This window comes from Phasianus colchicus, chromosome 10 (genome assembly GCF_987193195.1).
Source record: "Phasianus colchicus chromosome 10, bPhaCol1.hap1.1, whole genome shotgun sequence".
In the NCBI taxonomy this organism is placed as follows: Eukaryota; Metazoa; Chordata; class Aves; order Galliformes; family Phasianidae; genus Phasianus; species Phasianus colchicus.
This window is the reverse complement of record NC_143445.1, coordinates 11,741,179-11,885,357: the sequence shown is the minus strand read 5'-3', so window position 1 is coordinate 11,885,357 and position 144,179 is coordinate 11,741,179. Positions and strand designations below refer to the sequence as shown.

The 144,179-nt window shown below is 37.2% G+C and overlaps 1 long non-coding RNA gene across 3 annotated transcripts; it reads right to left on the bottom strand.

The window, feature by feature from the left end:
- Positions 1–52,968: 52,968 nt before the first annotated feature.
- Positions 52,969–136,778, bottom strand: LOC149916606 (uncharacterized). 3 transcript variants are annotated; one of them, XR_016469454.1, is made up of 5 exons: positions 136,733–136,778; positions 111,958–112,123; positions 106,705–106,845; positions 82,155–82,322; positions 79,122–81,112 (listed from the first exon to the last, which is right to left on the bottom strand). It is a non-coding gene; the product is annotated as an uncharacterized LOC149916606 (long non-coding RNA). The 3 variants fall into 3 exon arrangements; XR_016469455.1 differs by lacking the exons at positions 79,122–81,112; positions 106,705–106,845 and adding an exon at positions 52,969–53,181; XR_016469453.1 differs by lacking the exon at positions 106,705–106,845.
- Between the last annotated feature and the right edge of the window lie 7,401 nt (positions 136,779–144,179).

The window sequence follows — 144,179 nt, the reverse complement described above, 5'->3', positions numbered from 1 at the left end:
GCTGTATTAAACATATGTAAATTCAATATGACACCAATGTGGCTTAGGAGAGAGCAAATGCAATCTTCTAAAAAAATTGCCATTATCTGGAGGAAACGGTGTTTGTATGAACCTACATTCTTTCATCAACTGTCAGTAAGTGGCACATTTAAAAATATCCATAAAACCTGTAGGGAAAGAACTTGTCTCCAGTACAGTAAATAGAGACATTCATTTTTTCGACTTCATTCCATGTTATTTGCAGTCATCTCATGAAGATAAACAGAAATAATTTCATTTTTAACAGTGACTGTCAGTTCAGATGTCAGTAGTTTCAAAATAACAGTTATATCTCTCTCCATATTTAATATCGTACATGTACATAGGTTGATCCAAAAGTAAATCCTCCTATTTATATCTATGGAAACAACAACAGGTACAAAGAGCACAAATAACCCTATTTCATACAGCAATTTCTCAGCTACAAAGCAGCATTTTTTTTTTTTTCTTTCAGCATGGTCACCACCATTAGCCAATTCATGTGGATGGGCTGATCAAGACACTCTTCATTTCATGGTGTGACAGCTGTGCAGGGCCATTTGGAACATGAGTTGTTTTCACGCTATTGTTGCTACCACTGAAACTCACCACCCTCCACCTCATGGCACTCACACCACTCTTTGGTCTCCATAAGCACTCAGCAAGTATTGATGAATGGCAATGGGTGCCATTTTCTCCACACTGAGAAATTCAAATCTACACCTTTGCTTCATATGTACTTCCATGTCAGACATCACCCTGTCAGACTGCCCCTCTGCTGCCATCTGTCGCACAGCAACAAAAGGTAACAGATTGTTAATGGTGGTAGAGTTTGAATTTTCCCATACCACAAACATTCACCTCTGACACTGTGGGCAAGCATAATAAAACAGGAGGCATTACTTTTGAAGTAGCTCTCATATCTACCATGGGTATGGTTGTTTGTTTTAAGTGTGTACTTGTGAACAACATCCAGCTCATTTCAAAGAGCTAAAAAAAGACCCAACTGTGTGAACAGTACCCCCAGCATGTTGTCAAGGAGGCAGGCAATGACAGCTCATTAACATACATCCAATGTTTTTCTAGTGGTGATAATCCATCAACACAAATGTTTTATTAGTAACTTCTACCAAGCTCCTATGCGTTGATAAAGTTCAAAAAAATGCACTACGCTGTGCTGTAGAAGCAGCAATTTTAAAACAAACTGACAAGGGTTATGGTGCTAAAAGCTTCACTGACTTTCACAATAAGAGGTTTTTTGACGTAAAATATGTTGCCACAGAAACCAGCATTCATAAAGTCTGAAAGCATTTTCTGTAGAATTCATGTGACCTTGAGTTTAATCAACAATTATGCATTAATTTAAAAGCAGAGAAATAATAAAAAAAAATACTCTGCCACCTGCTGAGAGTTAAGAATTGCACAGCTGCAGAAAAGGACTGCTCTTCTTCAATAGTGACCTCCACTGCTGTAAATGCTATTGGACTTACTGGTGTCTTATTAACTTTGCTGGAACTGCTCTTAATTGTCAGCAAAGATCCCGCAGTAAGACTTCAGAAGGCAAAGCTTTAAGATCAAGAGAATTTGCAGATTTTATCCTCCTTGCATTTGTGAAGGAAAAAACTCTGAATATAGCTATGACACTTCAGAAATGATTGTTAATATGCTTTGGAGAGTAGGATGGGGAGATCACTCCAGGGAGTTCTCTCTCGAAAGCTTCATATTCTCTCCTATGTTCTGTAATTTCCACCCTAAGGAAGCTGGCAGAGATTGGTCCTACCTATGAAATTTCCATAAGTGCCGAACTAAGTGCTATTAAATCCATGGAAGAGAAATTTGATGTTAAATTGGACACTTATGCTCTATAAATGGGAAAAATTGGAGGATAAAACGGAAATGCTCAAAGAAACTCATTCACATATGAATGCTCAATATGATATTAAAAATAAAATCTAAGGACTAACGTAAGAAATCTTTCTGCTCTGTTAAAAATAATGGTATTTCACATCATAAATTAGAGGCTATGGAAACCAGTGTCAAAGCAGGTATTTTAGTAGTGTTTAGAATGTTTTCTATTTTTAAATGAAACAGTGACATTGAAGTTGGTTTCTGAGTATTCCACTTCTACAGCACTGCAAGAAGTTCATCTGATTGCAAAGTCATTCAGAAATGAGAGCTGCCTTGTGGAGCAGTGCCTCTTCCAGTTGAGCATACTTTAATCCCATTGCTACTTCCTAAGTAAAAAAAACCTTCCAATAATCTTAACTCAAAAGGGAATATAATTTCTATTTTATAATTGATTAAAAACACATAATACAAGTGATTCCATTGAAAGCTAAACCATTTTGAAGCTTTCTTAAATATGTTCCTTTCAAGGAAAAGATAGATTTCATGTTCACATTTTTCTGATATAAAAGCACTTCTTTTCACATAAACAATTTAAATGTAAATGTGATGATTTTTCAATAGAAAATGTATTGACAGATATGTTTTCTAATCTTGCAAAACCAGAAATAGCCTGAAAAACATCTTTACAACACCCAAGTGGGATAGAAGAGTGAGAGTTGTAATGATCAAATACTGAATTCAAGTCCTTAATGAAGACATAACTCTTCCTACAGTCAAACTCAGGAGCTTCATCCTTCCATTGATGTGGTCAGTCTTTCTAGACTGCACAATTATCTTACAAGTGAGGTAAATTATGTTCTTTTTCTGATAAAAAGGATAGATGATAGAAGTGAACATAAACTATAGAAATCAGATGTCACCCACAGGACACAGGACATTCTTCTAAATTCTCTCCTGAGATTTATGTCTACAAGATTTTGTTGTCATTCAGTGTAATTTAAAAAGTATGCTCCTGTCGTAGTGGAAATAAACATTACAGAACTTCCAAGAAACTGTCACTCTGTGAAAGAACCAGAATTCCCTAGCTGGTATTACTTAGGTGATATCTTTCACTTGCAGTTTGTGAAAAATAGGCAAAAGGAACAGTAAAAGATTGGTTAGGTAACACGGTATCTTTTATACCTCCTACATTTATGAGTTGGATTTCCCCTCCTCTCCATGATCAGACACTCAACAAAACTTCACAGAATACTTAGAGAGGAGATTTCTCAGAAACTGCATGAGATATTATTTCAATCATTTATTGAAATGTCAGTTGTCTTATTTTAGTATTTAGACGGTGTTAATGATCCATTCCAACACCAACAATTATTCTGTCTATTGATAATGTTAAAAGTGTTGTTATAGCTTTTTAAAGCACTGCCACTCCCATTTCACTAATATCCTGTAGTTCTTACAAGAAAGCCTAAATACTTTTCTCATTGCAAGAAAGCAGCAAGGCTAGATTGTTAGCTATGAACTCATCATGAAGATGATGAGTTCCCCTATCACCCATGCACTAGTTTGAGTTTAACAAACATGCCTGTTTTAATGTGTTTGGCTAGCTTAAATTTATTTTGAGGGATTAGTACTATGTTCTACTAATATGAAAAAATCTCACTGAAATTATCAAAATATCTAATTTTGAAATATTATACCAAAATATATGTAGAAGGTAGATTTTTAAAGAAAGAAAATCTAGTCAATAAACTATTCCCTCCTGACACACACACAAAATTTAAACAAAAATGAAAGCTATTTGTTTACAAGTAGAAAAATAAATTTATGTTGAAGCAAAGAGACATATTTGAATTTAGCCTTTTGCAACAAGAAAAGCTTCAAAAATTATGACTCATGGTTTGGATAAAATGTTTTGATACTTAAAAGGGTAATCAATGTCTATAGAATTTCTTTAAATACTGAGTAGCTTTAATGGAGTTTGGGAAAAGGCAAACCTTGAAATGATTTTCTTTTTCACATACTCCCATCCTTAATCCTCACAAAAGTAGCCAGTCTGTCCATCAAGATCAACTGAAATATCAGCCTAAACAGCACCTCACAGAAGTAGCAGAGAAGGTAAAAGAAGTGCTATTTGTATCCTTGTATTCCCAAATTATTCTTTAAAAATCGTGTATAATCACTTAACTTTCATTTTAAGCTTCCAGTCAGCAATGCTTATTAAAGAAAAAGATGAAGTATAAAATCTAACTCAGATCTTTTGCAAATGAGGAGGGAAAAAAATCTTGTTTACCTCAGAGAAGCAGAGTACTTAGACCACACAAAAAGACATTTAATGTATATTTTTATGGGGAAAAAAAAAAGCAGGCACTTGTTTGATTCTCTGAAAAAAAAAATCCATTGTCTATCTAAAGCAGAAGAACTCATACATTTGAAATTCTAAAATATAGGTGAAATAGTCTGAACTTTCCACTCATAACCATGGTGGTAGTATATGGTTCTCTATCTTTCTTATTTCTTCAGAGATTCTTTCCTTAAGCTATAGCCAGGGTTACTTGTACTAGATCATTAAGTCAGTTTCTAGCAGAAAAACAAACTTCTGCGTTCACTCAATCACTTAGCAAATAGCTTTATTTTCATATACACAAATTGCACAGTGGAATAACAACTAAATACTGCCATTCAAAATATGTTTGAATAAAAACTATCAGAGAATATTTAAAGAACATTCTATCAGTACATGTAATCAGTATAAACAGTATATAATTACATCATTATTTTCCAAGGATGCACAAGTGAACATAATCAAGATAGCATTTAGCAGCAGAGTCATTATAATTGTCTATGTCTAAACTACGTGCCTTAAGGCTCTTAAACTAAAGTTTAATATGATACCTTAGCTTACAACCTTATACCATTGACAATTGTGATGTCTTAGCTACCAGACAATAACCTGTTTAAGCAATAACAGAGCTGCATGTGTTCCTTTTCTTAAATTAGAATCTAAAATAATCACCTGATCCTAATCAGGGAATGAGCCTGGAAGCTTCTAGAAATCCTGCTATGGACTTCTCTGCATTCTTAAGTGTATAAATACATTTCAAAATCTGATTATAAGAGGCTGTCTGAAGCTTAGTATCCTCATGTGAACTTACTGCGGTAAGTTTCTCAAACAGACAGACTAGTAATAAAAGTAGAATGATCCTAAAAAAACAAGAATTCTGCTTTTCACTTGCAAAGTCAAACTTATAAGAATCCTAAAAAGTCAACAGACATTACTTTCAAAATCTTTCTATCACCTTTAGACAATATCTGCATAGAAAAACATGACACTTCCTATATGCGACTTCAACAGTTACAGAAAGACAGCTCCCAAATCCTCTGTAGGCACAGACTGACAACTTTACCTGCATACTAGTGGAATACATCACAGATTAGGATAACTGTATTAAAAACAGATCTTGATTTGCTATGGAGATACTTTGAGGCAAGCAAATAACACACTCATTTTGGAAATGAGTGGAAATCGTAGTACAGAAAATTTCACAGTTAGGTAAGAAATCTCATGTTTAAGTAGTAAAGCTCACACTTAGAAAATGGTTTTGAAAGCAGTCATGACAAGGATCAGTCAACACAGCTAATCACAATAAAGGCCAGCACAACTTTTCTTCCTCCAAAGGACTCAGACAACACAGACATTTGATGCCAAAGATCTTTTCTGTTACATCTCAGTGAATCCAGCTCACAGCTGGAATTTCCTTTTCCTGCCAGTAAGCTTTCCTTGTTTATCTTCCCCACAACTTAATCTTTCTTGCTTCAGTCATCTTAATAACATTGGGTGGCTCTAAGGTTCTTCTTTTTATTGGAACTGCTTTCCCACTAACTAAGAATGAAAGAATTAAGGTCATTTGATCAGAAAATTATCAATTTTTGCTATTCCTTACAGGCAAAATGGTGTTATTCTATTTGACTGCTAGGAGTCAGATTCTAAAAACTAAGAACAAATAAAAATTGGAGTGCCAGGTACCTTGGTTTGCTAACAAATACATCCAACTGCCCCAAAAGAGGGAGAGGAAATACCAAGTACCATTAACTATTCCGTGACTATTCGGGGTAAGGGCATCTGAGTTACTTCAGGCCCTCAGATCATTTTTTAGCTGTTTTAAACTGTTTTCAAAATATTTGTTTTAAATTTCAATTATAAAATGGATATTTATTTTATAGATATATTTTTCTTATTCTGCTCAAAAACTGATGACTCTCCCTTGTCATTGTGAAGTTGTGCTCTAGCAGGAATGTTTCTATGAAAAATTTTCAAGGTTTCAAACAGACTGTCAGAAAATTCTAAGGGACAATAACATCTATTTGAAAAACCTCTACTGCACAATTCAGTTGATTGTGATTGGTACAACTATATAAAAAAATACGTAAAGAATAGCAGTAATGATTCTAGGGTATTAGAAAGCTTTACAGTAAGAGGCTTAAACAGTTCAACCTGTTTGGTTTATCAGAAACGTCTGAATGGTGCCCAGAACAAAACACATAGTCACATAGGCAGAAAACCTACAGTGTAAAGTCTGTACAAGGCATGAAGAGAAAGGAGAGTGATGAAAAAAAGGGAAGCTAAAATAAGCACAGAGAGAATTAGCCACTGCAAGAGTTTATCAGTAGCAGTGGTGGATTACCATCTGTCAAAACCCAAACGCCTGTTGGAATTGCATGATTCTGGCAACAAAACCAGTGTATACAATTCTGGCAATACAAAGAGATATTATAGATGAAATTACATGCTACATGTGAATTGACAATCTGAAAGAGCCCTTGTGGCCTAAAAATGTATACTGTACTCTTCTATCAAAACTGCAGAAATATTGAAACTGTACTGAGAAAAAATGAACAAATTTAAAGGATTCATGATGAAAAGCATTCCAGAGGAATGTTTTCCCAGCTCAATCCTCCACAACTCTATTATTTCTTGATAGAAAGCAAGGGAGGAACCCAGCAGTAACTTAAGGTGCTTGTCAAAAGATATTCAAGCTTTGAAAAATGGGCAAATAGTAAGAGTAATAAAATAAAAACACATGTTTTGTCCACATTTGAGGACTTGTAATACCGCTGTGTGAATGAAGAAAGCAAGGCGTAAGTTTTTCATCTCTTACTTTCTGTTCACAGAGCAACTGAGAAGTAAAACATGCAAACATCATAACCTCAGTCTACAATGTAAAACCTTCTGGCAGAAGATCAAAGACGACAGAACATAAAAGCTCCAGATAAGGCTTGAAACTATAAAGCTTGAACCAAAGGCGTGAGAATTGACAAGTCTGTTTGTAGAAGAAATATCTTTAATAACAAGCATTGCTTCCATGGAAACAAGGCCTCCAGTCTGATTTGGATCCAGGAATGACAAAGGAGAACAGATATTTCAAGGTATTGCAATTGTCTTTAGAATCTAAAATACCACAATCTTCATAAGTACCCATTTTTATTTTATTTTTTTTAAGAGAAGAAGAAAAAATATTATAGTGTACTTTTCATTGTAGTCTCTGAACCATGTCTTGTAGGGAAATCAGGCATTTCACTAGTAATGTACGAAATAAAGAAAACAAGAGTTTGCTAAATTAGCTATTAAGAAAGTAAAACTTTCTGAAAGTTATAGGAGTGTAGAACCACACATAGGCCATTGCATTCAAAAGAGAACTTGCAGAAAATGCTCAAAAGCAAAGGCCATGTAAAGAAACCATATCTCCCTCCCCCGACATCTGTCACCTAACAGCTGTCCTCCTAATAGCTCATACAAATAACTCTCTGCTCAGCAAGAGCACTTGACCTGATCTGATGGATTTGTAGGATCATGTCTGGGTAAACTATTCCAGCATCCAAGCTCCAGCTGGTATACATATCATCTTCAATGTTTCAGGATGACATCATTTTTTCTTCAAGTAGTTCTATTTTTCTTTCAATATTAAAAAATATTAAGCATCACAGTTGTTCTAAGTCCTTCTCACTCCAAAACAGCTTATAAATTCTGTTTCTTTATTCTTGTCCATCTTTTTTCCTAATGTGGGTAATTTAGTTTAACCGCTGTGATAATTTCATTTATTTTGGTGATAAGATCAGTACCTGCTCAATGCTGATGAATCTTAAAATCAGTAACACTATGCTAATAAGGAGCTAAAATACCATTTGACTAAAATTTTTTCCTCACACTTTTAGTACACGTACTCCAACCAATAATTTAAGCTACCCTTATCCTGCCATTTTCCCTTACCTATAAGGCAGTGCGAGTTAATCATCCCTAAAACAAATACCTTTTACTTCAAGTTATGGAAATAAATCTTTAAAACTTCACGCTGATGTGAATTTAAATTAGGCAGTATTTATAGCTGAAGCCCTAGTAATTTTCCTTATCCACTCAGTCAGTTTGTTTCTGGGCAGGAATTCCCAGCTCACTGGCTTCCATTAATCCAGGTTCCCACTCTGCAAACACAACAGCTCTGGTTCTGACACTTGTGTGTGCCTCTAGGAGGAAAATGCAATATCCAGACATTATGTTGTGATCTTTCTGCATTATTAATCCAGAGTACTAGCATTTAAAGGACATCTTTTTTTTCATGCTCAAACAGTAGTAATAAAAGAAAACTAAATTAGGAAGACAAACGCAGCAGATAAGCAGATTATAACTTTCATGTAAGATATACAGCCCAATCTTCTTTTATGCCCAAACTCCAGATGAATGAGTTCACTGTTGGAGGGGTTTAGGAAGAAGGAAGCTACTAAATCTTGTACTTTGAACTCCTCTTCCATCCCCCTCACAGCACCGTTGCTCCCCTTTGTACCTTTGCGCTCACTTGAACAGAGGAGGAAATGGAGAAGGAAAACAATAATTCCCTGGAATATAGCGATTAACTTTGAACTGAGGGCTCTAAGTGGAATCCATTGATGCATTCTATTGAAACTACAGCACAAAGGCAGCTTTGTGGGAGATGTAGTAAGTTTCATGCAAAGATAATAAGAAACTGTTACTTCATTTTGTAAAATTGGTCTTGAGGAGTCAAAACCAGGCCACTGGGTCTGTTGCCCCATCATCAAAGTGGTGGTGCAGCTCAGAGTTCACAGGTCACCTGCTCTGAACATATCCTTCCAAACCTCCAGAACTACAACTCTCAGTCTACTCATAACAAAACTCAATAGCAGTGCCTGTCACGTTTCAGATAATTATTTACACTTTCACATAAATCTTGAGCAAATAATGCATTAGATGTATCAGTAACACCTCCTACTATGCTACCACAAGCCTGGAAAGATATTTCAGAGCATAAGTGAAAGACAAGTTTTACATTAGCAGATTTTCAGATATTATTAGAAGAATACTCTAAAACCTTGAAAAATGTGCTACTTGCATCTCGAAAGAAAAAGTGCTACAACAATGCATTTTCTATTGCCCTACTCCACGAATGAACAAAATGCCTTTTTCTGGCAGTCTGCATACATAGATGAGCCGTCCTGGGCAACAGGTACCATAACTGCTTCCACTACACAATCTCAGCAATTTAATTGAATAAGCCTTTATTGACTAGGTTTACTCAATGACTTTGAACATGATAAAAGCTTAAGAAATAGATAACAACTAATTTAACTACAGACTGTCTAGAGAGAAATGCTAGCTCTATAGATCAGCCTGCTGCCCAGTCAGGATCATATGGGTGTAATAAATAATCTGTACAAGTAGTTTGCATCCCATGCTGAGCAACACATGCTGCTAGTACACATTTAGAACTCACTCAGCCTAGTGGTCAGAGGGATGGATCTGTTGGGTTCAAAACTTTCCAAACCAAAATAGCACCAGTACGTGCTGGAGCAAACTAGCCATTTTAATAGAAATGGTGGTCAGGTCAGTATGTGGCTGAGAAGGAAGGATCTAAAGCAGCGTGTGACAGTAAAGGCTTTAATGAAAAATACTGGTTATAGACTCGCTTTTCAAACCTCAGGAAAAATAAATGAATGGATGAAACAATCAGTTTAGTGGCTTTGCATTGGTACCAGATTGTATTTAAATTGCTGACAATTAGTCAACAGCTCATTTCATGCATAATGCTAACGCATAAAAAGCAACTGCGTGGATACTTCCTCTGCTTGGTACTGTGCAGTTACTGGATTCTCTCTCAGCAACATGTGGGTCCTGTTACCAGAAACCAGCAAAGTTTCACAGCAATACTGTTTTGGCTTCTAACTAAACTTCCTTAAAGTAGTTAAAAACCTAATATCAACCACTCAACAAAGTCACAATTGATAGCTAGCCTGAGCAAGGTATGTTTCTATATAAAAAAAAAAAAAAAAAAAAAAAAGTGAATCATCTTCTTGAGATCACAAATGTACCATGTAGACCAAAAAATCCTATTGAAAACTCTCTTTGAATAAGGCTTGCAAAAAAGCTGAAGAAAACAGTGATGAAATTTCTGAGCAGATTTAACTGGCCTTTATCAAACACTGTGTTTATAAATAGTCATGTAATTTAAAAACAAAGCATGTTACTCCCTAGAAATTGAGTGCACATTTTCCTGTGCACCATTCCTAAACCCTCCGAGAGCGTAAGAGAAGGCTCATGCATAAGTCATAGAAGAAAAGCAGAAGAGGAGGAAGACCGTTCTGAACAGCTTCCTCCATGTCCTTTTTCATGGTTTTTGGAGATCTGGATATACTTATCTTTCCAATTCTATACAGATTCTTATTCTTGTTTCAATTAATATTAAAAGCACAGAGACAATTCAGCTGACATATATTCCCAGATTCAAAAGCAATACTGAGAATGTTTTGATCAAATTATTGTTCTGAAAAAATCGCCTACAAAAGCCAGAATCATAGCTGGCCAGATTAATAATTCTCTTTCAGCATGAAAGAGTGGCATGAAAAAAACCTATGTTGTTTTTTTTTAAATAGACTAGTTTATAAATTAAAATAATACGTCTCCAGAGTTATTTAAATTGGATTTTTTTCTCCATAGCAAAACCATGCTGAAGAACAAGCCTCCTAAGAACCACACATTCCCCAAAAAGTCCCAATACTCTTCAAATTTTCCATCTGCTACGTTGAATAGACTTTTGCTTAGTGTTCATTTTAATTTTTTCATGATGCCTGTCATTCTGACACTTGAAATAACACAAAGGATAGCCTGCAGAGCTAACTCCAGTAAATTCCTATTGTGATGGAACAGATTCTCTATTATTTTTTTTGTGTGTGTTATTGCTGTTCTTAATTATTTCATCAGTGTAAGAACGAAAGGCTGTGATTTAGCAGAACGGATGCCATTAATTTTTACTCTATGTAAGGAAAAAAAAAATAAAAAAAATCAGTAAACTATGTTTGGTGTTGTTGTCCCACCACAATCTTAAGGGACATAAGCACCTATGGTATTCTAACATTAAAAAATATCCACAAGTGTATCCATATATCCATGCTGGCATTTTGAAAAAACAAACTCCATTCCTATGTCATCAGATGACTCAGCTTTCAGATAGGTATTTGTTGTTCCAATCTGCAAACATAAAGCTCCTTTAGATTAAAAATTACTTTGGGAAGAGCTGCCACAACCGCACGGCATATCAGAACCTATTGCATACTCCTGTACTTTGAAAGCTATCCCATATCTTCTAGTAGAAGCTGTGAATGTCAAGTGGTGCAGGTGGAGATACTAGAAGATTATAAAGCTGTTAGGTGTGCCAATATTTCTTATTGATTGGCTTGTTGTAGACTTCCTATTATCTAAGTTTGTAAGAGATGAGTGGAAATCTGTCAGTCTTCTGCAGCTCTGGCCAACACTTTGATGACCTATTGTCCCTGCTAATGTTATTTTAAGGGCATTTGAAAAATTTGCTGGCTGTTTTGAGCTGTGAATCAGTGAGTGAATGCAAAGACTCTGTCACTGTTTGTTAAATACAATGCCATCAAATTAAAATTTAAGCTTCTACTCATTCTCTAAAGAAGTCACATGAGACACCTCAACTTACCCCGTATTTGGTACATATTCACTACCAACCACCACAATTCTCATCGCTGCATGCCTAAATCATGCCCTCTGAAAAGTTAGTATGAGGGGATAATGAAGGAGGAAATACTGGCTGTCACTCAGTTCACAGAAAATTGCTAGTTTCCCTCATTTATTTAAAATTGATAGACTAAATACAGCTATGATGTTGAAGTGACAGACCTGGGGCAGGTGGGTCTGCCACATCCACAGAGCAGGAGAAGCTGCTACTGAGCTGAGCTGATACACACACTACTACTGTGGAGCTCTCTAAAAAAAAAAATTTATCAGGGGTGACCCCTTTACATTTTCTTAGCTTTTCCTGCTAAATTTTAGTGAGTTGTCCAATTTTTCACTCTTTGCAAGACTCAGATCCCAACTGGGAGATTTCTGTAAAAGCCTGTAAAGACCATACCGATTTATTTGCCTGAGAAATCAGGAGTTGTCAGCTACACCTATCATGGCCAACCAGCATTTAAAATCAGTCACTACATACCATTTCCATTCCTACCTGATCAGAAAAGTATTATTTTGAGGCTAATTCTATTGCTAAATTCATGAATAGAGGCCATTTTAGTGTTAAGTTTTAAGTGTCCAAAAAAAATGAACTCCTAATAAAAATGCATGCTATGTGAACGGTTTCATCACTCCTGCTTGCAAAGCAGCAAATAGCCACCATACCTGTTCCTCAGCAAACAGCTGAGAATATGAGCTATACTAGCTGTTTCACTCAGACGCAACCTGCCTTCCCTAATCTACTCTGGAATGCAGCTAAAACTGAACAGTTACTCATTTAAGTGTTATCAATTTTGCCATCTAGAAGTTCAGCATTACTGCCTAGCATATTTTAAAATATATTGCTAAAAATAAGGATCCTTTCTTAGTTATAATGTATTTTGGCTTTCCTAAATAACAGTGTTTTAATTCATTTAATTTCTTGTTAAAATAACACCTGTAGGATTTTCCTAGGAGAACGCAGACAATAATTAAGTCAAAATCTTTCAACACTTCACATAAACCAGCATCTGTCAGATCTCATCAGAAAAAAATAGGCCTGGGCAAAGCTAGACAAATAAAAACAGTAAATCAGACAATAAATTCTTAGTGGATGCCATCTGGAGTATCAACCCTTATTCTTGTATCCACGTGCCTGGTGCTCAAACCATTTCATGAATGATTACAATCAAAAGCTTTTGGAAAAGCAAACAACTGACAACCAAAACAACAGCATTGGACTGCTGCCTCCAATGACTTCGATCAAAACTGACAATGGACAAAAAAGAAAAAGAAGAAGAAAAATGGTCTGTTGTTTTACATAAAGCAGCTGTGGAAGTGCTAAACAGAGAAATATTTTCTCCTTTACTTTGAAATTCCATCAGCACTCATTTACTCCTATTCAAAATACCTGACTATTGATACACATTTAAACATAAATATGTATTATCTGTGCAATTAATCATAGAATCACAAAAGTTGGAAAAGACCTCTGTAGCAATTGGACAGATCAATATGATAGGTGTGTTGATGGGAGAAGTGGCACAATAGAAAGGTGCTACAAAGAAAGGAAAGAAGATTGCTCACCTGTGCCAGAAGATTCAAGGTTCACAGGGGAAAACTTCACCAAGAACGGATCTCCAGAAAGAGAACCTGCCCCAGTGGCAGTCAGCCCTTAAATGAGGTCTAAGAGAGGCACAGCCAGGGTCCACCCCATCTGGTCACACACCTGAATAGCCTTCACCTGTGCTCCCAGGGCTGACCAGGTTCTTTCCCCAGCTGCTAAATCAGTGGTTCAGGCCATGACTCAGCAGTTTCCATACAGACCTCTGAGACCATCCAGTCCAACCATCCACCTATCACCAATGTTTCCCACTAAACCATGTCTCTTATTACAACATCTAAACATTTCTTGAACACCTCTGTGGATGATGACTCCACCACCACCCTGGGCAGCCCATTCCAGCACCTGACCACTCTCTCAGAGAAGTAGTATTTCCTAACATCCAGCCTGAATCTCCCCTGGTGCAACTTGAGGCCATTCCCTCTAGTCCTATTGATAGTTACACAGGAGAAGAGGCTGACTCCCACCTCACCACAACATTCCTTCAGGGAATTATAAAGACCAATGAGGTCTCCCCTGAGCATCCTCTTCCTCAGGCTATACAATTCCAGCTCCCTGAGCTGCTCCTCATAAGGCTCCAGATCCTTCACCAGCTTTGTTGCCCATCTCTGGCCACACTCTGGAGCCTCAACATCTTTCTTGTAGTGAGGGGCCCAAAACTGACCACAGTACTCGAGGTGTGGCCTCACCAGAGCTGATTACAGAGAGATGATTACTTCCCTGCTCCTGCTGGCTATACTATTTCTGATACATGCCAGGATGCCATTGGCTTTCTTGACCACTTGGGCACACTGCTGGCTCATGTTGAGCCAAGCATTGACCGATACCCCCAGGTCTGCTTCTTCTACATGGTCTCCCAGTCACATGAAAGTACAATCCAGGCTGCCATGAAAAATTTCTTGTTTTAATATAGCATCAGTTATGCTTTTCTATGTGGTGTGAAGGTTTCCTTGTGCTGCCAGTCATTTACTCAGATAAAAATTTGGAAAGTGACTTGATAGCTATAAAATCATCTATGCTGAAGAGCTACTTACAGTGATGTACTAGAAACAGATTTTTTTAATGTAGGCTCTAACTGCATAATAAAAGCATTAGAACCATTCATCACATTTTCCTATTTTTATTTGCACTGTTGTAAACAGAGCATTAAACTCATGATAAAATCTAAGAATAGCGTTTCATATGCAGTAAAAGAAAGGCATCCTATCTAAGAGAACAAGTCACAAAACTGTACAAGATAGTTTTCAACACAGCTTAAAAGTTGTCCAGAAGTTACACATCTATGCTTTGTGTGATATAGACCATGTCCATGATGAGGCAAGTTGCACGTTCAGCAAAATAGGCACCTCCCAAAGCAGAGCTAGGGTCACCAGCATCCACCCAAACTCATCTCTTCTGTCATTGACATTAAACCTTTCACTCCTTACGATCATGTTCTTCCAAGCTAGGATTTAAAAATGCACGTGTGGATCCACATGATGACATGAGCTATTTCAATTTTCCTTTCCAAACATATAGATGAATAAAATTTCTGAATACACCTTAGGGCTAAGAGTAACATGATGCCAATGACAGCATTAAAAACAAGAACGGCGTAACTCCCCACTTCAGCATTCATCACAATGTTTTATTCACACCATTCATTCCACATCATATGCTGACAGCTTCAAAAAAGTGTACTTCAGGGGTAGGCAAATACTTTCCTCAGAGAAATCACTTTTTCTTTTAAGTCTCAGTTTTACTTTTTTTTTTTTGCAAAGAAAAATAGGGGAGATAAATATTATCTGTTTTTCTCCCTGGGTAGTTTATGAGAATTTTACCAATATTTGTAGTTTTGAACTCATCAGGATCCTTTGAATAAAAGCAACTTTATTCTAGTATGACAGGTGGTTTATATATGTAATGCATGAGATATGTTGCCATTATAATCTCGAACAAAGAAGAACAGTTTCTAATCTTGTTTACATGGCTGTATACTAGAAGTAACACTTTGCTGAAGGCGGTGAACTTACTCTGACCTACACTGATGCAACAGAATTGCACTTAACTCTACTCCTTGCTCATTTCATCTGTCTTTCCAGCAGTTCTCCATTATCTCTGCACCCATCTTCCTAATAAATTTGACAAAAAAAATGCCACTAAAGACTTATGCAAGTGATGTGAATATCCAAATATCACTGACATCGAATTCTTCCTATTTTTTATTTTTAATCAAACTCCCTTTTCTTATGGAGTGCTGTCCTATCTAAATCTTGTGTCTGGTGTGAAAGAAGACCAGCAAGTTGATCAGATAAAGGGAATATAATGGGCAGAGATACAAATATTCATTTAATATAAAGATATGCTTGGCTAAGATATGTTCACATAGGAAATTCCACTCCTGTCAAAATAGCTCCTCTGAAGTTAGTAATAATCCTACATATATGTGAATCACATCTAGAGAATGTAGGTAAGAACAGACATGAGAAGAGGTACAAATAATGAAGGAAAAGTCAAACAGTGGTTTGCCATGAAGCAAATACATGTCTGCATCCACTTCCCATGCAGAAGAGCCCCATTAAGCAGCCATGCACCCCTCTGCACAGGCACCATGTGTATCTTCAGCCAATGTAAGCCAAAGCAATTGCTCTAGAGACTGCCATCCCATGTATGTCCCATAAGAACTCTAAAGGTGATCTGTCACCATTATTAGGTTTGAATGACAGGAAGTCAACAGGCTGGAGATTACAGCAGTCAGCACTGAAGCTGCAAAATCCTTTATTTAGTCTTCAACAGGATCATTTTTGCCCTTCATTTTTCTTTTAGTGATCTTGAATGCATCACACCATTGGTCCATTGATTACGGCTATAAATTTTTGTTTTTACCATCCAAACTGACAGAAGTATTTTCTCTTTTAAATCCAAAATATCTCTGCATCTTAGGAGAATTGATTTACAGCTATCTGCATAGGGACAAAAACTAATGATAAAAATTACTCAAATAGAAACAGCAATGGATTTCTATAATAAAAAGTGATCTATAACTACAACACATCAATAAGATCAGAAAAACAGAAGGTTATTTTAATGAATTTACATCAGCAATTCCAGTGTTTTCCACTATATCATCTTTCTTTTAAGCCATACTCATCATTTATACACATGAAGGGGCTATTGATCTCTCTATGAAAAGTGTGCTTAAATAGGATTTTTACTAAAAAACATGGAAGCTTTGTCAGATCCAAGCTGCCAAAATAGATAAAACTACTGCATTGCATTCCATGCATATATACACTTCATGTGTTTTAGTACCAGTTGTTGCTATCTGAAGTGTAAACATTCTTATCAGAGTGAAGAAGCAAGCTGCAATGGCTTTCAGGCACAGAAAGAAAATAGTTTTCCTAAAATATGCACCGTGTTCTTTCACATTAGTTTGGGATGCAGTGGTTATAATCCACAAAGATGGTAATGTGCAATTCAATTAACACCCCAGAAAGCTTAGATAGATCATCTCAAGAAGGAATCATCAGATTTTTCTTATGAGTTAGAAACAAGTGAAGAGAAAAACAACAACAAAACCTTAACTGAACCATTCACTGGTTCAGTTGCTTTAGATGAAAAATTGAGACGTTCCATGTTCAAACACTGGAATCTAGAAAATTTCATCTGTAATTCTGTATCTCTTCCCTTCCAAGCCTTGCTGGGGCAACAAACATTAAGCAGTTTATAGAAGTTTCCTGTGCTGCTTTAATCATCTAGAACTTTCAAACCTGTTTAATTTGTAATGAAGCCCCAAACCTACTAAGTTCTGGAAAAATATAAATAGATAGGAAACATGGATTATACCCTAAATAGAAAAAAAAAAAAAAAAAAAGAACACTAAAGCACATGGTCAGTAGGCCAAAATCCCAAAATCAACCCCTAGCTATGACTACTTACTTCAGAATTACACAGCAACCACTTAAGTGCATAACTATTCAACTTTTACTAATTATTTCAAAATTCTTGTAGCTTCTCTGGTGCTACAGTTCAGCTCCATTTGGCCACCTCTTGTTCAAATAAAGGACTTCACATATGAAAGCAGCTTTCATTCTCTTCAACTTGCTAGCTGTGCAGGACCTAGTGGGGTGTTAACTAAGCAGACACTGAGAAAAGTTTCCAATAAATACCAAGACCCAGAAATTCCTGGGTGAAATTTTATGCAGCACCCAACACGACACTCAGAAGCATGAACTCAAGGCACAAGGCGAGTACAACTGGGACTAAGCACCAGTCCTAAGCACCATTTAGGAACAAACTCCAGGAATATGGCTCACTCCTCTGGACATTGAGATTTATACAGGAAACCAGAGACTGTTCCTACTGATTAGTTATGGAGACATGTATGAGTCCAAGGGAAACAGCAATGAGTGTTTTATTAAGATTGTGTAAACGGAAGGAGTGTTCAACATCTCAGGAAGCATCAGTTTTCACCTTATTTCAATGCACTGCCAATGTAAGGGAATCTCACACTTCTAAAATTAAATTAGCTCATTATTAAAAGAAATAAAACTCCCTCCCACCCTATTGATAACAATACTGACTAGCCCTGCCCACAGTCTTTATCCATTCCAGAGTTAGTGTATATTTTAAACTACCCTCTGGTATATCACTAATGCATTTGGATTATGAGGGTTTAATTCACAATTTGTGAAGGCAGACCTTAAGGCTTCATCATTACTGGCCCAGGTGCAGGGGTTCTCATCTGCAAGTCTTAGTTGCTGGTGAGGAGAGACGAGAACAAAATGCAGCTGAACGTTTGCCACATACTCTTGCTTTTGCTTAGAATAAAGGAGGTAGAGGAAACTCAAAGATGATGTACGTCACTACTGAACTTGCAGACCTGAAAGAGTGCTGGAATCTTCAAACCATTAGCTACCACATTATCACCTTTGTTAACATTTGATTTAAAATACTATTTCATACTGTGCACATCAAGTCCACCATTACACTGGGCTATAGAGAAGAGCAGAACATATTCTGACCAGGACTAGCAGCAACTCTGAGGACTCATATAGACACCTTTCCAATACCTCAGCCTCTAGTCCCAATGGGAAATTGGATCTCATTATTATAATATTATTATGCATAGAAAAATTTCCACTATGCAATTTAAAGGATTTGAAACATTTATTATGTAGCTCCTGGAACTGAGTCAATGAAAATGAGCATAATTCTGATCTTTTCAGGCAAAAAGAATATTAGGGTGTTTGGACTTCTTTTTCTACACCCTTGAAAATCAAATTGAAGGAAATAAAACCAAAAAGTATTATTATATGTCACAAATCATTCAAAATACAGCTGTTCTCTAAAAAGCCGCACAAAATGCAATTCTGCAAATCATACTGCTGGGAGTGTGAAATATAGTAAAATGCAAAAATTCTTCTCTCTTTTGTTCTACCTAAGAGAGCTGGGGGGAGGGCTGCATGCAGACACTTATTTCATGGCAGATCTATAACTATAAACCTGAATATAATTGCTCTATTAATTATTATTTGCCATAAAGTGAAAGAGATCTTAAATTGATTTTCTTTCTTAAAAAAAAATTGCATATTAATGTTTAATTATCTTACCATTGACTGTTGTTTTCTCAAGTCAAATTTTCATTAGAAAAAAAATGCATGTGCAAAAGCCTTCTTGAAGCACAGTCAAACCCCTTGCATAGTTCTGTGCTAATTACCGATGCTTCTTTCATTATCAGCCTGGACTTTAATGACAAAAGAAGACAAGTGTGGAGTCTATTTGGCTTGAGCTAATTACTAACCGTTCCCCATTCAATTTATGCTCAGAGGAGTACAATAATCATGACACAGTGCATTAGCTCTGTCCCTGGCAGTATCTGCCATTCTGACTGCTAATTGACAGGGCAGATTCTGGTCAGGAATAACAATCTTAGGCATGTCTGGTCAAGAGCAAGGCTCCGTAGTCTTATTTTCTGTGCTTTGACAGAAAGAAAACCACTTTTACTTTTAGTGGAAATCTTTCTCCCTGTTGCAAACTCAAGGGCCTTTACTCTCAGCAGCTTACAGATTTTATGATAAACATTTCAATTGCATATAGCAGCAAATAACAAATCAGAAATGAGAACCAATGAACATGATAAAAATAGATCAAATCACCTGCAAATTATTTTTTCTTAAGTGTATATTTTGTAAAAATAAAGCTGCACCACTAACTGAGCTGTTTACATTGCACCCAGAGCAGAGTCTTGAGCTAGTCACAGTAGTGCTGTGCACATCCACTACTATTATTCAGAATGGTCTGAATTTGAAAAGGTTTTAGTGCACTTAACATTGCTTCAGGGTATTTGTGATCTTGAAATTTAAGGGACTTATGATAAATCCTGCAAAAATAATTTCTTAAGATGTAACGAATAATGACATTTTAAAGCCATTAGTCTATCCCATACTTCCATCTCAAAACTGTGATACCATGCTCCAAATTAAAAGTACCTGTACTATGACAGTCTAACACATCATCAAAAAAAGTCACAGAATCACAGAATGGCCAGGGTTGGAAGGGACCTCAAGGATCATGAATCTCCAACCCCCCTGCCACATGCAGGGCCACCAACCTCCACATTTAGTGCTAGACCAGGCTGCCCAGGGCCCATCTAATCTGACCTTGAACACTTCCAGGGATGGGGCATCCACAACCTCTCTGGGCAGCCTGTTCCAGCACCTCACCACTCTCTCCGTAAAGAATTTCCCCCTGACATCCAATCTAAATCTTCTCTCCCTCAAATTAAAACCATTTCCCCTTGATCTACAGTTATCTACCCTTTCAAAGAGATGATTCCCCTCCCCTCTGTAAGCTCCCTTTAGATATTGAAATGCTGCAATGAGGTCACCCTGCAGCCTTCTTTTCTCCAGGCTGAACAAGCTCAACTCCCTCAGCCTGTCTTCATAGGGGAGGTGCTCCAGTCTCCTGATCATCTTCGTGGCCCTCCTCTGGACCCTCTTCAACAGCTCCCCGTCTTTTTTGTACTGGGGGCTCCAGACCTGGACGCAGTACTCCAGATGGGGCCTCACAAGAGGGGAACAACCAAGAACAATCACCTCCCTGTCCCTGCTGGAAACCCCTCTTTTGATGGAGCCCAGGATACCATTTGCCTTCCGAGCCATAAGGGCACACTGCTGGCTCATGTTAAGTTTTTCATCCATCAAGACCCCCAGGTCCTTCTCCACAGGGCTGCTCTCAAGGACTGCTCCTTCCAGTCTGTACGGATGCCTGGGATTCCTCTGGCCCAAGGTGCAAAACTCTGCACTTTGCCGTGTTCACTTTGCCTCAGGTTCACCCAGGCCCACCTTTCTAGCCTCTCGAGGTCCCTCTGAATGGCATCCCTTCCTTCAACGTGTCGACCACACCACTCAGCTTGGTGTCGTCAGCAAACTTGCTGAGGGTGCACTCGATTCCGTCATCGATGTCATTGATGAAGATATTAAAGAGCACCAGTCCCAAGACAGACCCCTGAGGGACGCCGCTCGTTACCAGCCTCCACCTGGACATAGAGCCATTGATGACCACCCTCTGTCTGCGGCCTTTCAACCAGTTTCTTATCCATCCAGTGGTCCACCCATCAAATCCACATCCCTCCAATTTGGAGATAAGGATGTGGTGGGGGACATGTCAAAGGCCTTGCTCAAGTCCAGGTAAATGACATCGGTCGCCTTTCCCTTGTCCACCGATGCTGTCACTCCATCATAGAAGGCCACCAGATTGGTCAAGCATGACCTTCCTCTGGTGAAGCCGTGCTGGCTGTCACGGATCACACGCCCATTCCTCATGTGATCAAGCATGTCATCCAGGATGATCTGTTCCATGATGTTCCCAGGCACAGAGGTGACTCACCAGCCTATAGTTCCTGGGGTCCTCCTTGCTCTCTTTCTTGTAAATGGGAGAAAAATGTCTTGTAAATGTCTTCAAAAAGTAAACTGCAGCCACCCAAAATCAGCTCATAAAATTCTTCCAGCCATGTGTGTCACACAGCAAAAAACACATGATGGAACAACCAGGGTATCATGGCAGTCTAAGACTTTTCAGTTGCATGTGATCATTCCAGCTTTCACTGGTTGTCTCTCTGGTATTTCAGCCATAATCAAACATCTGCTGATTCAGGAGAATTTGTGCTTGGAAGGGAACAGGATTTGTAGAAGATAAAAATTAAGCACATACATAATTCTCACTGTCTTTATCTAGGTTCTTAAATGTTTTGAAGATTGGAAGAGATACTTCTGTAAGTATGTTGTATATGTATGGCTAAGGCATATGTATATGGAAGAATTTAACATTAGAGGCACAGGATTAGCATTAAAATACATTGCTGGTAACAATACTTTTTACTGTATCAGCAAAGATAAAACAAAGTTAAACCAGTACTTAGAAGGCAATAGTCCATGTGTGAAATTTCTCACCCTTGATCAGTTCACACCAGAGGAAGGGGAGAAGAAACTCCAGTTTTAGCCAAGAGTTCAAAGTGAGAGTATTCAGCAACACCACCAAAGTACTACAAGATCCCTTACACCAAAATGCTGAGCCTGCCATTTATGTCCACGAGGTTCACCTCTGAGCTTTCTTTATTTTGTAAGCTTTCATGTTCTAATTAGTAGCAGAAGTACAATAGCCACTGACAGCTGTAAGAAGATGAACACTGCTCCTACTTTGCCACTTCAGTACCATTTCCCACTCATCAGACAGACACTGCCTGGAGGTGAGCTCCTGTTTGACCACATAACAGCTAAGCATGCCTGAGATCCTCGTTGAAAATATTTAAACACAGTGGCTGCTTTTAGCATCATCATCTCTGAAATACTGCTAACCAACACCGGGAGAGGAATAGGCAAGTTTGTGCAAACTCAAAGGGAAAAAGAAGGTCCATGAAATGTGGAAAAAGGGTCTGACCACTCGGGAAGAATATAGAAATGTTGTCAGGGCCTGCAGGGATGTGACGAGGAAGGCTAAAGCCCACCTGGAATTGAATCTAGCAAAGGTGGTAAAGGATAATAAAAAAGGCTTTTTTAAGTATGTTAACAGTAAAAGGAAGACTAGGGAGAATGTAGGTCCCCTACTAAGTGAGGGGGGTGTTCTGGTAACGGGGGATGCTGAGAAGGCGGAGATACTGAACGCCTTCTTTGCTTCTGTCTTCAGTGAAAAAGCTCCCCCTTGGGAATCCCAGGCCCTGGTGGTTAGTGAGAAGGTCTGGGGAATGGAAGACTTCCCTTTAGTCAGGGAAGAGGCGGTCTGAGAGCGCCTAGGCAACACCAATGTTCATAAATCCATGGGACCCGATGGGGTGCATCCACGGGTGCTGAGGGAGCTGGCAGAGGTGATTGCTGAACCGCTCTCTATCATCTTTGAGAGGTCTTGGAGAATGGGGGAGGTGCCTGAAGACTGGAGGATAGCCAATGTCACTCCGGTCTTCAAAAAGGGCAAGAAAGAAGATCCAGGTAATTACAGGCCAGTCAGCCTCACCTCTGTCCCTGGAAAGGTGATGGAACAGATTGTGCTGGATGCCATCTCCAGACAACTGGAAGAAAAGGAGGTTATCAGGAGTAGTCAGCACGGGTTCACCAGGGGGAGGTCGTGCTTGACCAACCTGGTAGCCTTCTATGATGTTGTCACTGGCTGGGTGGATGGGGGGAGAGCAGTGGATGTAGTCTACCTTGATTTCAGCAAGGCATTTGACACTGTCTCCCACGACATCCTTATAACGAAGCTGAGGAAGTGCGGGATAGATGAGTGGACAGTGAGGTGGGTTGAGAACTGGCTGACTGGCAGAGCACAGAGGGTTGTCATTGGTGGTGCAGAGTCTGGTTGGAGACCTGTAACCAGCGGTGTTCCCCAGGGGTCGGTGTTGGGTCCGGTCCTGTTCAACATCTTCATCAATGACCTTGATGAGGGGATAGTGGCCACCCTCAGCAAGTTTGCTGATGATACGAAGTTGGGAGGATTGGCTGACACGCCCGAAGGCTGTGCTGCCATTCAGCGAGACCTGGACAGGCTGGAGAGCTGGGCAGTAAGAAACCAGATGAGGTTTAACAAAAGCAAGTGTAGAGTCTTGCACCTAGGGAGGAATAATTGCATGCACCGGTACAGGTTGGGGGATGACCTGCTGGAGAGGAGCTCTGCGGAGAGGGACCTGGGTGTCCTGGTGGACGACAGGTTGGCCATGAGCCAGCAGTGTGCCCTTGTGGCCAAAAAGGCCAATGGCATTCTGGGGTGCATTAAAAAGAGCGTGGCCAGCAGGTCGAGGGAGGTGATCCTCCCCCTCTACTCTGCCCTGGTAAGGCCTCATCTGGAGTACTGTGTCCAGTTCTGGGCTTCTCAGTATAAAAAAGACAGGGATCTCTTGGAAAGAGTCCAGCGGAGAGCCACAAAGATGGTGAAGGGCCTGGAGCATCTCCCCTATGAGGAAAGGCTAAGTGAGCTGGGTCTGCTTAGCCTTGAGAAGAGAAGACTGAGAGGGGACCTGATCCAGGTCTATAAATATCTAAGGTGTGGGGGGCAGAGTGGCGAGGCCAGACTCTTTTCAGCAGTGTGCGGAGACAGGACAAGGGGAAATGGCCAGAAGCTGGAACATAGGAAGTTCCGCACCAATGTGCGCAAGAACTTCTTTACGGTGAGGGTGACGGAGCACTGGAACAGGCTGCCCAGGGAGGTGGTGGAGTCTCCTTCTCTGGAGATATTCAAGACCCGCCTGGACGCCTACCTGTGCAACCTGGTGTAGGGATCCTGCTTTGGCAGGGGGGTTGGACTCGATGATCTCTGGAGGTCCCTTCCAACCCCTACGATTCTGTGATTCTGTGAAAACTGTCCACACTTCCACAGCTCCATCCAATCACTGTCACGGTCAATTCTGTGAAATTATTTAATGCACTGATTGGTCTAGATTAACACTGATTTGAGGTGAATGACAAAAATACTTTGATAACAAAGTGAGTGCTGCTACTAAGCTATTAGATCTTTAAAAAAAAAAAAAGTACCATATCTGCCTTATTACCTAAACACTAACACACACACACATTTGACAGTGCCTCTTCCACTCACTGGTAACAAGGACATCTGCTCCCCCTCAGGTGTGGGGAAAAAATCTCTCAAGTCAGTATTTTGCCACATGCTAGCATCACAAAGCTATATCATGCAAGATTAGCCACATTTCCACAAATCAGCACATAAACTTTCCCAAAGCAGCAGGGAGAATAGTGAGATCACCAGCTTCTGCAGTGTGACCCCCAGCAAGGTACCTGATGGACCAGCAATTTATCCTTCCTGAGCACTCCCCACAGCCTGCTGTGCATTGAATATTACTCTTAAAGACACTTCAAAAATACTGAGAAACAATTAAAAATGCATTTGTATAGAATAGCATCTGCTGTCATTTGCAGGCCTCGGGAGAACTTTCACAGATCAGCATTTTATTTCCCAGTATCATTTTGCAGTTTAGAGCTTTCTTCAGTTTAGGAATAATGTGTTTCTGCCGGACTAAAAAGAACTATCACAAAAAGCAAGGGTGTGCTTCGTAAAATTGTTAGCTGGCTGGCCTGTGTAAAAGTGAAGTTAAGAGGGCCACCACTTTCCCAGGCAAAATGATTGCTGTCCTATGTTCTACAAGTTTAACAATAAATGTTACAAAAGTGTTTAACTACAGCTCTCTAATGACTGTAGTCTCCAGTTATACAACATGGCCATGTATTTGGCATTACAGAAACTGAGGTGTCAGGAGAGCACTCACATAATTCACTGTCATCTCCTTTTCTCTTATTTATGATAAAGCAATGGGAAATTTCTTCGCACATATAGCTTTGCATTTATGCTGACCAAAAGCTGGACTGCTTTTCAGGTGGCATATCATTCTTTTGCTGAAAGAAGTGCGTAAAATGACAAGCTCGCTAATTTGTAACTTCAAAGCAGAAACAGCTGATTGCTGTAGCTGTTTGCAGGTGTCATTTCCATAAGCTGCAGCAGCACACATCCCTGTAGATTTATTTTTTAAATGTGGTATCCCCTTGCTTGATGCAGCTGAACTCTGCAAGGCAGACCCATTGTATGGCTCTAGGTATAGCACAGCAGGGAGGTACATCATAACAAATGAATCATCAGAGCTCTTCCCAGCGCTGAGACCTCCATTTTACTAATTTACATTTCAAAAGGAGCTACAGTTTGAAGTAGTAAAGAAATCATTTGCTTTGCTAGATAAGTGCTTTTCCAAGTAGTAAAAGCAATGCCAATTCTGAAAAGTGTTCTGATTATAATTTCTGTGTTAGGACAGGCATAAAAGACTTTTAGAGCCTCTCTGGTAAAAGCTGCCCAGTATTTTTTCAATCTTTGACCATTTAAATCTCTCATGGAACAGCAGGTCCATGTGCTCAACTGCCTTGAATCCTTAGCAGAAACAAGGTATACTGCAAATATGTGCTTGTAGGTTGCAATACAGTTAATAGGCTGGAATAAAAACACCTCTGAGAGGCATTGTCAGAAGCAGCGTGGCAAGAAAGGTTTAGGTAAATCCCGTCTCTTAAGAACCCTATCTGAAAGTTTTGGGGAGCAATGCTGTCAGAGTTCTGCGATGTTGTCTGTCAGCGAGCTTCAGGGCAAAAGGAAGTGTTGGCTGTTCCAGTCTATCGCTATCGAGTCACGTGTACAATATGTTTCTTATCTCTCACTGTATTTCTGCAAGACACGATGGTTAAAATTCTCAAGGGCCTATCGCTGGTGCTAAAGAAAAACGGAGAAGGGAAGCCAAGCTTTCTTCCTCCCTTTTTCACACATTCCCCCTTTCTTGGACAGTGTACACTCATACTTGGAATGAGAGTGAAATGATATTTCTATGACAATCTTTCTTGAAATTTCTAGAATTTTTCTTCATATTCGAGCAGAACTACATGAGGATAATCACGGGTCTCAGCATGATAAGATTTTCCTTTTGCACTCATCAGGATAACCGAAAAACTGGTAAAGCTGACCTTCAAACATGCCCCGTGTGGTATGATCACCAATGTGACACCTTTATCACTGGAAAAACGCACAATAATAAATTGGCAATCTAGCACCAAAGCTCCACTCAGGGGAAGCAAAGATGCCAAGGATTACTATTACAGAGCACAGGATAGCACTTCCTACCAAGTATCCGGCTTTCAGCCTGTTCCCTTGTTCTTATGAGAAAGCCTGTGATGAGAATAGGTAATTGCAAAATGAATTCATTACCATTATGCCAAGAGGGATACAAAATGAGGGTGGTAAAATTTATACTGTTGCTAGTAAATGTTAAAGCTCCAGACTTGCTTTGTTCTTCAAACATTGTACCTGCCAAAAATAAAATTTCTCATAACTATTCGGGTAATTATTGGACCTTTTGGAGGGGAGAGACATGAGAACAAGTATTTTAAAAAGAAGAAAACAACCAACAAAACACAACATCAAAAAAACCCCAAATAATAAACAAATGAACAAAAAAAGACCCACCAGACTGGCTGAGCAGTCTCCCTCTGGCTAGTTTGCTAACTAATTAGGAGAAAGAAAAATGCACATATCATATAAATTCAAATTCTGACATTCAGACTTAAAGGAAAGCAATTCAAAGTAGACTGTCTCTATCTGGAGGTTATTTTATATCTTCAGTCAAATTCATGCATGTGTATTTTTCCTCTTTTCACTGTTTACCTGGGACAAGTAACACTCTGTAATCACTTCACAAATACATATTTGCATATAATGAAGCAATTACGTACATCATTTAGTAACTCTAATTGTAGTTACAGAATAATTCAAAATTAATTGCCTTGTAATTTGCAGGGTTTTGCTCTTCAGAGCCCTGAAAGCCCTAGATAATCTGTGGCTATACATTAGTAGAATGGAAAGCAATATTAAAATTTAAAACATTGAAAAAAATCCAGCAAAGTAAATCTTTCATGAAAGCAACTCATATGGCTAGTAAATTTTATAAGGCATTCCAATATATAACGTTTAACCTACCTACTGAAATCTATCGAGAGAGCTTATTTCAATAGCTGAAAATTCCTTTAAGGTGTACCCAAGAACTTCCCTGAGAGACATGTCTCTGTAACACCACTGTTGCACTCACTTGGCAAACACAGCACAGAATTCCAAAATAAAGCAGCCCAAGTTCTGCATCCAAACACCCATTCAGGGGTGGAAAAGCCCTCCACATACAAAGTATCTCTTAAGTGGCCTGACATGAAGTCTGAGACAGACAGCAAGATGAAATTCAACATTTGATCACAACTCATTTGGAACTGGTCTGAGGCACAAGCCAATGTCTTGAGAAAAGAGTTTATACATGCTTCTTAAAGGAATACCAAAATAATCAATGTCCTGTTCTGATCTTTCCTATCAAGGCACAGCCCTTGTCTAAAGCAGTGAGCTTTAATACAATGAGGTCACAAGTTTATACCTCTGAATGTTCCTAGCTATTGCTGTTTCCTGGGAAACAATGACAAGCCCTCTCAGCACTCAGCAATTGCACCCAAGCTTAATGTGGTGTACAAAACCAAGTGCTGAATTTGCCCTTAGTAAATGGCTTATCCACTTCAGTATTTCACTTCGCTTTCAAATGCATTTAAAGATTTATTGACTGTTTCCTTTGCATATGTTTCATATGACAACATTTCTCTGTACATTTTTATAGCTATATTCCAACTAATAATCAGTATAGCATTATTCTGGCATTCTTGCATTTGACTGAGAGAGCACCAAGGTGGCAAAATAAAAGTATTAGTCAGGAGACAGTGTTCCTGCAAAGGCTGCTTTGTTTGTTCACAAGAAAACCAGAGCCTAAACAAATATTCTCAGGGAACTCAAAATTACATTAAAAAAAAGAAAAAAAAAAAGAAAAAAAAAAAGAAAAAAAAAAGAAAAAAAAAAAGAAAAAAAAAGAAAAAAAAAGAAAAAAAACCCACTTGATTTTCTGATCAATGATCAGAAATAAAATCTGTTGTTATGTACATAAACAAGAAAATGTATCTCATGGTACAGGAACTAGAAATCTTACTGCAGAATTGAAGCTTAGCTTTTGTTCTGACCAGCAGTAAAACATGGAATTTGATGAAAAAACTGAGGTGGTGGCATTAGCTTGACTTTGAATAATAAGCTATTGGCCCACCCTGGAGATAAGGTCTTGTGCTTAATGAAGCTGGAAACTAATGCATAATGGCAAACCCAGCCTTTGCTCTTTTGTTCTACCTTAGTCAGAGGAAAACACTGCAGAACTGCTTTATGTACACACAATATTATTAAATCACAACCCATGGTAGATTAGAGCTTGAAGTAATTGTATATTTTGCTCTGAATTTGCAATTTCAGAAGCTTTAAATAAGTCTCAGCAATCAACAGTCAGCACGTTCCAGGGTTAACGCTGGCGGAACAGCTTTCAAGTTATGTATGTCCATTAGTAATACGTTCATAGTTTTATGAGTCTGAACCCCTCACAGCATTCATGCACTGCCTGGTGATCCATTCTCCGTATCATGTGGCAACACTGCATTGAGGCTCAAGGGAAAAAATGGGCCTGGAACAACGTGCATATCAGAAAAAGCAAAATGTTTTTGAACTCAGTAAAATATAAGTCCCATTTATTTCACTCAAGCATTTATTTGGATCTCCGAAGTCTCTTTCTCTTAAATAATAATAATAAGAATAATAATTTAAAGTTGGCCTTTGTTGTCCATTACATAGTTCACCAATATTTCATCGATGTGAAACTTAACTTCAGGCGATTAGAATTGGCTTGGTTTAAATTCAAAGTATAAAAACAATATACTGACTTGTTTGCATTCTGTAAAGATGACATTTTTTTTGGAAACATAGCAGGGAAATTAAAATTTCTTTAGCTACTCTATTTCAGTATCTTCAAAGCAGATAGCAATATTAGAATTAGAACTAACATATATTTTCAACAGAAAAGCTTTGCAGAAAACACAAACAAAGTTGAAATAACAGATAGAAAAATCTCATCAACAACCTAGTTTCTCAAAAGGAAATACACATGGTTTTACAGAACAGTGCCTCAGAATGTGACATCCATGGCATCAGGGTAGATTTGCCAGGGAAAAAGAATCTGCCAAGAATCAGGGGCAGCACTCCCAGCCCAGCTCCTACCTTCCTTGGCAGCATCCCTATTCTATGGAACTTTGCAAAGGCAGCAAGAACATGACTAGGATATACATTTAAACAAAATACTTTGGCACTATCAAAGCCATCATAATCAGAAGAAAATTAAATAATTGTTGAAAGTCATATTTGCAGAAACTCCAGAGCTAGGAGAGGCTGAAACAAATCTACAGTTCAGCAATCTGAGAACAGTGGTTGAAGAGGCCTAGCAGCAACCAGGAACGCACAGATCAGTGAGACACTTTTCCTCTAGAGAGCCATCAGACAACAGGCAAGGCATTCCCACAGCTGCCAATGGAAAAGCTAACATGAGACTGTTTCAGCCATCCCAGACTACAGGCCAGCTCATTTATCTGCCTTAGCTACATATATCATTCTAAGTTGCTTCATTACAAGTAAACAAGAAAATATTCTATATTCCTCTTTATTCAAATTAAACCCAAGAAAATGTAGGAAAAGAAACACATTTTACTTCCTCTTCAGCAGTGCCTTTTTTATAACACATTGTATAAGAATGAGTTCATCCTCCAAAAAGATGCACAGATCAAAGCACGGTCCCTTCTTTAAGCATGCATCACCATCTCTAGGGAAACATTAGCTTTAATGAATAATGTCAAATCAGCCAGAAGCTGCAGCTGAAATAAGAGCTGAAATGCTAGCATTTCTCTGTTTTGTGTTGCTTGACAATGGAGGCAAGTATTTTAGTTAGAGCACAAGAACTGGGACTTGGGTGGTGGGAGAGCAGTTCAAAAGTTTTCCTCACCATAGGTCTTGCTGGAAATATAAATCCAAGCTTACTGCAATTAGTTAAGACAAGTATAATACAACTTACCCTAGGCAGGACAGGGGCAGGGAAAGAGGATGTTTAATTCTTCCTCAATCAACTCTTCTTTAGCGTTGTAACAAATCAAAACTGTTCTCACAGAAGAAGAAAGCTTCTAGTTTAAATAATGTTAATTTGAGCTTCAAGAATTGAGGACCTAGGAAACTGCAGTCTCAAATCTCAGTCATAGTACCTCTGATCTTTTCAAAGGCCCTGAGGATATTTATTCTATTCTGCTCTAGGATTCCTCAGATAGTTTGGCAGAGACAGCAAAGCAACCTGGTTTGCTCTCCAAAGCTGAATAATACAGCACTAATAAGTATTTCCCAAGTGTGATATAGAGATGCCAGTGTTTCTCTGAGCAAGCTTTTATCTTTGTAGGCCACAATCCTTTTTTCCTGTATAGACAGGTAGAATCAGAGTTTCAAAAGAATTCACATTAGCATAACACAGAGAGGGACAGTAAAATTTCTGTGATTTCAGGAGGAAAAGGCCAGTAGCTACTTCTAAACATGCTCTCCATAGCCTATATTCTGTATAGTAACACCAGGGATGGAGGAATTCATTGGCAAAATCTCTCCAGATATGAAACTTCTCTAACCATCTATCACGACCCACCACAGAGGAGCAAAGACTTGTGAGGAGAATAGGTGAAAAGCAGTCAGGTCTAAAAAATATACTTACCCTAGTGTCACTGTTAAGGTGTCATCTTGACAGATACCTTACAGATACATAAGAAACTAGGACTTTGTGTTACATTTCAGACATATTTTACAGTCAAACCAACACCATACAATGCAAAGTACCTTTGTATTCAGAACACAGTATATCTGGGAGGTACGTGGCATTCGCTTTCAATCTAGTCAAGTCAGAATGCATTGCAGTTTTGCTGAATAATTAAATCTAAGTAAGTGTTCATTAATAAAGACTGAACAATTGTTTTCTGAGGCAAACCACAACACATTACACTGGGGAAATGGAAATTTTATGCTAATCAGTGAGGACAGAGTGCTTCATTTCTCTCTTCTAAGACTGTTAGGCAGCTGTTAATATTAATGATATTTTAGATGTAGAATTACTTTAGATATCAGGCAAAAAACTGCTTTAGATTAACGGATCAAAATGTTGCTCAGAAACTATCTCACCTCCTAGCATTATGTGGTAAACTAATGTAAATATGGTACAGCTGGGAAACAATCAAAAATAATAAAATGAATATTTTCTATTTGTAATTGAATAATAATCACTACAAAACTCCCAAATCATATCAGCTATAGTTGCTTCATGAACACACTTTTAAAGAGTTCAATGATCCAACCAAAGTGCTAAATAAGAATGCCCAACTCTGGGACTGTGTTCCTACGTCACAAACATTTCATACTTTCTCTAGTGAACTCAGAAAAATAAATAGAATCTCCCCACATCTAAACTATCACAGGGAAACTATTTCCTATCATATCATCCATTCCATTAATTTCACTTTTGCCTGTTCAAAAACTGCCTGCAAGAAAACACAATTTTCTCAAAGGTACCACTTCAATTAATTCACTGTATAATTTCAGTAAATAACTTTTAGGAGTCAGACTGTGACAAGTGTTCAGTATTCATATCTTGAAAAGTGTTGATTAGTTCTGACTGATTTGAGGATGACAGATTTTTTGCCAAAGGTGTATGAACAAGACTCAGCCTTTCCTGTAGCCCACTATAGTTATTTCTGCTGTGCTAACTTGGCACTAGAAAATTACCTAAACTATGTCTCCTACTTAGTTGCCAATAGTTCTAATCTAAATTTAGAATGAGCACAGAATCCCTCCTATCTCAGCAAGGTTGCAAGAGTCCAACTTCTCTGGATGTTACAGAGACATCTGCATGTGGCTATCTTACACTTTAATGCCCATTCTTTCTGGAAGGATGTAAATTCAGCAGAATAAAAAGTCCAGCAACATTTACTGAAATTATAGTAGATTTTTTCTCCCATCACTGATATTTCTCACTAGGAATAGCCAACAAGCCAGGTGCTGAGAGCTGCTAAGAGCTGAACAAGCTTTCTATGTTGCTTCTACTGTCAGCTACCAGAAACTAGACTACTGAAAAAAGTAAACCCAATCAACAGATTGTGTAGAAGCCTCATGAGAATGCCTGTCCAGAAAAAATAAATAATAATTAAAAAATCATGAAGTAAGTATTTCAAAGGAAAGGCCTGCAGCTATTGAGCAAAAAGGGCCAAATCCTACAACGTTTAACTACTTGCACACAACACCAGTCACAGGCCTAAGAAATTAAGCATTTCTCACACTGTACCAAGCAGCTGATCTATTTTTCCACTTTCAAGGTCATAATCTCATCTTCAGTTATCTTGGGGAGATGAAAATTAAGGGATTCCACAAAACAAGCATGGAGAAGAAAAGCAAATCCCATCAATCTCCTTCCTGAAGAGCCTGTGCAGCAGCACCACCTGCACCACTGAGTCACCTGCTCTGAGAGTTTGTTTTAAGGATCTATTAGCTGTCTTGCCTTTGGTATATCACACACCACTGTGGCTTTTCAACAGCTGACCTTTCATTTTTCAATCATTCTTACTCTTTCAGATTTAGCTTTCAGCTTTAGTGTCTTTCCTTTCTGCTGTTCTGTATTACTTACTTCTCCTGACAATCCATTTTTCTGCATATCTTCCACCTGGAAGCCTCAATGCCAACTATCTTCAACTTCTACCAGTCTTCCCCTTACTCCACTGAACTTCTAACTCCCCTACTTTCTCCTAACCTTAAATGGGCCTCCACCACAGCATGGCTTCACCCATCTGTTCTCACACATGCCTTCCTCCTCTTCCATAAAGCTTCCTTGGATTCAGACAGGTTAATTGTATTACAGGATGTTTAAACACTGCCTTCTACATCACATCTCCACATAAAAGATTTTGCAGATTTTCAGATCAGAAACCTATATCCTACATGCTTTCCTTTAGGTTTCATCATTAAGATTTTCCAAAAAGTGAATTATTATTCCATATTTCTGCCCACAGATTGCTTTTAGACAAAACACAGTATCAAAGATCAGAAACAGATGCAAATACTTAAACTTACCTGACAAAAATCCTTGCCTTGCCCTGAGCTTAGTGAGCAGCTTGACCCTGACAGCACGAGAATGAGAAATCTGCCAGTATGAAGGATTCTGTCAGTGAGCACCTCGATGTAGCTCATGAAACTTCTGGGGTGGCTGCTCACAGGCAATTGAGAAGAAGGTAGAAGCCAGCAAATCCGGAAGGCAGTTCCTGCACGGCCTGGCTGGGTGCGAATTGCCCAGCTGATTTGTACAGGGAAAGCCTGGTGTGATGACTGCTCTTGAAGCCTGCGGAAGGTGGAGTGGGCTCTGTCTCACAGAACATGGGTCTCCCATTAGCTTTCCTTGCATGTGGATGTATTTTCCATGTGCAGATAAAATGTCTGTAGAGATATTTTCCTTTTGGGTTGATATAAAATAAAATGTCACAGTGAGGCAAGAAATACCATTTTTATACAAACTTTGCACTACAAAGACATCATCTGTATGAGTCAATGCTGGAAAATTCAACTATCTGAAGTAAAAGGCATCTGTAGATTTTTTTATTTTTATATTTTTCCAAGACACTGATAGACTTCGAGAATTATCAGCATAAATAAGATACTTCAAAAAAAATATCTCAGATTTACAGGACTTTATGTCCCATTTGTGACTCATTTAGAATAACATTTTACTTCACTGAATTCAGTGAGGTCGCTTGTAGACAGAAGCTATCATCAGTGTTGGCAGCAGTATGCCATCACATAACACTCAGTCCGAGACAATGTGCTGTGCAAGTTCTCCAGGACATGGATTGTCTTTGCAGCTGCATAGGACCAAGCAGAATCATCACAAATATCCAAATGTTTTTGGAAGCCCAAATTTAAGATTTTTTTTTAACTCCATTTTTAAAGAGTTTCTGGTTAATGCTTTCTGAATATTAGATGCTCTATGAAATCCCTGATGGGACACTTACTTAGATTAGCCTGAGAGAGAGGAATAAAACCAAGCTGCATACATATGTGCATTTCTACTTCTATTTTCCTTTTTTTCCTTTAAATCCTGACTAATCTACAAAACTGTGGAGTTTGAGTAACTAAATCAACACAGCTTTTTAAAGTCATAGGCTGAGAAGTCAGAGATGAAATTGGCAATACATTTTATCTCTTTTCTACCTCTCTTGTTAGGTCAGTAGAAAAATGGTCAGTCTTAGATTATTTCTAAGAATCTTTTAGACTTACCCTCAGAACTTGTGATTTTCTTTAAAGGTGTCAGCTTTGAGACTTAGTAAGGATAAATAACATTAGGAAAAATATTCAATTGAGTGTTAGGAAAAGATTTCTGCCATAGAGTGTAGGGCATATTATAAGCAGGTAGCCAGGAAAATCACAGTTAAAGTGCTCTCACTATTGTGAAAAAGCTTCTACATGATCACTTGGGAGACACTGATGGAAGCATTTCATCACAACCCTGAACAATTCAGAAAAAAAACACAAGTCTTTTAAAGAGACAGTTGCATTTAGTATCATTTATTTCCTGGAGTCTAAATGAAGAGTATGATCAAGAATTTAAAACTATGGCAAAAGAGATTATTTATTTTGTAACAATAGCAATGTGAAATACATTGGGTTTGTCACAGAATATTTTATTAAAACTCTTTAATAACTAGTTTCACAGTAAACTAAAAAAGCACTAATATAATAGCTCAAACTCAATTGATCCATCCTATATTTCAGTTATTCAAAATCTTGTCAAGTCACAATAAGATCAAAATAGATTCACCTTTTCATTCTCTTTTCAGTAGAGATTTATAATATTCTGATGAAATTTCCCCCTAGTTCACAAACTACTTTAATAAAAGTGCAGGTTTTCCATCTCTTAAAGCCTAAAGATGTAGTTCTAAGAGTCTGAAAGAAATACACAGAAACCTAACATTAACACTACACTTAGTTATTCAAACGTACTAGCTGGCATGAGAACTGTTAAGACCTGAAGCTTAATGCCTATTTAATGAATTATTTTAAGTTGCAGCATCAGTGTTGTCATTTTAGAAGCATTTCTGCTATGTACAATTCTGAGAAGAGTGGCTCCTCTGAGCTTATAATACATAACATTGGCTTTTCTCTTCCAGGCACCAGAATCTGAGTTGACAAGAGCACCTCATGCCCTTCCAATACCATTCTGTTAGTCATTTGTAATAAAAACATTATCTTCTCTTTTGTTACTGCCAGTAGAAAAGATTCTAAATGACAAATTCTGGGAAGATATTTGAGAAAAAAAAAAAAGAAAATCAGTATGAAATAAATCATATAGAGAATCATTCAGAGGTTCCAGGTGTGCCCAGTAACCAGAAAGTAAGAGAAAATCCATGCGTTTGACCAAGCTGACACAAAATGATTCTAAGATTCTAAAAGAGAAACCATGAGAAACCCAACATCCAGAGCAGTGGCTCACGGAATCCCATTGAATAAATATTTAGATCCATAAGGAACACTTTGTGAGTATTAGCAGTGATAAAACACCGCACAGCGCAGAGCAAAATTCTGCTCATTTTGCCAGATAAATGAGGCTTTCCAGCGTTGCCATATCGTAATCCATGTTCAAGCACAAAGTGTGACAGGATTTCCCAAGATAAAGGATTTTTTTCCATCTCCAGTGCAAAAGGCCTTAAAATGCCTAATTTTTCTAAGGAATCAGTCTGTGCAGGAACAAGCTGTGTTATTCAGGCTGGCACTACGGAGAAGTGCATAAAGTTTTGCTCCTTCTATTCCTGGCAGGGCTTGGCTGACTTTTTCCCATGCTCCTGCCTATCCCAAAACCAAGGACCAAACAGCACATGAGGAAGATGGCAGCAGAAACATATATCAAAGGCAAATGCTACTGCAAAATTCAAATGTCCTATTTCTGCAATAGCTGCTAACTCCCAAAAAGGCAGCAACAAAAGATTCTTTGAGCAGAAAAGTACAACTGCCTAGATAAATTAGACCAGGGTTAAACTGTATTTTGCTTATGGCCAGTTTGCCAGGTACATGTACAGATCTGTAAAACACAGAGCCTTGCAAAGACAACCGTTAATAATAGTTACTTCTAATTCATAACAAATACAGACTTCCTTAAGTTGAATGCTACTGGATGCTTCGTTGTTTGAATTGTGCCTAATTTCAGGTACAGATATCAGTCACTCTGAACAGTACCAATTAAAAGATTCACTAAATTATTCTGATGAATAGGGGAGAAGTGATAAGCATTTTAAATTCATACTTATGGAAAATGTAGAGAAGAAATAAGTCATAAAATGATATGGATCGCTGTGAAACACAATTAATAACACTTGTACTTTCATATATAAGAGGCAAATTTATGTTGTAACCTATTTTTCTTCCTCCTCTAAGAAACTGTGTTAGAAGTTGAAAATGTAGTGAAGTAGTAAACCTATCACAGAAAATGCTTGAGATACCCTCTTCGCAGGATTTCTCTGAATTACTGTGTGCAGTGATGTCAAAACAGTGAATTATAAAACTCTAAGATCAATTTATTTCATAGTTGTATTTCTATTTCATATATGCATTTCCATTTCCACTCTAAAAGAGAAATGCATTACATGAAACAGAGAAACAGGAATATGTGAAGATACACAAAAATTAAAATTAAAATCTCCAGCACTTAGAAGAGACCCTGTGGATTGCAAAATTGTATTCCTGAATACTTCAGGACAGTAATCCTGCAAGGCCTATTTTGAGAAGACTAAGACAACTCACAAACTTTAGCCTGCAATAAAACTGAGAAAAAGAAACCCTTTCATTGCAGCTGTATCATGGTTTATTTTTTATTTATAGATACTCTTAATGCTTTACTTTGGAATCTACAGCATCTCTGAGGCTTGGAATACTACCAAAAATAAGAAAGAAAGAAAGAAAAAGCATTATAGCTATAGTGGAGGTTAGTTGCTCCCTGACAGCCCCATAATTTTAGGGTTAAGGCTTTGGCAATATCTCTAAGTAAATATGTATTCATTTATTTGCTTGGACCTGAGACATCAGTCTCTCTGGAAATGGGAACTAAAGATATTTCTTTACTCAGGAAGAAAACTGGCTTTCCTATTTTATTTTTGCTGTTGAGAGAGTTAAAACAAGAAAAATTATTTCCTATACGCCACAGAGCAGCTTTCAGCAGCCACAGTAATTAAAGGTATTCAGATTATTTGTTTCTTTAATGCAGAGTTAATAGACCATATCCTGCCATCAGTCACACCCATATAACAATCTTTAACTTCACTGACTTCCAAAGGATTTTCAATGACGTAATTGGAAGCACAATTTATTCACTGTGGTACTTAAGTTCCATAACCTGGTGTGTCATTCTTCCCCACTATCAAGTCTCTGGATATCAGTTAGTTAAACTCAATAATTAAGAAGTAAAATTACCTGCGTTATTCTGTGTAAGACAGCTATAGAAAGTGGTTTATGCACTGATTCCTTGCACTCCAGCAAAAGTATAAAACTACTAAAAAAAAATCTCAAAAGAAACAAAATAGTACTTTTTAATAAGGGCTTTGTGTTCTATGTAGAATTGTAGATAGATGACTAACATATCACAAGCTTTATCTTTTGCATATCCCATCCCAACAATATCCCATCACTTAGGATAGACCTCTGAAATGACAAAAATAATATGTATTGAAAGTTTTGTAATGATATGAAAAATAAATTGCCTTTTGGGCTCCTACTAAATAAAGGAATGAGAGCTGCAGTCCCATCGTGTGACCTGGGATTGCGTGAAACTTATTCTTATATCATCATGCACGTCCTGCAATGGAGGTGCAGTAAGATTAGTAACATAAAAAGTTACTGAAACTAATTTAACACAAATGCTTAAGGGCTAAACACATGCGTAAAAGCCAGATGTGTTCCCCAAAAATGCATTAGACATTTGTCTAGGACTGCGGATAGACTTAGTGCTCCTATCCAACTGTTAGATGCCTATAAATCCTATATAAAAAGTATAAATCCTAAATAAATGTCTTGCATGGAACAAGTAATAAGCTATGACGACACCTTAGTTTTCATTGGTGAATCAGAGAACCAGGTCTTCCTTGTTTGAACACCTTCTGTAGAGTCACTCCAAATCTTCAGAGAGAGATAGGAAGAAAAAGCAATGAAGTGCTTCTTTTGACTTTAGGATGAACACATCAGCTAGAAAGAAGTAAATGTCTGTGTATATCAAGGGGATGAGGTTTCAAATCTGACTGAAGAGGACAGGCTCCCAGTGATACTTCTGTCTTCATACGTAAGCACTCCGCTCAATCACTATCTCCTGTAACAATGACTAACCCCATATAAAAATACTACCATATTGAACTATTACCATATACAACTGGAGAAACTAAGTTCAACATAACCCTTAGGTTTCAGTTAGCAGCACTGATACATGTTTGAATGTTTGAAACCATCTGTGAATCTGACATATAAGTTCCTTGCCTTTCCATTTTTTTCCCTAGTATGTGCTTCAAGTTAGTCTTCTATTTCATAAGTCACCCTCAAGTACGACAAAAAAGCTGAATCTTACATTAACTGGATGTGGATATCGATAGATAATTTCCCATCTGAAAATCTACACTTTGGAAGGACAAATTTGACATATACAGGAGTGAAAGAGAGCAATACGATTTGACCATGATTCACTTAGTTATATGGATGCATAGTTACAGTGGACTGAACTTGGACCTTGAACCATTGCATGATGTTCTCAGAAAGTCACTGAGCATAGCTCACTTGAATCTGAAGGGATCTCTCTCCCATTATACTGAATTTATGATAATGGCCTAACTTGTCTATAAATGACAGAAATCTTGATTAACCCAAGCCCTTAATGACTTTTGCATCCTACTTTATCGTATTAATATTGTAACAGAAAAATCTGATTTTGTCTTTTCTTCAACTTTAAAAGGAATAAATACTGAAGATTCCTTCTCAGAATCAGAGAAGAAATATCTCTGGCTCAAGTTTAGTTTCTTATTCTGTAATCCCTGATCATGTAAAACTCACATAATCTTCTAACATTTAAACCATGGGAAAAATTCAGCTTTTAATAAGATACCCCTATAGGCTAGCAGTGAGCTTAAGCCAGAGAATTTGGGTGCTTTGTCTTTATAAGGATTTCACAGTGAGTTCCTTAATTAATTTCTAATGAGTTGCGCTGTAGTTCTGCTGAGTACACATCATTTTTTTCCCCTTGTGATTGTGAATATTCTTGGTTCATAGCACAACTGTCATGTCCCTTTGATGTATAATAGATATCTAAAGACGTAAAGGCAAGCCTGGAGCTCTCTAGTTTAAATGTATTTAGGTATGCAACCAAATTTGTTGTCCTAATATTCATTATGACATTTGCACCAGATATGTAATCTGAAGTCTATGTTCAATGGAAAACTATCCTACAGACTTTTCAACTGCAGTGCAAACTTCATCAAAGCACTGCCCTAAGGAACCAATCATTTCTAGAGTTGTAATCAAGAGGGTTATAAAGATGATGTTCACAATGGAAATTACGTCAAAATTAAAACACATTCTGCTCTCAAGAAGATCCCAAATAAACAAATCTTAAGTCTTTGTCTCTTTTCAAAGAAAGTCACAAATACTTCTTAGGAAATTACATACTTCCTAACTTTGCCATTCTTAGACTCTGCTTTGACACAGCAGTGACTCTCTTAAGAGTTTTTGTAGTATTCATTTACCTTCTGAATCTTTAAACACTGTGTTGGCTGCAATTTGACACTATACTCTATAGGGGACAGTACAGTCTTGTCTTTTTCCTTCCTTCCAAAAATTTGCCTTTTCTAGTGCAAAATAAAAGAAGTATAAACAGCTTCCAGTCAAATATTTTTACTCACTAGAGATCAAGTATCAACCCCAGCACTGCTGTACATAGTGAATGGAAGGTACTGCAGCCAGAACTTTACTCAATGTGAGTGGATAACAAAATTTGACAAATTGCGATTATTTGCAAGACCAGCAATCCAAAAATACTGATTCTATCCATGGATATCATATTAAAATAAAAACAATAATTTAAAAAACAAGAAAAGAAAAAAAAAAAACACAACCAAAACCACACCACCGCTGTTGAGAATATTGTGGCTTTGTGAGTTGCAGTAGTTTTGTAGCTTTGGCACTTGTAAAGCCATAACAAGAAGAAAGTGTTTCAGTGTTTTTTGTTAAATGACACTGACACAGAAGACTGAAAATAACCCCAGCCATTCCTGTTAGTTGCAAGCCATTTTATATGCCAGAAAAATATAATTATTTTCACATTTCACTTATAAAATGGATGAGATGTGAAATCAGTGTCATAGATTATAAACACCACAGTGGCTTCTAAGTCTTACACTATGTAAACAAAAACTTCTCTGCTCACTGCTACACAAAGTATACAAAACCATTAAAAATTACTGTGAAAGCTGGGCTTAAAATAGGCACAACTTGGGAAAGAGCAGGGTCATTGCAAAGGAAATGAGTTGGTGACAGCAGCTCTTTTGGCTTGCTGCAGCTGAGGGAAGTTATCCATTGACTTCCATGGGAAATCCATCTTGTGCAGAAGAGCATCGCTTTCAATGTTCCTATCGCTATGCATTTGCTGGAGGTGCCAAGGCTGGGGGCAGTGCTATACAAATGAAATAACATTTGAGTTAGGTTCTGCTTTAGCAGAAAAGAAGAGAAAAGCAGGATGCACACAGAGCTCTGAGCTCTGCGTGGTGCCCTTCACATCGGCTGTGTCACGCTGATTCCCACAGGGCACAGGAGGGCACTGATGGGATCTGGCACCCAGAGCACAGGGGAGGGCCCTCACCACAATGCCAGCCACTACTCCACACGCTGAGCTCCAGAAAGGAGAAAGAAGTCTCCTCGAAGTGTGTTAGTCACGCTGTACTCCCGCATGACTATAACACAGATTGACTCGAGAGAACAAAAGAACAATTGCAACAACAGGAGACTGCTCTGTTAACTGTGAATTTGCCTCCCAAGCCTCTCTACTACAAAGAGCATCTGCTATGAACAAGAACTAACCTGCTACTAACCAAATTCCAGTATTACTCGATGCATGATTAATACTTTCCCTCAAGCATGGTATTAGCTCCTTAAATGGAGCAGAAATAATAACTGAAAATACTCAAGTATGCTCTGCAACAGGTGGATATTGTTTCAGCTTTCATTAAAAGCAGGAAAGAAGTACCACTGAATTACACTTTCATCTGAGTTTGACTCCTTAACTATTGCTACTGAATAGGTAAATTAAATAGGGCACTCCTCAGATTATCATCAAAATCAGCCTACGTGCCTCTGGGTGTTACGTGCTCGCCTCTGCAGGCATCTGATGTTCAGGGCTGCATGCACAGAAGAGAGTTATTTTACCACCGCTCTTGCAGGGTTTTTATAACTAAGCTGTCCTATTGCAGCATGCTGCTGGGGCAGGAAGGGTGCAGCAGCCCAGGGCTGCCCTCTAAAGAAGGCTCTGCAGCAGCCAGCCAGAGGTTCAAAACCTCTGAGATGAAATTCTTTCATTTTTCCTTGAAAAAGTGTTGTGGGCCAGCATGTGATAACATACATTTCCATAGCTCCATGCAATTTCAGTTTCTCCTCATACAGATATCCCATAGGTTCATTAAACTTACTAGCTTCATATTTACATATTCCCAGACAGAATCAGTAAGAGTATGGAAATTGCTTCCTTTTAAAAAATAAATAAATAAAACCACAGCCATTGTTTTTCCCCTGCAAATCAGACACTGTAACAATGCACTACTGTAGCTACAGATAGAAGCAATAATTTAGGAACTATAGAACCCAAACAGGACAGAGAGACATTCTTTAACAAGCAGAAAGAATTAAAACAAGATAGCAGAAAGATAAAGCAAAAATTTCTGCTGAAGAAATGGGTATTTCCCAGCTCTTCAAAGTTTCTGCAGTTCCCAAATTCTGCCTTTCATAAAAACTGCTCTTCAGGGTGACGGAAAATCTCATATTTTATCCCTATTGTATGCAGAATCCCCCTTATTCATAAATGGGAAACAGGTCAACACACTGTGAGTGCAACACGGGGAGCAGTTGTTATATGCATGCATATACGTACCCATAAGATAGTACATATGTATGTGAGTAGAGAGAATTTTTGAAGGGCTTTTTGCTTAATTGTAGAGCAGCAAAATACAGAAGCAAGTGCTTTTCTGCACTGCAATAGATTCCATTGTACTGTGCAGAAACGTATTAGGTGAAGTAATTAATGGATACCATTCTTGGTTTGTGGGACAGAGATCAAGAGATTGGTGTCAGATTTTTTGTCTGCTCAGTAGAATGGTTTTCTACATTATATAAATGCAAAGGGAAAGAGGTGGTTTTCTTTCAGACTCACTGGATTAGCTTCAGGTTTTCTGTGATTACAAAAAATTGCTTTCTTTGATGGGCTTGCTGCCTGAATTTGCTGGCTTGTGCCACCTTAGAATTTAGTTTTAAAGTACCATTTTTTTCCTAAGAATGAACTCTCTATGCAGCTTAAGACAGGGAATCAGTTTCATAACCTTGAAATCCTCCAAACTCTTCCAAGAAGATTTTTGTGTTCTTCTTTCCCTGTACTTGTAACTTTTTAAACATGCAATTTACTTGCAAGCAGGAATGTACTTGCAGAATGCTGAACTTGCTGAACCTGAATTTTACAATACATAATTATGATAGGTGGATAGATTATGTAAGCAGAGCCAGGTATATTTCAATACAGCAGTTTTTCAGTGTTCTAATGAAAGAGCTTTTGAAGTCCTCAAAACTGGTGTCTGATGGCATCTCTCTTCGGCAGCAGCAGTGTTCACTAAGCATTGCGGTTCACGGTAAATATTTTGTTTCCTTTTCATCTTAAATTTTCTGTGGTCAGTACCCACAGAGGACTAAGACTAAGAGCTCTAGAGAGAAAACTTCTCTCTTTCTTCTAAGTATGGATGTTTGCAACACTGTACTTTGTCTGTCAACAGGGACCCCAGGAATCCCCGGTGTGAGCAGAAAGGCAAGCCAGGCCTTACAAACTTCTGAAATGTAACCTTTCCTCTGATGCTGGCAGAGAGTCTGAGAGTAAGAAGTCAGTCTGCCCCATCCACACCATGCCCTCTTCTGTAATGAGCAGCTGATAAGCAACAAGAAGAGCAAGCTGCGGGATTTCCAAATAGATCAAGAATCTTCTTGGTACTAAGGGGACCTTGGCAATGTTAGCACTGACTAAAATATAAATTGTCTTATGAGAGAGATTTACAAGTTGTACAAATTGTACAATTCCATACATCTGTGAGTTGAAAACCAGGCCGTTTAAATTACATTTTTCAGTACAATACCAAGTCATTTGTAAGAAACTGAGGCTTCTGCTGTTCCATCAACATCAGTAGGACTGGAGTATGTAGCTCCTGAAAAAGCCAGGAAACTTTGCTCTGGTGTCTGCATGACTGTTTGCCGCAACATGCGGGCCCTATTAAGTCCACACATACAATTTAGAGATAAGATACTCTGTATCTTATTAAGCAGTCCTTTGAGCCATCCAATTTTACATTACTTCACTGTCATTTGCTCAGACTCCTGAAACTGAGCTGTGCAGCAAAATCCAAACATATAAAGCAGCTATTACTGACAAACATAATGCCACAATCTTTGTTTAGTCATAAACTGATTATAGGACTGAATGATTTGTTTCACTGCAATATAATAAACCAGTGTAAATCCACATGTATTTCAATAAGACATGGCCAGGTAGCCACATGCCACTGTTGTTTACCTGATCTCAGTTTTTCATTCATCCAGACTCTCCTGCTTTCCCAGAGAATGGTGAGATGGCTAAAACTGTTGCTAGTCAGACAGCAGAGTGCAGTTGATCAGAGAGTTTGAATACTTTGTTTAAAGAATCTCTGGTTTTATATCGTCATCTGACTGCAGCTAGCACGTGAATCAGATGGAATTTTCTAAGCTACAGTTTATCTAAAATAAATAGACAAACATAGCCAAAACATCTTTCATATGTACCAAGAATGTATTTAGATAAAGTATTCTGAATCTATTCAGATAAAATAGATCCAAGTTATGAACTTTTTGGTAGGGAAAAGCCAGCTGCCAAGGACAAGATTCTTTTTTTTGCTAGCAACATGTGCTTACAAAAGCAAGTACAACCATACAATCTACCATATATGCTATCAAAACTTTTGAGCATATTAACTTGTTTAGTTCACATCAAATAGAAAATCAAGTAGTATGCCTGTTGTGGCTGATAGAAGTACTAATAGGTGAGTAATTAAACACATAACATTAGAAAGTCAATTCTAGATACTCATGGAAAGGACATACTGCATAAAAACCACAGAGAAATTTCAGATCAAAATTACTGATCAGACATGCCATAGCATATGTAACTAGTCTCAGATACACATGGCTCCTGGAAGACAGCTCATTGCATAGTAAACCCATCTGGATCTAGAGGTATCCTGTGCAGCATGTGTAATTCACATTTCATAGAGATGAAAAGATTGTTCCATCATATTAACTGCTGGTTAGTTTTCACTTTCCTAATATTTGTTGAGTCAATGAAGTTAAACTTTGATTTAAACATATGTATATTTTCATTTTTGAAAGCAACTCATGCTAGCAGCTTGAATATATCTCAGCAGGTCTTAACTGTAAAATCAAGTGGCAGTGCTTAAATACCTTCACTTTAACTGTTTCACTATTGATCATTTTAGCAGACACAATAAACCAGTGATTATTAAAACTACGCTGTCATTTGATGGAAATGGAGATCTTATGGTAAAAGCTAATTCCATTCAGCTTTCCTGTAGCAAGATACAATGAGGTACGGCTTTTAAATTTAATTTTATAACCATTCCTCTGTAACAGAAAAGAGAAAGGAAATATATCCTTTCCCATGTAACAACATTTGCCTTTGCCACCTACGTGTCAAAAATAAAATTGATGCCAATATCCTTGTGCACCAAAAGCCTCCCCTAATGAGCTGAAAAAGCCTGCCTCTTCTCTCCTTTTCTACTGTAACAGTTTGTATTTCATATTTTCAATTTACAGATCTATAGGACGCAAAAAATCAGGGCATTTCATCAATTTTGCAGGGAAATCTGCTGCATTATCCAACTTAAGGAACAAATGCATGCTATTGATAACGGGCATTGGTAGTTTGAGAAGACAATTTACAGCATTGTGCCATGCTAACTGTAACATATGCAGAACCCAAATGATACAAGATAAATGGATCATCTCCTTCCTTTAGAGGGAATTTGAGATAGGTAGTGCCTTTCCTTCTCCCACACCACAGTCATGCATGCTGCGTTCACACATCAAGAAATACCTCTCTGTGTTATGCAAGAGGGGGGACTGAAAGCTTGATTTTTAGCACATAAGAAAAAGAACAACTGTTAAATGAAACAGCTTCCAGTGACCTAATTCAAGAAAGCTCTGTCAGGTGATAATCTTTCTCACCCTTTGTATGTCATTCCTGCACATAAGTGTTCAAAATAGTTTAGAAACGTTCAGAAATGTGAGAAGAAGATGTCCTCCTGTGCATCTCTGACAAAGATTAGAACTCCCAATATAGTTGCTAGTTGCAAAAGTGCTTTTAAGCTGCTATTTCACTGGGTTTATGTCTGAGTGCCACTAATCAAATTAACCGTGATGGCTGCAGTAAGCTGTTTATAGAGATGAAAGACCTACCAAAAGAAGTTTCTATTGCAGCTTATGAAGCTGAATACTGTTAAGCACATAAACACCCGGTGCACAGAAAATCATGGCTTCTTTTTCTTCCTGCAGTTCCTCACTAGAGGATCAAGAGTAACCAAGTGTTTATTTTTTCTTTCTTCAGGCTTACACAAGTCTAAAATCCTTTTTCTCATCTTACAACTAATTTTTCCCCTTAGAAAAATGCATTACTTACATTTTGCTCTCTCTTTAAAATAAACAAATAGGAAGCTAAATTAAGTAGTAAAAAATAATGATTTAATGAAATGGTCTGCAAGATATTCCATGTGGTATAGTTAAAAAAAAAAAAAAAAAAAAAAAAGGCAGTCAGGAGACTGGTTCAGAACAGTAAACAGCAAACTCAGTGCTTTTAGACCATCAGATCCTTGTGACTTTGAAAATGAATAGTCTGGTGTGGGCATCTGTGGAAAGGATCACTGTGCCACAGGGCAACAGTCATGGCAATAAGCAATGTTCAGGTTCAAGTAGTGTTTGGATGACACTCAGAAACATGGTTTCGGTTTTGGGTGGTCTTGTGTGTAGCCAGGAGTTGGACTTGAGGAACTTTATGTGTCCTTTCCAACTTGAAATATCCTATAATGCTGTGACAGAGATGAGTTCAGCTCTTTACCAGATCCCAAAGCAAGGATGTGGGAGGCTGGCGAGCTCTATGCACATATGCAGACCTTCGCACAGGCATTGCAGGGGACTTACAACTTAGGTCTTTTAGGAATAAGGAACTTGATCCCAGCTCAAATATCTCATTTACTTTACTTTCTCATAAAAATAAACACTTTCAGTGTTATCAGAGGAAAGTAATGCAAACAGAAATTGCTGAAGCAAGGATGACTATTTCACTGCAGCATATAAATGCCTGGGCAGTTTTATTAAAAGTTATGAAATTTCCCTCTTCCCCTCATGTTCTCATTAATGTCAGCAAGTCATAAAATGGGATTTTATTTTTTTACTTGTTTAATTTGATACCAGTATATCTGCTTTTAACATGTACAGGCCTAGTCAGGTAGAAAGAGAGCAAATGGCGGTGCTGATTGGTGTTGCACATTGCAGCCCTTGCTAAACGAGTACAAGATTACAGTGCCACAAGCAAGTGCCCATTCTGGCACAGCTGCACAGGCAGGCGTGGTGCTAGCAGGTCCTAGAGGTCCTTCTAAATTAGTTTTGAGATGCTTCCTGACAGGAAGATTTAATTAGTAGTGTTAATAATGTCATAGGTCTCTGCTTTTGAAAGTATTCCAATTCTCCTTTATTTAAATACAATAATGCATAGTATAATATTCCCCAGGACTTGCAGACAAAGTCATGCTTACAAGTTTTTGGTTTTTTTCCCTCTCATTAGTAACCATTTATGTATCCACTGGATGAGAGAAAATAGAGTAGCTTTGTTTTGAGAAACATCTTCTATTTCTCTTTTTTTTAAACTAACTTGAGTACTTATACTCTCAACTAGAAAGATGTGGAAAATGGGTGATAAGATTTAGTGCCATTACTTCTAATGATAATATCTTACCATTCACTCAGTCAGCTGACTAGCAGGTTTTACTTTTATAATCCAACAATGAAGAAAAAATTTCATCTTCTTACTACCCTGACATGCTGATACAGTCTTTCTTCCCCACTCTAGTTTTAGATTTTATGACTGACAGTACTAGATTAATTCACATTTTAAATTGATTCTCAGTAGACTCTACAAATGTGCAGATTTTTTTTTTTTAGCTCAGCACAAATTTCAATCAACTGATACTTTCCAGAAACTTCCCTTTGATCATTTTGTTGCATAAAATAATTCTGCTTCTATCATTCATCTCAGTGCCATACCTTCCCTGTATTTAAAGGCAGTATGCATATATTACATATTTGCTGCTTTATGGCTCTTGGAAGAAGTAATCTGCGATTAAAATACTACAAACAGTTGCATTAGGAGATTAGGGTAACCAATAGAAAGTTCCAACTTGTATGTGGCAAATAGAGATATACCAATAAGCCATTATTTAGCCAGCTCAACAGCTATTTTAGAATTCAAATGAGGATAAAAATGGATAACATGGACATATTTTCACTTTATACATTATGCACCAGATTAGCCCTCAGTGGTCAAATTATAAGCATTGCAGAAGCGTGAACACAAAGTGGGACAAAATGGTATTAGAGCTTGAAAAAGAGAAACATGAAACAAAAAATTCCTCATACAACCTCCTGGAAACTGACACTATTAATTTGGCCAGATAATTTTTAGCGGCACCATTATTTTTATTCAGCATAAATATTCTCTGCTGTTAGATTGAGAAACCTCTCTCAGATAACAGCTGGCTTTTAATAAAGCATGTCTTAGTTTTCACACTCACATCACTTTATAATTTGCTTTGTAACATGGTGTGCTGGCTGATGGCATTGAATGTATCACCCTGATGATACATCAAGACGGAGTTTTGAAATGAAGACCACATTAGTGAATATTACTTTTCAAAAACAGTGTTCGCATTCACATGCGCAACAGTCATCAAATTTTAAGTACAGGCAAAAATAATTTGTGCATGTAAAATGAGATGTTTTGCAACAGTAGCCATATCTGTACAGAAAACCACAGACCCTACTGCTGTAGCGTTCTTCCAGCTGCTGCTCTGCCACTGAGTACCAACACACTCTGAGGAAATGAATGCTGTGTGCGGCCGAAGGGAGTTCAGTTCTGCAGGCAGAGGTGGGATGCAGACGGGCACAGGCCCCTTTTCTGTCCCGAGCAATGAGGGCCTTATGCTCAGCACAGCTGGGAGAACTGCAGCTCATAGCAGGGGCTGACATCACCCATTGTGAAAAAACTCTTACCTTTGCCAACCAATAATCAAGTCTTACTAGGATTTTGACAATATCTGATTACTTGCCAGGAAGGATGCAAGCCTATAGCACTAAGGAAACCTTGTTTCCACCTATCTTTCTAAGCCTTTAAAAGACCCAGGACTTTCAAAGCGCAGGGACTACACCCCCAGGGCCATGTACATCAGCAGGCAGATGGGGCAGGCCAGAAATGGCCCCAGTGCCCTGAGCTGACTTTTCTGCTGTGCAGGGCAAGCAGCACTTCTCACAGCCTGGTCCATGACTCTGGTTTGCAAGATCAGGCAAAGGGGGTGCTGCAGGCCCCACAGTTACGGGGCAGGGAGCAAAGCTGCTTCCCTTGCTGCCTTTGCAAATGCAGGCATTTCACTCAAATGAGGCAGGGTGCCTCTCACTACTCATGGCGCTTGCTATGGGTGCTGTCTGAGTATCACCAGCAATCCTGCAGCTGTTAACAGCTATCACCTCTTAGAGCCATGTTTTGTGCCTTCATGCCTTAGGTCTTGAGAAGCACTGCTCACTGGGGACAATGGAGCTGGGATTTTGTGCATGTCTGATTACAGTATGCATTATGGTTTCTTCCCTGAGCAACTGCCCGCACACCTTAGAATAATAGGGATTAGCCAAGGCCCTTCTGAAGCCAGGTGGCCTCTGTCTCTGCGAGACAAGGGGCCTTAACTCCTTAACATGCAGCTGACAAACTGTATAACATTACATATACAAATCTTCCTCTAGTTCATTTAGTACTGGTGATGTTTATTTTTATCTACAGATGTAAGTCATTTTGCTATTTATGTGCTTTTTGAAAGACTTCAGTACCCCTTGAAAAGCTCTTTATCAAAAGTCATGAATATTTGTCTTGCTTGGTGGACAGTCATCTGCTGCCAGGCACCAGTTCCATTTGGTTGGGAAAATATTTATATGTTATAGTTAATAGGCCAGTTTTACTACACCAGTAACACAGGATAGAAACAATACATTAACAGTCCAGCTGAGCAAACAGCACAGAATGCTTGGATTTTTAGCATCCTCAGGAAGAGACTTTGCTATTTTGCTAATGACGCTCCGGTGAGCATTCATTTTCAGGTAGTAACAACCCTTGAAAATAAGTCTTTCAGTCTAATTATACCGTTGTACAGCAGAAAGCTTTCCAGTTAAGTTTATGGGCTAGATCCTTAGTCATTGCAAGCAGCTGTAACTCCACAGGTTTTGGGAGGACTAATCCAATTTATACAGCGGACCTGCTCTGTGAAGCCTGGGTGGAAGGTTACATAATAATTAAGGAAGAAAGAATAAAAAAGCCAAACAAACTACTTGACTCAGGAAATGACTTTGCATTTACTGAAAAGAGGATGAACAGAATCAAGGTCCAAGAGATTAGTTATAACTAGGAGATTAGTTTTGTGTAATAAAGCGCACTTAGTAAAACACAGAGAACTCTTCAATGCATTTTGGAATAATGTGCTTTTAAATCTGCCAGTTGCAATCCTGCAAAGCTCACCCATGATTTAACTTTATGTACTATAAATAATCCCACTGAAATCAATAAGTCTATTCACAGTGCAGAGCTTAAGTGCTGAAAAAGTTAGGGATCTAGCCAGATGAACGTTCCCTGGCTTCCATGTCTCCTTCAAACTTGACCTATAAATAAACAGGGAAATGTTTGGCATTTTGCTGAGTAGAAATAGCCCCATTTTCACTCTTTTTGGTTCTGCTTCAAAGAAAATCTATTATTTTTCAAATGAACGTGATTTTTCACAAGAAAACACATACAACTCTGATTCTCTACAGGTTTATACTTTTAATTCTTCTTTAAAATGGGAAAAATATACTCACTCAAAACTATCAAAAAATGAGGAAGAATAACTTGTTTTCATCAACTCTACTATAATTCTTGTCTATAAAATTATTTGAAGCCTGTATTCTAGATGAACAATACAGTATCAAAATTGGTTTAAGGTACAAACTCATTTGGTGTCATAAACCAAATGAAAAAACTCAGGATGCAAAATTGCTGCCCTAATCCAGCAACAAAAATATTTTTCTCAATATTAACAGAGGACTAAGAAAGGACTGGGGCTTTCAGACAAAGTATGTTCTAGAAGGAACCCCAGCCAGAGCGTGAAGCCAACAACTATTAGATCAAGAACCTGAGATTTACATTTAATCAACCTCAAATAAAGACAAGAAATCAATTTTACACACTGTTTGCAGAACGTTTAGCGTGGAATAATCTTGTATGATGCAGAACTGCTAAAAAGTGCACTCAGAAAAATCAGCTGTTACTACGGGTGGTGCAATGGTCAAAGAAAATATGCCACAGGAGGCATATTTTAGAATAAGAAATTTCTTTATTTTGTTTCCCAAAACTTCAAACATAACCTTTGATAAGCTGAACGTTTGATCTTTTAGCTACCAGCACAATTTCCTAGTTACTTTTATAAACCAGAGCTTTCAAACTCCTACCTACTCCTAGTGATCTCTGCATATTGGCTTATTAAATATTCCTTCAGCTTATCTCAAGTCTCAGTGCAGCAAGGTATTTCAGTTGCTATGGCCCTAAGCATAAAACATGAAAGAAGAGGATATCTGGGAGTCTCATTCTACATTTGTCATTTAAATATAACGCCTGGGAGCCTGAGGCACGTCCCCAGTTATTTTGAGTTGTTTTGGAGCTTTCTTTTACACTTGGAGCATTCCATCTTCACAGGGCACTCCTTCAAAGTATTTAGTGAGATGTGCAGAAACACCAAGGTTGTATCAGATCTGCAACTGTCTTTAAAGGAAGGAATAAGATGCCTGTATGCATGGATAAGGGTCTGAAATGCTAAAGGGGTCCTGCTGAAAATCTCACATCATCCTAGTTTCCTATTCATCATTCTAATGCTGTTTTTCTAATCTCACTACTCATACAAAGAGTGTGTACTTTCCACAGCCCAAATAATTTGCAGCTCCTCCAACACAGCACCCTTACGCTAATTAATCTGGCTGTTGTCAGAAACCAAGCAAGAGCTGATTAGCTCAGCACATGACACCAAGTATAACCACACAGTACAGATCATTATATTCAGATGGTTTGCTTTTGTCATTTCTAAAATAAAGGGTATGACATCTTTGTGACCACCTTTAAATTAACATATCTACATCATTGTAGGTGTGCAAACAATGTAAAATCTTCAGCTAGCAAAAACACCCAGAATATTTCAGAAGAGCTCTTCTCATCAGCTCAGCTCCAGAGCTACACTGACAGCAGCTCACCTATAATTTTTATTTGGAGACTGAGTTAATGCAGAAAATGAAATAATTCACCATTTAAATGCACCACCAGGTGGATCAGCAATGCAAAGCAACAAAGCACATGGGCTGTTTCAGATTTGGGTGCTGACATTTCTCCAGGATGACAGAATCTCCTGTAATAAAACCAGTAGAGATGCTGCAGGAAAGGCATGACCCCAGCACATGCCATTCTACAGGTTTGTATATTACCAGGCAAGTCTGAAGCTGGGGGATCTGCTCTCACTGATGTCTGAGTCTGAGCAACACTACAGTGATGAGAAATTGCCCTTTCCCTTTTGCCATTAGTCATGTGCTAATTGTATTGTGCTTGAGGCAATACCAATTCTTCAATATTTCAGTCAGAATAAACAAGATGCATTAAGCTCTATGTTAAAAACTGATCCACCAGCTTTGGAGGGACTACTTCAGAACTTCTGGCTATACAGTGACCTACCTGAAGACTAATGTTGCTACGCTTGAACCTGGTTTGCTACTGTTTTGAGCTGACTCAGATATGCCTACTTTAGATCTCTAGATTTTCTGAGATGTTTTGGGTTTCTTTTGCTGGCTATAAACATCTTGCCACTTAAAGATATTTAGATGCACCTAAAATGACACAGATGTGTTTATTTAAAGTTGCTCACAATATATATACTTGAAATCAGTTTGCTCACGTTTGCTTGTGCGGATTTTAACTGCATTACAGTGAAGCAGCTGTAGAGCACTGTGGTCCATCTTCTAAGCATGCAAGAGCTCAGTCCAAGCAAACTGTTATTCTAAGAGCTTGTACCTAGAAAAGTAAAGTAAGGATTTTCTACCCTTAGAGGTTCTCTGACATTAGCAAATATGCTAGACTGTCTAAATCTCCTATTCTTCAGCAAAAAATAGAGTACCTATCAATTAATCTAAAAAATAAAACAGCATTACACGTCCAGTTTATGGAATATTCCAACTTTCTCTGTAATTTTTAAACAAACACTTGTCACAGAGACAAATATAGGACCAATGAAATCAACAGAAATTATACATATGATCAATGAAAATAATTTCTACTGAAATTTAAGAAATATGCATCAGACATTTTCAATTACTTTCTTATTGTAAAGGCAACTTATCTGATAGGGATAGAGGTATAGCAGAGAAATCAGAAACTTTCTCCTGCTGAGAGATTTGTAGAGGATGGTGGAAAAGGGTGAAAATCAAATGCTGCTCAGCTGTTCACAATGCTCCCCACTATCATCTCCCAAAAAATGGGTAGAAACACAAAGGCTGGCACACAAAGTGACTAAGGTTAAAATCTCCCAAGAAGTAAAAAAAAATGCAGTTAAGGATACTGAAGCTGAAGAATTTATGTAGGGAGCGAGAAAACTTGGTCTAAAGAGATCGTTTCCATTTCCAGATTCTAACTGCTCAAAGATAACCAGTGGTTATGTTCCATGCATTATCTGTGCTGTTTAAAGCATATTATGTTTTTAACTATTACTTTTTCAAGCAATTTTGTTGACATTAACACACAGTGGAAGTAATTTTGAAATGTCTTTCTGTAAAACCTATTTTGCTTCACTTAAATTAAGAAAAAAAAAAAAAAAGCCTGCCCTTAGAAGTCAGAAATATTTTGGATGAAAGCAGGATAAGAAATAATAAATACTGTCCTTTGTAAACTCATTGTGACTTGCATGTTCTTGGTGTACTTCATTAAAGTTTCATAAAAAACAATGACTCATCCGCAGAAGATGAATCTTTGCTGTGGGGTGAATCTTTCAGAGCTTTTCAGCTGAATTTCTCAAAGAAACTAACCTAAATTTTACTGATTGAAGCCAGTAATAACAGTGACGTAGATACAAAGCAGATGACAGATATTGAAGAGTGCTGTGGAACATGATTGAAAAATTATATAGAATATAATTCAGGAGATATTTATAGCATGTCAAATAAACTAGAAGCACTCAGGAAGTTTCAGATTCTTCCCCACTGAGAATTCCTACTAGCCACATGCCTGAGCAATTAAAAGCAATAAGTATTTCATTAATGTGACAAGGAAGAGGAAAAATACCACGAAAAGAAAAGGTTGTAATGAACACCTAAAAGCTAAAATTGGCCATGGTGGATGGGAGCTTTATTCCAAGCCTGAAACAGTTTAGGGCTCTTAGAGGTGCTTTAGAGGGACTATAGATGCTCCCTTTCCAGTAAAAAAAAAAAAAGTTATTTCAATAAATCCTGTATGTATTTGATCTCAGAAATCTGTAGGCTCAAAGAGCTGCAGCAATCGAACAATAACCACAAAGTAAGTACATCAGAGAGAGTGATTTCTCCTCCTTACACCAGACTCAACCAAGAACATGATCATACAACAGGAAATACTCATGATTATTGATAGTGCTATTTTCCTCCATACGGATTATAGCAATATGGAAAAGACTGTACAGATAGCAAGTAAAATGAAAATCACAGCTTGCAGCTACAAATCACTACTACAGTTGTGTACACACATTCTGCTTTGAGAAATTAGATGAAGGCATTATAAGATGCCAGATCTTCAGACAATGATCTGATTTCTCTAAATAATTTGTACAGTACTTTATGAAATTTGTTTTTCGAGCATAAGGATATTTCTGTATCTAACCATTAGAAACTATAGCATCTCTGTTTGCAAAACTACCTGCCCATCAGGAGATATTCTTTTATTTATAATATGATACAAGTTGATAGAATCTAAGCAAAACTAGAGATTATGATGTCTCCAAAAAGGATGAAAATAGCTGTCAATTTAAGCAGAAAGTTACCTGCAATCAGCATGTAGCTTCCTAAAATTATCAAATTGGCAAAACTAAACACATATTTTGCGATAAGCCTCATCTTTTACAGGTGGTTCTAAGCAGAATCAGTCAGTAAAGACATATCCTCCTAGGTAGTCTTTTCAGATGATGACTGGGAGTTTAGTCTGGTCTGGTGGAGGGTGCTCCTCAATCCTTCTTGCAATATCCTCATACTTACAGAGAACTTCGCTCTTCATAGATTTTATCCATTCAATTTTGTTATTAGACTAAAGAGATACAAGCCTGCATCTCCTGATCCATCTTTTATTGTTTCAATCAGAAAGTCAGTCTCACTTCTGCAAGATTTGATCCTGCCAGCATAGGATGGTCAGAGAAAACATTATTGTACTGAATCCATACCATCTATTATCTGTAAGTCAAAATTTCACATGGAAAGAACTTCATTTCTGCAACATCTTTTTTGCTATCTGGAAGTCCTACAGGGATTGTTAAAATGAGAATTAGCAGTGCAGATATGTAGTGTTTTTACCAAGAGGAAAGAGCACTTCCTTATTTTAGATTATAAGTCCTTTTTTGGATATCAAAGGCTTATATCAACTCTCAAAACTCCAGACACTTTGCATTCATGCTGGTACTTTCACTGCATTCTAGGTTCTGTTTCTACCTCAGAGAAGTTTTCTATGTTGCAATATTAACCTGAATTCCTTCTCTGATTCCTTGTTTCTTATGTTTTTGGTGGACATTAAGGTGCATTTGTCTACAAACAGACAAAGTTGATATTCAAATAATTCAATAACCTTAATATGACCTAATTATCTTCTAAATTTTCAGTCTTTGCTCCATCAGCAAGCCTTATCCACAAAGATTTTAGCATTTATAGTGTTGATAAAAATGTCAAATGCTATTACTGGAAGAAATTCTGAGGATATTTGTTAATAAAAGCCTTGCTCACTAATAGGCCTTCACTGACAATTGCATCGTGAAAGTGGTCAATAAGTCATACTAGCATAGATCCTGTTAATTCTACATAATGCAACTGACCCACATGGTTTGTGTTTGCAGGTCACATGATGTAAAATTATGTCAAAATAATTTAATATTCAATATAGCTTTTTTAAAAAATATATAACATACAACAGATATAACAGATAACAGATTTTTTAAATCAAAAACAGCTTCTCATGAAGCCATTTGATTGACGTATCTTATGTTTTTAATCTCAAATTGTTTGCTGATAGTCTCTCTTTAACAGTTACAATGCCTCTGTTTGACATGTGGCTACCAGCTTAAAACTCCCTGCTCTTCAAAATCCATCAAGAGTTTTCCCAGTTTTCTCAGATATGTGAAAGAAATAACATTAGAGTTCACATAACATGTTTAAAGTCTCTTACAAAATACTTGTATTTCTGAATGTACATTTGTAAAAAAAAAAAAACCAAAAAAAAAACCTGGCTTCAGTAAGCGTTAACATCCTTTAAAAAAGAAAATAAGAACACTTTTCTGTTCTAAATGGTCTAACTAGTGAATATTCTGTTCTCTCAGTATCTGCCTCCAGCACATGTTCTTGCTTTGTTCCAAATATAAAACAGACACTGCTGTTGACATTTCTTGCTTCTTTTCCATCACAATCTATGGTTTAGCCATCTGTATCAAAGAATCCAACACAACTTTCTTTTCATCTCAATTATATTTTTAAGTGCTTTTTAAAGTTGTTTTAGCATTCAGCCAGTGACACCCTTCCACTTGTGTTCTTTACCAGTATAGCTTCTTTCTAATAATGCATGTTTTAGTAAGGATGGATTTTTGACCAGTATAATGTGTTATTTAGTCAAAACTGCTTCATTTGATTTTGGTTAACATTTCTCACTTAAAATGTGTGTTCCAAACTGAAAGTATCGGTGGTTTTGAGTCAGAGTGCTATAATACCCAAACTATATTCTGTTGTACAAAGAAAGGTCGGCAGATCATAAAAACAGAATGTCTGTGGCCAGCATTATAATGATTATTTCTTGTCTTTCTCATGGAAGTAAACTCCAAATTACTCCCTACTCACTGAAGTACTCGTGGGCTCAGAACAAATTTGTACTAAGTTACTTAAAAACAACAACAACAACAAAAAAAAACCCAGCAACCAAAGAAACTGTTAGCCCATCCAGGTATCACTGCAGTTATAGCAACAGGTTTACTTCCTGCCTACTATAGATTGTCGCTCTACAGGTCATACTGTTTCATACCCAGACTTTCTGGGGAAGAACTTTGTGATGCTGACACAGTAAGTTTGCACGTGTATTACTCTTACATACACACTGAAGATCAGCATTAATCAAGATGCTGTATTTCTAAAATTGGGCTAATATCATCTTAGCCAGTGGTTTATGTAATTTCAGGCGATGATGATTATAGATGCAAAACTAAAACGGAGTTAGATACCAATGACTAACCCCCAAAAAGTTTTGAAGAATAGGACAACAGCAGTGCTACTTTTCTAATTTAAATTCCAAAAGACATTTTGTAACACTTTCAAGCATCACCACAACTGTGAAGTGGGATACTCAGCACAGAAGGCAACTCCTAGATTTGGTATTCTATTTCCTTCGGTCCTTTTCTTGCCCATCCTGTGTTTATCTTTATTCCTTCTGTCAGTCCCAGTTGCTTCATGTTCTCTGAAGAACATAAATCATCTTTCATTTCAGTTGATGATTGAAATAACCGATTACTTTTGTGTTTTTTAAAAATAAGTAGAAGGGAGAAAGGATGATGAATGTGGATACACATTGCAGGACAAGGGGAAATGGTTTTAAGATGAGGGAGGGAAGATTTAGGTTGGATTGTCAGGGGGAAGTTCTTTAGAGAGAGTGGTGAGGTGCTGGAACATGTCCCTTCCAACCCTGGCCATTCTGTGATTCTGTGATATGATACACACCTGGCATTACACGAAAGAAAGACTCCTCCAACTGGTAGAGCTCACGAGCAGCACACTGGCTAGTTCGATCACATTTCTTTTTTCAGTAAACCAAGCTTCAATTTGGAAGTTATCTTTAGGAGGTTTTTCAAGCTGGCAGCCTGGGGAAAGTCTCCACCTCAGCAGCAAGCTAACTATTCCCACAGCCAAAGATTTCAAAACTTGAAATAACAACAAAAAAAATCATTAAAATGAGGCATTGACTGTACATAATTTCTATTCTCAGTGTGCATTGGATAAGATGGTTTAAAAACTTTGAAGTGAAAGGATATTGATCATCACAATGGTTGATGTAGCAGGACTGCTTGGGAGAGGTGGATCACCTCCTATAGACAACTTCTATCCACAGGATAGAAATCAAGTCATCTGAAAGAAATACTGTCCCTTTAATTTTTATCAGTATACTAACCACTAACCCTCAGAAGGAATTAATAAAATGGTACAAATCATGACTACATAGTGAAGAATATAATCAGAATAATCAGACTGACATAAAAAAGAAAACTGCTTTTAACATCCATAGAAAAACAATGTAATGAGTTCTGCTTAAAGGATTCAGTTAACGTGAAGTCCCTTGAGTAACTCCTAATCAGATGATAAGCATAATTCAAAAGTAAGATTTGCATGATGCCCTGAAGTGTCATTGCTGATGCTTGACTGTATTAATTAATACACTGCAGGCATCAGCTAGATAATTGTGAAAAATTCCTTAAATTGCAAGCCAATGCAAGATACTGTGAAAATAAGTTATTTTTGTTTACTCCAGTAAATTTTCAGTTTACTTCATTTATATAATAATAGCATGATTTGCATTTCTAGTGATTTTGTGGCATTTAGACTATCTGCTTCTACAGTTTTAGCTGTCATAACCGTTCAAAGAGGATTCTCTCAAAGATAACACAGAAAATTCAAACCATTCTGAGAAATGTTCAAAGAGAGTGAGATATCTTTCATTAGATTTGGTAGCGTACAGCTACACTTTGTTCTTTAACCACACTGATAAATACTTTCACTGTATATGTAATACTGTACATTGTGTACAGGCTGGAAAAAAAGAGATTGAAAATGGATGAGTTAGAGGTTTAAACCACATTGCAGAAGATGTGGCATTTACTGAAGTTTTCTCTTTTCCTAACTAAAAATCATTCAATAAAATGTATCATAATTATTTTTCTTAGAGAATGAAAATCTTTATGCTGATACAAGAGTGGAACAACATACCCATTACAGTAGAAAGTGGAAGGCATCCTAAGGATGGTATACAACATTATACAACATTTCAGAAAAGAAGGATAATCAAAGTTCAGTGTACAGCAACTAAGATTTTCAAGAGGCTCCTTTCCATGTTACAACGTTGAAGACAGAAAAGTTCAGAGGCTTTCAAAGACAGAGAAGGTACCAGCACTTAATTTCCCTTGTATGCAGAGATTACAGCCCTCAGACTGATTCATTCTGATGAGAATTATGCACCTAGATGACTACTTGTTTGATTTAATGAGACTATTTATAGATACAATTTTTTTTTATTTATTTTACTGAGTAGCACGTAAGAGTTCAGTACTGGGTTCTCACTCTACTTGCATATGGGATGTATTTCCTGAGCCGCAGGACTGAAATCTCCCACTCCACCAGGGGTATGGGAGCAAGACACAAACAACAGCATTGTAATCATTAGACAGACAATAGACATACATAATTACCGTAAGCCAGACTTCACCTTTATAGTAATATTGGATTTTGGTCTTAATCTGCATACGTCACTCTAAAAATACATATGTACATCTGGAAGCGTTTGTAACCTTAAGAAAGTGTCCTCTAATGTATAATCAAATAAATTTGCTCACTGTTATACCTTTGATTTTTTTGTTGTTGTTGTTGCCTGAATAAAGTATGCCTCATCTATATTAAAAAAAATACATGCAACAATCTTGCTGATACATCTTTTAATTATTACAAAAGTGTTTAAATATCCTTATCATCTGGCCTGCATACATTTAAGCTAATGAAAAAATTTAGTTGACTTGTGACTAATGCTATAGATGTGCCACAAAATTTCATTTTTTTCTACTTCTACTCCTCTTTGATGTAGGACCATAGTAGAATTACACAATATTCTAGCCAAGAAAGGATAATTTACTGAGATTAAAATTCATATGATGAGTATAATTCAGTTTAGAGGGGCCAAATACTCTTAACTGATGTTGTCCATTTCTTCAAAAACATCTAAATGAATCTTAACAGATATTCTAGTTACAAACTCAAAATATGTACTGATATAAAATGAGAATACTGATATTAAGCAATGACCCATGAAGAACACGCAAGCTTTTCTTATACATACATTAAAATGAGAATCAATGGGAGTAGGCCAGAGTTGGCTATTATGAGGATAGTTCAAATAATACTGAATGTCCATTTTTTTTTCGGCTCCCCTTATATAAGCAATAAGAACTACTGCATATTTGCCAATTAGACCAATCTTAGAATATATGGACAAAAATCATATAAACCAACTTCATCAATGCACTACAAAACTTACAAGATCGATTCTGATATTGCTTCTTAAATTGACTACACTTGATGAAACACTCAAGGGAAATCACTAATTTTAACTATTCCTTCAGGGATCCTGAAAAGGAAATACCTTCTAGCAGACAAATTAGAGTCTCAGCTTTCTATCAGTTTCTTTTCGGTAGAGCAATTGAGAATATTAATTCTTAAATGTGTGAAATACAACACCAAATTACATGAAATCAAAGTTAAAATATCCCTCCTCTAAATCTAGGATAGTTTAATCAAAGCAATCACTTTTCTCATTGAGTAAAGAACACAGAATAGTCACATTCAACAGCCATTGCATGAAGTGAATAAGTAAATGATAGAATATACAGTTTTAGGAAGATATTATTGAGTAGAAAAGTTCTGCCACTAATAGTCTTCCAATTGCTCTTACCACAAATGAAGAAGCTATGATGAAATTTCATTATATGACATACATATACACACTTCTCAGCATTCAGGGAAATCTCTGCATCTTATCTTTTCAGGGAAGAGAAGTTCTAAAACCGTAAACTTTTTGGCAGCTCTAATACTCCTTACCAGTGGTATAAGAGAGAAAAGAAAGTTTCATATGCGTATTGTTACTCTATATTAAAAAATATACTGTAATCAATGTGCAGAACAAGTAAATCATTAGGGCTTTGAAATCTTTGAAGACTAGGCACACATCTATAAAAATACCAAAAAATATATCTTCTGTTCCAGAACCTTAAACAATATTTATGACAATTTTTAAAAAAACAAACACAGGTCACATAGGAGAAAACTGTAATTGGCTTGCCACAGGATCTTAGCTGTCTACTATTTAAAAATACAAAGCTTTAGTACAACATTCCAAATCCTATTGGCTTATCATGAAGATATTTTCCTTGAAGGTGTTAGCTTTTCTTCAAGAAACAAGAGAACCATACACTCTGAAAGAAGAAATGACAAAATATGCTAACTCATAAGGGCTAACACTTGGAGGGTTATTAAGTAACTCTCCAGTTCTCCATGTTTTGCTTGTGTATGACAACGGATTTATTCTAGACTATGAGGTTCCCATACTAGATATTCAAGGTAGTTTTACAGAACTGCACTTACACGAGAGTGTTTTATTGTAACCATAAATAAGTATTTGTAGAATACCAGGGATAATTGATGTTGGCTGTAACTCAGTTAATAACAGCTCCCTGCAATGTTCTAAATAAAATTTATTTATGGCCACACAGGAACATATACAACACCACAAACATCAAAAACTGATTAAATAAATAATATTTCATTTGCATGTGAACATGATAAACATCCTTGCATTTACTAAATTTATGTGAACTTTACATCACACTCTAGCTCCTCAGCAGTATTAAGCATCTGTATTCATAGCAGAATTCTAGCATTTCCTGACTCATCGGCACTATATGTATCCTAAGGATTTTTCCCCTCCTGTATCTACCCTTTATAATTTACTAGTACTCCTGTACCTATTCTCACTGATGTCTCTTCGGAATAACATGATCTCTGTTACCAGCCTTCATGTTTGTTTAAAACACAAGTTACAACACAAAGATTAACTTAATTTACGTTAGGAGCAGTGAAACAGTGAAGACAATAGCTTGATTTCCATTGAAGACACATTCACTCAGAGATTACAAAGAGTTAATAAAGTTGAGAGACAAGGAGTCTACATATTTACAGGTCAGTATAATGAGCAACACTACTATTAGCAAGTAGCTCCAGATATAGCTGTAAAAAGTACTGTACGCAATCACCTTACTATGTCCAAATATGAACGGATAACTTCAAGTTTAAATGTCATAGCTAAATTTTGTAGTTAAAGATTTATGAACTATATTTAAATATAAATTCCAGTCATATAAAAATGAGTTTACTTCCATTGTTTGCCAAACGAGGATGTTTATTTTAAGTCAGAATTCCATCTCTGAGATTCAGCATTCTGAAAACAAAATATTCCATGCAACTTATCTTCATACAGCATCTCTGCACTGAAGCCACCCAATTTTATTCATATATTCAGGTCTGATTCTTACAGTCACGAAAATCCACTCTTCAGCCATCACTCGACATTTTTACTGCTATGTTGAAAAGCAACTCTGCTTGGAAAAGATATCACTTTTCTCTATACTAGTTGTCATATTTTTCTTCTCCAGATATATTTTCTACTCATTTTATCCCATTTACAACTCAATACCACTGTTACACCTAATATTTTTATAGCTATCTGTTCAGGAAAAAAACTAGTTTTGGCTCCTACATTAGCAAGAGAGAGAACTAAAGATCAGTTGAAAGTTCTGAACCCCATTAATCTTACAAACCTTCAGCAGGGTATCAAAGTACTTCAAGTACGTTGCAAAAAAGTAATGCTACTCAGTTGAAAGTGATGTTCTAAGGACATATTTGCACTAGGACCTTAAATAACTTTTAAGAACTGTGTAAATGTAAAGGGAGATTGCTATCCCGAATAGACTCCTTATTCAAACACTCATTCTGAAATGAAAACATTTCATACTGAGATGTACAAAGATATATTAATCAAAATTAATCAAAAGTAGATATTCTGCAATTGCTTTCCTTGCAGACAAGTTCAAGTGAGCATTCCCAGAAGCTCATGCAAGTCTTAAGTTTCCTGGTAAGTTTCTCTGGCTGGCATTTTTTATTTTTATTTATTTATTTTTTTTTTCCAGAATCCTCTAGATAAAATAAATGCCAGCACTTCAGATGATCAGGCTACAGTACACTGCCGCAGCAGCAAATACCACTCACTGGCAGCACATAGCTTCCTGCCACATTTTCTTTATCCATGCAGCTACTGGAGGAGGTGCCACATCTTCTCCTCTGCCGGCTTGCTTCTTCATCACTTACCAAATAACACCAGCACAGCTGTTAGTAAAACTATTGAAATTCAGATTAGACGATTTCTCAGTCAAAACAAGCCTAAAAATGGGAAAGCAGGAACAAGTACATAGGCAGCAGAGGGTAGAAACCTCCTCTCATGAAGCAACTGCCAAGAAGTAAAGTTCTATCACAAGACCTGCCACTTCTGGGGGACCCCTTGTTTTACACCTTCTCCAAAACTCGGCAAAATAATTAGTTTCTTATTAGGCGTTTTAAGAGCACAGTTAGGTTTATTTAGCTTCGTTATGCTCATGTAGAGTCCAAATTAGTCCGTAATAACCTCATCTATGAAATTCTTCCATTCAGATTCACCAAACAACCAAATCTTTGAACAAAACATCAAATGTATGCGCTTAAATGTAAGCCTGTGCTCCAGGACAAGGCTAAGGGGGAATAGTTCTAAACTAAAAGGGTGGGATTTAGATTGAATGTTAGAAAGAAATTTCTTACTTAGAGGATGGAGAGATACAGGAACAGGCAGCCGTCTGCGTGCCGAAGCCCGGGTTGTATGGGCCCTGGGCATCCCAAGCTAGTGGGGTGCAGCTAGTCCACAGCAGGAGTTGGAACTGGGTGGGCTTTAAGGTCCTTTCTAATACAAGCCATTTTATGATCTATGATAACATTATGAAATAATACACTGGAGTCAGAGTTATAGCTAGAACCCAAGAACAATCCAAGAACTAAATAACTCTTTGGATAAAAAGACCTAGTGATCGAATGGCCCATCCTTATTGCTCCCACCGCCTAAATCCTGCTAAAAAAAAGCCAATGAACCACTGACTCTTCCCAAGATTTAATTCCTTCAGAATCACTGTAAAGCTGTTGTTGAAAAATTTGCAACTGGGATTAGGAAGGGTAACCAGCTCCAGATGCAATGTGATAAACACATGATTTACTAGAACATATGTGTATGAAATATACAAAGATTGACAGGTTTTCTGATTCATTTTGTGTAAAAATGCCAAATTACCATCGGGCAAAAAGAAATTTATGTTTATTAACACAATCAAGAGACCATATAACAATGTCCTTACAAAACACACAGCACATTTCTTTCACTGCAAAATACCTCAGGAGTTTTAAGCAGCATTACATACATATTTATACAAATACACACTCCTTTTTGTCCATAAGCCTTGCAGACATATCTGGTTTGTTAGAACCACTACAGCAGAATTGTTTCCTGTGCTCAGAAGCACACAGTGAAAGTGAAGTACTTCACGAGAAAAGTAATATTGCCTCAAATTTTACATCAACACAGATGCTTTCAGATCACATTAATCTGTGACAATTCTGACTGAAGTCAACTATGTAAATAATAGATTTTGTTTGGATACACGAACGGTTCCAGCTTCTTGTTAAGGAAATGCAAATTGGTGATATTTGAGAATTGCTTTTTTCAGAAAAAAATATAGAAGCGTAGTAATTTTAAGGGGATAAAAAAAGGCATTGTAAAAACTTACGAATGAGTTTGGCCAAGTACTCTTACCTCAGACAAAACTATCATTCCTAAAAACCAAATGTTTGAACACTGACAGAAAGTGATGACAAAGCAACAAACAGGAAGATCAGCATAACATGCTACTGAGCAATTCATCAGAATATGGAAAACAGTGATGTTTTTAATTCAAAACTGTAAAGCCTTAAAAGAAAACCTAGATACCCTTAAGTTGTAGACATTTATGAACACATTTCATAGTAAAAATCACTAAAAACAACAAAACATTCCCTGTTAAAAGGATTCATATGAGTGGAGCACTGTATGAGGAATACAATCCCAAAGAAAACTTCAATCAGAAAAAAATAAACGAGTAGTTTTAAATGGAAACTTCTACAATTAAAAACTATTCCATCACTGAAATAGAAATAGTAGTTTAATTTTATATTGTAGTTTTTTTTCTAATTCCACTTTAATTTTTATTACAGTTTATTTTTATACTCACTCCTCTCAGTCACGTTGGTGTTACTTATCACATAGCTAATTACAAAATGAAAATAAGTTTTGCAAAAAATTATTGGGAAGAAGTAGACAAATTCAGCAACAAAAGCTCTGAAAGTAGATCTTCAGAGGGGTCTAACTAACATGCAGACCTATGATAATATTTATTTTCATATCAGTTTTCAGGACAGCCCAGAATCATTCCCCATATCTTCCTCCAGACACAGAGGAATATTTTATTACATTTGCAGATAAGCCCTACTTAAGATGTCTCTTCCAGATTGAAATGATCAGTTTCTCACAATTTAAAACAATGAGATAATCTATTCTCCAGCAGTCCTTTTGCATAGTGTACAGTCATCATTTTACTTAATACATTTGAATAAATTCCAGACCAGTGCAGGAAATAGTACCAAATAAAAATAAGACCTAACTGTATTTGTTTGGGGTGTATCTTGACGATGCCTTGAAAAAAAAGAACCATCACTTTATTTCATGGAAACTGACTTTAAATTTCATCAAATAACAATAGATCAAATCAAAACACAGAGTGTTGATGCGCACCTTTTGCACCAGGCACTTTCCAAGTTTGCCACAAAAGACCACAATAGCTTTCAGATGACACTGTTCAAGCAGCACACAATTCTGAGAAAGATTTTTCCAGCTGAGCTTTTCACATTTTTCTTGTATTACCCTGGATTCTTTATACATCTGGGACAAGGAAGAGAAGGAAAGGGGATGCATTATTAGTCTTTCTGAATAAAGTTATATAGTTGGGCAGCTGTGGCTGTTAAATGTTGTCTGGATCCAACTGGATTATGTAGAACTTCAGAAAGCAAAACAGTTAAGCTTGATGTTACACGAGAATTTCAGAATTTTCAAAGAAATATCACTAAGGTCAAATTGAAGTTGTTGCTCCTCTCTCACATTTAGTAATTTTAGATACATTCTAAAGCTAACTCATTTCTGACTGAAGTGATTTAGGAAATCGATTTTATCAGAGCGTATTTACAGGCAAACAGAGGACAGCCTTATATCTACCTTTTTCTCCTTTATTTATAGTGAACTTAGAAACTGTTTAGAGGTACTGCTACAATGCAACTTTCCACACTCCCCTTCCTTACAATCACTGTAGACTTTCTTTCTGAACAAGAAATAGATACAAACAACAGTTTCTGCTTCATAAATGACACTCAAGCAGAAATAAACTAAATCACAAAACAATTAACAATATGTTAATGAACCAAACCAGAAGTTTAATGGAGATGAAAAAACATTTCTAGCAGTTAAAAGTGAGTACATTATTTTAAACAAAGGCTTCCTGCAGCTAAATACATTGCATAAACAATAAATTTCAGTTTGTGATTGCAAAAATGGATTTTTATTTGCAGCAATCTGCACATTTAGGAGACAGAGGCTATGTGCATAACAAGTCCTACTAAAGATAAGATGGCAATTTTACCTTGAAGAAAATTTTTAAAAAGCACATGCCTACCAGTCACGTTTTTTGGCAAGCGATCACCACACTCACACTTTGTATTATTCAATCAGACAGAAAAAGACAAAATCGGAACAGAATATTTAGCTGAAGTTAATGATGTTACCTGTCTTTAGTATATTCCCAATCTATAATAAGCAACAAAACTTTAGGACTCACTACTTTTTATTCGATCAAAATATGCCTGACAGAACAAGACTCAGGTAGTTATATCTGTTAAACATGTTAAATAGCATGAATTGCCTTTTTTTATATACACATCTTATCTTTCTCTGATTTGCTGCACTGAAGTCAGAAATTATTCACAAGAAGAATTATTTCTGTAAAGAAACTTGTGTCAGAAGCAACCAGAACTATTTTATGAATGTATTTTAATTCTCCCAGAAGTCTTTTAACAGGATTTAATATTAAAGCTCAAGAAATATCATTAGAGAAGGAATGTTTCAGCCTCACAAAATTACAACTTAGATTTTATTTTTTTGTCTATCCGCTATCATTTCACATAGTTCCTTCAATCTCTTCGTATTTTAGCAGCCATCTGCAATGGGACATGCAACACATGAGGTTACTGTGGGTGACTTCTGGCTATACACTTTTGAGTTTGGAATTCAAAGGAGAGATGAAATTCACTTTTGGTTAAGCAGAAGCTCCACATACGCATGCAACATGCTGACTCTTTCTGTGACTCACATAGGTAAGGGACTTCAGTTACACACAGACTTTTTCCTGGCCACCAAACACGTTCTGCATTTCCTTATTACTATCTGACGGAGACAAGCTCATCTGGGTATATCAGTTTTCCACATTCCCAAAACGTCTTTGTTGTCCAAATGACTTTGTTTTCTTGTTAAAGACAAAGCATTTTCAGCCATTAATATAATTTATCTCATTCATTAATGGATGTAATCCCATTTAGAATGCTTTCTTTACAAATGCCTTTCTTAATCTAGCCAGCTCATTTGGCTGGCATCGATCTATCCTGCTTTTCTATTGTCCATATGCTCATCGAAGACAATGTATAATTGACGGTGTAGTCTTATTTGCATGTCTTCCCATCTGTCCTTGTCAAGTAAACATTTTTTATGATTTACTACTGGAAAATTAACCTTCTGTGCTCTTGAAAAGCAATTCAGTCACCTACATAAGGTAATTTATTGTTCTGTAGAAATTGTCAGATGCCTCTTTGCAAAAGCAGGTCCCACGGTCAGTGCATAATAAGGGAGGAGAAAATCACGTGGGCTCTACTGCTTACCAGCAGGATTGCATCACCATTTGAAAATTTCACATGTAGGAACTTTCTAAATGGTAAATGGAAGATAACATGCCTTCCTGCTCAGCTGTGCAAGATGAAAAATTAAAAAAATAAAATACTTTAAATTAATTCAATTGTGTGTTATAATCTTTTGGTTTATGTTTTTCATAATGTATGTTTGTTTTAGTTATGTTATATTCATTAATCTAGAATCTTCACAAGATACTCCACTGTAATTTTGTAACTCAGACTAAACAAAATTTATAGCACAGAAACTGCAGCCTTATAGAGTCAAAGTCATCCTGCTGTGCCTCTTGATGTGCCTCCTGCCTGTACAAATACATTTAATTTCCCTGTGACGACTAACATTTAACACATACAAAAATACAAGAATAAAAATGAAATGAAATTTACTTTCAGATTGTTTTACAGTTATGTAGCAAGTAGAATTTGCTCATTTTGGATTCTGTACACCAGTTGCAGCCATAACCCCAACTCCTTTACCTTTGTATGCATTCAGGATTACAGCTGCACACACGGCCCTACTACAGAGACTTAAGAAGTTACACAGCTAACTCCACTCCTCACAGGATCTTCTTTGCTCCCATAAAATCTTTACAACACTGCCACATGTCCAAAGTTCATGTATATTCACTTGTGAAAAAGAAAAGAGAACAAATCTAATTTGGAATCATATTTGAAACTTGCTTAACCATATCCAAGAATAGGAACCAGAATTCAGAAAAAGAGCTAGCTGTGCAGTTTGCACCAGTCTGCTCAGTCCAGAGCTCTTCATATCACTGCAGGACACAACACATTTTAAACGCCATCACACACCCCCATGAGCACTCCCAGTTCCCTCAAGTGGTGAAGCTGAAGTTTCACTGTTCTTGTACACCTCTATTTGGGCCAATGTTAAACACACACACAGGAAAAAAAAAATAATAAAAAAAATACCAAGAAGCTGGAGAAGGAGACAGAAATTCATTTAAATACTTGGGGCTTCTGAAAAGTGGTGTGGCTTAGACCTGTGATCCTGATTAGTGTAGATGTTGCCTTGTGAAATCATATAAAAAGCATTGTGGTAACAATGAAAGGCAGAATGGAGGCAAGAACATAGAAGAAAGCATAGCTCCAATGCTTCATAACACGGGAGAAGAAGAGAAGGAAACCTGTATGAGGTGTGCTGCTGTGTACAGCAGCACCCAGCTTACAAGTGTAGTTTTCATCTGTATTTCCAGTTTTCTAGAAGTTAAAACTGGTACCTAGGTAAGGGCTTATTGGCTTTCCGTCTTAATAATGAGCTGTGTATGAAATAAAAGATAGATGAAGTGAAAATGAATGTAGAAAACTTAAATAGGTATACCCACTACTGTTATAAATACCTGGTTCCCATAGGCCTGAGGGAGACCTGTGTGAGCAACAACTAACAAAGACTTTGCAATCTACTGTTATGTGCTTGTATATATCACAATTCATAAATATGGTGTATAAACCTAAAATATCCTGAGAGACTACAAATATCCAGAAGAAAATGGATTATACCTTATATTACTTAATTTTGGAATACTGGCCTAACATTTCAAAATTCAATTAATATACATCTTTTCTATTGTTCCTAGATTTCATAAGCTGCCTTCTTTGAAATACTGGCTACTGCAAATGGAAATGTTTTACAAGTACTTACATGTACCTGAGCACAGTATAAAATAAAAGCATCCTATCAGCAGTGCTACCCAGGCAGCAGATCGATCTCCAGCAGCATCCTGCAGTTCTCTGCTGAGACTATGCAAAAGAGTTCAAATTCAAACCCCATTTACATAAGATCATTCCCATCTCAAGCATACTAGTGTGTGGATTCATAATCTGCCTCCAGGTTGATCTGTGTTGTTCCCCTGTGCCCAGCTTAGTAATGTGTCTGGCGGTTGCCTTCTGGTGGAAAGGTCCCTGTGAGCTCTCTGGTCTCTGCACAGGGTGCTCCCATGTGCTCTCACAATGGGAGCAGTAAATCACAATTGATAATCTAACTCTGCAACAGCTGCACCCCAGAACAATTAACAGCTTGTAAACTTGAAGCACAGCTCTAAAGCTAGTGCATTATGCTAAACCTAGTATGAAACAGTTTGGTGCAGGCTGTTAGTAAGCTTCACGTTGCCAGAATATGCTAAAGCTAAAAATCATGAAGTGATAAATTCCACAGGGTATGGTTCTAATCAAGAGTTTACATAAGCATGTCCTACGCGTGAATGTCACAAGACATGGAATTATTTAATGAAAAGGAAATTTAAGTGCCTAAAATGAAATAAAGATTTTATTATCTGTGTGTAATTGTTGAAGCATTCCCCTTCACTGTCTGGGGGAACTATGGAGAAACATGAACATTTTCTGTTGATAATTCCACCACCACAGACAAGTTAACTGCTGAAGTCTCAGAGCCATTTTTATTTTAGTCCCACTTAACTGCAACATCTTGTTGCAGTTATGTAATGAAAACTAAATCAGATTTCAAAATTTCCATCACATACATTTTCCATATGTTAAAGGTGATCAAACTTCATTGAAACCTGATAGCAAGAGAAGGAAAATTGGGCCCTGCATGCAGTATAAATATTAGAGTGAAGGAAAGGTGTGCTTTTTATTTAGTTTTGTGACCATATTGTTATGAACAACAACAACAACAACAAAATTTAGAAAAAAAACAACAGAGGCATGAGTATAGGAGGATTTAAAATGTTACCCTGAGCGAAGTTCGTTGTTTTTTTTTTGTTTGCCTTTTTTAATTCTAATTTTACATTTGTTTCCCCGCTCATTCTTCAGAGCAGGAAAGCCGATTATGTTCCTGTTGCTCAGTACTGATAGAAGGACAATTTATCTTTCTCTCAGCACCTCCAAGTACAGAGGCTAACAGTAAAGAAATTGCCTCAAGTCTTCCACATCCTTGAATAGAAAAAACAACGAATAGAATACCAGCCTGCAAAGCCTTTTTTCTGAATAACATTGACTTAAATGCAGATTCAACAAGGTCATCAACAGGCTCATGCGAGTGTCAGTCTGGCTTAATTCAAGCCACCTCAGATGTGCAGAAGCTGTGGCTGTTTTTCACTGGCTAAAGGAAGAAAGGAAAAAAGGAAGGGAAAAAGAGTCAGGGCAAGTGCCCAACATCTGCCTGGCAGTGGCACACATCTGTCTTACCTGAAAAAAAAAAAATCAGTGTGGGCATGTGGAATAACCAGGAATCTAGACATGAAACTCATCACTAGAATGCTTCTTTACAGACTGTTAGGGTTGCCCATGCCATCCAGCAAACTGTGTCATTCTGCTTTCCAACAGTCTGGAAAGAAAGGCTAAACTCACTAAAGAAACTCATTGCCAATGGATGTCTAGAGGTAAATCAGAATGCTTTTTTTCCCCTCCCTGCCCTACAAATCAGGGATTTTCAAGTGTTATACCAATTCAAAGAATCTTCCAAAAACATCAGAGCTCTTTCCAAAATTTAAGCTCTTTATTTCTTTGAAATTTTCTGATTCCTGGTCAGGAAGAACAGGGTTCAGTAGGAGGAGTTTCTGACAGGAACAGCTAATCTTTCTTGTTTCACCACCATTCACTAATACTATACTACTACTTCTGACTCAGGTTAACAAAAAGTATCCCTCAGAGTTAAGTAATACAGAGCACTGTATATTCATTTCTCTAATCTCAGGCTACATTTATTTCCATGTATATTTGCATATTTTATTATTTTTTTGTCAGCATTATTTTCTCAGAAGTCCTTCATCATTGGCTCACACACTCAATTTAGGTTTGACTTTGGCTCTCAAATAATCACTGGCCTCTTTCACAGTCCATTATATTAAACCAAAGCTGCATTATTTCAGCCTCAGAGCAGTTCAAAGACATTAAATATTTAGTAGGTTTTTGTTTAGCTGCCGAGTTACTCTTAGTATTTTTTTCTTTTAAAAATCACCATTCGACAGATGCAATTGCAAAGATTTCTTGGCATATGCAAATATTGGTTTATTTTCTGCTCAGCTTCTATCCTCTTTTGGCAGCAATGTGACAAAAAAAAAAAAAAACAGAAATGAAGCACCTGAGCTCTGATATCATAAACACAGATGTAAGATCCAGTGAACTATGTGGATCAGGTCAAGTGTACCCTGTCTTTGCTGCCTCTGGAGAGAAAGCATAGCCTATCTCCAGCTGTAAGGGCAGAGGTTTCCAAATGTAGCAGTATGACCTACATTTACGTTGCACATAGCCTTTACATTTTCACTGAAACAGTAACCAGCAATTAACATTTCAAATGCAAAATAAAATGCAAAGGGGTGGTGCTGTTTAACCTACTCTGTCAAAAGCAATCATCGTTTCCCATTCTCTACGTCACCAAGAAGCATGCATAAAACATTTATGTGCTACCATCCTCAGATTTCTGCCACCTTGCTACATCTCATATCACATTGACAAACTGGAACTACTGACAACACAGGCATAAACAAACATCTCAAAAAAAAAGAAAAAAACCCCAAAAAACCAAAAAAACAATGAGCAGAAGGGCTCAACTCCAGTCTTGGTGCAGAGAAAGGAAATGTACAGACCTAAAATAGAAAAAGTCTTACTGTGCACATGGAAAGCAAAGCTTGAATTTTGCAGGTAACTACGTTCACACCCCACATTACTCTTGCAGCATTGAAAAAAAAAATCTGACAGTGCGGAGACAATAGCCTCTGTGTGAAGTACTGTCTTATGGTGTAAATCTAACAAAAGATTACCTGATTTTTGTGCCTGCTGCTGGACTTGGCTTCTGGTAGAATCAGAAGAGAGATTAGAGGCAATACAAAAGTAGTTAGGAAGCCAATTCTCATCTTCACCTTGCACTGAAGTACTTAATTTACTTGGGAATAATTATATTTATGCTGCTGTCAGTAATAAATTCGCTTGAAAGCGTAAAGAACTAACATGATTTCAAGATGGGGTCCAACATCTCCTTTTCACATATCTCTTTCCCTCTCTATCCCATCCACTGAGTGTTCACTCCGACTCAGGCATTTCTTCTCCAGATCTCTGGATGTCCAGGAAATACAGGAACACTTCTAGAGCAAACTGGTTGCAACAGGCCAGACAGCCTATAGCCAGTCTCCGTGACTGCCCCAGGCAGGCAGAAGCACAAACTGAATACTACTCATACAACATGGAAGTAAAAGCGAACAACTGTAAAGTAAAAGACAGTGAAAATCCTTAAATCTCACAGACAGCGTCCAGAGTTATTATAAGAAGGTGAGAACAAATTGAAAACAGCTACTAGTACTAGAAACATAATAATGAAGATCAATATTTATCATCTTGAAGTCTTTTTGTAATAACTTTGACAGTAACCCCAGAGCTGAACACTATGAAATGTGTCAAAGTGGGGTTGTTCGTCATTCAAATGTTCACATTTACACAGCATTCTGGGAAGATCTCATGAAAGCTGGAAAAACAACGTACTTTAGAAAACCGAAAATGAAATATTGATAACCAGGAACTGTAATATATAATTGGCAACTAAGCAAAGAGAAAAATCAGATGGGTTAAAGCAGACCTAGTTCAAGCACCTTTGGGATCTGTGCTACTTTGTTACATGATTTCTATGACACACAGTGAGAACTGCACCTAAAGAAAATAGGACACTGGGTCAGACCCTGATTGTTTTGAGGAGCACTGGCTGCATCCCCAAAAGTAAAATACTGAGGTGAAACACCCTCCACTTTGCAAGTCATTCATCTGCTTCAAGTTTTTCTAACACAAACCATGCCAGCAAGCAGCAGTCCCAATGCAGTGTGGGCACACAAGTATTTGCTGAAACCTCTCCACCTAATCACAAGCACAGCCATACCACACTGCTAAGAGCCTGATCCACTCACTCAGAATTTCTTCAGAGGTGGATAAGGGGGATTTTAGCACAAGACTTATCCACTGTGAGGAAACATTTTTCACGCCACATATTGGCAAATGTACTGCCACTCCCTCTTGGAAGACCATCTCAAGTGCTCACAGACTCCCAATACTTTAAGCACTTCTGTGAAGGAGGAATAACTTCCTGAGCACAGGGAGATTTCAAAAAATTGTACATGAAAGCTGAATTAAAACTGATACTGTAACACTTCAATAACTTCTTGTTAAAAGTTACCGCTAAATGTCAGTGTGTAAAGTTTCTGGGTGTTTGTTGAACAGAATATTTGTCAGAACTTTGATTCTTAATTTTCATAATTTTCAGAAGTGTCAGAATTTTGCAAACTTAAATAGGAGCAAAATTCAACGTTGCTCATCCCCTTGAAAAGGTTAGCACTGAATTCACAGAATGTAAAAATAGATGAATCAAATCCAAGGAATTAGTAGTAGTGAACGTAGAGATTAGAAGTCTCAAGAAAACTTGAAGTAACCTTGTCAGTAGCAAGAACACCAGGCAATGAAAGCATCTGTCCCCTCATTATAAATATGTATATCCTGTTGCAACAGAGTCCCAATTTGAGGGTCATCTAAAGAAGATAAAGAACAGTTTATTTGAAATCCAAATTTCAAGCGTCTCAAGTAAAACGCTGCATTATTTCATGATCGCCAGTACAGCTGTATATTTTATATTTAAAAACATTTACATATATTTAACATATGTAAAAATATATGCATTTAAAACATATACATAAAATGATTTACGTAAATAGCAAGCATCATCATTCCTCGGGTTACAGGAGAAAAGATGGATGTTTCCCCCATTTTCTGTCTTGTGAACTCAAAACAGGTTTCTCAAGGTTACTGCAGACTTCATATTCCCTCTCCATAACGAGCCCCACTAAGAGTTAGGATCAAGATTTTTCTTGCCTACCCAGTTAGGCATTGAGATCTGCAGAGTTAACTTTGGTGATGTCTGATAAATTAAACACATTTGTCCCTCCTCAGAAACACATCCCATCAGGACTTTGAGTTCTCCAAAATGCCTGCACAAACCGTGCTGTAAATGAACTTGTGTTACACCTGTCATTATGCAAGACAATTTGGAAGGGGACAGGTTAAGCAATTTTGAAAGTATGCCCCCGCCCTGTTGCCTATTTGGAGATACTTGCATTAGAAAGCTGCTTGCAAGCCTCCACCACAGAACTTGCTCTTCTGGTTTTCCAGCCAGTCAGCACAGTGTCAAGTGCCACGGGTGCCAGGAGCATGCTCATTCAAGGTAAATTCACAATAATAAAGATTCTGAGATGAAAAAGGATGGTTTTTGTTACACCTGCAGGGCCTTAACTACTCATAAAGAAGCCATTGAGCTTGCTGAGAACTACAGCCAGTGGGAGCTTCTGAAGATATAATCCCAATTTCAGGCTATGAACAGTATCACTTCCACAAGTGGAGGCACTGGACATATCTAAAGGTCAAAAACCTGAAAACAAATAATCAGGACAAGAAAAAAAGAAAATGCAGTGACTCATAACTGTTATGTAATTGCTCACAGCATAATTTCATCATTCCTTCAGCTACCTTCCCTATCAGCTGCCAACTCCCTCCTTTTGCAGTAACTGATCACCTTAAAAAACAGATTGACTTACTTTAAGTGTTGGAGGGGTGGGGAGGATAACGCACAGAGGGCAATAAAGTTTTGTACTTTTGTTGTATGCCTGGGGGGTGCAGCTTTCCGGACCGCTAGAAGGCTGAACATGAGCGCTTGAGTGCTAAGTGCTAAGGGTTACAAAGCTGCACCTGGCCAGCAGACACAAGACTCAAATTTAATAGTTTCCATTGACAGAAGTAATTTGCTGAATCACCAGATACGTGCAAGAATACAAGAAATATTGTATCACAAAGCTGACCATCTATTATATGAAAATACAAGATTCAAGTTTCATCATGTAAATTTCAAGTGTAGCATATGCAGGGGAAGTGCAGAAAATATTAAACTATAAAGGGAATATGAGAAGAGATAGGTGTCTACTTCTGTGCAATGTTCATAACTTTTTTTTTTTAATCTAGTGTTTAGGCTGCTCAAATAGTTCTAAATGCAGTTTACAATTCTAAAATTTAAATCTTGAGATGCAAAAAATTAATTTAGTAATATTTTTCAGGTACATGGGGGAAGCAATAGGAAGGTCAAAGCTTAGCTGGAGTTGAGACTTAAAGGTATAAGAGAAAGTTCCATAACTCTATTAGTGGTAAAAGAATGACCCTGCCTGGGCTGGTAATCAGACTGAAGCTTCTTCCAGCATGAGTTACCCTATGAACTTCATAGTAATTTCAATATTGATTGTATTAACTTAGTTATTTCAGTATTCAGTATATTAGTAACTTAGTTAATTGAATTATACAGAAAAAGGCATGAAATGGTAATAAAGTGAAAAAGTTATACATGATTCAGAAATCCTTTTTATGGGAACATAAATGATAAGCCAAAAAATTGGTTTCATAAATATTCTCCAGTATTTGTCTAAACTTCACCATAGCTACAAACATTGAAGTAATTTATATTCCATGAATACCCTAGTGATTGAATTCATCCAATATTCATTTGTCACTTTTGCAAGCCTTTACAGAGTAGTATTTAGAAACACTGAGGTCTGTTAAAATCCCATAAATTGGTGCAAATTTACATCACGTTTCAGAAGATTCAAGATGTCTGCTCACTGTCCCAGAAGATACATTAGAATGTATTTTAATACACAGAGTAAAACTTTTGGCCTATTGTATTATGTGGTAAAAATCCCATTAACATTAATGCAGCTGTATTTTATTCCAAGTCAATGACTGGTCAGATACAAACGATAAAGATTTTCCTGCAAAGAAGCTAACTTCAACTAAGACATAGTTTAGGGGAGAAAAAATGAACTGAAGTATATAAGAGAGGAAAACTGTTAACCCTTGCTTGTCTCCCTTCCTTTAATCTGTAGTATTTTTCCCCTTGTAATTAATATTGTGTCCTTTCCCCTACCCATATCAGTACTAATAGAATGGGAATTATGTAGCAGTAATTACTTTTTGCTTTCTTCCACTTAAAACGTTTCATGTTCTGTACTGTTACATTACTGCTACATTAAATGCCTTCATGACATTCTGCTAAAAAATATGTTCTGCAAGCAAATTTTTAAACTGCTTTCAAAGAACTTTCAAAAATACAAATATCCTCACTAGCTACGGACCTAGAAAAATCAACATAGACTTAGAAACAATAGTATAAATGTATACCAAAAATTTTATTTCTGACATCAGTCTCTGATAAAAAAAAATTCCTGATTATCATCTCCTGGTATCCGAAAGCCACACTAGAACATGGATTACTGCATCAGACAATAGCTCCATTTTACTCTCAACCATTTCCACAATGGAGCTGTTCTTACGTTCAAAGAATTCCTGCATTTAAATTGAGCTTCATTTAAAATTCATTCTTGGCCTTTTTTCCCTCTAAAATCTGGGGAGATAACTATGAATCTCCAGAATAACAAACTTGTGATTAGCTGTGCACAAATCAGACACAGATGCAGTTCCATACCAAACATAGTAAACAAGTTCTGTTTGTAAATTCTAAAACTTTTCAATTACTAACATAAGGCAAAAAGCTTATTTTCTTAAGATTGTTATTATTATTTTTTTTTTTTTTACCAGAAGGCAGTGTTCCCTCAAAAGTCTTAATTCTGATCCTGCTGCAGTTACTAACTGATTTTCCACTGATGACTGTACACTATACCACAGAGCCCAGACTTAACGATTCACAGGAGGGAGAACTGTGAGCTCAATACCCATGTCTGACCTGAGACACGGCAGGTTTTTTGTTTGATTTGCAGGTTACAGCTTGGACAGTTTGAAAATTAAACATACCAATAACACAAATAAACACACACACTATTCTATTACGCAGTACATGAAAAAGAAAACTACAACTTGAGGACAAACTGATAATCACTAATTTTCTGTTCTCTTGCATTCCCCTAACAACGTCTTCATTTTGCTTCCAGTATAATCTGAGGTTTTCAAATGGGAAATGAAAAACCTATGGCCTACTCTTCATAAATACATCAGCTCTCTTCAGTCTAGAGATTTCTCTTCCTCTAAATGCCATTAAACATATTGCAGAATCTCTTCAGTCTCTCTTCTGTTTGCCAGTGTTTACCTAACTGCCAAAAACTTTCCAGCAATGCACTCTTTTGGCATTACACAACAGATTCTACCAAGAAAGAAAAAAATATATGTATTAGTACACTTCTTGATAGTGAAATTACACTCCACAGACTACTTTATTCCTGCACTTTATGCTGCCATCCCATTCAGTCTACAAAAATAAATTCTAAAAACTCAGTAGTGTCTGAATTGTTCTACAGAAGAGACTTTCAACTTAGATTTTTGCATCAAATTTTCCATTTTAATACCTTCCTTACTGCCATGGACTATTGACTCTACAATAAACAGAGGCTCCATACAGAATGAAAGTCTAGAATCCAGTATGCTGCCAAATTAGGAATTGTGGAAGGCTGGCCAGATCTGTATTTATATAGCCTTGGCAATTTTCAACCTGGATATGCATAACAGATTTGGTATCTATCAAACTGTATTTAAAAGAAAACAGTTGAATATTAAAGAGTAACTTTGATCTACTAAAAATTGTCATTAATTATTTATCAGTAGTAAAGCCTGTTATCAGAGCCACCGATATTTTCCAGAGTCCTTGGCATAAGCTACTTGTGAGCTTAAACTTCTGTGGTAAGGCCATGGCGACTGGAAGCTATCAAAAGTGGGGAGAGAACAGATCCACAGCATAATACCCCCAGATCCACTCAGGCAACAAAGCCCAAAGACAAAGAAGATAAAAAAAAAATCTCTAGCATTTGTGTTTGAGGGCAGATCAGTTGCTAAAGTCCATTTCTCCATCTTGCTCAGGGCTCAGGATTTATAGAGGATATTCCTTTATTCAAACATTGTGATTTGAGTCCAAGTACAACTTCTGCTCGAGCTAACAGCACAACAGGTACTGTGCTGTACAGCACTTTCAGTGGGATTAAAAATGACTAAATAATTTAGATTTAGAATGCAGTATACAAATGTACCATTCTTCATACATGTGGTTTTTTGTATATTTATAAATCAGATGCTCTACAAAAAAAAAAAAAGCAGAAAAATTATTTGTAAAGGTCCAACATTATAGATTTGTCCTTGTTTGTGAAAGTTGCTGATGACCAGCTGACACATGAACATTGATCCAACTTGAACAAGAAATTGTCTGAACCAGGAAAATATGAAATCATGCTACCAGATGGGAAGTCTAATCACCACCCTTCTGACACTAATACAATAAACAAAGTGTGCAAGCAGACAGACATCTTATTGGAACACACATCAATCCATTCTTTAAGGGAAAGAATGCGTTTTCTGACATCTACATTCAGCTCTCTTAAAGTACAAGATACATTTTTTGTGCTAGCTTTTAAATACACTGAACTGGGAAACTAAACTAAATAGAAGATGTGACGTCTGCCTTCTACACCCTCTCAGACGATTTTATGTAGTTCAAAAGAAAGATACCAGAAAGGGACACAACAATACATACAGGGTTTTCTTATGGCAGAACAACTTGCTTTCCACAAGCCCCATGCTAATAATTGTCTTGTAGGTAGAAAAATGCTAACAGAGAGCAAAGAGGGTTTTTAACACATACTATTTCAGAATGACATCGAAGAGTAGAAAAACCTAAGCTCTGAAGCAAGGCAGAAATTAACTAGATAAACTCTAAAATCTCTTGATCTAGTTAAGAAAAAACAGCAGTCATGTGGTAGTACCTATGCAAAAGGTAGAGCAGCTACTGCAAGTAATGAAGTTTCAGTATTCTGAAGTCTGTGCTTAAAAATATTTGTCATTCACAAGAATTAAGACATCAAGTTCTTATTATACCTTATTGCAATTTGTCAGATTTCTACAACACTTAAACATAGAACCTCCTCAAAACAGCACACTAAGAACAGCAAACATTTCACAGCAAAACTACATTAAATCTGCTAAAACTCTGGTTTTATAAGAATTTGTAAGTGACAATAATGTTTACCCTCACAAGAGAGTTACAGAAATGTGTGATTGACCTCTGATATTAAGTCAGTGTAAAAACACTGCTTCAAGTGGGAAGGCTTTTTTTCCCTTAAGAGCAGAATTTCAGACTATTTTAAGTACTTTTTTGTTTAATACATACACTTATTAATGTTGATGCAGTAATACCGGGATCAGCATAAATGCTAAAGTACTATTTCCTATCAGAAATGGGAAATGGAAGCAGAATCATATAAATACTCAACCCCTATTGTATGCTATCCTTCTTTCTAGGCTCATGGCTTCTTGCAAATTTTACCAAAGCTTTCATTAAAAAAATACTAAATGTTGGAGTGACTGAAGAAGAGGGCAGAGGTACAGACAGTATAAAGAAATAAAACACTCCATAAGCAATCAACATTTAAGTCAATATACGATCATTCTATTTATGTGGATTAATATGGAAATAAACATCTACCAGGTATTTATAGCAAAACTAAGTGTAATACAGAAAAAAATATGCACGCTTTGTATGAGGCATTCAGTTGTCTGTGAAAACTGTGGCTTCAGAGTGTACCCATTGGTAAAAGAGATTCAATTTCATTAAGATCTTTAAATTATCTTTACAAATGGGAGGAATATGTATCATACAGTCGGAAAGAACATTAAAGCTGAGCCACTAATCAGCAGTTTAGGCAGCCTCTTTTGCACAGGATTATTAACGAACAGACTGTAACATGTTGCATAGATATTCCTTATTATTGGGAAAAATCAAGAGGATCGTATGCAGACTACCAACAACTGGTCTGACTTACAATCTGAAACAAAAATCAAGAGAAAACATATATAGCAATCATGAACTCATATTCAAGTTTTCAGCTCTCTTTAGAATAGTCATTTCATTATTTCTTTGATTCCTGAGCCACGTAAAAGTCATAGTAAACATGTATCACACAAAGTAGTTTAATTTTTCCTCAAGTGTTCCTTATCTGAATTAAGGAATGGAAGTTATTTTCACCTGCAGAAAAGCTCAGCTATTCAGAACCTTAGTCTGCATTCTTAGGAACTTAAAGGATTCCGGGCTTCTAAGACCTCATGCTCTACATCTCTATGCTGGGACTTTAAAATACAACATAGCAATATAAATAATGTGTTTTTTAATATTAGAACAGGAGATATACATTGTTTATATCCAGCCTATGTTCTTGAGAATAGTCATGTTTTCTTTTTAATCGTCTTAAAAAGAGAATGCTAGTGACCTCAAAGGGTGGAAAAGAAGAAGGGTAAGAATAGAAGCAGGGAAGAAAGAACAAGCACATAATTAGACAAGGATTGAAGGTCTGGAGAGAGCACAGGAAGGACAATCATGATAGCAGATTAAACAAAGATAAAAGCCTTGATTTAATAACTAATCATAAGCTTTCCATTTATATAGTATATCTGTCTCTGCCCAACAAGTAGAATTTCAGTCATTAGTTTTCTATTTTTTCCCCGTGTTTTGATCTCAGCATGGTCCCAACTTGTTGAGTATCAGGGATGCAAAATTTATTTATGAACAAGAATAAAATTCCACACAACATAATTTTGTATTTATTTGATTCTAATCAGAACAAAATAAAACAATAGGTATTAATCTAGAAAAGATCATTGAAACCTGATCTTGAAGTGTTAACTACAGATGTTCTTCTAATAATTTATCCAAATTCCTAAGCAAATCACTGGGAAACCAGCTAAAGCTTGTGGAATACTCAACTACCCAGAAACCCTAGCCATGTTGGCCCAGTATTAAGTCTTTTCCCTATCCCAAGAAAGAAGCAGGGCTTCTCTAACAGGCATTACCCTGATTTTCCCAAATCTTACCTCCAGAATCCTGTTTGATTTTATCTTAAGATTTGTGAGTGGTCTACATTTGAGATCCTCTCTACAGCAGCAGGTATTCACCAGTTGAAAAATTCCCCAAGTGGCTTCTGTTCCCTGTTCCTCACTGAAGGCTGCATAGCCCCCCAGGACAGTCAAGAAACATAGTTGCTATGGAGGAAAGGGAGATAAACCTTTGATTAAGTAAGGCAGCTGAGAAAAAAATTAACACAGATTTAAAGTACATAGGTAAATATTCACAGGGAATATCAGCAAACCAAAATTCAGTTCAAACAGCTCAGGCAAACTGACTCTTGCCAACATTTTTTCGCCTAAGTTCTACCTTGCTTCCTCTCCTGCTAGCCCTTGAAGCACATTTCTGTTTTAAATCATCAAGGGCTCTCTTTGTGAGCAAACACAAATTATTCAAAATAAAACTAGAAAAAAACCCTGCAGTATACCCTCCTTTCCCAAACTGTTATAATCATATATATTGCTAACAAGACTCTTCTGGCCAAAAGGCTGCTACATCATATTTACCTCCAGAAGTGACAAATAATCACTGCTTCAACAGAAAGCACTCATCTTGAGTCAGAAATTGTGGATGAGAGGAAGGCAAGCAGTATATTTGCTTAGCCATTAATACAGGCCGAGAATATAAACTATCAAGAAATTTACCATCTCCCTACCACATATTCAAGTTACAGCTATGCATTTTATACACACAATGTACTTCCTTTCCAAAATATGCAATACTAAGAGAAATAACTATAACAAGAATAGAAGCACTGGTATTTTTCATATCTTGCCACAGAATTATGATTTTTTAACTCCATCAAATTCTAAAGAAAAAAGCGAGATTAGTTTGACTAAGATTCAGTGTCAGAGCACATGAAAGCTGAATGAGTGAAGGAAAGAATGACTGTGCCTGCATCTTCAAAAATTCAGGTGGGCTTGTTTTGTTGCTTCTTTGTTTTCAATCTTTTATAGAGCTTTGTGGCCACCATGAGAGGCATCCAGGCAGGAAGGTTTATGCCAGTTACTAAATGATTGGAAGAGAGGTCAGGGACTCCTTTTCATTTTATCAAAAAAGAGAGAGAAAAGACTAAAGGTGGATAAAGACAAAAGATGATACATATTCAAATAAAGAGAAGGAAAAAACTCAAGCAGCCACAAAACTGTGCATGAGAGAAAAAGCTGGATTTCATCCGCAACCAAGATCAGTTTCACCAGTGCACTGAAAGAGTTGAAGTTTCCTTGTTTGTATCACTGTATTTGTTGCTGCAGCATTTCTTAAATAAAAAAAAATGTCAATGTATTCTAAACTTATTTTAGTTTTTCCCATTATAATCATTTCTGCTTTCATAAGCAGAAGTTTAGACTACTTCAGTTCACTTGCATGCAATTTTTCATTCTTCAGTTTAGTTAGTATCAAATGTAAACCTGGACAATGAATCAAGGCTGCATTTGTGCAACAGTAAGCATGCAAGCTAGGGTCAATGCATAGACAATGTCTTGGGGTGTGCAACCTAACACAAAAACTAAGGGTTCGGGAGTATTTTCTTGTCAAGTTTCCAGGTCCTCTTGGAAGGCTGACAGACACTGAACTTCACAGCACTGAACTTCCAGAAAAGTAGTGGGGACTGGAGGTTGACACATCAAATGCACAGATCTGAAATTGATATTAGTGGAAAATTTTGCCCATGTTCCAGGCTAATGAAGTTTTCCTTTTCAATTCTACTTAATACCCCCATCCACCAGACATAGTTACTCCAATGGATAAAGCAGCTAGATTTTCCATGCTGTGCTATAGATCTGTCGAGCAAGTCAAAAAAACATAGGAAAATAGACAAATAGTCACAGAGCAACAGCTTATTCTGCTGGTGAATCTCCACGGGTCAGTGGAGACAATGAAATAATGACTGCAATTGCCATCATAATACATATCTGGTCACTGGTGATCTCTATGAAACCTGCACTCTGTATAGTTTAGGACACAGCAGTCCTGACAGAGCAGACCACTCTTTAAACTGAAATGAACAAAAGCAGATGGCCAGTTCAGCTGTTTCTAATGTTCAGAGGTAACTTTATTTGCCTAAACTCAGATTTCTTTCAGTGTCAGTATGGAAAGGGGACAAAAAAAGGATACAGGTTATGTTTAAAAGTAGGCTTTCAGAGGAGAGAGAGAACATGCCCATCATACAAAAAATATATTCTGGCAAAATTTAGATGGGTATTCCATCTAAATGACCCTGGAAAACCTCAGTTCTGGTTCTTTTAGTACTGACAAAGACTTCCTAAGTCTCATTTGTGTTTAAATGTTATCAGGTCTGTTGTAGGTACAGGAAAGCTGTTTGAAACCATTTCAGAGTGCAGTTCTTCTAAAGACATGGCTAATCAATTATTACATAAATATGGTATTTAATTTGGATTTATTTTATTTAAGTCTATGAGAAGCTGCATTATTTGAATACTGCCTAGTAGACATTATGACACACCACATGATGTCAAACTGCTTTCTGGAAGACAATCCCCTAGGTCAAATTAACAATGCCAGTCCCTCCTTGCAGCCTCCCTCAAGTTTCATAATTACCAGTTATAATTAACCCAGGAAACTGATTAGCACATTGTTGTTCCATGCTACACCACTGACTGTTGCAGTAAAGAAGAGATCCCATTATTTCCCATGGGTACTAAAATGTAAAATAAGCAGTGACCAGCTCAGGTGACAGTTGTGGTTATTTGTGCTGGAATTAGAATGTCAACTTAGATAACACACTGATGAAGACGAGGCTAAACTATGTTTTTTATTGGTTAGAAAAAAAATCTATGGAGTCAAGGCCAACTGCTCCCCACCCTGTGGCATGCAAAGCCTTTATGGGGAAAAAAAGGTTAGTAGTTCTTCAAAATTACATGAAAATGGAAGTGATTTCACTTAATTACTATCCTTCTAATCTTGTACTTTACAATGCAACTACATAACATTAGATTCTAATAAAAACATTGGTTTAATTAAAGTTTTCTGTTGCCTATATACCAACTGTTACAACCCTCATGAGAATCCTACAAAAAAGAGCAGTGCAGATCTGCATCAGGAAACAGGTGAGTCAGAGAAATCTTAATCCAAACATGCAGGTTAAATGATTTATTTTAATGCTAATTTTAATTCATGAGCACAAATACAAGCAAAATCCTAATCCAATCATACAAAGAAAATGATTTTGCATAATACTGATTTTAATTTGTAGACAAAAGAACAAATACTTTGGTTACAGATACTTAGTCATTACTGGAAAAAAAAAAAATGTCTATAAAACACCAAGACAGCATTTTCCAGCTGCTAGAAAACAAAAAAGGACATTATTCCTTTCTCCTTTTCTGTACAAATGATATTATAAAGCTAACAATCAGCTCCAGACACTTGTAAAGGTCTCTAAAGGGGTAAGCAGTCTGTTTTGTATGGTCTCATATCACAGAACAGAGCTCTACTTCAGTTTCCCAAAAATTAAAGGTGCAGCTCAATATTATTTGCAATGTCCTACTTTAATCTAAGGAGATTAATGGTCTTGTTTTTTTTTTTTTTCTACATATTCAATGAATAGAGAAAAAGGATCCTCTTCAATGCAGTTAAAATGCAGAATACTGGTTCTTGAAGAGGTGCCTGCCATCACTATCAACTACAGAGGAGCATAGGGTAGCCAGGCTCCCCAGGATAAAACTAAGCTATGCAAAATCCTTGGAGTGGTGTGTTTACTCCACTGCACACTCCACCTTCATCTTACCTTGTAGCTGTGATTGTTTCCAGTCCATAAAATATATAGAGATTAGTTTATCTTAATAACTTGCCTTTTACAGGTGTGAGAGCATTGTGTATGCTCACATCAACTTTTCAAACATATTTCTACAGGAAAGTATGAATACAGCTTGGTTAGTTAGGCTACTTGGCTGCAGGGAAAAGATGGCATAGAGTTAAACCACAGCTGGAGGTCTGCCCCACTAGCAGGCTCTCGCTCGTGGTTAGTGTGAAGAAATAGAATTCTTTTTCTGGTCACACTTACTTCCTTCTTCTTGCAACTTCTGAGCAAGTACGTATTTTCTAGATCAGAATAGAGGATGAATAGAAGTCAGAAAAACTGAAGTTATGAGAGCTAAAATACCCTCATTCTTTAAACCGCTTAAAGATAATTGCACAAAATTATGACTATTAATTCAGGGAGCTGCAAATATACAATTGTTGCTAACCTTTAATTCCAGCAAGTGTTTGTTTACACTTGAGAGCTTCTATACTCTTTCTGAATAAAAGCCTTTCTGTACTGGTTCAATCTGACGTGTTAATTTTCCCCTCAAATTATCTTGTACATTTCAGTGACTGGATAAATACACTGTGCTGTAAGCTAATAGCCATGTTAGGCTTCTGGAGAAGAACAAGATTATTCACAGACATTACAAAGCTGTACTCCATGCCACATGTAGTGGTGTGTGATACCAAAATGCTCTTTTATGGAATTATTTTACTAGAATTATTTTTTTAGAGTAGAAGCTGCATATAATACAGTCTCAAATCTAGCTACAAATAGCTTAATAATAAATTACAGAATATTAATATTTAACCTCCCCTCCCCCAACAAACACACACCAGAATCACTTATTTGAGTAGCCCTACTATCACTCATTAGTATGGTTACAGAAATCACAGCCTGCCCTTCCCCTGCTGGTCTCATTTTCACTTAAATTGGGTATTTACAGAGCACAGCACTTCTATATTTTTGGTGTTTGTTTGTCAGTCTATGTAAATTACACATGGTTAAAAAAAAAGAATTTTAAAATACAATAAGCTTTTCCACAAACACCGTGCTTTAAAAAAGTCTGATATAAATTTTATTTTACACTGATTTGTTTCCATTAACTATAGTTTTGAGCACTGTCATATTTCCTGCTTCTACCAGGATGGGGCAGAGGGGAGCAAAACAGTGCCTTTTCCTCAATAGGCCTTTTTTTAAGGTGTTTAAATATCATTCTAGTTAAAATTAAATTACTGTCCCGTATTTCATATGTCTAGTCCCCTCAGTTGTAATTACACTGTACACTACACGGGTTCTGGAGATACAGATCTACAACAGCAAAGCAGCTCAAATTTTTCCGGTTACATGAAATCTTGAGCATGTAGAAAAACTGATTAGACAAAATAGTCATGCTTAAATAGAAGAACAGTGCACAGACAGCTCTATTTTCTACATGCTGTTTCAAATTTTCTTATTTTTTTCAGGTATTGCCTCCTTGGCCTCCTTTTTCCATCACATGAACAGAATAATTTACACATGCATTAATAGCAACAGCTCTTTTATAGGACAGCTGAAGCCAAAAGGTAAAACAATTCTCATACTAAAAAGCTTTTCTAGATTTATTGAGACGACATCATCAGTCGGTCTAACAAGAACAAAAAATCTCCTAAAACACCTTACATTTTATGGTGATGTAATAGGTGCAACAATTTTTGAATTAAATGTAACTCACAACACGCTTGGAGAGATAACTATTACAGATGGAATTACTTTGAGATCTTTCTAGACATTACTGCCATTTAGCCTTAATAATACTCCCATGGATGACTCATGGATTTCAGTACACATGGCTGGTACAGTTAAGCAGCACAGTGCACTGAGTTCAGTAACTGCACTGCTGGAAGTCAGGCTAGCTCCTCAGCTGGGAGAAGCTACCCCAAGCTTACACTTGCTGAATTGCTCATTTTTCATCTGAGTGAACTCCACTCATTAGAATTTAGAAGCATTGTTCTAGTTCTGCAGGGGTATGTAGAATTACCTATCCAGCTTAAGGAAATTAGTGGTATTTTTTACACTTCTAATTGTTTTACTGCAACTGATTTTAATGTGAACAAATATACAAGGTTAGAGTGCTGTAAAAACAAAAAGGTAGTAATTACTTTAGACCTAAAGCAGGTAATCAAAGTTAAGATCTCAGTTTTGCTGAGAAAGCAAATTTTTAATGGACTTCTCTGATGGGATTTCTGTACAATTAAATTCTGAAATACTGCCACTCTTAGAGTGTCCTCTCCCCTCAAGCAATTCTGAAAGCAGTTTCAAGAGGGAACTGAGTGGCTGCAGGTTGACTGATTGATCTCCAGAGAGTGAAAGGGGTTGTATCAATCTCTACTAGAATGGGGCAGGAGGTCTTCTCTAAATAACTGGAGTTACTCATCCTGCTGAGTAGGATGACCTTCCTTTTATACTGCATAATGTTCTGGGCTTGAACTAGCTTTTCCAGAGATAGCTATTCATCTGCTTAACCTCAGGAATGCATTAACGCCCCTCCCTCCCCTATCACCAATTCTCTCACTTTTGCATTGCAGTTTGACCAACCAGCATCATAAAAAACAGATAAAACAACAAACAGCTCCAAGTGCTCCACAGTGGTTTGCACAAGGCCCATACTTTTCCAAACAGCAATAAATCAGCTAAGGAATATTATGGCATTGACTAAAAGCAGGCACCCATGCATATAGAGCAGATTTAAAAACCGTTCAGTGAATTTTTAATATTGTCTTAGAAAACCATTAAAAAAAAAAAAACAAAACCAAAAAAAAAACCTCCCTGTCACAGCCCCGTGGCAGAGTCCCAGAGAAAGAAGGTGGCAAATTATCACCACACAGAAAGTACCTGGCTCTCTCCCAGGATAAACAAGCACCATCAGAAACAGTTTCTTTCCTACCTAAAAAGCCTCTGTGCAACATTACTAGATTTTAGATACTTGCCCCATCTTCCATCAATCTATCTGCTACACTAGGAAATTGAAGATTAACTTAGCTGAGATCTTTTTGATCTGTGCTAGCTCTTAATGGCAGTTCAGATGTGAGGGGCCCTGGGTTCCAGCATATTCATTACCCAATCACCCAGGAAGCTTTTGCTGATAACCTACTAGTACTCAGTTATTTCATAAATGCCTATGTGGACTACAGCCACAGCTTCTGCTGCAACATATTTCTGTTCAGCCTTGTTATTAATAGAGCGCTTACTCATACTTGAAATAACCTTCTTAGTTCCTGAGATCAGTGAACTAGAAAAAAAGAAAGGGAAGCATTACAAAAGATTGCATATTTCTATAATTCCTCTTTTCAGACACTTCTTCCCCAGTTATAAACAGCCACTACACAAGACTCAAGTCTTGTACAGCTCTACACCCAAAATGATACCACTTCAGACCCTGACATGCTTTTATTTCCTTTTTGCTCGGAGGCAGAAGCCATAAACAATGTCTGATTGAAGCTTACCATTACTGCTCCTGTCTCAGTGCCAAGGAACTGCTCACTGAACCCAGCTTTCAGCTTCAGTTTGTAAATGAAGCTCTACCTTAGAAAGTCATTAGTTTGAGTTGTGAAGCTTTCTGATCAGTCCTACATGGGCAGATTCAAACATTGTGATCTCAATAATACATACTTTTTTTCTTTGAGGTCTTTCTAAACAGATTTATCCTCAGTAATAAGTTAAATATATTTGTCCATCTTTGCAAACTCAACTAATTCAGTTATTGTTCACTGCTGCACATCAGCACTCAAATTATCTTTGGAAAAAGTGGATCTGTCTGAAGCATCCACTTTTTCCCTAAATATAGCCAAGACATATGCTTTCCATTAAGAATTAAGTGGAGAAAAAAAGATCACTTAATTATTACATGCTAAAGAAACCTCAGACCAATATCTTATAAGGGGGGAATGAGAGGAAGGCAGTAGGATCATCAGACCTCTAGTACAAATCAAGCATTTCTTTGTTTGAAAAAAGTCATTCTGTAACTTCAGAGTTTAGAGAACTTATCAGGTGATTGATTCCACAAATAATGCATTTTCTTTACAAAATAAAAAATAGTTTAAAAATTCAGTAAGTGTTGTTTAAGTTAATCCTGGAACATTACTGTTCACAAATTCCTCTGACCTCAAGACATTCTAGAAGTCTTTATGTTTTCAGGGGAAAAAACACGTTATCGAGATTATGGTTTTGGGACAAGTTCAAAACCTACTGATGATCCCATTAAATAAGTAAGTTTTGTTTTACAGATTTCTCTCAGTACTGGCACATTTCTCAAAACTAATTTTCTTTTAAACAGAATCACAGAAGGGTTGGAAGGGACCTCAAGGATCATGAATCTCCAACCCCCCTACCACATGCAGGGCCACCAACCTCCACATTTAATAGCAGACCAGGCTGTCCAATCTGGCCTTGAACACCTCCAGGGATGGGGCATTCACCACCTCTCTGGGCAGCCTGTTCCAGCACCTCACCACTCATTCTGACATCCAACCTAAATCTTTCCTCCCTCAAGTTAAAACCATTTCCCCTTGTCCTGCTGTTATCTACCCTTTCAAAGAGATGATTCCCCTCCCGTTTGTAGGCGCACTTTAGGTACTGAAAGGCTGCAAAGAGGTCACCCTGCAGCCTTCTTTTCTCCAGGCTGAACAAGCCCAGCTCGCTCAGCCTGTCTTCACAGGGGAGGTGCTCCAGTCCCCTGATCATCTTTGAGGCTCTCCTCTGGACTCTCTCCAACAGCTCCCTGTCTTTCTTGTACTGGGGGCTCCATACCTAGACACAATTTCAACACTTAGAATACGAGGCCATGCGCTGTTCCTCTAATCAGGCATTTCTATACCTATGCGAACTCCCGTTTATAATAACCAATGCAAGTATCCTCATCAACTAGACTAGTTAAGATTTACAGAGCAGAAGTCTTCTAAGGTAGCAGCAGGAGATGCCCGCTTTGTACACTTAAACTGCTGTTCATCCTGCTCAATCTTTTTAATCTACTAAAAGATGTTACTAGCTAAGTTACTTAAGAACAATTTTATCAGCTCAACTCTTAGAGTTAAGACTCCAGTAAAGAGTATAACTTGAGACATGATTAGAGCACAACATTTTAGAAGCTTCAAATGTATGTTTATATGACAGTAAATGGGCGCATGCACATGCGTGATCAAGTAGCATTAACTGACTCTCAGAATAAACCTTTTTTCTTTCCAGAAGGATGCATCTTCATAGAACTACAGCACATCAATTAATGGCTCTTACAGATCTTCACTAAGAAGATAAAAAGCATAATAATGCATCTTAGACTTAAATATGATGTAAATCATAATTCATCCAACTCCACCCAGTATTTTCTAAGGATTTATTTACGGCAATATTTTTTAATCTGTCTCCTAATAAGAAGAGATTTTCTCTCACAAAGCTTTTTCTTAGATTATTCTACAAAATAAGTTGTCCACCAATAAATGCCCCCTGAAGTCCTGAATTCTACATTATCAGAATAGGAAGTAAGCAACTGCTTTGATTTACTTTCCTATATGAAACTGTCTTGCTTGTCACTTTATGCACAGATGCACTGAGATTAGGTAGATTAAATTTATTGTGTGCCAATTATTACAGAAGATAACACATTATTTGTAATCATAAATAAAAACCAGCCCATGTTAATTGCAAAAGTAAGTATCAACAAGTGCAACAAATCTGCTTTAACTATCTCTATTTCTCTTTATTTCACAATGGCTTTAACAACCCTTGTGTTCATTTCAGTGAACCAGAAAATCTGATTAGGGGCAGTTAAGCAGATGGAATAACAGTCCCTGGGAGCTGATCACATGCATTTTTCTTAGTGATTACCAAGTCTTCTCTTTAGAGTCTTCGTCAGCTCTCTTCAGAATGCTAGCTCTCTTTAAATGGGAAATAGCTCTTTTTTTTTTAATCCAGAACTTAATTCAGAAAGCTGAATCATCACTGATACAATTCTCCATAGTCTAACAAAAATCTTTCCAGTTTTCCTACCCTGAGATTTTGTGTTTATGATGCATACAACATTGATTCCACTGATACATGCCTTTTTGGGATTTTAAACATAATGTGACATAATTGTTTTAGGACCTCTCCTTAAAAAATATTTTTTCAGGACTTGAAATACATAGTTTTGAAGTGAACTTTTCTAGGGCAATATCATGTTATATTTCACAGCAGTTCAACCCCTTACAAAAACCGCAAGCAAAAAACACTTGAGTTACTGAGCCAAACAATTCAACTACATGAACAACAAAGGTTAAAAATGTAAATAATTGGCATGAAAGATTGACCATCCCAGCTGTACAGTTTTTAATGAAAAAGTTATTTGACCATTTTTCTTCTTCCACAAATGAAAAGGAAACAGATGGAATGAGTCTAACAGGTGCACTTCACAAGTGCACAGTTCTTGCACAGCTGATTGTCCTCACACTACATTGCATCTGCATTTGGAAAGGAACTGAGTAGTTAAAACCATATCAGAGCAGAAATTGGAAAGTTCTTATTCCTTGTTTACTGTTCCTTTATTTTTCACATAACCAGTAACCACAAAGAAAAGAAGAAAGCCAGAGGGTTCTGATTTTTCACCACATACTAATTCTCCAAAGTAAGGATAGGCAATGTTTCTTAATGAGATACTCTTGTGTCCAGCCATAAGAAGCATTATAGGACTAACTTAAGATCATTGCAGTAATGCGTAGATATCTTCTGAAAAAACATTTGCCTTATTTCCAAATCCTCAAAATTTCTTTTGGAGAGAAAAATATACATAATAAATTAAATTCCTACGTAATTTCAACTGTATAATATATATATTTTAAATTTTCAAGTTGTCTCAATGTCTCTCCACAAGTCAAAACCCTATTGAAATCATTTATTGATTCTACTAACTGTCCTGTCCCAACTTGACTGATTGATAAATTAGTCTTAAGTAGATGATTATTCAAGTCTACATCAAAATAATGAAATCCCATGCTTGACTCAGTTTGTGCTATAGACTAAATACTTGCAGAATATGACCAGATCCATATTTTGCGTTTCAGCATTTAAAAAAAAAAACCTGAAACATTTGAGGTTCAAGGACTGACTAGTTAGAATTACCGTCATCTCAATTATCTCATTCCATGGTGCACATACATCAGAAACATTGATAATCCATAGAATTAACAGATTTAGTGACATCTTACAAGGCATCTTGTATTTGAATGCTTTTTTTTTTTTTTAATTATTATTATTTGATGGTGGGCAAGCGGGATGGGGGTGGGCAAATTACTTATTGTACCTTTACCTCATTTATCCCAAAATATAAGTGTTTTGTGTATTTTAATGTAGTAGGCTTTTTGTAGATAGCAAATTAATTTAGGATTATAGCTGCTTATTAGTTACTCATTTCTTAGTAAACTGTTCATTATATTTATAATTTCCTTAGATGAGGACATAAGAACAAACATAACCTGTTAAGCCATAAGCTAAGTGAAAAAAATACCTGAAAATAAGTTTTTAGTTAGATAATCTAAATTCTGTGCCATCATTCTGAAGCAAAAAACTTTTCCTCTGATGTTTTCTTTAAGTTTGTTTTTTGTTTGGTTGGTTGGTTGTTTTTTTTACTAACAAAATCACTGGAACATTATAGGATTATTTGAGGTGGGAAGAACAGAGATCACCATTAGCGTGAAACTCATATACCAGAATGACACAGAAAAGGTTTGGTTTTACTTTGTTCTTAAAATGAAACTAATTGTATATTGGAGAAGCTAGACAAACATGAACACCTACAGAGGTATCCAGACACACTGACTCCCATACACTAAAATACATAACTCTGTGAAACTAAATGGTTGTTAATAAATTGTGAAGATCCTCCAAACAGGTTGGGTAGCTAAGAAACACTCTTAAATCTTTTCATGAATATAATGTCTCTCTCAGCTCTCAACACAGATCTAACTTTGATGTTTTAAAAACCATATTGCAAATGCAACAATTCCTCTTGGGATGAGGCTTAAACTATGAAACACAGAAACATTAATATTCCTGTTATATTAGTTTCTCTGTTCTCCTGAGGCTTTCCCTGGCAGAAGTAACTAGCCTGTATTGAAAAGAGGACTGACAGAAACTGGTGTTAGACCTGCCAGCATCCCAGTGTTTCAGTAGTACGTAAAATTTTTCTTCTTGATTCACAAATCAAGAATTAACTTTACTTTAAACGATGTCTTGAAGATCTAAAAATTCCTTTGTTTTTTTTTACCCTTTAATAAGCAGGGAAATTTAAATTTGGGGAATTTTAAGCAATTACTCAGAACTGTAATTACAAGAGCTTTCTTATGTTCAGTCTCATCTTGATGACATTTTCACATATCTTCCCATAACAGATCTAATTTCTATGACATGTGATACCATGGATCACTCCTGAAGCCTTTCTAAGAATTAAGTGCAACGGTTGCCGCTATTCTATTTTCTTGAAACTGCAGCCATTTCTTACTGGGTTCCAAACTTGGATTAGAGCCACACGTTCAGTTACAGAAGAGCAATCATTTTCCTATATAATTCCCCAAGGGCTTGGGGTTGAGTTCTGAACATCTCCTTACTCTGTGCAGTAGTTAGCATAGCTTTTGTCCTCCATAAATCCATGTGGTTTAGACTTGTGTTCATTATCTTCATTTCTGCAAGCACACTGTCTTTTTCTTGCACAGAAATTATGAAAAGCTAGTAAACAGACTGTGTAAAAAAAAAAAAAACCAACAAAAAACTTGTTGCATTATTGAATGCTGTCAAGGTTCATCATTCAGCAAGATTATCTCAAGATTTGTAACTTTGCCAGTCCAGAGCAAGAGAAAGATCAAACCACAAGCCATATGAATTTAAGTAAACATCTTTTAGTTTTCATGTTTAGACAATGAAATGAGTCCAGAAGTCATTCTTGGTAGGACAGGGTATGCAGTCTAATATATAATGTGCTCAGTGTAATAACTCAGGTCCTCACTTTAAAGAAAGAAGTGATCTAGAACACATGACGGTTACCTTAAACTCCCCACTCGTATGAAAGCTGATCTTAAAGATTATTCTTTCTTTAGAGATGAAGCCACAGAAAGATGTCACTTCCTAAGTTTATGTAGTTGACAGTTCACTGCAATAGTCATGATTCTTACTCGTTTCTGCCTTTGCAATCAGAGCTCTAAGTAAGGCATTGTGTTTAGAAAGTCAGAAATGCAGAGAAGCTGAGTGAGAAGCGACAACAAGAAAGATTGCTAAGAAGAAAACAAAGAAAATCACAGCAAAAGAGAAGTTATGACTGAAAGCAAGCAATGGAGCACATTGAGATCTAAGGGAGCAGAAGAAAACATGAAGAGTAGAAGTAGTGGAGATCTGCTGTTTGGGGGATGGAGTTTATTTTGCCTTTTTTGAAGCTTATCTATATTTTTTAATGTTTATGGATTATAACTGTACTTAGTACAACAGATACTCACACAAGGCTTTCCTTTCTTGCACAAGATATGGAAGAGATTTTTCTTAGTTAAGATCCTTATGCAGAAAAACTGATCAGAAATTTACAGAATCATATCTGACACAAAGCTCAAAAGATTTGTTTCTAATTTCTCAGCTGTTTATTGTTGTGCTTATTGAAATATCTGCTAAAATTTCCAATGTTCAGCGCTCACAGAGCCAGGGTACGTTACACAAATAGAAGACCAACAAAAAAGTTGCAAAATGCTTGGCAATCCATCCTTTCTGAGCAATTACAGTACAAGCACCTGCATGTTTTGTGTCTTTCAAAAGAAGTTTCCTAAAATACTTTTCCTACTGATGTAATTTGAATGTTTTATAGAATATTAAGAGGTTGCTGCAATTGCTCAAGTTCGTGTGCTTCTGAACAGCTGTATGACAGGTCAGAGAAAGCAGTCTGTTTGCATTGCATCATTTCCAGTGTTAAGGACTTGCATTAGTAATAGTATGCTAAATCATTTCTTATGGTTCTCTAGCTTGGAAAAGTTGTACTGATTTATGGTTCTCCAAACACATTGCAATAACAATTGTATTCTTGCAGTACGTAAGTGGAAGCTTCAACTGCGTTCCCTGTAACTACTAGTAGATTACTGGCTTTTTTTTTTTTTTTTTGCATTAACTAGCCATCTTTGGCTACACGTACAACATTGATTCACTCCCACATAATTGTGCTTATTGTAAAGACCAACTCTGAATATGCACTTTACATGTACATATGTACACTTTAAGTACAAAGATGAGCACGTTAGGACCCACTGTTTCCTCATTCCCTACCTATCTATCCCATATTGTTCCCATTGATTAAGACTGCAATTTTAGCTACTGCAATTCTGCCTACCCAGCAAATCATTATGGGCAACATTTGCATACCTCAGAATTATCTTCATGTCCCTTAACTTCTTGGAAGCTTTTAAACCACCAGCCCTGTGGGACAGGAACAGTTATTTACAATATTTTTTCCCTCAAACTCAGCTCAGGCCTTTTAAAACCATGGCAACATTTAACCACAGCTACGTCAATCAGCAGCACAGCCCTCTGGACTCCTTAGTCAAAGTCCAGGACTCCCAGTCTGCAATTATTGTGCCATTTTTTGCTTTGAGAAGCACAGTTTGGACTCATTTCTCGAATTCCTGAATTGTGATCAGAACTAATGTAGGGCATTTCCCCCTACCTCCCTTCTCTATTTTACTTTTAACAATCCGTTGTAGAAGAGCAGAAATTAAAAGCTAAAATCTCACGGACTTGCAACATAGTTTCTTTTATTTGTCTTGTCAAACTTATTGCAGCTAGGCAATTCCCCTACCAGATTAAGAAGCCTCAGAGGCTGTTGCACAGATTAAGCAATAGCTTTTACTGTAAGCTTCTTATTCTCAATGGTCCCATCTTCTGTTCTATCCACATGATTAAACAATAAGGATATTGTATCTTTCAGTACATCTGTCAACTCTGGTCCCATCACTTTCAGCCCACTTCTGACACAGTCCACACTGCAATGTGACTTGGTATCTGTCCTTCGTATTGACAGTGCATTTAGTCTGACTTCCAAGTGTTCTAGAAAATTGTCATATTCAGCAATGCCCATGCTATTTCATACACAGCTTGTAAAAGCAGTGATATTTTTGCTGCCATTTTCCATCACCTTTCAGTACAAAAGGTCTATAATGAGCTACCAGGTAATTCCATTATTGAAATTACAAGTGACACTAGGTGGGCCTACTCAGCCAAGAGCACCTTTCCTTTTGAAAAAATGCATCAACCTCCTTCTGAAGTATAATGTGATCATTAATTTTAAGACTATTACCTGCCACTGGAAATAGACACAGTCCCATCCACAAGTTTTCAACAGTTCCCCCAAAAGGTTAGATTGACGGAACACTATTACCAGTTCTACTGAATTCAGTGCCTTCTGCAATAAGGAAAATAAAGTACTGAGTGTGCGAAGACTTCCTGTTTTATCTCATTATGGCTGAAACCCCACCATCTGGGTCAGTGAGTTTAAGTTCTAATACAAAGCGACAGTCCTAGGGAACATTTTATTATGAAATGCATCAATAGGATTAAGAGAATATTTGATTTTTTTTCCTAGGAACACATCTATCCAAAAACAGTAAAGATTTATTTCTCTCTGCTAGTCACCAATTTCAGGCATTTTATATTGTTGGTGATAACTACATCAAAAAACTTGAGACGTAAGGTTATGCCATAACACTACAGCTAGCAGCTATTACAAAAATAACTGTCTCCTGGTGAGATTTTGCCAATTCAAGTAAAAGTCCAGAGTACAGATGGCATCTTTGGAGCTGGTGACACGGATTAGGATGTCAATAAATTAGAAAAAAATAAAAGGTCTGAAGTGCATCCGAATATTTATTATAGCAAATAAAGCTACACTAAGTAGCTTCTGGCCAATTTCTGGTATTCCTCTGGCTCTGGGAAGGCCTCACTCCACCACTGCTGTCAGTAAGTACAGTCAGAAGCAGAAGGCAGGCAGACCCTGCCATCAAGGGGGGGGAAGGCTGAACTAGAAAATGGATCTTATTACTTGGGTTTGTTCTACTCAGAGTATTCAGCCATAAGTACTTAAATCAGATAAACAATATTTAAAGCAGAAACAGCTATTGAATTCTGAAAGTCATGCCAGCTCAATCTACAAACTTTCCCGTGCAGAAAAGATCCACAGCAATCAATCCTAACTAAAACTCCCTAGAGTTCTCATTCTGAGTAGAAGGGGAAAAAAGGAAAAAAAAATTAAATAGAAAACTTTCAGTTCAGTAAGATCTTTATTAAAGGAGGTGAGTTAGATGGCATACAGCAAGTGCGATTTTGCTCTGTGGTTATTTGCCTAAATAAGTAGAATCCTAGTTCATGAGTAGTGCTCCAGAATAGACTATAGCAATGAAAATTTACGTCTTGCCAAACCTGCAAGAACTAAAAAATCTACCATAACAATTTCATTAGGAAAAACCCAGAAGGTGATCCTTAAGCAGCTGTTGGATATTTGACCAAAAAAAATTCAGACTTTCAACACAGTAGAGTCATAGAATAGAATCACAGAATTGCTCAGGTTGGAAAAGACTTTAAAGATCGAGTTCCAACAACCATAGTACCCTAACAACCCTCCACTAAAACGTATCCCTGAGCACCACATCCACATGAAATCACAGTACCACATTCAGCCAAAAATCAGAACAGGCAAACTGAAAAATCTTAAGATTTGGCACCACTACAGGAAACTGCATAACACATGACAGCTGTTGAGAACAACTCAGCCTCTTCCCAAAGGGATCCAAGAAGCAAGATTGTTGAGAGAACTGCTGAATTCATTTATTGGTTTGTTTGCCCCAGTATCCGAGCCACAGAGGACTCACAAGAAGGACATCCAGCAACACAAGGCAGAGCACTGACCTAAGATTATCCCTGTGGCAAAGGAATCATTCTAAGAAATTATAACAAGCTTTTGTAGACTGAAAGGTTGCACATTCACTTTCCTCCACTTAACCACAGCAGAAATTACATCTAATTCTGCTGCATTGTATTCCATCATTTAAAAGATTAAAACACACTCATCTCATTTTTTGCTGGGGAAATTTTCTGTTAGGCTAAGACCTGATGTAAGGGACCATGTCATGTATGCAGATTATTATGCATTTTCATTAGATATGCAGATAAGGATATAAAAATCAAATTCATCCCACAGCCAAAAAATCTCCAGATATCCTGACCTAGCAGGCTTAAGTAGCGTATGTATGACTGCTTGTTCACTGTGACTTCAGCTTTTTTCATGATTAACTACAAATAAGCTGCATATATGTTTGGTTTGTTTTTGTTGGGGTTGTTGTTGTTGTTTATGTATTTAGATGTAATTAATAAAACTGGAAATATTTATTGTCAAGGCATACTCTGAGTCCCATTCAAACACTGGTCAACTATCTCCTGATTTGCCAATCTATTTTAGCAGGCAGATACTTAAGAGTAGCAGGCTTCTCTTTTAACTCCTTTATTAAATGGAATGAGCTATCAATGCAACAATTCATTACTTAGTTTTTGACTGATTTTCTGAGTAGTCATGCAGCAACAAGAACTCGTCTGCAATATGGTCAGCTTACTGGAGACAGCATATTGGGAGTAATCTCTTACACCCCAAAATACAGAAAACATCATCCTCCAATATATTTATTGTGTGAAAATACCACAATGAATATGCTTACTTACCTATTAGTTAACTGAGCTTAGTCATAATTGATTAATCAATTGAATCAACTTCTCAACTTCAAAACTGTGAACTTTTATATGTCATTCCAGAAGCTATCTTTTACTCTGACAGGTGCCCAAGAGGAGAGCACAAAGGAACTCCCTCTCACTTAAAGCACAACTTGCATTTGCTCCAAAATATACCAAACTTATTTTCACAATTCCAGATATGAGAAAGATCCATTTATGTTTTAACTGGACCGGCACAGATTTTATTTTGAAATAGGAACTGAAATCTGAAGAGCACTGATAGATTTGAACTTCCCACGTACTCGATTTCAGCAGAGACACAAAGCTCTACAGTGAGTATATTTCTTGTATAGACATGGATTTAGTATTCTTTTATAGGTTCTGATTCTACTATGAAACAGGTTTTTGTTATGCCATATACCTTTATAGGGAGTTTGCCACATTTTAAGATCCCATGTATCACTGATGAGTCCACAACTATGAAAACTATGATTATATTCCCTTCAGTGCATCTTAAATGGACATTGAGGAAGGTCTCAACCCTACGATCGATACATCATGTTACTTAGATGAAGTACCATTCAGGTATTTATGATAAATATGATAGAAAGTTAGAGACAATATTGTATTTTAGAATTTTAAAATAAAAAGGCAGTAAATATATTAGCCTGAAATTCTTCAGCTCCAAAGTATTACTCCTTTGTTTTAGTTCTGAAATTCCTTCTTGTTGCTGAATTTTCAGACACTTTACACATTTAAACATTTGCAGTTACCAAGCCATGGTCATAAATTTAACACATGGTCAGCATCTCTTCAGCATGGATGTCACTGAGTACAGTCAGCAGAAAAATTGTAATGAATAAGATGTAATTATTCATCAGCTATGATAATTTAAGAATGATTTTGATAAAAAATATTTATACTTCAGTTTTTGCACTTACAAGCGCTTGTGAGCAACTTCTGACACATTCACATCTAGAGATAGATGCTCCAAAAATCTGTGAAGTAACTTGAAAAAAAAAAAAAATCAGGAATTTGAGGAAAGTTAGCAACAACTAAATATAGAACTATTATCTTTCTTACATTCCTGTGTGAGCTCAGGATGACAGTACGAAGAGAGAGTAAATTGAGTCAGTATTTCTCCAGTAAGTTCAATTTAAGTTGAAGTAACTAATTTACAATTCTATGAGAACGTAGATGAATGAGAAACTGAGAAAATGAGAACGTTGAATGAGAAATTCAACAGAAAACATAAGGAAAAAAATCAGTGCAAAATTATTATGTAAGACAAAGCACCCATCCTTTCCATCAATAAGCAACAGCCAAAATAAATGATTTTCAAGCACTACAGAAGTTTTTCATTCTGAATGTTCCCGTTGATGAACTTAGCAAAATTCAACAGATCTAGGCTGAATATTTTCCTAACATTAATGGATAGAAACAACACATTTATCCAGAGTGCATCTCTTCACCACCACATCCAGAAGCTTGTATCATAACCACTCCTTGCCATAGGGTACCTAGCAGTTACTTGAGCAACAGGCACAGACTCCTTGTTTATAGGCTTCATAGTCCAAGTCAGCTTTGTGATACCACTTAAGTATAAAGGCTGAGTTTGAGAGACACTTGGATTGTGTTCTCCCTAAGCCTATTTTTCCTTGGTAAAGACAAATTGCAACAAGTTGTGAGCCTCTCCTCTCCTCTCATTTTTGCCCATCTAGAAGGGCAAAGCTCTTGAGCCCAGCTACAGTAGAGCTCTTTCTCTCACCACAGTAAAACTCTCTGATCACTATTGCAATACCACCAGATAAACGCATCAGAACACCTCCAGTTTTCCCCACAAGAAACTAAAACACACAGACAAGCAGGCTGACTGGATGTGCAACACAATAATGATCAAAAATTGTCTAGCAGCAACACCGCATTTGCTTCCTGTAACCTGTGTCTTCCATAGGTGCTTATTAAACATATTTATCCACATCGGTGAATATTTGGAACTGATACAAATTGCTGCAACCATAGCAGAGGAACAGATGGCTGTGAAAGCTGCTCTTCATACACTAGAGATCTCATACGTATGAGAATCTGTGTTGCAGTACATGCTGTTGATGTCCCTACCCCCATTTTACTCCAGTGTAAAACTAGAATATTACGAGTCCTGCTTTCTTCCTCTCACCAGAAACAGGAACAAACAGCAAACATGAATCTTTCAGGCTCACCTCATCCCTCAAATGCCTCCAAAGGTGAGGCTTAGAAGATGATAACACCTGAGAGCATTCCACCATGCTTCAAAAAAAAAAAAAATCTGAAATACCACACAGCTAAAAAAGCTAGAATACTGGTTTTGTTCTTGTACTAACACATAGGCATTTTTTTTTGAGTTAGTCTGCTGTTGTTTCCCCCACAAACCCTAGTAATTCTGCTAACATTAAAGACTGAAGCTGAAATCATGCATTCAGTAAGACCAAGACCTGATCGATTCGTTCAATTCAGCGGCATCTTTTAGAGAACAGCTGAGTAAAAAAGCATGGTTCTTGTTCCCAGTTATAATACAGAGCTTCTAACACCACCGTGGCTATTGCACATCAGACAAGGATGGTTTTCACCAGTGACTGTTTTAACCTCCCACACAAACATACCCACAAGTTGAACCACAACCAAGTATTTATTTATATGAAGACTGACGGCTGCTCTTGTGATTACTGGCAGCATTTCTAGCCACCAATATAGGCAATGGAAATTTTTACAAACCTAACAAAGAATCTATTTGTCACAAAAAAAAAAGCAAAATGTGTTATCATACTTCAGAGGTGTTAAATGTTTCAAAAATATTTGATCCCAACCTTAAATTGGTTGGGATGACCAATTTTTTTTTAATTTGCTTTCAGTGAGAGAAGGAAGAGAAGGGATAAGAAGGCATTACTGTTATTATTGGCTCTGGGTTACATCGGTCTGGTTTATTTTGCTGAGTGCAAAAGAGAGTGGAAAACTACTTAAAGCTCAACAAAATAACATTAACAAAGATCATTTTCTCTCTTAGGGACTTGTCTGCATCCAATTTTTATGAGTTGAGGGGAAAAAAAAAAGGTGATGTTTAAGCACACAGAGCCTGAATTGCTGAAGACAGAGGCAAGTGATACTGCAGCAGCTGCAGATGCTATCACATTCAGCTCTTCATCCAGAAGCTGCTGCTCCCACTGCATCCCATGAGCTCGTCTCAATCACACCAGGAAGCCTGGCCCAGCAGCACCGCTGACAGCAAGGAGGTCAGCCCACAATGGTGCTGTGCCTGGGGATGTGTCATCCTGTGTTCTCCTGCCTGCAACCTCAGCTGGCAGGACAACAGGCAGCTAGAGAAGATCACATCAACCTCTCACTGCTAAATCTGCAATAGATTATTGGTCCAAATCCTCCATTTTTCTTTTATTTCCCCCCAAAATCCAAATAATAACACAAAAAGTTCAACTTTGCTGAAAATAGGTTCAAATGCAAGGACTGTAATATCCCTCACTTCTGCTAAGGCCACAGTTTCACTTGAAGAGATACTAACGATATGTCAAAACAGAGTGGAAATTATGAAGAAAATTCCTCAGTAAATATTCTATGCTAATTAAAAAAGAAAATACTTGATGTCTTTGTCACATAATTACACTTATGTCAAACTTCACTAGACAAAAGCACATCAATTTTGCTACTTTAAATTAAGTAATATATGTAGACATTCATTTGAAAGAACCGAAAATGCAGTTACTGGGTAACCCAGTAAGAAACAACTACAAGTGTAGTGCTTACAGGACTTCTTCCAGTCGCAGGGGCAGTTTGAGTAGATCTTTTTTAATCTCTTTATTATCCCCAGTTGTGCCATGCATTAATTAAAAAAGATTAATTTGTACATAATCACAGTTCAACAGCACCAATAAAGGTATCATTATGGGCCACAAGAATTCCCTGTTCCATCAGCAAAGGAGAAAGGAAAGATAAAATAAACAGCACTGGTTGAAGTGTTCACATTCACCTGACATCACACCTAGCAGATCAATACACAAGCCAACAGCAACACTTGAGGCAGCCCTCCTCAGGCTCGAGCGCATAAAAGGTGCTGAAGGACGTTGGGGTGGCAGTGGTTGTTTTTGGCTCAGAGGGGGTTTGGAATGTGCAGGGAGTTGTTTTGATATTAAGCCTCCTAAAGTCTTTTGAAAAAAAACACCAAAAGTTATGATGCATCCTTTCATGAGTTCTAACAAAACAGCAGCATATGTCAGAGATCTCTTGTAGTAGCAATGGTAGCTTAATCCTTTCTTTCCATGACACTAATCTTGTGTTCCTGTCCACTCAGCCATCTGCTGTCATCTCCTTGTTGTGAGGAACCAGCTATTTGTTAACCTGAACAGTGAACTGATGAGGGTTTTAAAGAAAGACAGGAAAGATTCTGAAAGAATCTTTGACTTATATTAACCCAGTTACAATGTGCTGCAGCAGTGAAAACAAATGGTGGGAATCAGGAAGCAACAGCGTGGGGACTGCTTGAGGAAAAGGACTGCCAAGGAAGAGTTCCTTCTATCACAGCCTCCAAGAGCATACTTTAAGCTAATTAAGTTAACAGGAAACATTGAGAAATAGAGTACTTGAGGGGGGAGGAGGAACGTTGCTAGGAAGAGGATAAACACATCATCAGCACCTACAGAACAGAGAACACCATAAATAGTAAGATCTGTAAATTCTTCAGGGATCTGACTGACAAGCAAATGTGCCAACCCAAATCAAATTAGAAATTATATATACAGAAAGCCATCTCCTCCATTGTGCAGTCACCATAGGAAATGAACGTATGTAGTTACATACAGGATGAGTGAACTCTACTGAACTTCACATTTGAGCAAATGGAAAAGGCACGTAAATTCCAAGGAATACAGTAAAACCCAATTTTAATAAGATCAACTCACTTGAATTTGTTTTAAATGAACTGAACTCCAGACTCAGTAGTCCAAATTAGATATTTAACCCTTACATCTTTCTTAGCACCATGATATGAAACTAAGCACTAAAGTAAGCTTCTTACGTACATGTAAAATTTGAACTGTTGCAAAGGTGATGATCTTTGTGACTTTTAAAGACAACCTCTAAAAAATATTTTCAGTGCATAAATTTTCAGAGTCAGGAAATCCTCAATAGCATAAAGAATAATAGAATTTACTTTTCAAGACCTCATTTTGTGAAACAAGTAATACAAGTTTTCAGCACAAGTTATTCAGAAAATTATAACCATCTCAGAAAAGAGCTTTTAAAGAAAGTGATTTGAACTCCAATTACAGGAGAATAACAATTCATCCATCACTACAACAATTGTTTCAATACTGTAATTACAACGCTGAATCTAAGTACCTGATATTTTTCAGAAGAGATAGCACACAGAGCAATTAGGCAGAATTTACATCTGAAGAGAGGTAAGTGGTATCAAGTAGTACCTACCTAATGATGACATGACCTCATGAATTGTCACTAGGTAAGATGTTATTTCCAGAAGAGAATGAGAGCTCACTCTCTTCTGACAAAGTAACTTAATTTTGGGTAAGAGGGATAAGGAACAGAAAGTTGCATTTCCATATAAAGTTTATAATAAACTGGCTGGTTATGAAATTTATCACATCTACTGGCAAAGTAGAAAACAGAAAAACGGCTCATATTAAAACAGGAAAAAAGGGTTTGGGTATCAGAGCATGAACCTAGCTTTGATTTTAAATATGTCCAAATACACGGCATTGGAGAATTAACAAGAACAGAACTTCAAAAAGCTATAAATATTTAAGGAAATTATGTATTTCTCCCAGAGGCCTTAGCCACAAGATATGTACAACAGCACTGTGGTAGCTGCAATGAAGAAGTAACACTCAACATACTGAAAACCGGTGCATGAATAGTATGACCACTGCCATTCCTGATGGATCAGTTATGCAGAATCTATCCTAGAGGGGAAAATCAGTCTAGGATTTGGACTCGATTCCTACGGGCTCCCTCCAGCTCGGAGTATTATTTTAACTGAGATTAACAGGGCTCTTCTCAGGAAGATGTTACAACTTAAATTATCAAGACTTTTACACTATGATGATGATTCTAGGAAAAGACTTACTGTTGTTATTATCTTTAAGTTTTAATACATTCTCTTTGGCTTTAATCACCCACAAAAAAAAAATCACACTTGAAGGAAAAAAAACAAGTCAAATTTACATTATTTATTCCCTTTTGACCATAGTTTCCAATTATGACAGAGAGAAAAGCCAGTCAATCCAAATGCCAGCGAGACACTGTCCTACTTCATTCAAATTCTGTTTCCTCTACATAAGCCTTAGAGATGCACTGATACTATCAAACTACTTGCATTCAGTGACAGCATCTGAAATTTCCTTCTGTAGTGGGTTTCCAAAGCAGAAAGGCATGCTCTGATTTAGGATTCTAGTTTGAGCTGTGTAAAGCTGGGCTTCACATACAACTGAAGTTCATTAAAAACATTTTTGATAGCTTTTATAGCATATAGTGACTTGCGTAACTCCATTAACCTACCGAGGCTTAAAATTATTGTCCTCATTGTCCTCATCACTAAAGGATAATAAAGATGCCATAGCACATTATTTTAAGAAGTTACCATTAAACAGACAAAGAAATAATTCATTTGGTACAGAGTTTCAAATGTACCTACACTTATAACTTTTGAGGGAGGTTCATATTTTAAAAGTAAAAAACTCATTCAGTTCCATAACAATCTCCCACACATTTGCAAAGATCAATAGCATGGCTTCAAGTATGTCCACAGAAAACCAACAGCCCACCCAGGGCAAAAACTACAGGCAAAGACAGCAGATGATAGAAGATGCTTGCAGAAAAGCTAAATATGTGATAAGGAGAAATGGAAGCGAATGGATTAGCAAACAGTGGGGAGAAACACCACATAACCTTATTGACTACTCAAAACAGAAGTCACGATTCTGCTGGTATTAGATACTCACACATACTTAGCAGGGCAGTATTAACTATTATCATGCAGTGGAACAACTACTTCATTACGGCTACTTTCTCTTATGCCAGTACTGAAGTCCCTTTCGTGTTATTTTGTACTTCAACCATCACACCGTCCATCATTCTTCTTTCTACAAAAAGAAATTGTGAAACAACTTCAAAACAGCCTTTTTCTTTACTTTTTACTTCATAGGACGTTATTTATAGATGCTGACAAAGAAGAGCGGCCTGAGAGATGTTAAAAAAAAAAATTCTTACGCAATTGATAGAAAACAGAAGTCACTTCTCCAGTGCAAGTAAAATAGAAGCAGCATAATTAAGCAAGGATGGTAGTATGACTATTATTCTAGAAATAGACAGCATAGAGTAGTTTGGTATTTGTCATATTAAACAACAGCTAGACATGCCAGATTTGATACATGCAATTTAAACTTACAATGAGTCACTGTTGTATGCTTGGACGCTATAAGTTTAAATTTTTCCATGTCAATTAGAGCTTAGAATTCTAAGTGACTGAACTAAGAATGTAATTCAAGAATTGATCTCTTCATATAAATAGTTTTAACTGTTAAAGGGGAGACAGTGGGTGGAATGAGGTAGGAGAGGGAAGCACAAACTCCAGCTACAGTTTTTGAAATACAGCTGAGTCATGAGCAAGAACAAGAAAAATTGCTCTCTGGAAGAATACAGGTCTTTTTTAAACTGAATTCACCAAATACAAAGATAAATAAGGAAAAAAATAGAAAAGTAATTCAATTATCTTATCTATGCAGACAGTACAGCAGATAACTTATCAAGAATAGAAGGAAATCTAAGTAACTATAGAACTTAAGCTGTACTTGCACAACACTAAGTAAAGCAGAGCAACAAGCATGGGATTCTTCTGGATTTTTAAACAGAAAAAACACTGTTGTCATTTCCTACCCTGGAAAAGGCTCTGTGTCCAAGCTCTGCCATTAATAGAAACTTTCAATTTGGAAAAAATTAGTCTTTATTATTATTGTTTTTAAAAGATAAGCTGCAGCTGCAGCTAGACAAACAAACAAGCCAGTAAGAGTTCAGCTATGAAGTGAATCACTTTATTACTGAGCCATTGTCTAGACTACGCCATACATTTCTATTAGACACAGGAATACAAGAAAGGATGGGTTCCATGTCTGTCATGAACACTGACTTCAAGACTAGAACACAGAATACACGATAAACACTGTCTTTATCAAAAGGAATGAGAGGTGGTGCCTGGTAGCTGAGCACAGCTGCAGTGTTGCACAGAACAGCTGGCTGGCTTCACAAGCCACAGCCCTAGTATGCCACACAAATTCAACTTAGATTAGAAACAGCACAGTTCAGGGGTTAAGAGACAAGTTTACATGAGACAACTACCCAGAGCATTACTGGAATTTGCTAGTGAACTGTCACTAAGGGGAAAAACTTAGAGTTCCAGAGAAATAACACATGCAAGTTTTCAAGCATTCTGTTTTGTAACACATTGTCCTGACAGTAAGCAGGCTGGGGAATAAGAGACACAACACCTAATCAGATACAAGTTTTAAAGTAGGTATGGTTGGTTTCTGTTTTTAATTTGATCACTGTGGTCCAGTGTTAAACTCATGCTAACACACTCGTAAATCTGAAACTAAGTGCTATATGACTCACCACAGAAATAACAGTGACACGAATGCAAATCTCTAAATGTTCATGCTCCTCTCAAGCTGCCCAATGACTACTTCTGATCTCTCTCCCTACCCCTTGACACTGGCTGCAATGAAGAAATCTGTACTTCACTGTCAGCAGAAGCAGCCCACAACCTCATGTGGAATACGGCTACTTCAGGTTTAACATCACAATATTTTTATGAACTGGCACTTCACAAGTTTCCATAAGTAAAATTTTGTTGTACCATGTACGTGTAGCTGAGCTTATCTACACATTAGATAGAAGTCTACAGGCCATTTTTGGGAAGAAAGTTAAGTTTTGCAGTCCCCATCTACTGTTCAATTTTTCAACCTTACTAAAGTATAGGTTACAGAAATATGAGCATTCAAAAGCTTACATCAGCAATACTAACTCCTACAGGATCCTACAGCCTTTGAAGAGCATGAGGATGGCCATCACCCCTCCAGCCAAAAGCCTCCTGGGAGAAGGGAGCACTACTGAACCTGGGGCACATCCTGCTGCAAACAGCAGGCATCACTGCCAACACCAGAGCAACACTTCTCCCACTGAAAGTCCTTACTGATTCTCATAGAGCTTAGGGGAACATCCTTTATAGATTCTCTTCCTACAGATACACTTTTGGACCCTCCAGCACTTGCATTTGACAGACAGAATGAAGGGGAATTGACTGCATTGTTTAAAATTGGCCTTGTAATATGGATGTCACTGAAAGTTATTTGAACATCACTCATGCAGATATATCATAAGAACCCCATGTTGCAGCCTTCCTCATTCATTAGCATAAAGTGGGTAATTAGCATCATTAACATTCTTCCCAGCTGGAAATAATGTTCTTCTACATTGCAGCTAAAATGGCACACTGTTCAGAGAGGCCTTTTTTGCCACAGACATTCAACAGAAATTTAAGTTTCCCATTTATTCTTCTTCTTTAATAAAGGTTACTACATAACGTATTTCTTGAAGTCTTAGAGAGATTAAAATATCATTCCAAAGAACAAAACCTGCAGCAAGTAAAAAGCAGTAATGACTATTTTGGCCTTTGAGCATGACAATTTCACATCCATTGCTAGGAATAAGAAAAAACAATTTTAACTATTAAAAGAACATAACTGTATGAAATCAAAACCACTAATCCCTTTATACAGAAGACATATGGTGGAAATTAATAGCAAGTGACAAAAGCTTTTCCCCCCTCATGAAAGTTTATGCATGCTGTGATGTGTATGCCTATTTTTATGAAAAGCCAAGTTATCTTTATATAATTAGAACAGCTCTTGAGGCAGGAAGAATATAATTGGCAATAATGACTTAGAACTGAGAAAATCTCACTGGAGTTATCACTACGTCACAGCCTAAGCGCGTTGCATAAGAATAGTCTTGTAAAACAAGAGACAGAAGCAAGCTGGGGAGGAGCAGCGTTCAGCACAGACATTTTTCCTACTCCTTGGCTGTGAAGATGAATAGTTGGAAAGCTGGCAAGTTTTCACAAGCATGACTGAGCTCAGTCCTTGACTCAGAATTAAATGGGACGTAAGGCTTTGGCTGGCCAAGATCACTAAGCACAAACAAAAATTTAAAGTTACCTTCATCATTGATGTTACTGTAAGATAAAGTAATTAGGAACAACACTTTTTTTTTTTTAATTGTTTGTCACTAATCTGTCATTACTGTGGGCTAATAAAAACCTGAAAAAAAAAAATCAGCTTAGTCTTGTTCCAGGCTGCATTATAAGAATAGGAAAGTTTGTGTTGCCCAAATTGAAAATAACTGAGTTTTATTTATACCTATGTATATGACAGATCATGACTTATATACATAGGTATACACTGCCTTACTTTGTGTATTTTATCTGAATTCATACTCGCAACTCTTGCTAGTGCCAGGTTAGAATACACATGGTCTACGTAGATCTTTATCAATATGCAGAATGAACAAGTAACAAGGATCCATGAAAGTAGAAAGGTAGGGCTAGACTGAGGTGTTCTATATAAATCTCCCTGTCCTACAAAAATATTAAGTGAGGAAATGATACTCTTCTGTTATCAATAGAGGCACCACCATGACTCAAACCCTACCCCAGAAGGCAAAACTCCAGGCTAGGAGTAGTGAAGGAATCAAGAAATCTTTTCTCCCTCAAATGCCTCATCTAAAACTGGGCAGCTCAAAGCTGTTGCCACACGTCTCAGTGACTGAAGCTACAGACTGAACTATATTTTAGCATTCACTTGTGTCAGACAACAAAAAAAGCTTTGAAGTACTTTGGATTGTGCTAAAATATTTCCTGACACTTGAAACTATGCTGATTGAATAAAGCAGGTCCTCTAGCAACCTCCAGCAAGCAGCTTCCTAACACAGCTATCTTCCTTACAATCAAGGACAGAAAACTTCACTGCAGCTACATTTAAAGAATCAAAATTAAAAATAATAATAATAAAATATGGTTTCCAGCTCATCCCATTTCCAAAGAATTCAAAAAAAACTGGGTCTGCTTACATCATCAGGGTTTCAAAATTGTCCTTTCCCACAGCATTCCATCTATTAGAAAATAACAGCTTAGTCATCCTAAAATAAAAATAAAAATATCTACTGCCTGCTTAACATTAACAGAACATGACAGAAAAAGAAAAGCTCAAAATAATTGCTCTAAGCTTAAGTCTCAGTCTTGCAAAAAAATTAAGTGGACAAGTAATACTGTATCCAGAAGCTATCTACACTGATTTTGTTATATGCAGATCAACATTTCACTTGGGTACACCTTATATATATAGAATCAGATTCTACAAGTATACCTCTAACCCAGTGCTACTGACTGTGTACAAGCTGCTCAGAAAGCTCATAGGAAAGGCCTACACTAACAGTTCTACAAATCATCTACAAATGCACAATCTTAGAATTGGTAAGAAGAAATTAAGATATGGGGAAATAGAGATTTATAACCCATTAAAAGGGACGTGCTAGTAAAACAATTACAAACAACTCTGCTAAATTTGGACCAATTATAAGCAATGGGAAAAAGCTATGGAAATTTGGGAGTCTAAAAGAAAGTTGAAGAAATGCTGAAAAAAAAATATTTTTCCAATGCTGGAAAAGAAAAAGAAAAAAAACACAAAGTAGAAGAAATAGTGAAAAGCACAGACAGATCTGTAAATCACATTGATAGATCAACTTCCATCAAGTATTAGTATTCTGCTTCACAAGACTGCTTGTGAAGTATGTGGTCTGTATTCCCTGTTCATTTGGCTCTCGTTGCCAGCACCTCAGTTCTGCTAAACTCTATAGTTGCTACATTCTCCACAACTCACAAACTTCTCTGGATCAAAACAACTCATATAACTATGTGCAAAAGGAAGTTTCAGTGAGATTTTGCCCTTACTGCCTTCAGAACCACCAGAGTTTAGCCAAATAGTTTAAGAAGTTTTAGTTTACAGAAATGAAAAGCCAATGTTTTTATTTATGGGACCAAAATAGTCATGGAAGACAGCAAAGATACTAGAAATCTTTGCTATCATATAGAACTATAGCAAGTCATAAGCTGTAATTGCATTGGCAAGTAATTGGTCACTTACTGATGACCAAAGTTTAGTTAATCATTAGTCACTGCTGTCCTCTTCAGTGCCAGAGACTGGATCACAGCAGATGGCTCTCCCCCTCTTGAAACAGAAGACTATCATACTCTTCAGCATGAACACTGTGCTTCCAACACTTCAATCTTCATCAGCTTCTACACACACACTGCAAACGCGTGAGAGGTCTTATGAGATTAGACTATATTCCCAGCAAAATAGTGTAGTCATTCAAGTTACCACCTCAGCCTGTTTTTACATTAAAGCTTTCATACCCATAGCAATTTCATTTAACTAAACTAGCCAATATATCCTATGTATCAGCAGACATTCCCCAGAGTTGCAACTAACAGCAAAAAAACAAGAGTAGAAAAGAGTATGCCACACAAGAGTGATGAGAAAGTGTGCTGAGTGTAGACTTGTATTAGCCTAACTACATATATGGAAGAGTTCAGAAGGTGTTACAGTGCTTCCAGCTGGGAAAGTAAGAGAAAGGAGAGGTGAGCAACACCAGTGAGCTGGTATCATGTTCACTTCTGTTCCCTCTGTCAAGGTATGGCATCTCTTTGATGTAGGTGACAGTCTCTTCCCAGCTCATTTATACTCTTTCAAGTGCTCCTATTTCCCCTCAGGAGTCTCTTATGAAATAGTCTAACCTCACTGAGCCAAACTGCAATGCAGACTACACTCCCTTGCTAGAGGATAGGAACAAGGTACACTTTCCCTTTCATTTGATGCTCATTTCAGACCTGAAGTTGTAGAACACAATTCAGCATGATACAAGTGTAAGTACTGAAAGAGCCAGGTGAAGACTTGTGAGAAGGTTGGCTCTAGCTTTGTTTCTCAGCAAGGGCAGCTGAATCAGGACTTAAGTCAAAGCAGTGTATCACTGGTTTGTAAATTTCTACAGCCCTCAAGCATAAAAAAAGAGTTGTGACTATTTTTGAACTAATGCTTCCTGCATTCCTTTGTAGTACTTACAACTTCCTCAGAGTTTTGCTCAAACAAAAACCAAATTAAAACGTAATACTACTACTATAAAGGAAAAAAAAAAGAAAAAGAAAAAGAAAAAAACCAAAGCATCACATTCTCACCTAAGAGTCTTCTGACTTATTTCCATTTTTTTTCCTTAGATTTTTAAGGCGACATGAAAGTGCCATATCCTCTACTCACTGCACCCCCTCATTTAACTATCATCCAATGTGGCCTTAGCAAACATCTCAGAACAGTTTCACTTGTATGACTTCCTCCCAGCATATTCTTAGACACAGCTTGAACCTGTCTGTTTCTCAGCCTTCTTCAAAATCTGAGCTAAAATCACTTTTCTGGTCATATACAGGATCAATTTCCCTACGCCTTTCCTATGCTTACTCTGCTTTCTCTGTTTTGATTTCTCAAACTTAATTGATAGTTAGTTTTCTGATTCCTGCCAGCTTGCTTTTCTGATGGTATTATTTGCCAGTTTTCTGCCTTTCCATAAATATCTGATTTCCTGATTTGTTTTCTCCTTCCATGATGTATTTTCTCAATTCACCAAATCCTGTTTGGTATAAGAATTCCATGCTATGAAGTGCATCCATCAGCGCAGTGTTTTGTAGAGATATAGTCTCAGTAGGAGGAGTCAGGAATAATGCATTCTTAGTTAACCTTTAAACATTCCAATAAATCCAGCTGCAAAGGAGTGGGTGTAATAATCTCAGTTTTCCAGCTGAGGCTGTTGTGAATGTTACAGTTGTTTTCACTTAAAGGACAGGAGGTTCATGCAGCAATGAGAACACTTTGGGCTATCTGTAGCTATTTGGATACGTAAGTCTTCCCTACTGATTTCTGGGTGAAAGACAGGAGACAGATTCTGGTCACACCACAAAGAGGCAGATGAGATAGCTCTGCTGCTAGAGAGCTACTGTATACTTTGGGCCTCCATTTCTTTTCACTTAAACAATTCTTGAAGGACATTTTTCCTGCAAGTCAGATCTGTCTAAAAAATATTTCAAATCCCACATCCGAGAATTCATATTCTTATGTTGTAACAGCTTATCATCTTATAAATATTCAATACTGGGTGTTCTATTTTCATTTGTAACTGTAACATTTGACCAAAAAAAAAAAATAAAAAGCCCACAAGCACGTTTGCCTGCATCTGTGGCAAATAGTTTACTATTTTGCTGCCTTCAACCTTTCTGTATTACAAGGCTACCAAACTATCCTGCAGACATAGGTTCATTAAAAAAATAAATTAAGAAGTGGAAATAATTGAGTAAGACAAAGGAGCTAGGGAGTGGCCAGTATGCTTGGTATCAGAAGATGGGTTTCATTTCTTAATTCCAATAGTGACTGTTTCAGGAGACATGAACTTCTTCAGTTCCCTGTTCATTATTCTGTTTCTTGGGATGAAAAAAAATGTTACAAAAAAATGTTACTAGAAATGCAAAATTACAATAGCAATATTACGTAAAAACTGCAAACATTTTAGTTCTTTGTACAAAAGGCCTTAAGAGTTTAGGCTGACTTCATAAGCCTCAGGTCAAATGTTTCCATCCATTAGTCTGGACCTAAGTCTAGCAGTTTTTGCAGTTTCCAGTAGCCTATTTTCTTCACCCTAACTAGAAGAATGAGTGTGTGGGGAAAGAAAGGCACCATTTATTTTAGAGACAACTCCTCATTTCCTAGGGCATTTTGCAGTATTATAAAGCATCTCCATCAGACTATTTTCACTGGTCAACCTTGCCTATTCTGAACCAGTAAATACTCTTCATTGTAGAGTCAACACCTGCATTCTGTGTAGACCAGACTGCTATCCTTCATCCCCTTGCTCTGAGAGCTTCTTGATTCATTTTTGCAAGATCAGTATGAAGCAAGGTACTAACAGATGTGAGAAAGACTATTTAAAACTCACACCTTAGAATTTACTGTTTAAAGTTAAAGCACTGAACTCAGACTCCAGAGAAGGCTCCCAGTCTCTGATAATAACTAATATTGTTACATGTTCTTTAAGCTTTTGATTCAGTGCATTAGAGGGAGATTTCACTTCCTTCTCCCTCTCTATCAAGAGGATAATGGACCTTAGCTAGATCAAATTACGCTACAATTTACCATCTTTCAATAATACCTTTAACAGCATTGCGTTGCCATACAGTACTCAGAGCCAAGGCTAATATTCAGGCATAAAACACATTCTCTGACCTCCAATACTAAAACAAGAAGAGTTCTCAGACAGCAAGATTTTTTAAGCAAGCATCTTTCAAAAATGCGTTCTTCTAACTTGGCCCTGAAGATGTTCTATTTTCCAATTTTGCAGACACTGCTTATTGTTGCAATGTCAGTCACACCATATTATGTCATTTTATATAGCAGGTCAGAAGGAACTGTCATGCTCAGAGGTACCTGATATTTTGCCAAATCATTTGGCACACCTCATCAATTTGAATTACTTGTAGATCATTTCAAAAGAGTCATAATTATTGGCAGCCATTCAGAAAATCATAGATAGTCTACCGAGTGCTTTGCTGGCCTTCTCAGCTGCAAGATTACCACAAAAAAATATTCATGTCAGATTAATACATCTGCAATTCCAGCTTGCATTTACTATCTTCTAACAACACTTCGCGGTTCTTTCTTACAGTGAATAGTAGTACTTCATTCTACAGTTTCCCTGGAGGCAGCACAAAATCAGAGCTATTAGGAATAGCAGATTATAAACCTGAGGTTGAATATATAATACTTGTTAACTGAAGTACTCATTCAACACCATACACTTTCTAAAGCAAGCAATTTTTCCATTCTTTCAAATATTGAATTCCTACAGTAGTTCTACATCAACTATCACACTTAAAGCATTATTTATAGTGAACTCCATATGAACTATTCCTTTTATGATTACACACATCTAGTTTTCTGTCATCTTAGTGAATATCATGTAGAAGCACAATACCAAAACTGTGCCAAATTAGGATTAGGGTTAAGCTCTGGTTATACAAATAGGAACATTCTTGAAAACTCCATCAGTGAAAAGAGAGAAGTAAAAATCACATGCGTATCCTAACACTGGTCAACACAGAGTTAGTTTTGAGGGTTCTCTATGGAAAACACTGCTGCAAAATAAAGTAGAAATGTACAGGGAATTTTCAACTGACTACAGTTCAGCCACACAAAAGCACATGAAATTAGATTGGAAGAGCATTAATTTTATGGTAAAGAATCAAGACCTTCATCTAGCCACCAAGTGCGTTCCCATACATCAGGAAAATTATGCAAAGCAGCATTGGTTCAAGAGTAAATACAGCAAAAGTTAAAGAGCTGTAGTGAGTTCACACTGTTAAAAGCCATGTGGGTAAAGCAGATAGATTAAAAACTGAAGGCTGGTATATCTGCCACAGCAGGTGTTTGGGGAACATGATGAAAGCTTGCAAATGCCTGCAGACTCACTTGAGAGTAGCCGCTGAGGTGCTAGACTGAAATGTCAACGCACTATAGCCCTGTCATGGCTCCCTTAAGCAGAGGACTGACATTTCCACGTGTTCTTTTGCATAACTGCTTTCACCAAGCATGGCTTCTTAATTTAAAAGTCTTGACTTCAGTAAAACACATTAATAAAAAAAAGTTCAACGTCCATAAAAATCTTGCTTAAATTACAGTTCATTATTTTTAACATATGTCTTACAAGCTAAAAAAAATAGCTAGTAATACAGATATGGAACAAAGCATATAAGATCACAATCAAGATTTGGTCTAGAAAGAATAAGGCACTGTATTAGAGGTCTTTGGACCACAGAGCTATAGCTTTTGGACTGATGCTACAAACTGTGCTGCTGATCTACCGGTAGAATAAAGGCTGAAGCCTCAGCTGACTGCAGGGTGATTCTGATCTGAACTGATAATTGTGGAAAAAGACAAAACCGAAAATAAGATCACTTTATTATGTAGTTGGTATTACATAAGCACAGTATAGACTGATGACTCCTGAAGGTGCTAATTATCATTTCTATTTTAAGCAACATCTGCTGTGTGGATTTAAGCCATCTCTAGTTCATACAGTCTGTTTCTTACAGGTATCTTAGGGGAATTAGCGCTCTCAGATCACTGTAAAAGAAAAAAAAATTAAGTAACAATACGAGCTTCATTTAGCGATCACCTTTGTTCCATACTAGTACTTATTGATTGAGGCAATCATTGTGCTTACAGTTAAGCACGTATTCAAGTACTTCCCAGAATTAAGCAAGAATATAATTTAGAGGCAGTCCCGTGAGACTCGGTCAGACAGACAACTGGAATCCCGGTAGCTCACACAAAAACATTCAATCATAATCCTTACAGGAATATTTGCTAAAAATAAATCCACTTTTTACAAAATGCTTCTCTATGCGCACACTGAGGACTTTGTAGGACAGTGGCAGAAATAAGTTCAGAACAGTTTGTCAAAGTCCTGTTCAAACATATCCCAAACTCTCTCAGACGAGCTTTGTCATACAGAGCTGATAACATGGTTCTGAATGGGAGGTTGTGCTGTGAAGTAAATAAGAGAGCACTGCAATGCCTCCTGGTATGGGGAGAGGCAGATGGCCTCAGCATGTTTTCATGCTTGGTCAGGTGTTATTAATTTATGACCAAGAGTACAGGTGGCTGTCATAATTTGCAAGAGTTTTTCACAAATCATTCAGCCCTCCAAAGAAGCCAAGTACCTGGATGTGCTTTTATTATGTCTTTAAAAAGTGAGGAAGAGATTGAAGCCAAGTACTATTTAAAGTAATTGCTAAATTCAGACAATAGCTCACGGAGAAGGGAGAAGCTGGAAGTGCTAAGTCCAGCAGCCTCTTCTGTCTTAGTCATTTTCCCATTAAAAATTATATGAAGCTCATATTCTTGATGTACTAAAGCTCTACTTCCAAGGCAATTGCAATTCAGGAATAACATAAAATGAAACGAGTACTTCAGTGATGCTGGACTGGAAGTCCAGCACTGTGCTGCCAGCAAGCATTACCATTTATTATTTGAATCAGAACAGTGGCTAGAGGCCCTGCTTATGACAAAAGACACACCCACATAAAGAGAATATTAGTACAAACAAGAAAAGATCACCAGCAAAATAGAGAGCCTGAGATAAATTCTGAAAGTGTTATTCATCAGTAGAATAGGGAAGGCAGCAAATCCTGAAAGCCAAAAGGTCAAATTGTGAACTCAGATCCCACTTTAACAGGAATTCTAAAGTGCCACTTTTGTAGAAGTACTGTTTTCAGCAGTCCATAGCAGTCTCTCCTGTGCATATCCACACAGAAAAAGGAAGCCAAGCTGGAAACTGAATCTTGCCACAAAGAGTTGCTCCTACTACTACAATGGACAAAACCTAAAACCAGCCCTGCCACACCAATACGAACAATTTCACAGAAGCATGCATCCACCTCATGGGAAGTGAAGAGGAGGAAGTAGAAGAAGGTACCATATGGCCCAACTTGTGCCTTACACATGCCTGAATGCAATTAATGTATGGAACAATGTATTAAAAACATCCTTTGAGTTGTTGGGATTTTGCATAGTTAAAAAGCTGTGTTATCTGCACAAATGTTTCAGTGTTTAATCGACATTCCTTGCTTAACAGCACTGGATATTATTAAAAAAAAAATCCACCACATTTTGCAGCCTTAATTCATTTTGCCTGAATTGTTAAATATTTTGTCACATTTTTATCAACAAAACCCCCAAGGCAAATAAAAACTGAATGCGAATGTTCAGCTTTTAACAAATTGAATTTAATCGATTAAAGCAGAGAAGGTAGTGTGTAGAAGAAGGAAGAATCCCAGGGGCTCTCTGGGTAACAAGGTTATCTTACTGTGCATCTGCTGCCACATTCGAGGTACTCTAAAAGTCCAGAGTTACAAGCCTAACTACTGACACTGATGTGCATTTATGTGCAACAAATAGTGCAAAACCACATCAATAAGATAAACAAGATAGAATATTGGAAATTAAACTGTAGGAAGAAAAATGTGAACTGAAAATACTTTGAGAAAATGAGAACAGATTTCTTCAAATTTAATTATGAACTATAGGGGCAGTGACTGAAGGGAAACAACCAAGCAAACACAGATACACACAAAACCTCGTCAACGTTGTTTTTGAGACATAATTTTTATAAGTGATATGTCAGTGAGATTTTTCCTATGGCAACTACTATTAATAAATGCTAGTGTCTTCCTTCAAAGGATAACACTTATTATTATAGTAATAGAAATAGTTCAAAGGAACAAAAGGTGGCTCTGCTGCACAATACTGAAGAACAATATTAGTATCAGGCTAGTTAAAGAACTTAAATATTTTTACATGGCAATTTTCATAGAATGATCTTACACTGCAGAGTGTACTTCAGATGCAGATTGACAGAAGTCCATTCTTATTTGGTGGAGTTTTTCTTATTTTGTTGGGGAGGGTTATTTCGTTAGGGGTTATTTGTTTTTATTAAAGTTCACCTTGGATCAGAGGGGAAGGAAAAACCAAGAGAGAAAAGAATCAGATTTAACCAGATCCTTAAAAGGATTCTAAATTAACATACTCTCACTTTTATTGCAACATTAAAGAAGGAATAGAGGGAATAATTCTTTCCATAAAGATAAGCCTAGAAGAGTGCTTGTTCAGCATGTCAGGGACAGACACTACCACTGCAAGACATTCAGTTAAAGGAAAAAAAAAATATATAAGAAGTTAAACCACTGACAGTAGATTCCTTAGAAGGATTACTATGGTAAACTGTAACCTAATCTCCAATTGTAATGTTCTCTGAAACTACACATTACACCAAACCTCATGTAGAGACACAGATGGCAGGCAGGTTATTCGTCTGCTAGGGGTAAGAGAGCTGTTACAGAATAAGCAAGAGAATCTTGTACTCAGCACAGGAGAGCACTTTTGCAAAGCAGATTGTATAGTAAAGGACTCTCAGGTTTAAAAAAAAAACAAAACAAAAACCATCAATATTCATTTTAATAATACAAGTTTGTTTTTTTGTGGTTTTTTTTTTTTGTTTTTTTTACTTTATGAAAAACAAGAGTGTATCACAAAAGCTTACAAAAGGCATTTTCATGTAAACATAATAAAAAAAAGGATGCTTTCCTCAAAAATTCCTTGTTCTACAAGGCTATTTGTTTTGGATCCAGTGAACTGCAATTCTGGCATTTAAAAAAATTATTTTTCTGTACTGCACAGTATTATTTCTTATAAGTTTTGCTTCTCACATCTACAGCACTTCAAGGAAAGATTTTTAAGATGAAAGAATAAAAAGAGATAAATCTACCTCACATTTCAATCCTGTCATCGTCACTGACTCACAGTTTCCCAGTGAGATGACAATGTTATCTGCTGTAATATATGCATGTTTAAGAAAAAGCATTCCTTCGCTACTTGAATTAATGCAACTTTGCTTCCGACAAAGAAATAAGTGGTGGCTTTAAGCCACCAGGCTCAAATGAGTTCCTGTTCATGAAGCTGCTCTGGAAACAATTGTGTGGACATAACTCAGGAGATAGGATAAAGATGAGAACTAAGCCTATATCACCACTGAAAAAACTCCCAAATATTCATCAGTGAGCCAAGAAAGACTGCATTGGTAAATAAATTAATTCCACATTTGCTTGCTAAGCACCTGTTAAGTATACATCAGAGAAGATATCTGCAGATGCACATTGGCCGCTAACTAACATAAACCAGCAGTGATGTTTGAAGTTAAGCAAGTTATACTGTTTCATTTACATTCCAGCTGCAATCAGATGACTGATTCCTTCCTCAAGCCAAAGGTCTTTAAAGAGGGTATGTTAAACAAAAACATCATACACAAAACAGAAGAACAACCTCACTATCTTTAACTTTACTGACTATTTCTGTCAGGAAGGTCACTCATTAATTGCAGCCCAACAAGAATTGCCTATATTGTTTATTGCATGGGCTGCCCAGGACTCTGTGTTCTATCACAGCACTGTGGAATAGTAGAGATGGACAAAGGTTGAATTACAATGACATCATCTGTTTGAACCACCATAAATGTGAATTGCTATTTCTTGTTAGCTTGTGATAACAGACCTAACACAGTAGGCATTTTCTAAAGAGAGACTAGCAGCTTTAATTTCATGTAAAAATCATTAAAATCTTATTGGTGTGAACATTCCTTAGAGATGACAAGACATCTAGGATAGTAATAATTACTGCTTAAAACCTGCATTGTTCCAGGCTGCTTTAAATGTAAGCAAGTAGTATTGCCAAGGCAGTCACAGTCATAGCACAAAGTAACAAGATGACCTCATTATAGAGGAAATAAGAAAAGTTCCATGCAGGTCAGTGGAAACTATTGCAAGCAAACACCTGAAGCAGGTTTTTCAGTTTGATACAAGAACAGAGACAAATAATGACATCCTTGATGACATCAAGACACAAATTGCTCTGAGAAATGAGGTGAGAAAAACCGATCAAGACCTTCTATCTTTCCACTGCCTATCTTCTCTATCTATATTGTTTTATAAGGTTGAAAATTTTCACTCTTATCAGTTTTAAGTTAGGGCTGTGATCTCAAAGACAAGTCTTATTTCACTTCACATCATATTTCAACATATTTCCCCATCTTCACCTATACCTTTGGATCTCTGCAATGAAGCATAGCTTGTGCACCAGCCTTGATGTATACAGAAGCTGCATATCATATTGTCAAGGAAATAGATAAATTAGAACTTAAACTCCTAGCTTTTCTGACTACTGAATCGGCTGCTCATTCTATAAAAAGCAAAAAAGATCTGTATCTTTTTAGAAAACAGTGGATGCGTGCAATTCTGTGCTTTGCACGTGCTACACGCCATCCAAAGGAATAAGAGAAATCAGTCAGTAGTGTATGATTTAGCATGGACTATAATATATCTCCTCATATTGAGTACTATTTGAAAGATGCAAACCCATCTCACCTTATTGAATATAAGATTTACATAAGATGCACTTCACCTTGCTTGTATGTAAGTTCCCATCTTTCACTACTTTTTCAGCATAGACAACATAGAGTTGAAATCTGTATGCCTGAACCAAGGATAAGTCTGTGCTAAGTCTTTAAGAGCTACCTAAGTATTCTTTCTAGGCAGTTACCTGGTTTATTGCTTGAGAAACAAGCTTGTCCATGATCTGACTTGGAGCATTCCAGACAGCCTATGGCCCACTCACACCTACACAGGAACCAGTGCACTGGGAACAGATTGCAGAAGTCTTAAGTGCCTCTACAGAAGGAGTTTGGGTCTGAACTAGTGGTCACCAACATGAAGTTAAATACCCTGGCTGGCCTATTGCTGTCTCCATACCTATCCACCCAGGCATTTTTGACACCCCACCTTGCCTCCAGCTGTACCTCATTCTGAACAGGTATTGCTGAGGAACTGAAGATTGTTATTCCTATAATTCACAGGTCTGCAAGGCTTGATAATATTAGACTCATCATTTGAGGCAGTACTGTCACATTGATCTAATGCTGCCCCTGAGCAAATGACCCTGACAGACCCTATCTGGCATAGTCCAGGACACAGACAATCTGTAAATAAATTCAAGTTGACTACCTTCTTTCCTCAAAAAAAGCCACTTCAGAAAATTGCATGCCAAAGTATTTGAGAAGTCATGTTGATATACCGATGCAGACACGATTCAAAACTATGTTACTTGGGCTATTTTATAAGAGCTTAGTTCATACATTCAAAAATGTTTCTTACCACAGTGTTTTTTGAAAACAATCGAAATCTGTATGCAAAAATATTCCTCCTTGTAACTGGGTAGCCTCCTTTGGCTACCCAGTTTTCAGAATGTCGTCATTTTTACTATTCTTTCAACACAAACTTTTCACCCAAAAGCTGTTAAAAGGGCTCAGCTCTGTTAACATAGGCATTCCTTTATCTGACACCAATGATTTTTACCAGGTCACTGGTTTAATGCCTTTAAGCCCTTTATAAATTAATCATCAGTGCGGTCAAATGATTTTGTCAACTTCATAACAGTATCTGCAGTTTTGAATAACTCGCTCCCAATGGAAGATCTGCTATGAAAAGCTTTTAATAATTAAAAAATAGAATTAACCCTTATGGACAGGAAGAGATTTTCAGAACTGCAAAGAGAATACTATTATCACTATGCTATACCTCCACTTACAGATGACAAGGCCTGGGAAGCACAGGAGATAATTTCACCAGGGCAAGTGAGGTATTTTCACCTCTTAGGAATACATCAGGAGTTAAAGGCTGCCTTCTACAGCTTCCCTCTCTGGACCAAATCCAGAAAAACAAGCATTTCAGTCTGAGATAGTCCCTGTTGATCTCAAGTAACTATATACATTTTTAACCTTACTCATTGCTTAAATGCTTTATGGATCAAGCCACATCACTAGTTTCTGGATGAGAAACAAACAAACAAAAAAAAATCATGAATTCACACAAATATACAAGCATTAATTTAACACCATACACCTTTCTGCATAACACTAATTTTTTTGAATGGGTGTTAAATAATAGAGCTGGAATCTCTTCCAGAAATCAAATTTCTTCCTACAAAAATTCCATAGAGCCTTTAATTGTTAAAAAAAAAACAAAAAAAACACAAACTGCCAATGTGGGCCTAAAAATTGCTAAAACAGTGCTTAGATGAAACAAATTTGTTGTACTGGTGGTTCTCATGACCTGCAAAGAACTTCTGGAGTGACGAACAGTTCAAATTATTAAATCTTTCAGCACTGTAACAGCATCTGCTTTTATTTGAAGAATACCACAAAATTCTGGGAGCCAGTCCTAAAATGACACCTGAAAACGCACCAGTGTAGGTGGCATATAGAACCCACTGATCTGCAAGTACTTCTTTTTGGGTCAGAAATCACAACCAGATAGCTGCAGATTTCCAGCCCTTGACAACACTGCATCTCCCCGAGGAGGAAGGGTGTGGGCAGCATGGTTGTGTGACCTCAATACACCAAGCTAAGTCACAAGTCCACATCTCAGGACTGCTCCAGGGAAGTTGTGATGTTATTAAAGCAAGACAACAGGAGAAATATTGCCAGAAGCGCTGCTGCAACAGTAAGGATTTGTGGGAGAGGGAAAATGGAAAGAAACAGAAGCAGCACAGTTGGCAGAAAAAAAATCATGACAGAGGATGTATAACCATCATGGCAGTGGAAAAAAAAAAAAAGCAATGTATATATAAACAAATGGCCCTTATAAAGACAACGACTGAGTGCATAATCTGCATTTTTGCAAGAGTCCTGAAAGTCAAGGTACAACGTAGTTCAGGTATCAAGGAAGTGTACACAGATGTATCTCGTGCTTTACAGTTGCACTGGACAAAGGTTAAAGTACTTTTTCATTTTATCAGCTACAAATTTAGTAACTGTGAAATTGTCTGTAAAGCTATAAAACTCAAGAACAATCAAAAGCAAAAGTAGAAACACTAATTACAGGGACCACTAAGACTTTACCACAGTATCTATAAAGCTGCATAAGAAAAGATTGTTGCTTAGTATATAGAATAAGATCCATGCAAAAAATATTGCCTTCTGCTATGACCGCTGTAAGATTCTGAGTCTGACCGGATGCTAATATCAAAGACAGAATGCAATATTAGAAGATACATGAAAGTTTAAGGCAGTTTATCTGATGCACATTCCTAATCCTGCCCTCCTCCAAACTCATTCCTACTTTTCTATTAGTTTGACAAGATGATACTATATGATCTCTTTCAATTAAAAAAAACAGCAAACTTAGGCTTGTTGTTGACAAACAAGCTTCCAAAAACCCAAAAAAAACAACTTAGAGGCACTTCAAATGGCATGGGCATTCAATTAGTTTTCTAGTCAGAACTGTTCTATTGAAGCTTCAAAACTGGAGAGAGGAAAAGGGAAGGAGGTGGAGAGAGAGGGCAAGCCTACCTGTTTTGATTTTCCTTAGAGGAGTTGCAGTCCACATCCTCTGTAGAAAACACAGCCAGTACAGTGCTTTCTACTGAGCAAAACAAAGCATATTCAGTTCACAGAATTGTTGTTTTAGTGGCAGAATTTCTTGCTAGCAATTTATATCCTGTTGTTGCCAGCACGTGCTAATAATCACCAGAATTCAGATTCCAGCTAAACTTCCCAGCACTTCAGTTTCTGGCAAACATAACAATGATATTATTTTGACACTTGTATCCAGACAGACAGATTAGGATTAGGTTGAAATATATTGCACTATAGTGCTCTTTATGTTTACCCTCTTACAGCCTTACTTCTATATCTTAGCAGCTGATGTTTCAAAAGCAGTATGCATTTGTATTTGATACTAGAAAAGAATTGCTTTCAAAACCATCCCGATACTAGCTTCCCCAGAACAGTCGCACAATGCTTCTAAAATAAGTTTCAGCCAGTATGTTTGATAGGCAGATTACTTCAAGAACATTCAAAATGGAGGTACACACCTTTATTTTCAAATTTAGCACTTGGAAGAAAGTTATCACACCTGTACTCTGAAAATCTAGAGAGATTTGAAGGTTTCTGGGTTTAGTTTGTGTATTCTCTGCTCAAAAATCTGGGAAAAAAAAAACCCAAAAAAACAACAAAAAACAAAACTAATAATCCAGTGAAAGAAAACTCCCAGAAAGTTGAAGCCAGCCTTCATCGTGAGTGCAAATCAGAACAGTTCTACTAAGTTTTGGAATGCAACATTTCTTATAGCAATAAACGTCTGCCTTTGTATTCATTTGCCAAGCCATGCAAAATATTTATGACAGCTGGGAAAAGCAGTTTTTCCATTCAAATATGGAAGATTTCAATATATGACCTCAAAATTCAAAAAGAAACATCATAATGCAATGGAACACAGCTGCACCCTCATAGCTAAATGCTTGTCCCTGTTCAAATTTCATCTTTAAAATCCTATCAACCTCAGCACCCACCTAGTGAGGCTAGCTGCTTTTCTTTCAGAGAAACACAAACCATATATAAGAGAATGAGTAGTAATATTTAAACAGAGACAGGGAGTCAAAAGCTTCTTTCTTGACTGTGAGTTTTCATTTTCGAAAGTTTAAATCTCAATGCAAGTACAATGCTTGGAAAAAATAAATTATCAAACCCTGCATAAAATGAAATGCATACAGTTGTTTCATATGCTTTGATTTCTCAGAGCCTATTGAACTACAGAAGTCCTGACATACAAATAAATCCAACTCCTGTTAGAGTCAACAAGAGTCACAACTGAAATAAGAACTACTTCATAGTAAAATGCCAGAAGGCATTTTGCCTTCTATTTTAAAGTTTGCCTCAAATTTGCCATGCCTTTAGCAGGCTGTGTTTTCATAGAATTTAGCGATTTCTTTTTAAAGCAACAAAATATTTGTAGACTTAGAAATTCACTGTCAGAAAATGTTTCTAAATTTAAGTGCACAGAGTATAAACGACCAACACTCCGCATCTTACAGTCTTTTAAACCACAACAAAGTAACTGTCACTTCAGAAGGATAGCTGTCTTACATAAACACCAGTGGAAGATGCCTGATCACAGGGAGGTAAGACAATAACAAGCTAGCACATGTCCCAAGTAACAGCATTGTTTCCTTAAATTCAAACATTTCCCAAAAAGACAGACTGACTTTTTCTAACTATTGAGTAAATAGCTTCCTCACATTCAATGGGCACTCAGAACACATCAGCAAGCTGGCATCCCCAAGGCGAGCTTCACACATTATTAGCTACATTTCAAACAGCCACTGAACGTCTTCCAAAACCTATGCTTTCTTCTGCTCAGCATCTATGTCTCAGTGTTGACAACAATAAAAAAAATTTGGACAAAAACCCCAAAGGTGCTCTACAGACACTTTGAATGACTCCAAAAGGTCTTTGTATTCACAGTCCTTCAAAAGTACAAGGGTTCAGCCTGATCTACATTTATAAGTTTGCAGCTGTGATACTAGTTTTACAGTTTTCTTACCAAGTCATATCACTGTCAGACTTACACTGATAAACCATTATTCTCACTACAGACACTGTTGCGTAGGTGAGGCAAAGTTAATGCTACTTGCAGTAGCATTCTCATAGGGTTAGGAGTGCCATAGATGGAACTTGTTTCATATTATCCATGTGTGTGAAAGCAGCAATATTCAGTCAAATGCACAAGCAGGCAGGAGCTGCCAGTCCCTGCTCTATACAAGACAGGCTCTGGGCTAGTACGTGAAAGAGCCAATACAGCTCTGTGTAAAAAGCAGCAAAGGCAACATGCTGTGGGCAAAGCAACCCTGCAGGAAGGAGAGAAGCTACACACTGCATCTGCTGAAAGTGATGCTCCCCCTCAGTTGTCCTTAGGGTATTCATCCTGTGACTAGATTGTATAGACAAAGCACTTGGGCTGCATTACTCAGCTACTATTACTCTGCAGCCATTGACTAACTGGTTCAGAGTGATTTTCAAGTTACAGGACTGGATACAATTGGTGCGCTCTATATTTTAGCTCTATCTTCTTATATCTGTTCACTAGTAGCTCCTTTTCTAGCCTATTTGTGGACAGCATAATCTGTCATTTGGCAGAGAAGGTTATGTCCTATCATGCTGCAGAAAGTTGCTATGAGATAATCATCACAGCTGTCAACTCACACCACGTTCTAGCTCTTGCAGTATTCAAGCTGTTCAGATCTGCACTGCTGGTTGAGTAGCAGAGTTCACACAGAGCTCCAGCTTTATATGATGCATTAGATTTGCTGATCAAATGGTTTTTACTGCAGAACTACACAGGACATATTCAAATTAAATTCAAATGAAGAAATATCCTACAAATATCCTTTCTGCATCTAGCACTCCCCATCTTTTACTCTCACTTCCCCACCTCCAGTTTGCATCTCTGCTTCTCATGGTGTTTCTCCTTAGGTTCACACAGCCAACTGCAAGCTGCTCACAGGTCTGCTACCTGACTTCACCCCAGGGAAAGTGGATTACTGCAATGAACTCTGTGCCAAGAAATTTCCCTTTGGACCATGTACTGTATGGGAATTTGTACCCTTGCCACAGCAGCTGAAATATTAGACTAGAAAGTGAAACAGAATTTGAAGAAAGTAAAATATGTAATTTAACTTTATAACAGTTTACCATCCAGCTATGTGACAGGTTATCAATATTCACCATGCCTTCAAAGCAAAAAAATTAATATTAGAGATCAACACTTGGCATGACCACTGGAGCTATCCATGCATACTATCCATGCGATATGAGGTCAGGCAGTAAAATTTATGCTCAAGTCATATACAAGATCACCAGCCCTTAATAATAACTTCAATGTTGCCAGAGTTGTTTTATAGATTTCAAAAGAAAAAGGTTGCCATGTGTGCTCTGCCTGCTCAGAATAGCTCAGAACTCTGAGCTATTTCAACAGAAGGAGAGAGTTTTGTTGCAGTTGTTAATATTCTTTGTACAAATTCTGTCCAAGATTGCCTTAAGGAAAAAGCAACAAAACCCCAAGATTGCAGTCTAGATAGATTACCATTGGACACGCACAGGATATGAAATACAAAAGGTGTCTTGTTTGCAAAACACCACCCACAAGCAAAACATAAGGGCCAGGAGTTGGTTGGAGTTCCAAAGAAATAAAATTTATTATCACCTCTCTAGTGATCCCAGCAGTATCATTCAAGCAGAAAATAATCAAGTATCTTTCATTCTGTTTTATAGCACCTAGAAGAGTCATATGCCTTCACTCAACAGTTGTCCTAACTTTTCAGGTCATGCAGTAACATCCAAACTACATTTGCCAGGGACAAAAAGAAATGCAGCGTAACCTAATTTGCCATAGTTTGGAAACAAAATCCTGACCAGAGAAACCACATGAATACATAAGAAGAAAATGAAGCAGGTAGGTATACTAATATTTGACATGACAGTAAAGCTGCTACTCTCACATGAAACTGAAAATAAAAAGCATCTTTTTCCCCCCCATCCAAAAAAGTACATTCATATTGAGGCAATGTGTTAAAAAAAGAGGAAAAAAGGGAAATAAAAAGTGAAGCCTCAGGCACACCTGCAGGCGGCAGCTGTGGGGGTCATGAGGTAAAAAAATTTGGCGCCATTTCCACCCACAAAACAGGTGCGTTCCACACATCATCATCTTTTATTTTAAAGAAAATAAAATGAATTACCTCAAGGCCTTCTCCAAAAGGCACCAAGTTGGCCTCACACACACCACCAGCCTCCTCCTGCCAGCACTCCCAACAAGTTGCAGTCCACTGCCCTCTTCAGCTGGGCTCCTGACCAGTCATGGTGGCCCGCTCAGGCCACCACAGTGCTGACAGGGAGGAATCTTCTTATGAGGACCATCCTCATCCTTGCACCTACTCACAGCATCCATTCCCAAGGATCCGGGCTGCCAGACTGCATGCAGACAGGGTGAGGCATGCCACATGCTGATAGCTGGGGCAGGTGGCAGGCAGCATCCACAGCAAGAGCCATATTGAGCAACAGCAGAGGAAGGTACTGCACAATCCCTGTTCCCAAGTCAGCACTCTCTAGTCAACACAAGCATGCACAAAACACGTGCTGAACACTGCCAGGGTCACTTCCTCAGACTATTCCTTCCCACCTTCCCCCAGGCTACCCCACTCTCTGTTTCCCAGCCAGCTGGGTCATTCCTCAGACTATTCCCTCCCCCATGTCATCTTGCCCTTTGCTGCTTCCCTCAGCACCCACCTCAGGATAATCTTCACTGCTGCAAGGCAGGACCGTGCCTTTTCTTACCCCCAGCCATAGCTCAGGGCCAGCAGCCATGAGATGAGGAGCCATATGCTCCTGAAAGCAGTTGTGTGATCCTCTGTCCAGGCAGGGGAACTGAGACAAAGGCCAGTACTGCTGGACCTAACCATGCTGCAGAGAAGCCACTCAACAATCCTCTGATCTTTGTCAATAATTGTGTTAGGCCATCCATTTCAGTCATTTTCTGTGCTTTCATACAGTGCAACTGTGTGCTCACAACTGGACTTTTCTATGGAAAGAGGAACACTGAACAACTACAGGGAGGGGTCTCACTCAGCAGGAGCCAGAGGAGGAACATGCAGTAGCCACATCAGAAACTAAGGTAAGTGAATGAGAAGTGTTTGAAAAAGTCCTAACAAACAGAGGGAAAAAGCAGACCTATGACATTTTTTTAGAAGCAGTGTGCTAGCAAACATTAGTCAATAGAGTCGTGCAAATAGTTTGGAGAAAACAAGCTATTTCCTCTAGAGGATCTAGATAGAAAAAACTGCATGTAAATGGTTAGCCAGCTTGTGTTAGAAGTAATGGCTCCTTGAAGTGACCTGCAACCAAGTGGATCCATGAACCACACAGACATTTATTAATCAAGGATTTCTTAAAATATTTCTTTTTCAGCCACTTAGTTATCAAATTCTGGAAAAACAAAATTGCTACTAGAGAAGTTATCATCTCCAGAATCTGCTTACTTAACTACCAACTTTTTTTTTTTTAATTGGTACATTGTCAAAGAGTACCCCTCACTGACGTGCAGTCTCACGAGCGGCACACAAGAAAAGCAGCACAAAGCAGAGCTGACTCAGATCCCCAATTGCCAAGAGGTAGGATAGAGTTAACAACAAGGCCAAAAAGGCTGATTTGGATGAATAGGTAAATCTGAGAAGAACACTGTTTCTTCAACAGATTGTCAGTGCCCTTTAAAGCATACTAAACTCATCACTCTGCCTTTCAAGGTATGTAGCTGCTGACTCAACTCTTACTGCAAATCTTAAAAAGCAATGAACCTTCAAGGTAAGTTTGCCAATCCAGAAACTAGTCGAGTCATTGCACAAGTGGCTTGTGAGATTAAGCTGTCACAGATTATGAAGAGGGTTAATCAATAGAGTATTTAAATACATATTTATTTTGCTTATTTCTTGTGGTTGTTGTTGTTGTTTTTGTTTGTTAGTTTTTTGTTTTTTTAAACTGTACAGCAGGGGCATTTTCTCTTTTCCTGCTCCAATTTTGTGCTTACCTGAAATAAGACAGAAATTTGTTATCTGGTACAAAAATAAACCTCAAGCCTGAAACAAAACATGAACTTTCCCATGAGAGTTCTTTAAGCTTCATTAAGTATACTCTTTGAAGAGAAGGTGGATTAATAGGAAAATGCACAGTAAGATCAGCAGACAAAAGCAAGGTAGAAAGTAGGTTGTTTTGTTTTTAAACAGTAATAATATTCCTATAAGTATGTCACAATTTTTCCTCTTTTCATATTAAAAACTCTGTGCAGCACTGTGATTTGACTTCACTCAGTTCTGTAGAATAGCACAGTGAGGTTACACAGTCCTTTCAATACCAGTGAAGAAATGCCCTTTATACAGACTTTTTTTGGTTTTTTTTGCATATTTCACAGTTCAGCTTTTAAGTAGATCTATATACAATGTCTACATCCAAACAGCCAGCATGCAAGCAAGGTCCCAGCATTACATACAAAAAAGTAACTAGCCCAGATCATATCTCGAAAAGGAAAAGTCTTGATAGGAAACTGCTACTAGAAAACTCATTCACAATCACACAGGCTCTAGTTCAGCAATTCACCCCACATTTCATTCCTGTAAATCACATATCAACAGGTGATAACTGAAACACTTTTCCTCACACCCACAAGAAGTCAGACACCTAAGATCAATGCTTTTCAAGATCTGAACGGTACCCTGACCTTGACAATGCCATTAAGAACAGAGCAATATACATACATACAATACCCTCTACCGCAGTTTAATACTGATCTGATCTACAAGTTTTTCTGTATTGTTGAACTGTATCCCTTGAAGCAGCCTCACTTCCTCACTTCAGTAGGAACAGAATTTGCTTTTTGCACTATGTAATAACATTTCTTACAGCACTTTAACAAAGGTAAAATAACATACAGTTCCATACACAAAGAATCAGAAATCTAAAATTATTCCTTAGAAGAGCTTAAATCACTATTATGACTCATGATGTTTGCAGTGCAGATAGATTTTCAGACTGATTTTGAAGAAGGAAAACAAGACTTGGAAGATATTAATGAGAATATTCTGGAGGGGAAGCTCAAGCAAGTAGCTGATGAGAGAACAAGAGAAAAGGCAAAAGAGACACATGACCATTGTCTTTATTGACCTTGATCTCCCCTATGCAGTCCATAAAATACTCCACTAAAGGGTCCAGCAGACAATATAAGATCAATCCTATACAACATAAAGCAGAACTGCATTTAGTACGTATTTTAAGTAGTAATTGACTTTGAAATCTTCTGGGCAAATAAACTAAACTTACTTAAAGAAGATAGTATCTTTAACCAAGTGGCAACAGAAATGATGGAGTGACATGGGCAATTAAGCACATACATCACAAATAACAACAACCACCCTTAAGGTACGCAAACAAATTGATTTTCTGCTTCTGTGAAGCTTAACAAGTGTTTTTCTAACAAACTTGCTTCCCAAAACACTCTCAGGAAAAGTACCACGCTGATCGAATTATTTCTTCCATTTAAAGCAAACAAACAACAGCAGAAAAAAACAACAATAAGCAAAACAAACAAAAACACCAGATGCTTATCTTTCAAACCCAGTATCATATTATCCTTACCAGACCTCTAAAAGCAGAGCAGCTAGTAGATACTGTGGTAGGAAATTTCCTTTCACTCTCATCATAAAAAATGCTTCTAAAGATATTGTCAAACATAATATGATGATTAGAAATGATTGACTGGCTTTCTGCCATCATACATTGTACTTGCTCAAAATTTATTTCTCATGCGACCTTATACGTGTAATAAGGATAGACATATCCAGTACAGAATTGACAAAACATCATTTTTCCACTTTGCTGAGCTAGCTTTTTTTTTTTTTGCAAGAGCAATCTCACTAATATACAGTTGAAGCGTGCTGGCAGAAGTCAGTTTGCCTCTTCACGTGCTGGGTAGGTTCTTGCTATATTTAAAACGTATTACAGTCTATAGTAAAAATGATTGATTTGGATCCAATAGAAGTACACTGAGGTACACAGCATACTTTTCAAAAAGATTAATGTAGACCTTATTAATAAGATCCTCCTCAACTCAAGAGTTAAGCTCTAGCTCACCTCTTTCATGGGCAAACGAAGAAAACTCAGTGCACAAAAACACCCTCAACACTTCTCTTGTGTCAAGGCCAGCAAAAGCTATAAAGGTGACACAGCCCAGAAAAAAACAGTCTCTGTGATAACCCCATTAGCTATTTCTGCTAAGTTTTAGATAACATCTGTAAGCTACTGTCAGAACTGCTCAGAGAGGTAAAACAAAGGAGTGAAGGCAGTGACAAATGGACTTGCCTAACCCACAGGTGAACCTCTGGTGAGTAGAAAAAAGTCCTACAGACAACACCTGAGGAGCCGCAGGCCAACATGCTGTGCTTTATGTCAGCTGATAATTATCAAGAGAATTTACCACAAAACATTAAATCTCCGCATACAAAGCATATCACACAACAGCAAAAGGCAAAATCTTTCTCAGACTAAGTCTTACCTGAAACTACACCGTATCTCCTTCATTAGTGCTATCCAACTGAACAGAAGCAGAGCCAATACAGAATCTGAACCTTCTCTCCCAAAAAATCTCTGGCAGAAATCAGTTACACAGCTGCCACAATCACAAAGGTGTTAACCCCTCCTTCAGCAGACTGATTCTACAAGCACAAATTACCACCCCTTCTCCTGAAGGAAACTCCAAGGGATAAACCAGTCTCTGAATGATAACTGTGTTTGAAATAGTCATTACTTCTCAGGTACCCATCACTTGAGTTTAACTGAAAAGACATCTCAGGCTGCCTCTTTAAGTAGTCTGAAAAGCTGCTGAGCTTATTTTGGATAAAAAGTAATTTTCTCAGCAAGATGTGCTTTAGGTGAATACACTAAATGGGATTAGAGACTATAAGACGACAAATATCATTTGTAGATGTTGCATTCCTTTTAAAAGAATTTGATTCCTGAAAGCACTCAGAGACACCAAACCCCTGTGCTTTAACTGCGACTTGAGTGAGAGCACACAGTGAGTTTTTAGTCCACTGCTTCCCATGCCATGCAGAAATTCAGCTAATGTAAAATTGAAAAAAAATATAGGGAAGCTGTGAGCTCCTTCTTGCAGAAGATATTAAAACAAAAGTGAAAACAGTGAATGCCTCCTTGCTTGGAGAATTTAAAATGTGACTAACCAAAACATTCAAGTCAATATATAGTAACCTTCTACGGTCAGGGAATTAATCTAGAAGATAAAGAGAATCCTTCTGTTTACTGTGACTGAATATTTCTTCTGTTTGTACTAAAACTTTCCTTCAATGCTATTGAAGCGGTGGCATGCACATTGGTTTGTGATGCTAAAAATGAATGTTTGTTCAGTAAGTAACAGTAAAAGACAGATGTTCAAGTCATGTGTTGATTATGTATTCATGTGTTATCATCCAAAGTATGAATTGCTTCAGGCCAGACTGTCCTTGATTACACCTGTGCATTTCCTGTTGATAGCTAATAGATTTGGACAACTTTGTCCAAATATGTTTTTCAAGAAGAAATAAAATGGGCAAAGCAATTTATATGAGGAAAGGGTGTAAACTAACTTTTTTGTGCTCTAACTAGCAGCGATAGAGTTGAAAATGAAAATATCCAGTCTGACTTTCTTATCTCAAGTGATGTTTACAGCACTAGCAAGGATCAGGAATAGCTATTTATATATAAGCAGGTTACACCTGATAAAACTCCATGCCAAAATAAAAAGCTTCAGTGATTCACTGATACCTTCTTCTACAGAAATAGTATACCCACGTTTAGGTTTGAGACTTTTGAGAAAAAAATAAAAAGAGCTCTTCTAGAATACAAAACAACACACTTAGGCAGTCATTCCTACTTCATAACATACTCTACTCATATCTTTTGAGAAACTATTTCTACTCAAGTCATAAATACTAAGAACTTGAAAACAGTTCACACCATGAAAGCCAAAATGACAGATAACTACATAAAAATTTTAACAGTGAATTAACATTGTAAAATAAAGTAGCAAGGTGAATAGGGTTTTTGGTAAAGGCAAACAAATGGGATAACCAGAAAATCATTGGCTCATTCTGATTTGGTGCTGTAGATTTTAGGTACAGTGATGTTCTTAACCTCATCTACCACCACTTGAAGGGTAACATTAAAGTTTCTTTGAGATGAAATTCAGTAAGTCAAAGTAGTAGTAATTTGGTCTTTACACTGCAGCGTAGTAACTACACGGGTATCCTTCCAGGAAAATAAAAAAGATTTTTTTCCAGTTCTCTGGGGTCCTTTTTTTTTTTGCCTTCGTATTTGCTGTCAGTGAGCCAGTTGATCTAACTCACTACTTATAGATTAGACTGAGATCACTAGACAAGATGCTCTTGCCTCCACTGCCAACCCTTAAATGAGGTCTAGGAAGAGGCAGATCCTGGATCCACCCCTTCTTGGCACTCAGGTGCACTGCATGCACCTGAGCTCTCCTGGGTTGGCTCTACTTTCTCTCCAGGTGCTCAATCACTGCTTCAAGCTATGACTCAGCATTTCCCATACACAAAGCCTTCTGTGATAAGACCTATTTTTAGTTTTTTACTTTAAAGATATTGACCATTAATAGGAATTTCCTCCACTGCTGGCTGTTTACCCCAAGCTGAAACATTTAGAAAAGCATATGCTTCAGTATATGAGTCAATTTCAAGAAAGATTTAAGTTAATCATATTTTACCATTCCATTAAGGAAAAAAAAAAAAAAAAAAAAAAAAAGGAAAAAATAATACATTTAAAATTTCAATCAGGAGAAACTGAAATTTAGCAAGAAGTACCACCGCAGCATCATCTCATGCAAACCTTCCGTTTTGGTTAGACAATAAGGAACTGAAATTTTGGAAGCTATGTGAACAATTATGGCTCTTTATACAACCTGGCAGTAAAATGCTTTGAATATACAATTTCTACCCTGGACTAAAGATATTCTTTCTGTAATTGCCCACTTGCTTTTAGTAATTTAACATCATGTATGAGAAACAAGAGAAGAAAAATTTCTGTTTTCTGTAGCTTTGTCATCCAATTTAAGAAAGAGTCACGAAGAAAAGTGGCGAGAGGAACTGGGAAAGAGAAAGCTAGAAAGACCCAGCAGTAACAATACAGTAACATGCCAGGGCAGAGAACGTGACGATAAGGTCCCCTATGAAAATCCAGGCAATTCTCATCAGAATAGATGACATACAAAATAAACGCTTCTTCCAGTACATACATGCAAATGATTCAACTCTCATTATTTATGTGAGGATTTGTGATACTATACATTCTTTCTCCTCTACTACAGTTGGCAGGATTTGGAATCAATTCAGTTTCTCTAAAGCATTACATGGGGCTGTCTCATCTGCAGAAGACTCATAGTTAAGAAAGGAACGAGTAGATCAGGTGTGTGTTACACAACTTCTCTTTTAGCCCAGTCACAAAAGATGGGGTGTTTGGAGGCTTTTGTAAGGATTCTAAAAGTAGGAAACTATTGCCAGGTATTTCATCCTATCATGGAGCATTAAACTGTATAACATTTTGTTTTCCTTTCAGAGAAGAGGCTTCACTCTCTTCCCTTCTATGTGTAATTAATTGCCTATTGCATAGTATGACCTGCTAGATTTGAAGGTAGCTGTTAGACATAAAATAAAAATGTTATGTTGTTACAATTGATTAACATGGCAGAAGGACAACACAGAAGTGGAATAGCAAAGTGACTAGCGCAGATGGAACAGTGTTACAAAGGAAAAGAAAGGTACTCACCTGTCTGAGCATCTGGGCTCACAGGAAATACTCCACAAGGGAGGATTTCTAACCAAAGATTCCTCCCCAGTGGCAGTCAGCCCTTAAATGAGCTCTTAGAGAGGTGCAGCCAGGCTCCATCCCCTCTGCTCACACCTGAATTGCTTTCACCTGTTCTCCCAGGGCTGTGTGGGTCCTTTCCCCAGGTGCTCAATCAGTGGATCAGACCATGACTTAACTGTTACCATACACATATATAATTTGCAATTTTCAGAAATCTGAGGTGGTTGACCCAAGTATACAACACATAGGAAGCACTGCCTTTTCTTTCCTTTGCTTTCTTCCAAACATGTAGCAATGAAGTACTTTCCATCAGTATACTGTAAACCTTAGTCTCCTAGTCAGAGGCAAGACCATGAAGTGTAGGAGATCATTTATCATAGCACATGAATTATATGTGTAAAGTATTTTTTGTAGTATGATGGAGGAAAGAAGGGTAAAATTTGCCAATTGCAGTTATCAAGGCAATGCAGACTTTGCTAGAAGCATAAAATAATTAGGATGATGTCTCTGATCAAAGCAAGTTGTGCTGTTGCTTTTGAACTGATCCTGAGGAAAGGCTCAGTCAGCATTTTAATAGAGTAAAACTGAAGTCTTCAATCTTTGAGGTTATTAAAGATTTTAGAGGGTTTTTTTTTTTTTTTTTTTTTACAATGAAATCAAAGTTAGTTAATTCTCTAAAGTACACTATATTTGAGGTAAGCATTTTCTCTAAAATATTAACTAGATATTTCACTTGCTGTTCTAAAGCATTTTGCAAAGTTATAAAGCTGAGCAATAACTGCATCACGTTGTAGCTTTCAGTAGTTCCTGTCAGCATAGTTCAGTCTATATAGAGGACAGCAGGCTGGAAGATATAAATTTAGTCCCTTCAGCTACCTGCAGAATTAGATAATACACATGATTTTTCACACAGAGACATCCAGATCTACCCAGCCCTTAAGGAAAGGATGTCTGGGAAATTAGGTAGGTCATTTCTGCTACAAGTTCTAAAGATAACTGCAGTGCAGCCACAAGCATCAATACTGTCAACCACTGCTAAACATAACGATTATGCTTGTTCTTGTGCCCTAGTTAGGAAAGAGGCACATTAGAGAGGCTACACCCTCTGTCCTGAGCTGAAGAAGAGACAGAGGAGGTTACTATGCTTTAATTACAAGCATGTCTGCAAGGTAATTTGCTGTAGGGATGGCACTTCCCACTTTTCTCATGGATAGAGAAATGACAAGAACGCATTTTATTTCTGTTGCTTGGTGAATGATGAAAATCAACTGGCTTTCAAACTTAATTAAACATTTTAATTGCTGAAATTGGTGCTGAAATTCTGTGGTAGTAAGACCTCACAGATTTGCTCTAAAACTGTGGTCAAGTTTCACCACTTTGCCATCCTTCAAGTGGAAAGGCCCACAGAAGGTACTGGTATTTTGGACTCTAGCAGCTTCCAAAGTTCTCTGGAATGCTACATTGTTTCCATTGGTGTTATTAAAAACTTAACTAGTTATTTTTCCTCACACATCAATTATAATTTTTAGCCAGTTCTTAATCCAAGCCATTTAGTATTCATCACAGAGCATCCAGCAATCAACATCCATTCAGTTTTAAAGAATAAACACCCAAGATTTCAGCAGGATCCTTTAGTATTCTTTAAGATTCTGTGCGTGAGATGCAGAACATTTATATTAGGTTTTAGATCTATTTTTAATGAACTTGACCAGGCAGCTGTGTTATGCTGACTAAGGTAAAACATACTACAGACTCCTGACAGCATGGGATGGGAGCCAGTTGCTTGTTTACACTTATAGTCACTACAAATTTAGTTCCAAGTTCACTCAGTGTGGTCTTCTCCCATTTTCCCAACCTGGAAGGAAAGAAAAAAAGATAACAGAGAAGTTAGCACAGAAGTAATTATTTTTCTTTCCTCTGAGGTCTAATGATTAGTCTTCCATAGCAAAGGTAATTTGCATTCACTTTTCCAGTAAGTATGCTGTGTTTATGCAGTTATGGCTGATAAATGCTAACAGGTAACAACAAGCCTCTCTACAGAATTCAACCCTTTTAACTAGATTTTGGAGTTTACAAGCTGCCAATTGTGGGTAGCTGAGGTTATGACATTCTTCTTAGCACTTGCTTATTTTTAAGCTTACAAAGATCTTAAAAGTTTTTATAAATCCTCTTAAGATTATAAAACTCATTTGAGGCAAGAGATAGTGGCAAAAGAGCCTCTACTGGCTTAACTGATCAAGCTTTTGCAGCAAATGACTTGCTTTCAGATGCATCAGTAAAACAGAATGAAAGTATATAAAGTTTCATACTTTTTCTGTGTGCCTGACATTGTATATGTGCACCTATCTTTGTAAACTACATTGTATTCATTATGCCAGGTTTGTTAGGTACATATAGACCAGCCCACTTTTGGAAAATACAGGATTCCACTGTAAAACAATTTACCTTGAGAATCAAGTCATTTCAGAAAGCTTAAACATAATCTTTGCTTACTAATAATCGGGCATTCTTGGCGTAGAAAGTATTTGAACACTATAGAGTCTTTAATGTTTCCCGACTCATTAATGTGACTGCAGTAAATTGTGCACACTGACAGGAAGCAAAGGTCTTTTAGTTGCATGGGTTCACAATAGGAGATTAAGACAATTGAACTGCATCTTATAAATTACAGGTATTAAGACAGTATACAAAAATCCTACACTGTGTCTGAAAAAGACTACCAAAAGAGAATTGCATTCATCTTGGCCATTTGACAGCTTTTTCCTCATTCCACAGTTTTAAAGATTAAATTACTTTTACACTGACTATTTAACTAAACTTTGTACCCAGGAGCCATTTGGAATACCTGATAACACGAACACATCTTCCATAAATGGTAGCATTTTATTACACACTCCAGCTTTCTAGGTTCCAAATTTTCAGCTCTGAAACAACAAAGCACTTACACAAACTTCAAATGCCACCTCAGATGTACAGGAAAAATGGTATATTTTGCTCAGTTCCTAAAGATGATAGAGATTTTTCTTAAGGTGTTTTCCAAGACATGTTAAAATTTTGTCTTACATAGCTTCTTAGTTGCACTGATTTGGTAGGTATATTTCCCTTACCAGCTGTATTTTGATTCTAAATTACTTGGAAAAAACCAATTTATTCTGCTTCACGTAACAGCTCTTAAGTTTTCTATTATGTTACTAACATCTTTATTAATTTGTTTTGTTGTGTTTTTTTTTTTGCTGTTTCTCCCAAAACCTTTTAAAATATTTTGTTTACCTTTTTCTTACAACATAACTCATTCAGCATAACAATTGTATTCATCAAAATAGAACAAACAATTTCTGCTTTGGATGATTTTGAAATCACATTACTTTACTGCCATGAACCCCAGAATCATTGCTGACCACTCACATTTGAGTGGTCCTAGTTTGACTGAACTCTGCAAATTGCAGTTACTGATAATATAAAAGGTATCATAGAAGTTATTTTTCCAGGTAGTATTTGCAAAGATACCTCAGTGGCTTAATGACTAAATAATGCACATTTGATTTTCAAAAGCAAATGCGATTTTTTCTAGGAGCCAGATTTTGAGTGTATAGACAGATTTCAAAACATAGATTTGCAATTCTTTTTATCATACAAGAAAACAGAGATTACTGGTTTTCTTACCTGGTCTTTCAACATCTAAATGCCATTTACAATTTGGCTCTACATCATGACTGATATTAAGACTTGGTTTGTAGGCTTCTTTGTTCCTTACTCTAATTTCCAATATTTTACATGCCATATCCTATGGTAGAGAAAAAACAACGTAACAGCCTTTTTGTGGAACACTCTTGATTATATGGCAATGAAAGCCAGTTGAAATCAGTATAAGCCATTTTACCATCTTAACAGGTTTTGGATCTGACAACTAACAAAAGACTCTGTTGATTACTTTTAGTAATGGCACTTTTCATCTATTTAATTATTCCTCACAAAAGCCTTTAAAAGGATTTATTTTCAACACAATGCATAGATAAATTATAATGATAAAGCATAACGTGACACCATTATTCTCTAGGAAAACAGTCATAGCTTTTGTTTTATTTTCTTCATGTTTAATGCAAGTAATTTTCCATACACGTAGAAAGCTGTGTGTATGATCATTTCCAGCAAAGATCAAAGGAGAATTTAATTTCACGGCTTATCAATAAGAAAATCTTTCATTTTCTCAACTAATGTTTATATTCATAGGTTGGAAACTTGAGATAAATTTCCATAGAAGAATAAAAAAGTATTCATTCTCCTATGAAGGCTGCAGTCTGCCTGCACACAGAAGAAAGCAACTCCTGCCAGACTGTTTGTTTCCTGGCTAGATGCTGGACAAAAAACGAAGAAAATTTTAGTGCTCCTTCTGCACCAATGCACCATTCAGCACAGTGAAATTCCTCCACCAAATAAAAGGTGAACAAGACTGCAGTGTGACTTCCTGGCTTGAGACAATTAGAAAGATGCTACTCAAGTCCCTGTGCTCTACTGCAAGTTAAATCACTGCTATCCTTCAGTTGCTCTTCTAAAAATGAAGAGAAAAATACTTACTTTACACAATATGTGGAGATCTGCATAGAAAGCACTGATATTATAAGCTGCTTAGCAGTTCTACCAGATACAATTTGCCATGAAGTCCATGGAAGGTAGGGATCCTAACCTTAGGGAATGCTGCCTTAAAGAATTTAGCCATCTTATTTTCAAGCTTGCCATAAATAACAGCCCACTAAAGATAATTACTTATGTGTGACTAGTGCACAGGTACAGAGTGAGATATTACAGAGGAATATATATTAAGATGTCCTGAAGAAGAATTCATTAACAAAATCAGAGCATAATTAGTTACTAGCCAAAGTTATGTCTCCAAGCATGACTAAGTATGACTGACAGCAATGCTGCGATTAAATGTATGTCCGTCCTAAAAGTGAGGGAGCTGTGAGAAACAAGGAATGCACAGAATCCCAGAGAGAATGACGCACATTCATCTTGTCTATGCTTGCAGAATCATCAGCCTTGAGTAAGGAAAGACATACGATTACATTTTCCTAATAAAAGTCTGCACTATATGAGAAGGAGATTCATTATGTTGATAAGGATTTTAGAATATTCATTTCAGCTAACTGTGGAAAGTCAGTCACAGAACTATTTTGTAGACGTTTTTAGCAAAAAGTATAGGGATGGGATGATCCTTGATCAGCAACACCATAAAGCAAGTAAGCACACATTCAGTTGAAGGCATGTGATTAATCCCAAACTTCAGCAGACCACTTAAGTTTGTGTTTAAGATTCTGGCGTACCTCACGGTTCATTACTCAGACAAGCAGAGATAGCCTCAAGTGCTTGGCTCAGAAAAAGAAATCTCCAAGAATGTCATTTTGATTTGAAATCTACATTCATCCTAAAGAAAAAGTCTGATGTGAAAGTACATTTCTTTCACCTATAGTAGGCAAAAGAGACATGTTCAGGTCTTCTAGCCTGCAGGCCTGTGCCATTCCTCCACAAGTACAAAATATCAACAAAAGTTTTTTGATGAGGTGAGCATGAATGAATTCCCCATTCTCCAAATCACCAAGACTTGGCTGCAGAAGAATTCTCTGCCTAAAATATGGAGAAAGAATGAAAGGAATGTGGGTGTTCTTCCCTCTGGGGTTTAGTCTTGTTTATTTTAGAAGGCCAGCATCTCAAAAAGCTGACTTATGCTCCACAGCCATGTGTGAGTGATTTATATAATTTAGTGTAATTTGAAAAGCAGTTCTCTGCAACTCTGACTTCAGTAAAGCACAGTAATGTGTGCTTGAATGCCACTGTGAACAGATCTTTTCCTAAAACTAAGCTGGGCGTGATTCATTCAGCAGTCCAACATTTTATCCTCTTTTACATCAGCAGTTGTTTTGTTTTTTCAAAATAATTTTATTGAGGCTTTAAAAATTTTATTTAGAACCAGACTGTTTTAACAACAGTGTCTGCCACAACCAAAAGACAGTTATGTGTCACCAAAGAGAGATGCACAGGACAACCCAGCAGTAAGACACTTGTAGGCAGAAAAATCATGCTGATTTTTCTTTCCTGATTTTTTTCATGATAGAGCCCAAGTGTGAAAGAGAAGTCATAGGAATTGAGAGAAGGGACAGCCACAGAATACTGGTGCTGTGGCCCAGAGGGAAATCTGATAGATGAAACTGTGAGCTGGCAAGAGCTAGAAAGGAGTTTCCGGTACCTACGATTTTTGTTAAGGGTTTAGAACATCAGAAAAGTTATGCTGTCAACCACTTTCACACAATAATTTCTATATTTCTTCTACCTCAATGCATCAACATAATAATACTGCCTATCTTGTTAAGGCTCAAAAGTAAATACAGTAAAAAATAACAAAAAAAAGACCAGATGATACAACAGTGAACAGTAAGAGAAATGCAACTTGACAGGCAAGTTTCAGGCTTTTTTTTTTCCCCCCTCCTAAATTTAGCTGTGATTTCCTGGGGTATAGTATTGTTCAGATTTTGACCCACTACTGTTTATCTATAGACATCAATGTCATTCAGCCTTCACTCTGATTTCATTAGTCATTACAACAACTCCATGTTAGAGTCTTCTCACCCTTCAGTTCAGGTTTCTGGTTAATTCCATCAAAACCAGCAACCTCTCACTTCTAGTGAATCCTGACGAACATAAGGGAATGTAGCAATTAGTAGAATTCCAAAGACAGCAATATCAGAACTCTGTCTGCCACGTAGACTTCTCTCACATTACTGTACCCATGTATGAAGTCTAACAACTTACTGTGTTTTATTTTGCAAGATCTTACTTCATGAAGCCTTATTTCATTTGCCAAGACGACTTATTCCTCCAGATAAGGCGGATGCAGCCAGGCCTGTTATCTCTTCTGTATGGGAGTCCCATTTGGTCATATCTTAGAGAACATTCACACTTCTCTTTGAAACAAAAGAAGATTAGAAGCTAGACTGCATAGCTAAATTATACCAGGGAAGGAAATGTGACAAGGGCAACTAGGACACAACCAGTTATTCAAGGTGTTAAGTTTTATAGAACGAGTATATTGGTACTGAAGCAAAATTCAGTGCCTCTAGAAATTACTGTGCTTCATAAGCCTCAGGATTTCACAGTGGCCTTAAAATGAACTATTTATTTTTCTTTCTATTTATCATTTCAATATGTAAAGTAAGCACGTTCACAGCCATTTCCCAGAGAGCTGCAGCTACACAATTTTCAAAGCTAAACTGAGATCTTACTTGGACACTAGTCACACCTCCATATTCAGGATTCAGTCACTTTAAAGCATTCTTTCAGGATCTACAATAATTAGAGCTGGTGAAATCAAACCATTGGCCCCTGCTTTACCCACGCTGCTGCAGCAGCTAGT